We start from the raw sequence: 125,997 nt of genomic DNA on the forward strand, positions 1-125,997 counted from the left end.
TTGTGTGCCAAAAAAAGCCCACCAAAGGCAGCAGGAACACCAATACCTGGTTGTGCCAAAGCTCTATAGGTCAGCCCAGGAAGCAGAGGGCACTGGCTTGGTGGGGAGGACTCTCAAGGTCTCCACTCATGAGCCTCTGCCCAGGAGAGGAGGGGCTCCCTTTGCCTTCCCAGGCCTTGGTAATGCCCAGCAGGATGGCACAGCGGTGGGAATTGTGTTATCAGGCATGGGAGGGAGCAGGAGTGCACAGGACACACACGAGGCACGCACACACAGCAGGATGCTGGCACCAGCTCGCAGCAAACACTGCTGCTGCAAAACTTGCTCCCAAAGTGCTTCCTGCTGCTTATGGGTGTCTCATGCTGTGGGCACGGCAGCATTGTGCACAGCCAGTATGGGGCCACAGTCCCAAAACCTCTTTGTCCTTCTCAGCAGAGGGCTGCAGGCCATGCACTGTCCTTCCTGGTGACTCCCCCTCATTCAGGAGAAGGGCTGTGGGTTTTTTTTCTTTTCACTTCATTGCTTTCTGTCTGTCCCACGTACTTCTGATTTCTCTGTTACTACCACATGCCTGCAGCCAGCAACAGTAAGACATTTTTCTGAGACTCCCAACCCATCCATTCGCAGTTTCCTATTTGCAAGGTGACCGGGGGAACACCTTGCTGGGCTACAACATGCCCATGCCCCTGGGTTGCCGTGATCTCAACCCACCTGAGGTTATGGGTGCACTCCTGCACATCCCTTTTCCTGCCTAGCTTCAACTCTAATCCTCTATGATCCAGATTCAGTCTTGTATGGCATTTCCTCTCCTGATTACCTGTTCTTCCTTTTACCTCTCACTCTTTCCTCCACATCTGGCTCACTTTCTCCCTGCATGGCTGGTCTTGCAGCAGGATGTGTTTGCTTTACGCTCTTGCCCAGCCTCGCTCAGGCAGTGGCCTTCAGGACTCCCATAATAACTCAAGCCTCATGACTTTTAAGGCCAATTTCTTTGCTCTTCTCTTTGGAGAGTTTCCAGCCCCAGCTCCTTGAAACAGAAGCACTGCCAGGATGCCTTACTCAGGTGGCAGATCCATGGGAACTCCTGGGGTTAAACTGGAGCCAGCTCAACCCTGCCACCAAAAGGTGATTTCCACAGTCATGGTGTACCAATTTCCTAATATTAACCATGCTTTTGCCTGGATTTTTACCTATACTGCCAGCCCTACTATGGGAAGTCTAGAAGGATCTGATATTTTGGCTGGGCATTAAGTAAACATTCAAGCAAAAACAAACGAAGAACAAACAAACACAAACAAACAAACAAAAAACATGTAATGAGCTTGGCCCATCGCTTATAAAAGTGGAGGATGTACCCAGCTTGAATTGCTTGTGGTCTCTGCACCACAAACCCCTTCTGCTAGCTGGCATGCCAGTGCTCATTTATGCCAATATGAAGAGTTAATGATGACACGAGATGCATTAACGGGAAAGAAGACACTGGATTTGAAGTGTCTGTTCTGGAACCGGGAGACTGTTTTAATGTTTTGTGTGTCTTCCTGCCCTGAAGTATTCCAAACACTCACCTCTTGTTTGCTGAACACTCTGAACAATGCACGTGTAGTTACAGGTTGATTTCATAAATCACCTAAAGAACAAGATGATCTTTCAGAGCAGAAGGGACAATTTTGAGGAAGTTTATTTTTGAAATGGCAATATTTATCGGCTTAGTACTTTAGACAGAGAAAAACACCTCAGATGTTGGGCCTGAAAACCACCTGGAAAATGTTGGAAAAGGCCTGTGTTCAGCCGGTGAAATTATATGTATCTGTGTATGGGTAAATGCACATATATAGAGATATGCGTGTGTATAGGTATATAAAAACAAACAAACAAAAAAGAAAATGGGTAAGACCAAATTTCACAAGCCAAGTAAACTCCATAGCTCAAATTTAATTTTAGATAAATGCACATTTTGGAGCCACTGCAGAGATACGAAGCTAACCCAGAGCAGGGTGGATAAGCAGTGACAGGACGAGTTCCTCCTGCAGAGGCTCTGGTGGAAGGGCTGCAGCGGCAGAGCCCCCAGGTGTGGATTTGTATACACTAACAACAGGACCTCCATATCTGGTCCTCTGTCGCACACAAGCTGTGTCAGCAAAATCAATCTTGAAAGTACCTGCCTAATGCTGATGTTATCTTTCAGGAAGATTTCCAGGGTTTGTCTTTGTTCTGACTGGGGCTGGAAACCCCAAATTTCAAATTATTGCAAGGGAAAACTTCAGAAAACAAACAAACAAAGATGAGCTATGCTTGCTTTATTTCAGTTTATTGATCTGATTATTTATATATTTTCAATGTTTCAATTTTGCAGCATATTACATGAAGATTATCTTACAGTATGATCCATTATATAACAGTATCAAAATGAAAAGCTGTTCTGTGGTGAAACATGCAAATTGCTTCACTCTCCAAAAAGTGGAGTAGATTCTTTCAAAATTTACCTATAACCTTTCTGCTGGATTTCCCAGATCTTCCAGATTTTAATAGAACCAATTAGTCTCACTTTGCATTGACATTTCTCTGCCTGGCCCAATTTTTAAACATTAAATATTTACAGGGTAAAAGACATACCTGATGTCCAGCAGCTCCATGGAGACAAGTTCTGCTTGTAAGGTAGGTGCAACATCTCTCTTAATTGCAGAAGGCAACATACCATTGTAGGAGCTAGCCAAGAGACGCAACAGACTCCCTAACGCTTGTATTCAGCATTCTATAAACCCAGATCAGATAGTATTTGAAAGGTATGCCTTGCATCAACAAGAAATTATGAGGGCAGCGCAGGAATGGTGAAGTGAAATTCCATAACTTGTGTAAATGGTAGGAAAGGCCTTTCTTGCCCTATCTCAAGCAAAGATTTTCTAATTCTGTTCTGAATTTGGTAAAAGAAGACATATGCAATGATTTGTTGCACCCATTAGCCTATCTGACAAACAGCCTTATGGTTCAGAAGAAGTCTCTATAACAGATACAGCACAGCATGCCTGCATGCCGTGTGTATAAATATATATTTATTTATTTATGCATGTGTGTTATTTTTATACATTTATATAGGATCAAATTAACAACTCAAGGTGTTATAACTCTGAGTTTTGCAAGCTTGGCCACTAACCACAGGAAGGGTTCAGCAGCTGGGATATGAAGTGGCTTCAGCTTATAGAAGAGCATGACAGCTCATGCTTTTCCACTGGGGAAGGTGATGTCCTCCCACTTCACACTGCAGTTTCTGTGCAAGTGATAAATTGGTGCCCTATGTTTGGTCTCTGTCATGAAGCAAACAGAGGAAGCAATTATCATCGCTGGTCTCTTGTAAATAATAATGAAAGGATCCCCTTCGTTTTCATGGACTCTTCAGTGTTTGACCACCTGCCCCTCTCGAGTGAAGTGTCCTCTTGCCAGGGGCACATCATGGGGTCTGCTGGCCATGCTGAGAGCTCAGCTCTGCTCCAGCTCTTCTGTACCCAGGGACAAGTCACCCTTGCTATGAAGAGGTCCTGACTTGTGACATCTTTGCTCTGAAAAGATTTGTTGCAAAGCAGTTGCCCAACAACCCCTGTGGCACAGAGGAGAAATGTTGCTGCTCTCCCCCTTGCTCCACCATGGATCCCCAGAATTCAGATCAGGAGCAAACCCAAAAAGTGAGGCTGCTGTCTTTCCTAATAAAGAGAATGCGAGAGAGAAGTCATATTTCCCTAATTTTATCCAGCCACATCTGTCTTCAGCTCTTTCCAGCCATTGTTAGTGGTCAGTGACATTCTGAGTTTGTAAGCTGGCCCCAGCTGTGGTCCTCCTTCAGGCTGCTGGAGTTCAGTATACAAAAACACACATGGCTTGGCCAGGATTTTCATGCTGATACTTCATTAAGGGGCCAATTGCTGCACTTGGTGTTTTCTCCAACCCTTTCTACACACTCCTACATGATGTCTGATCACAGCAGCCAAGCAGAAAAGCAAGGCAGGAACTGAAGACAGGAGACAATAGTTTACACTTATTCCCCAAAATAACAGACTTCCCCCAAATCAGTTTCCTTCCCATTTTTGTAATAAGGATGTACAGAGACACACCTTGGGGTGCAGGGCTAAAGCATTTGTCTTGTACTTGCCTGCCCCACTGTCATGTCCATCCCTGCCTTTGGGCTCTTTCCAAACACAATATGTCATGACCCAGGTGCAACAATGGCCTTCAGTAACGTGCACTTTGGAAGAGGAGAACTTACAAGGTTGGGAAAGGATGGGTTCTGACACAAGGAGGTGTGAGCTGCCCTCAAACCTCCACTGCAGGCAGAGCCCTGGCCCTGGCTCCTTCTTTTGCACCATGCCAGCAGAGCCCAGGGCCACTGCCTGCAGCTGGTCCTCACCAAGGGAAGCAGCTGTGGCTCCAGTAGTCTCATACTTCCCTCCTTGCTACTGTCTCCTTTTACCTTTACTATTTCTCTCCTTCTACCTTGAGCACAGAGGTTGCCCAGAGAGGCTGTGGAGTATCCTTCCTCGGAGATATTCAAAAGCCTTCTGAAAGTACATGTGGACAGCATGCGCTAGGTGGCCCTGCTTGAGCAGGGTTTGGACCAGATGACCTCCAGAGCTCCCTTCCATCCTCAGCCATTCTGCGATTCTGTGATTCTGTCAGCATTTACTAGAGAGCAGTGCCAGCAGCAAATTGTCATCTGCCACCAGCTCAGCTGCCCTGCCAAGCGGGTGGTGGGTGGGAGAGGAGCCCAGCCCCTCTACCCATTCCTCGTCCCTCTGTGCTGCTCCCTTTCCTCACCAAGGGGACATTTTTTGCTCCCTGGGGCCTCCCAGAGGATGGTACACGTGTGCCTCATTGCAATCTTGGACTGAGAAAATGTGAGGGGAGGAGAACAATCGGGAAGGAATAGGAATGAGAAGAGGGCAAAGAGCCACTAAACAAACAGATCCGTGGCATCCAGGCATGAGGCACTTGTATAGTTCCAACCCCATGGCCAAATAGCTTCAGCTCTCCCAGGCCTTGGCCGTCATCAGGTTGGGGGAGAGAAGGAGGGGACAGAGGGAATAGTTTCACAAGGACGTTCTGTTCTTGAGCAACTTCTGTGCAGGTATAAACATGATTTCCTGCGGCACTGATTGGTACATAAGTCTCCTCGCACAAACAGGGCTGAATACGTTTGTTTACTGTGCCTGATGCAAGGAAAACTTCTAACGTGTATTTTATTTATGAGGTGCAGTGATACTTTTTGTCTGCACGAGGGAGGGAGGGAATTGGATGCCTCTCCTGCACTCCTAATTTGAATGGCTGAGGACTGGGTTTATAGATGTGTGTGGATAAATGACTTAAAAGCTGACTTGAGAGCTATGCAGACTTTGGCTGTGTCAGATGATCAGTAAAAGTAAAGGCAAATGCCTACTGCTGGGTACATTCACAGACCCTACAGCTTTCCCGAGGGCTTAACTGTTCTTGAGAGATGCCTGAATGAAAGCAAAGGTGGTCCTGAAAAAAAAAAAAAAAAGATCTGAAAGATCTCAGTCTTCCTGACCTGTTACAGCAGGAATTTTCAGCAGAAGTAAAGGTCAGTGGGAGAGGAAATGTCATCAACTTCCTAAATTAAGAGAGCATGAGTACAGGAACAGCAGCGTGGACAGGACAGCCCAGTGCTCACTGCAGTGCTTGGGACAGCAGAGCATGCCCACAAAGGATAGCTCTGGACAAGCTGGGTCCAGACCTATGGCAGGACAAACCATCCCAAGAGACTGTGAGAATTCCTCTCCTTCAGCATTTTTTCTCTCCCTTGTTGGCTGGGTATGGGTGGCATGAAGGAGGGGTCACCCAGCTTGAGTTCTGGGGTTGAGAGCTGGCTCTGCAAGGGGAGGAGGGGAGATGTGAGGGAGAGGATCTTCAAAACTTGAGGGTTGTACCATTCCAGTCATCAGATCCATCTTGCCTAGAAAATTCTTTCTTGTCCATGACCTATTGGTTGTAGTGCTTCTGTATGGCAGTTGTGCAGGTTGATGAAGTGCTGCTAGGCTCTAGGACTGTATGGCACACTTAATTTCTGGGATGGGACCTGTAGCTTGGTAGCCCTCCATAATTTCTTCTACTGTGGTCTCGCGTTGTCTCCATGAAAACATCTGACCTCTCCAAAACCCTGTGGCAAGGATTTCCAGGAGATGTGAGGAGGGGACAGACGTTGTGCTGGCATAGAGGCAGGGAGACCTTGGGAGAAGGGGCTGGAGGACATTTGTCCTGGCTGGGCACAGATGCCCTTTCTAGAGGCTGAGGAGAAGGTAGTTGCTTCACCAGAAGACACCAAGAAGAATGAAACTGGGAGTAATTGTGGGCTAGGTCAAAAAAACAATGGAAAAGACAAGGAAAAGAGAAACCATCCAGATGAGGAGCTGGAGAGCAGCTGGGACTGTCTGGGCCTGAGTACAGAGAAGGAGGTGGAGACGGAGTGGGATGAGTTTTGAAAAATATCGTGCGCTGAGCAATGTGCTGCTCCAAAGTGAGTCATTTCTAGGCAGTTTGGGTACATCTGCCCTGCAGTTACTTCTGTGAGTGTAGTAAATGATTAGATGTGCTGGCATGGGCCGTTCTGCACAGGGCAGGTTACTATAGCAGTGTTTACCTTTATGGCAAACAAACTTATCCAGTGCGAGTTACCTTGGGGACGAGCCTCCCTGCTGAGCAATAGCGATGTTACAGCCCGGCCCATATCTGAGCCTTCCTTTAGGCCCTGTTCCCAACAGGATTTGATAGAAAAAGGGTTTATTAATCACCTTAGGAAAGAGAAATGCATGTAGCCTTCTGCTGACTTGTACTGGAGTTGGATGGGGTTCCTGTGCAGACCAGTTCATTCAGACGTGGAGTTTTGGGGAGGCAGATGCTATTTGTGAAGATAGGTGGAATTTGCCAAAATTTTGGCTAAGCCAAACACAAACAGGTGCTGTGTAGAGGTGTGGGTTGGGGAGTGGGGATGCAAATGGTTGAGGAAGATGATGAAAATATTTTTAAAAATCTGAATTTTGAGATTATCCTCCTCCTTTTAACATTTTCTTTAGATTATTTTTTTTCCAATCTCATCTTGTTCCCATAGTTCTCTCCTTACAAATTTTTCTTAAAGGTTTAGATAACTTGCAAAGAAATCACTTCCTTTTCATTAGGTCCAAATGATCTGAGGTTTCCAAAGTTGCTTTCTCTTCCATCTCACAAAGGCACAGGAAAAGGGATACACCATATCATGCAAGTGATTCAAATGAAGCCCGGTGCATGGTGGTCAGCCTGGAGCTAAGCCCTTGAGGTTGGAAGGTGCCTGGATTTGGAAGTGGCCGTGCTCTGTAGGAGGGGGAAGAAGCAATTCATGCACATGACACTACCACAACAGGGTGAGGAAGGACACATCTGAGGGTCTGGTCTCTCCCTGGGTCACACAGGTCCATTGTATTACAGCTCCCGTGTGCTTGTGTGTAACTTCCACCCCGACGTGCTGATGCATGTGCAGCAAGGGACCTAGACACAGCACGAGGCACTGGCTGGTCTATATATACTTGCCTGCAGGAAGCATCAAACTCACTTCCCCAGCAGTGTTTCTTTGACTTAACCGAGGAACGTCAGCGGTGACGCAGTGAGGAGAAGTGCCTGGCTGCCACCTCCATGCCCAGCGTGGGTTACCCAGGCTCCCCGAACTGCAAGGGCTAATTGCATCAGCTTCCTTATTGCAGAGATCTTCCTTCTCCTGGCAAGCAAACGGCCTGGTTTCATTTCCCCCCCTTGAACTATCCCAGTCTCTGAGTCATCCTATCCACAGAATTCAGGGCGAAATGTAGCCCGTCACATCCTGCTTTTTATTTGAAGAAAACAATGAGCGACAGGTCTGCCAGCAGGGTCCTAACGCGGTGGGGTAACCACCACCAGCCCTGAATGAGGGCCAAGAGGATGTGGCCAACATCACTCCAGGAATCAAGAGGGCTTCTTCAGACACAGAGATACACGTGGGCTTCCAGACAGGCCTCTTACTTATAGCAGGGCCACTAATAGCAGGGGAAGTTTGCAAGGCCATTACCGCCAGCTTAGGCTATGATTATTCCTCCAGAGTTCAGCAGGATGCACTGATGCTTACTTTTGGCTTCCACCTCTCTGACTTTGGCTTCCAAGTCACATCTAACGGCTGGGTTTAATTGATTTGGATGATGCTCTTTGTCCCTCCAGTTTTGCTCCACTCTTCCTAGGTAGCTCATTAACTGATAAAAAATCACCACACATTTTCTGTTTGTTTTTTTGTTTTGTTTTGTTTTGTTTGTTGTTTTTTTATTATTATTATTTTGTTTTGTTTTGTTTTTTTTTTTTTTTGTTGTTGTTGTTGTTGTTTTGTTTTGTTTTGGTTTTGTTTTGTTTTGTTTTGGTTTGTTTTTTTTCAAGGTAACATTAATAGGAAGAGGGTGGCAGACAATAGAAAAATTGGTGCACAATATGTTTTTGTCCCTTAATTTACTTAAAGATTTGGAGACATCTCAGTACCCAGGTACAAGTATGATCTGATATGTATTGTCCACTGCAATGTGTCAACTTCATTCCAACCACAGGGATAACAAAAGAAATTTGCTGTCCATCACCAATAAAACATTCTGTAAATTCTATCAAGATGCTGCATCTGCTGAGAATTACAAATATATCTTATTGTGAGCCACTAAAAAATTCTCTTTTGACAGGCTGATTGCTTAAGTCACAAGCACAAATTCCAGGGCAAGGTTATTTATCTGGTTTCCTTTTGTTGATTATTTATTTATTTATTTTCCCCAAAGCTCAGCTTGATTCTCAAAGGGGTACGTAAGCCATAGCTAAAATGTCTCTGAGTTAGGTAGTGGAGACTGTGGCTCCAGTAGCTGTTCAGGGATTTTGCAGCTGTTCTCCAGTAGAGATGTGCAATAACCATCCACAGCAGCGTTCGTGTATTTTCTTTCATAGTGGATGTTAATTTATGACCTTGCTTAGAACTCTAACGCTCAGCTGGTTTGCACTGCACCTTTTTTTGTTACACATAGACAGCATTTCCTGAACGGGGATGGCAACTGGATATGGGATTGCCTCAAATCCCCAGTGAGGTCTGCAGCTCAGAAATTCCTCCCTATCCCCAGCTAGGTCTTTTGTCACAGAATATTATTAGTTCCCTCTAAAAGACTGGGAGAGTAACCTAAGATATAAAGAGAAAAAAAAAAATCAAATGCGAGGGAGAAAATAGAAAAGGCAATGGGAGGTTTATTTCTGGTGAGAAGGTGCAGACTGGGCTATGCCAAAGGCATCATCTTGTCCCTGCTTCCTTGGCCCATGAGCACTGCCAAAGACCTCTTTGACACTGGCCCCTTTCCCCCAGAATTATTCTTTTGCTTTCCTGTGAAAGAAGTCTTCAAGTAGTCCCACATGAAATGGGTTATTAGGGCTGCAAGAACCGTTTTATTTGATCTGCTTTTTCAAACCTTTACCAGTTTTCTGAAACTCCCAGCAGACCAGAAACTAAAGTCATTTCAGCATGGTTTGAGTGTTTGGTTAACTTTTTCTGGTTTCTAAAGGTACTTTCTACAGTACTTGGAGGTAAGCACATGCCCAAATACTCCGCTGAATAAATTCCCCCATTCTTCAAACGCAGGGAGCAGACAACCACGATAGCACAGTGTTGCAGAGACATGCCAAAGGACCTGTTCTTGGGCTTCAGTTTAGAGCAGCCTTCCAGAGCTTCATCTCAAAACCCAGACAAATCTCTGGAAGGTGTTCTGACATGTATTGTAGCAATAAATAAATAATCACATGGCATTTTATTACACCATCAGAACTCTCTTTGCATGGGATACCAGTGACTCTGGGTGAAGCCAATTCTAATTACAGATAAAAGGTTTGATGCATGAAAAGAAGCTGGTATTTACACCCAATTATCTGAGCGAGGAGAGATAGGGATGCGTTTCCTTTTATCGTTTTCATTAAATTTCTTTTGAAATTAAAAGACTCCTTGACTTTCTGAAGATGCAACAGTCTTTTCAACTTGCCGTCAGTGAGATATAAGTTCAGACACTGGGATTTCTCCCCTCTCCCTCAGCTCCAGCGAGGCATTGCATGGTGCTTGTTCATGCAGTTGCTTGCTTACCATCTCTTCACTGAAGTTTAATCTCCAGGATTTGCATTTCATGTATTTCAGGTCTGAGGCCAGGCACCTCGTATTTGTAAACCAGCTCTGCCTTCACATCAGCTATCATAAATCACTTTGAATGAATGAAACCTCCGTGCCTTTGGGCCCGGTCACAATGGGTTCAGCAGCCTGTGGGTAGATAGGGAGGGGTTACACAGGCCTATTGCATGCTAACAGAAGGCATTTGGACCTAAAAATGCTATTTTTGACCCCGGAAGACCCTCTGTATTTGTCCAGAATGAGAGAACATAGTGAGGGGATAGGAACCATCCAGGTGGACATGTTATCACCAAAAAAACAGCTCTCTTGGATGGGGGAAAGCAGGACCTTAACAGCTCCACATGCTGCTTGCAGTCCAGAAGACCTGGTCTTGGTCACTCTCCTTCCTCCCTTCTGAGCACTCTGAGCCCAGCCTCTTGCCTTGGTCTCAGAATAGGTCTTTCTTCTTTTCTTCACTTCTCCAACTGCAAATTGGGGATGCTGTGCGTAAAGCTCTCTGAAATCCTCTGCAGGGAGGTGCCACAGAAGTGGAAAGTATTAGCTATCAGTATCCTTGTTAATATTCTGCTCGACTCTGAGTGAAGTCACATAATCCTGTGTTTGGGTCATCACTGTTTGTTGCTATGGCAATGTGTGTTATCAGATAGTACAAATTCAGTGTCTGAGGATATCTGAGGAGGGGGAAAATCCTTTGTTTGAATAGACATTTGTGTAGGTGGCAGAAAACTTTGCCAGAAAGAGGAGAATTCACCTTTTTGTCTTGTGTTCTCTGAAATTTGCTGGAATGAGTCAATACGAGCTCCCTCGCTAACCCCCCAAAAGCCGGTATCTCTTACATGATGCACTATTCCGAAATGACTGCACATGCTGGGTGAATTTCCTGCAGTCATATGTGAGTGCATCTGGTAGGATCATTAACACTGGAGCAGAAGACAAATGCAAAGTATGTGCTTGACCATATGGGTGAACGTGAGCTGCTTAAGAGTGTGCACCGTAATGGAGATGGAAAGTCTTACGAGAGAAGATAAGTATCCCCGCATCTCTTTGGTAAGGGATTAAGGCAGTTGGTCTTGCGGGAGTATTCATAGAGCCTAAGGCCAAAAGGGGCAGTTAGGTCACCTAGGCTGACCTCCTGCCTGTTACAGGTCACGGTATTTCATCCAGTGACCCCAGAGCTGAGCCCTGTAACTTGCGTTGAGGCTGCAGCAAAGCTTCCAGCCAGACCAAAGAGGCAAATGCTGCCAGCTTCCATCCCACTTTGTTCCAGTTTGTAAGCACTCTCACTGGCAAGGTGCAACTGGTAAGGGTGGGTGAGGGACAACCAAGCTTGCTGCAGTGGGCTCAAGCCACCAGAACGCTGCTGGCATTGCACTGCCCTGCACCTCAGTCCCTTGAGTCCAAGCTCTGAGGGCTTGAGTCCAATCTCTTTGGGTAGCTCACTGTTCGTTTCTGCTGTTCTCTATTGCACCTTTACAAAATCTGTCAATATTTTTTAAATCTGTAAGTCTCCAGCACATGTAGGTATTCACTGCTGGTCCCATGCATTGGCTCTTCAGATACAGATGGTCCCTCCTGCTATATATTCAGGATCACTCTGATTTCTAGACCTTGCAAATTCCCTGAACAAAGGCTGCAGAAAGAGAAAACATGGTTTGGGTTTTGATAGTGTCTCTATTTGAAGTATTTCATGGCCACGCTCTTATCTCATGCTTAGAGATGAAACACAAGACACACCTTTATTTCCCTTTGGATCTCTGTATTGAGTGCATTCCTCTTCCTTTACCAGATTCTCAGTAAGATTTTAATTCCCTGCTTCACGGAATGCTGATTTCAGACTGAAAGCAGGGAGAAATGTTCCTAAAACCAAGCTGGACAGCTTGAGTTTTCATAATTGTGTCTTTATTTTCAGCTGCTCAGGTAGGCTGTAAAAGCTTGGTAATTCTTGGGGGGAAGCAGCCACGGGCAGGCAGGGCTGATAAGAACTGTTGCCTGAACATCATGCATATACTATTTTTAGCAGGCAAACACCTGCACCCAGCACTAACAGAAGGCTCTGGCAGTGAGAAATCGCCAACTCATGAAAATATGTATGTCTTTGTATGTAAGTATATATGTGTGCATGTGTATTTATATATTTTATATATATATATACATGCATGTGTATGTATACATATATATTTGCCAAGATTTTGTTCTGTGACAAATATTTCATCCTGGAATGGAAAGTTCTAGTGAAATTCTTTACCTATAGAAAGGAATACATGTTGTAGGGTAATTGTGTGTCGTGCTCTAGAAATTTCCTGTCTGCTAAGAAAAAAGATACAGATCTTTTCTTTCTTTCTTTCTTTCTTTCTTTCTTTCTTTCTTTCTTTCTTTCTTTCTTTCTTTCTTTCTTTCTTTCTTTCTTTCTTTCTTTCTTTCTTTCTTTCTTTCTTTTTCTCTTTCTCTCTCTCTCTCTCTCTCTTTATTTTGTAATAGTTTCAAGTCTACAACTCAGACAATAAAGATCATGCTGGGAATCTGAACAGAGAGTTACTATTCCTGAATCTCTTTTACCATGGTGATTTTGCCATCAGAACTGAAACCACCAATTATGGGTCTGAATCATGAAATGAAACAGGATCTACTTTGCTTTTCCATCCAAATCAACAGAACCTGCAAAGCTCTTGGTACTCATAATTGATATTAACATACTCCAAGTCACATCTAAAAATCAAGCAGATACCCAGAAATGCCTAAGTTGTAGCTCATCGGGAGCAGAAATGATGAATTAAGACCTCATTCGCAGGAAGCCACTTTTGGACACTTTCCATGACCAACTCCAAACTACCCCAGTGCAAAGGTGTGTCTCCATATCACTGGGAGTCTGCCCTCACAGACTGCCAGTATTCAGAGCAGATATTACAGACGCTCTTAGGAAAAATGCTGGGGTGAAAAATCAGTATCAGTTCTCCTATGTGCTGGGGCAATGCAGGTGCTACATGTTATCTCACGTGACAAGCTGTTCTTTGCAGACCTCAGCTTTTCTCTTTGCACAGGCCACAGTTCTGATGGTGCAGGATGGTTTAGCAAGTGTTAGACAGACATAATTGTCAGGGCTGTTGAAGGTAAAAACCCCAGACAGGCATAAAATAACACACAACAGACTGCCACATAATTTTAAAAGTATTTAATACATACAAATTCTGTATGTGATAGCCACAATATACACCACTCCCTAGTAAAACTCTACCTAATTAAAAAAAAAAAAAAAAAAAAAAAAAAAAGTTACAATTCTGTAGCTTTATTTCATGCAGTTTCCCTGTTCAGGATTTGTGAGTGTTCATATTGTCCTTTTTTCCCTCTAGATCAACTTTTGATCATTTTGGCCATATGCAATGAACAGTTGGCAGAACGGGAGGGCTCTCAGTTACCCTAAACTCAGAAAAACTTTGTGAATACTTGTGTCCACACTAAGAAGAGAGAAACCTCCTTAGCTTGCAGGGGAAAACTGCAAAATGACCCGAACCACAGCCGACACAAAGACTGTCTACAGGAGATGTTCAAATGACCCAGCCACATCCACATCTCATGATTTATTAGGCACAGGAGTCTTCTGTCACAAGACATGAAGCCCTGGGCAGCTCGGCTCTGCCTCTCTGCTTGTTTTCAAAGCTCTGGGCACACATCAGATGCCAACACAAGAAACTCAGCCCGCAGCCCTCAATTTATGAACCACATCAACAAGGCTGGATTCTTCTCTTACACATTTCTTCCCTGGAATCTCTTCACTTTGAGCCAAATGCAAAGCCTCTGTGGATCTGTTCTGATGCTACCAAGCCTTAGCATCAGCCATCTCCTACTGGGCATCAGATTCTTTTTGCAGGGCTCGTGGTGTCAATGAGTGCCAAGGACAAACCAGAGTAAACCAAGGGGATGCCACATGCTGGAGAGCAAAGCCCCTGGATGCTGCCAGCTCCCCTGTGGGCTGTTCCTAAATGCTGTTGGGTAAGGAGTTTATTCAATCTCCTGTTGATTAGGACATCTCTAGGGTACATTCAAAGAGATATAGGCATTAGGACCCAACAACAGACACAATTTTCAGTCCAGGGCTGGTCAGGAAGCACTGGGGTCTAGTTTGGCAGAACTGATTAGTAAAACCCATAGCCAGCAAGCACCACTCCGACCCCTTTGGGGAGCCTTACTGTCTGACTGCAATACATCAGACCTCTCCTCCTGCCCTAGAAATCCTGCCCTGGCCTTGCTTCATGGCTACGTGCTGTTGCCCTGGGGACCACGTACCCCAGTGTTTTCTGGCACGTCTTCTCCACGCAGCAAGAACATGCCTACAGCACATGCAGGTGACCTGCCCCATGTACTGCTGGAGGTTTCTGGCCTGCTGCTGGCTGCGTGACTTCGGTCTGCTCTCTGCTTGTGTACAGACACGTGGGGATTTTCCAGAAAAAAAATAAATAAATGCCCCTCGCCTGCTTTTGTGCTCCCCTTTGTTGGATCTGTATGGTGCCAGGTAAAGCTTAAGGGTTTTAACTGAGCAAAACAAAAATGATGGCGAAATGAAGCCATGGGTATACAAAGTATGACTGATTGCATGTTTCCTGCAGATACCCGAAGGCAAAATTTTGTTTTTCATTCACCTTGGCTGCTCCAGGATGCCTCCCAGCTCACACGCATCTCAGCCTGGGCCTTTGTGGCAGCACTGCACGATGACACTTGGTCCCTGGTGACATCTTCCCTCTCTCCTCCTCCACTCACTTTTCACCCTCTGGTTCCAGTCCCTGCTTCCTGGCTCCTTTTCCACTTGAAAGCACTCCTCCACCTCTCCCGGCCGTGTCTTCCCTGCTCCTTCCACTCCCCCCAGCTCCAAACCTCAGCCTTTTCTCCCACATCCCACAAAACCTGCATCCTCCTCCCTGCTGGGACAAGCCGTGGGGACAAGCTCCTCTCCAGCCCTCTCTGCTGCAGTCGCACCAGCAGCTCGCTCTCTGAGCCTCTTCCTTCCGTGCACTTTTCTTAGGCTGGGCTCCCTTCTCCAGCTCCCCCCCGCCACCTCCGGGGGAAAAAATCAGCGCTCGCCCTGCCTCCAGCCTTGGGACGCCGACTTCCTCCTCCGCGAGCGGCCGCAGCGGCTTCCTCTGACCGCGGCTGTCCCAGACACTCTGGCTCCGCGGCACACCCTCCACGTGCACAAAAACACTCCACCAGGGCTTTGCTTTCTTCTTCAAAACTCCAGCTCGGCCCCAGCAGCCGTGCTGCTGAGGAAACACCTGTAATGCGTGCCGCACTGCCGGCACGGGCAGCTGGCTGGCTCCACCAGCATCATGACCCGCTGCCTCGCGAGTCCCATCGGGGACCGCAGCACTTGTTCGTGTCCTTATGTGTCCGTGTGTCCTGCTACGGCAGGATACGGTGCCTGTAGGGCCTCCCTGATCTGAAAACTGCATCTGTCATTTATTGCAGAGGGCATTGCAATTTTAAGTGGATCTGCACCCAGCTTGGGGGGAGCTTGCACAAGGGACAGGCAGTATCCAGCTGGAGTCAGTGCCTGTGGACACGCTTGGCCAAGGGCAGCAGGGAAGGGCAGGCGGTGCTTTTTCCAAGAGGCACAAGCTCATCTCTCCTGGGGGAGCCTGGTTTGCCCAGCCATGGTGCTGGGTGCTGTGACTCAGCCCCACGCAGCAGCAGCTTGTGCAATGGAGGGTGAATCCCCCCTGCCAGCTGCTGTTGCTGGAGCTTGCTCGAAGGCAAGCTGCTCCGCAATCAAAGCCACCCCGCACAGGGCTGTCCGGGATGGGGACAGCACCCCTCTGTCCCCGTGTGACCCTGCCATTGCCACAAGCATGGGGACTGCTAACCCGAGTGAAGGTTGCACCATCCCTGATGCCTGACTTGTGCAGCTGCCCACGTGCTTGCTGGCAAAAGGGCAGCCGGGCTCCTGCCTTTGATGCTGCCAGCTCTTAGCCAGCTGCATGTTTTCAGGTCGCATGAACTCAGCAGGCTTGGAACAAGCTGCAACTTGGCAGAGGCGTCCAAAGACAATCCAGAAGTTGCAGGAAGTGCTGTCAGCCTGGGTCAGCCCAGGACTAATTCGGTGCTGGTAGGGGCCACGGTGCTGCCAGCGTCCAGTCTCCCATAGAGAAAGCTATTTTAATCTGTGGCCTGTGGTCACTTCAGCCACCATGATCCCAGATGCTGGAGTCCGAGTGTCATTGGCTAAGCCCAGTTTTAATGTACTTCATTTTCTGCTGTGATTTCACATGGAGACGTTCTGTGGATTTCCTCCTTTCTAAGCAGTGGTTGTGTAACCCCTGGCTTGGGAAAAGTGCCATGTTCCCATCCAAAGCAGCTGTGTTGCAGCAGTGGATCTTGGTGATCCATATTACTTAGATATAGTGTTTGTCATCTGTCTGGACACCCTGTGGTCTGGGGGGAACTCTGTGATGATAATGAGTTAAATGCCTTGACCTCGTTTGGGAATTTTACTGGGGAACATGTGCAGAATTTGGCTAGCGCGGGCAGGGATAGTCATCCTGGACCCTACATTCCTGTTTGCTTAAACTGTAGGTGCTCTGACAAACGCTGTCTGGAAAGCCTGAGCCCAGCTGCAAGCTCTCTGTCTCAAGGAAATGCCGGGTCTACCTACAGGCTGGGCGACTGCTTGGGGAAGCGGTGCCAACCGTGCTTCCCATGCAGCGTCATGGCAAGGAATGTCTGACGCCTTCCCAGAAGAGTGGAAAGTGGAGTGAAGTGCAATCAGGAAAGCAATCTTGCATTTGTTACAAGAATGGCTTGTGCCAGGGCAGCAAAAGGTTTTGAAGACAGTGTGTTGTGTAAAGGAGGACCATGAGGCTGCAGCTGGAAAAGGAGCTTTGTGGAGAGAGGATCGGGAGGAGAGGATCAGGGGAGAGGATCAGGGTGCTTTTTGCTTCTCAGGCAGCAGGTTGAGAAGTGACTTAATAGCTGCAGGTAGGTGATTCCACCTGGAACAGGTCTGCATGGTGTGGTGGGTGCTCTTCCCTCTGAATCCAAGCCCTGTTCCTGGGCACTGTGGAGAAGAAGGCCACATGCAACCATCCTCAGTGTGGGTGTCACTCACGTGGCTCTCTCATAAGAAAATTGGAGTAATACAAGTTTGTGGCTCCTATAGGAGACAGCAGGGAATTTATTGTCCCAAAGGTGTATTCTAACGGAATATTTTTGGTCACTTACTACTGTCCTCTGAGGTCTCAGGATGCTTCCAGTTCACAACATGACAGCGAAAGTCCTGCGGATTGAAGAAGTCTTGAAAATGCTCTCCTGTCTGGCTGATATCCGCCTGATTGGCCTCGCCCGTGCACCTCACATGCTCCAGGAGGGTGCACACAGATTGGTTTCTCCAGAGACAGGCAGCAGGAAGTGCGCGCACGCCTGCGGAGGGCTGGGTGATTCAGCTGGGAGTTCCCAGAAGCAGCCCGTGAAAGGATGCAGCACTTACTGGAAATGCTCAGGTGTCATTTCCCCAGGACGGAGCTTCCGCGTGGGCAGCCAAGCTGGCAGGTTGCTCTCCGGAGCACTCACCGAAGCAGGGTGCAGAGGCAGAGGGTTGTGTTTCAGCAGCTCTGCCTCCTGGACTCAGTCTGAGCAGCCTGTCCCTTGGTGGTGTGTGTCCCTTGGGATGCGAGCAGGGGTGTTTGCCAGCAGCTGGAGGCTAAGGGGGAACGTCTTTTGCAAAGGAAAGGTGAACTGCTTCCTGGGGAAAAGCTAAGAGCTGCCATTCCCTCACTTGGAAGATGAGGACACTGCAGGGAGGCATCACTTTCTCTGAAAGGCCTGGTGGGAATGTGTGTTTACAGACATACAAGACAGCAAATCCCCTTCTGAAGCTTTATAGTATGTAATAGCAAGATAAGGCTGTATAAATGAGGAACACAAAAGCATTTATTGTCCAGGGCTCCTAGATTTACTGCCTGATAGCTGATTTTCTTAAAAAGTTATTTATAGCTTTCAAAGGGCATGCACCATTTTCTGTGCATCAAATCTTTCATTAAGAAATTACTTCTGTTCACTTTGAGCACTGTCTGGACACTATTAACAGTTACAAATGAGGATTTTATACACAACCGCTCTGAACTTTGGTATAACACTGGGAAATCCTGGCCAGGGGGCAGTGGGCCATCCTTGAGCAACGAGTTAAGTGGAAGTGCAACAAGAAAAGTGGTGTAACAGTTGTACATGGCAGTGTTGCCACATCCCCTTTGCCTCTTGGCTCTCACTTACTGAGGGTCAAAGTGATTACAAGGCTTCAAAGCCCCAAACTGTGTTTTCCTCAGCTCAGAGAGCATGGACATGGACTCTCTGCCTTCCTCTGCCTCAGTGGGTTGCAGGTTGACTGCTGGTGTCACCAAGGCACCACTCACCCAAGCCCTCCTCTGCTGCTGATGAACATCGGGCAACAGCAGGATCGGTCCATCCCACTCTTTTATCTGAGATACCACAGTCAAGAAAGGACCAAGATACTCTGCCTAACAAAGTCAGTGGACCCAACACCTGGGTGAAATCTGTGCGTGGCTGCCAGACCAGGTAAGACAACTTAATGGCTCCTCCTGACTGCCAGCAGCATCACGCGTTGGGTGCGTGCTGTGTGTGCCTGCTGCCCCACGGGGCTGCCACCATTTGGGTGAGTGCCTTTGGAGCACCAACAGCACCAGCCAAGTGCTGTCAGGATTTCTTTTTGGGGAGCAGATCCATTTCACCTGAATGATGGGTGACTGCTGGGAGTCTAATCTGAGCCCTAGAGAGAGGGGAAAGACGGCATGCAGATATGGATATCTGCAGGAGGGCCTTCAAAAGCAGGGGGACAGGGTGGGACAAACATATGCACGGGGATGCCAGGCTTTGAGATCCCACCTCGGATTTCCCCTCGGCTCCCTGGGTGAGCATGACCAGGTTTCAGCACCGTTCTCAGATGGCTCGAGCAATCACGTATCCGCGGGCTGGGTTCCCTCTGCACCTCCAACTCCCACCAGTGTCCACGTGGGTTTTTATACTTTTTCCTATTGCTGCTTCTCCCTTCTGCCTCTTTTCTCCCACCGCAGCTGTGGATTTGACTTCTGCTGTTTTTGGTGGGTCTGCTTTTGGAGAGGAAGCAGCCCCCCGTGGGCAGCGCTGGGTGTTCAGCAGCTCCTGCCTCAGACGTGAGCGTGACTGCTGATTTCTATCAGTTGCAGAGCACCACTCACAAGGGAAACTTCTCACGTGTTCTCCTTGGCTCCTCTTTATTCCCAGTCACAGCAATTACGCTGCTGCTTTTTGGCCTTCGTTTGTCCTAAGCTGTTGTGTCTCAAGTGAGTTCTTATTAGCACTTCCTTCTCTGAAAAGGAGTGACTGCAAAATAAGCCAAGGGTCATTTCCCTTCCCTGGGGACCAGGAGACGTCCTGGCTTTTAAATCAGGCTCCATAAATTTTAAGCCTTAGCACCTCATGTGCTTTGCCTAGAGTGGGGTGGAGGTCCCTGCAGAGAGCACGAGGAAAAGAAACTCTGATACAACAGTGCATTGCTTCAGCAAATATTTTTAAGATATCTGAGAAAAACCACAGCACAGAACAGGGGAAAACCAGTGATCATTAACAGATACCCACTGCGGGTAATCAGAAGAAGAAGTGGAAGGAGGAAGTGACCATTTTCTATTTCTTGCCTCATCTTTCATTGCAAATCATCCTGCAGGGTGGGCATCAGCAGGTGGAGTTGCTAAACATCAACTGGCAAAAAAGCTGCCAGTAATCCAAATGCTGTTGTTGGAAACAAGCAAGAATAGGTTATGCTACAAGTGATGAAGGTACGTTTTTAGATTGAAAATACTCCTGATGCCTGCAGTGCTCACTGTAAGCCTGGGGACAAGGATTTAGGCTAATGTGAGAAGTTTCAAACTTCTCCAGTCCACAGGAACCCCAAATTTCCCAGCATAAAACCTGCCTTCTCAGCACTTTCCATGGGTTTCTTTAACCCATGCCGATTCTTTTTGCAAAGGATTCTAATGGGAAAAGCCACCAGTGATCAAGGTGACCCCTAACAAGTGATGTTGGGTGTATGTGTCAGTGGGGTGACATGGCAGGGAGGTCAGGAGCTGTGCTGGCTGGCTGATTTCAGCGGTCAGCATGATATTTGTACCTCAAGGTGTTCTGGTCCTTCAGTGGAGTAACCCCCTAATCACTGTGTTCAGCTCCTAAGGGCAGAAACAAGGGTGAAGTCAAGAAGTTCCTCTCTGCCCCTTCCCTTTCAGGAGGGGTCAGTACTGGTGGCTGGAGGGATGCTACCCCAGGGCGAGCCCCTCACTGAGGCAGCACTCCTGGCCCAGGTCAGCACTGGAGTTTAACCCAGTTTCTGGGTTGAAGCCAAAAGGTTCCCCATGACCCCTCACTACCAAGTCCCATCGATGTTAGCAGAAGCTTTTCTCTTCTCCAGCAAGCCAGTTCCTTCTCTCGGGCCTCTGTTTTCATCTCCTTTCAACAGTGAAACAACAGCATTGTTATAAGTGGCACACTCGGGGCTCCCGAAATAAGTCCAACTTTCCAAAATCCATGAGCTGCTTACTGAGATTTCCACACAGTCCAGACCTGCAAAGCAACTCACCCCCCTCAGAGAAGAAGCTCACAGGTGGGAGATGAGCGTTTCCTGAGGGCTCTTTCACTCCATCCCAGAACGGACCTCCTGCAGAACCGTGGCAGGACAGCGGCCTGGTGGTTTCACCCCCAGGTTGAGGTGAGTCCACCAGCACCACACCAACCGGTACAACCCACAAGGTGGGTGTGTGGGATGGTCCTACCAGAGGAGCCACACCTGAACACAAGCTGCGGGTGGCATTCAAGCCCACTTCTGCCTGAAAATCTGAGTGTTGCTCGGGGTATGGAGCAACCTACGTATAGAGAAAACCTGCTGCCGTCTTCTCTGGCAACCGATGGGGCTATGGGTGAGGGTGTGCCACAGAAAGAGGGAGAAGGCAGGGAATCAGAAGAATATTATTTCTTGATTTCTGTGCTGCAATTAAGAAAGGGTTGTGTTTTTCGTTTTCACGTGCCTCAACTCCCACCAGCTGCATGCTCCCACCCACAGCATGTGTGCCGTGTTTTTGTTACGGCTGTAGCCTCAGGTAGCATGGAATTGGGGCCAAGCATACATTAGTAAAATTAGAAGAAATATCATCTGACGGGTCTGGACGGTGCTGTGGGCAGAGCATATTTGGCAAGACTCTGCTTCCTTCGCAATCCAGCCCAGAGACAGTCCTTGATCCTATCTGAACACGGACTGAACTTGCAAAACGAGTCCCAGCTTGCGAGCTGTGAGTCAGGGATGTCTTAAACACTGCCTCAGCATCCAACACCAACAAGCTCTTTTTATCTTGTTCATCCTGCTTAAATAAATGCAGCAAGCCCTCATGTTAATAGAGCAGCCTTGAAGGCATAAGTCTGTTTTTTTCACAGCCTCCAGCATTTGTCCCTCTGCATTTGGCATTTTTTGACCCAATAAAATGCTTTCTTCTGCTCTCTGGGCCCAGCTAACAGGGCTGCTCAGAGGTACTGGTTTGAAACCTACCTCTACTCCATATGGCCACGTGCATGTTCCTCACTGGTGAGCCAGGAGGATACACTGACACCAATGGGTTTCTCTATGCAGCAGACTTTGAAGGATGCGAGTCTGTACTCAAAAGCGAGTATACTTTCCAACCTCTTGCGAGTGCCATCCTATAATGGAGAGCCTCCTTTGCAATTCAGGAGATTTCATAAATTGCCTGTCAAGATGGGCAGGAGTCTGTGGAATACCCTGCGGTGCCCCTGGATGGTATTTGAGAAAAACTAATTGGAAATTTTGCATTTGGGAACCATTTGCTGAAAAACATCAGATGAGAGGAAGATAAGACTTACCCTGATCTCTTCCAGAAAATCCCACCTGGTAATGCTATTGCAATGGCTTGAGCTGTCTTTGTCCAAGTTCCTGGAGCTCAGTGAGGAACTGCATATATAAATGCACTAAGGAATAAGGACTGCAAAGCTGCATTTACCTCTTTACTAGAAGATGGAAAGAGAAAACTTTACTTACCTGGGAAGCAGGGGAATTTAAGGCAGAGGTTTGTAGTGACAGAGATCAGAAAGCATGGATTTATTTATTTTTTATTCAAATACAGAGCAATGCAGAGACAAAATGCTGATTAAAAAAAAATATATATATATAAAAGGAATGTGACTGATGCTTTCATAATCTTGATTTATATTGCTTCAAAAATGAGCACAAGACAAGAGAATACATGAGTCCTGGAGAGTAATAAACAAACTGCAGTCCTATGTTGGGAGAGAGACAGCCGTGCTCCCATGTACTACAGATGTACCAGGCATCATACTCCTATGTACCAAGAAAGACACTTCCAAATCTGAATTTCTAAGAAAGGAAGAGAAGGGTCAGACTGGAAATGAAAATACAGGCAGCCTGAAACTGGATTTTATCTTAGATGTATTTTACTCCTCTTTCACAAGACAGTGCAATGCAGACTTCATGCCCCTTTTCTCACCTTCCCTTTGTTTTGCAGTATCACTCATTGCTCTTTACATGTCAGTACTGCCCACTATCAGCACAATGCACATTCCTTTAACAAACAACACCATTCCCCCTCTCATGGGCTTAGGATGAATTATTTCAGTGATATCATTCAAGGGCCTTAAATATATTGGCTTTAGAGCTATTTTTACTTGCAAGTGCTAGAGCCAGATCTTTGATGTTTCATTTGGGTTCAGGGCAAAGTACAGAACACATCAAAATAAGCAAGAGGTGGTGGTTTTGTTCTAAGTGTTACCAGAAGCCAGGGTGCAACCCAGAAGAGGAAGGGAAGGGGATTGCCAAAGATTTCCGTTGGATACTTATTCTCTCCAGGGTTTGTAAAACTGTCCTGTAACACTCTTAATCCCTCCTCCAGCAGGGGAGTAGGATATCACTGAAATCTTCACATTCTCCTGCAAGCAGAGGCTTTAATGCAGCCCTTTGTTAATTGTCTCTGCAATTATTTGATTTTTCAGGAGAAAAAAAAAAAGTGGTCAGTTTTATGGAGCCTGAAGGCTTGGGGAAGTTATCCAACGTCCCCTTGTGCTCTGCCTCTCATCCAGCATTTCAACAGGCATGGACTAGTCCACATCCAGGCATCACTTTGCAAGATGTGCCAAGGGAGCTGAGTGCTGGAGACCATGGCTCAACAATTTGCCAAAGTCAGGGTGAAGGGAAGGTAACAACTGGACTTAAAGTTGATGCTTGCATGGCTCTGCAAGCAGCCTCTCAAGAGGCCTGAAGACTATCCAAGATGCCTGCTGCTTGAGGGTGCCCTTGCCAATGTCATGCAAAAGGCCTGGGGGTTCCCCCCATATTTTCTGGGATGTCTGTGGCTTGTACAGACAATGATTTCCATCCAGCACAAACTGAAATCATCCTGGGAGCATGCCCTGGTAGATGTGCTGCCTACTTTCTGTTTCAGCTAAGGAATTTTACTTACATTTTATTGCATCTTTCAGCATGTGGGGAGACACATCAATATCTGGAGTTATTTCAAGGAGAATACATATTAGAAGTAGCCCACTATAAACCTATTATGTCTAACATGCAGATGTAGAAAGCAGAAGAAATTTTATAAATATATATGTATATATAAATATATATATAAAGAGAAAAATGAGAAGAAAATCCTATAGATGTCTTTTTAAAGGAAGAATATTCTGAAAAAAACTATAGAGGAAAAAGAAGAAAAGGTTGGACAATGAAAACAATTCAGAAACGTGTAGGCAAGGGAAATACACAGTTAAGCAAGATGGTGATGATGCTAAATTGGGAGGAGTTTTGAATGTTATTGAACAGAAAAATTACCCTGTGGCACCTACAGAGATTAGCAATGTGGGCAGGAAATAACATAATAAAACTGGAATAATATAGGCTACCGGCACTCAGGAAAAAACAACCCTGAAGGACACTCAGAAACAGCCATGTAAGGAAAGGCTCAGAGGTTATATAGGCATATAGCTTACATGCAACTTCTGGCAGCCAGCTTGCATTGCAAAAGGCCCGTGCCATTCTCAGTGGGCATCGCACTAACCAACCTGGCTTAGATACAGCTGGAAGGTTGCTGCTAATTTCTTGGCATCCCATTACTAAACACTGTAAAATCAGAGGCCTCAAAGAAGGGTAGCGACATGATCAGATCACTTGGTGTGGGTTTGATTTATGAAGATTAAGTGATGCTTAGATATGAGCTGGAGAAGAGATAAGAAAATAGCAGACATGAGTCTACAAGTACCTGAAGGATGTAGGCAGGGTCAGATAAATATACTTAGAGAGAGAGAAAATAAGGTGTGATATGAAGAAGGCAGAATTTGCTACCAGTATTAAGAGTAGACAAGACTTATATGTACTGTCTTAAAGAAAATTGTCTTTCATGGGACCTATCAAGTAGCAGAAAATGTTCTGCAGATATGGCTTTGCTTGTGTAGGGTGATAGATAGGAGCTGCAGTTCAGACTTAAGAGTCAATGCTTCATCATGAAATGTGAGTTTTAGAAGTGATTTCATTTCTGCCATTAATACAGTGAGCATGAATTGGCTGACAAATTTATCACCTATTTCAGATCTCTGAATTTCCTCTGCAGAGTGTGTGTAATGAACAATCAGATGAAAGCCAAGAGACTAAGAACTAAAAGTTACCAAAATCATTAAAGAAACAGCAAAGAAATATGAAGAGAGGAATGTATTCAAATCAGCACAGAGGGACAGATGGTACATACCCAAGGGTATTAAAGGAATTAGCTGAAAAACTCTTAGGCCCATTATCCATTATATCAACTGCTCCTGAAGAACTGAGGAAGCCCCTGATGACTGACAGAGGGAAAACTTTATGCTTCTCTTCCAAAATGGGAATTACAGATCAATTAACTTTATATCATTTTCAGGTGAAACTTGGTCTCTAATAATCAGAAATTATTATTAGATGTTCTGCAGGAAGAACAAAACAGAAATGTACCACACACAAAGACAGATCATATTAAGAAAAGCACTTGCATCCAAGTGGAAGACTCTACAGCTGGATTATACAATGTTGATGGGAGGAGGAAAACCACAGGGTGTGTGTGCTGGGTGAGGGGAGTGAAGAATAAGCAGCTACTTCTCCATCATGTGGGCTAGAATATAAGCCATAGTGGGCCATGCTGGTGGGAGGAGAGGGGGGATGCAGTCCCTTGAGTCACTCAGTAAATTTGCCCTTAAGGGTTTCATTCACTGACAAGACAACTGGTTGTACAGGCAGCTCTCCTGCAAAGAGCTCTTGATTTCAATAAGTTATTTTATTCAGTTTCTTCAGACGTATTATTCCTGATCCATCCCTAAAGGATACCATGCAGACACGGTTGACTTTAACAGTGGTTGGACTGGACCCAAAACTGAACAAGAAAGATGTAGGGTGGATACAGAGAATAACAATGAAAGAGATTAAAATCTGCCCTTTCAATAGAAAGTTGAGTATGCTTGTAAATATTGCCACGTTCACTTGGGCTCCTTGGGAACTCCTGCTGAGTTGGACGTTATATTCATCTGCAGTAGCACTGAAGAAGGGGTAGAAAAATATGTCAATCAAATTTAAAGATAACACCCAGCTGGAGTGAGAATTGCAAATCATTTAGAAGCACCATCCTAAAGGGATTTCAATAAATGAAGAAAGGAACATAGTGGGAATAACAAGAAATTAAACAAACATGAGAGCAGAAACATCCACGGGATAACAACTCTCACTGAAGAGAGGTGAAAACAGTAAGCCAGAGGCTATGGAGAGCAGTAATTCATTCAGAAAAGGCCCCTGGATGAAAATGTTCATGGAAATCTACAACTGACAATTCATTAAAAAAAAATGGATCCATCCACTTTTGAAGTGCTAATAGAATACCACTTAGGGCAGGGCCTGCTGAAAAGAGTGCAGGCAAACAGGTAATGTTATAGATTAACTGGTATAGACGAGGGTGGAAGGGATGACCTATTTACTATGAAGATCAAAGGAAATAAACACACACATAGCCTAGAAAAAAAGGGAGGCAGCAAGGTATAGTCTGATATAGAGACAAACCTTCCCATGAAAGAATGCTGCTGAGTGGGAGGGAGAACCAGGGCTCATCAGTTAGCAATGGTGGGGCTACACACACACAGGGCCACACTCAAACAAGGAAAGAGAGCAATGATCTGAAGACTTGACAAGACATCTAGTAGAACTGGCTCTGAAGAGACACTGCTGTCCGGAAGAATAGTCTTTATAGCCTCCATATAAACAAACGGCTTTGGTTTTGGGATTGGTTCTTCACCTTCACGAAGTGGTCCACTGGCTGACTCCAAATTCAGAACATACTTACACAATTAGTTTTCAACAATGTACCAGTAGAGATGAAAATGAAAGGAAAATCAACATACAAGGAAAGGGTGTCACTGTGAGTAGAAGTAAAGTAGCTGCAGAAAAAGGTGGGACATCCCAGTGGCTTGGCATTAGACCAGTCCACATGTGTGCAACCAGAGATGGGGCAATACAAATCTGTGGTAGACGAAGAAAAGGATACAAATTATTACATGCAGATGCCCAATCCTCAGCACAAAGACTGTAAATGTCCATTGCAGCAGTTTTACTTATTTCCCTTTCTTGGGGACTAATTCACATGGGACTCACCTCCTTCTAGATATCCCTGTGGTAGTACCTTGCTTCTCCAATGTGGGAACTGGAAAAAAAGCTATCCTCCACTTCCATACCTCAAGGACTGAAGTCTTGTTTGATCACAACTTCGTTGAGATTCTCGCCACAGACAGATTAACCTTATTCTTGAATCCTAGCCTTATCCGTCATCTCTTGGTCATCTCTCCTTCCTTTGTGGATAACACTCTACCTGGGAAAAGATGAAGTGCCCTGTTGGGAATCTCAGTGGTCACCTTACAAAACATCTGCACCATACTTTCTATCACTGCCTCCATTTTTCTGTGTTGACTGCCCACCAGCTTCTGGCTGGGATTCACAGTACAGGGCATGATCCAGCAACCATAAAAAGTACATGGTCCATCTATCCAACCTGCCACATTATTCTTCTCTTTAGCATAAGCCATCTCTCAGTCTTTATCAATGTGGGGCTTTCAGGAGCCTATGGCAGGATGTGTTTGCAGCAGGCTCTCTGCTCTTGAATTTGCACCCAGTAGAGACACACCTCATTCTTATCTGATCCCCATCAGAAGTGGCAGCTCTTCACCTCTCTGCTCAGGCTGCGCAGCTCACAGCAGACTGAGGAATTCCTGGCAATTCTTGGTGGAAAGGCTTTCACTACTTGTAATCTAAGCGATACGAAATCCGCCTACATGTTTGGGAGGGTGACAGCACATTATAATCATACAGCATCACTTGAGTGCCTGTAACAGTGGCTGTAGCAACACTAACGGAAGCTCTGAAGGAAGGGAATGAGAAATTCACTCCCACCACTTGACTCATGTGGGTTGCTGCTTAGATACAGGTTGAAGCAGCCGCTGAAGTCATGGGTGTCTGTGGGCTGCCGAGTTTCTAACTTGATGTTTTATGGGGCTGTGTCTATCAAAATATTTGGGATCTGCTCATCTCTGGTTACTGTACCGGTTTCAGAAGCATGTTTTGGCTGCACAGTAGCCACAGAAAGGCACTGTCTTTCTCAAATGCTAGCTGCGAGTTAGTTGTATTTTGAGCATGGTTAACAGGGAGAGGCCATGCAAGTACGACAACTGTGAGTTGTTGAAAATAGCTTTTAAGGGGCATCTCAAGGCTCCAGGATTGCTATTCTGACTGGACAATGTGGTGCTTACATAAGTATTGTTTCAAAGAAACAATCGTGAAGGGAATAAACAGATATGTGAACAATTGTTGGATTTGGGACTAGTAATCAAGGACCAAAAATGAATATTATATTTTCAAAGGAAATGTTATGTTGTCTAATCTTCAAATCACACTCCAGTTCAGTTTTACTAAATGAGAGGAAGTGCAGGCTGGTGGCTGAGGTGGTAGGGCAAGTAGTCTAGGGTCAGTTCCCAGTTCTAGCCCAGAATTCCTGAGCCCAAGTTATTTAAACCTCCTACCCTTATGTTCTCCAGTTCCCTGCCAGTAGATAAGAATAATGAAACCTTTCTCCACTTTTCTGTTTTATCTACTAAAAAATTGAGGGAGCTGGAGAACAGACAATATTAAGACATACAGGCTCCAGCACAATTGAATACCTGATCTTGATTGAGGATTCTGCTAAAATATACATTATTGTTATTCATACTAATTTCAGCTTGACATCTGTCCTGTTGTACTCTCTTATGCAGAGCAAGATTACTACAGAAAACTAGTGTTATGTAGCATTGCTAACTAGATATTACATGGGACTGTCTCTATGGTTTATAGAAGCATATATATATGTCTAGGTGTGGGCAAGGACTGAATGGCTTATCAGGAGACCAAGCCTTGTGATGGAGAGTTTATTGAGGTTGAATGTAAGGTCGAAGATCATTTGTTCATTTTCATAGAATGGCTCACAGAACTAGCTGTTCATCTAGGCCATGAGTGGGTAACGTATATGTAAAACTAATGTAGGTAATTGATCAGATTGGGTACTAATTGCAATGCAAGTCAGTTTTAATTCATAATATATCTGTTCCACATTTTGCAAGCTAGACTAAAAGTGTAAGATATACCATTTTCCAAATCATGGTGAGTCAGTGATAGAGTATTTAAAACTTCCTATTCAGGTGAGCAGTTATCCCTTCATCATATTTCAAATTTATGATCTTCCTTCCTGCCTTTAATTGTCATCGTTTTCCTGAGGAAATCAAAACAATACGGTATAAAGCAGTCGTTCTGTTGTACATAATGCATATGATTTGCTGCTTACTATTTTTTTACCTATCTAAGGCTAAGAACACAATGTTCACGTGCCATGGGACTGAGTCAGTGCTGTGATAGTAGTGAGTCTGCTGCCCGGCTGGGTTATTTTGGCTTGTTCTTCAAAGTGTCTGAGGACACCTAGGGCCACAACCAGGCCTTTAGTCATCTCATACAACCTCAGCTTAATCCATATTAGGCACCACAGTCATTGGAAAGACAACTCTGCAGAGCAATTCTTCTTGCAGCCCTGCCTTAGTCATTATAGGAGCGTTGGAAATAGATAGTTTCCAAACAATCAGGGCAATTAACCCTTCTTGTTGGAGAGCCTTTCACAGCAGGACTACCTGCAAAGGAAAAAATCTCTGCAGAGGTGCAAAGGGGTTCACATATACCTGTACCTGCACCTGTCAGGCTCAGCTTATCCATCAACTATCCTGCTGTTTATACAGTCACAAGGAAATAGCCTGATAGGGACCTAGGTCCTTCCACCCAAAACAATCCTGTAAGGTCCTATACAGCTTTGAAGTCCATAAATAGAAGCCCAAAGTACATGCCTAGGTGTCTGCTGTGCCCACACACTCAGCCTTCTGTGGTGACTGAGTTGTAGACATTTATGAGATTAATTCCCCTCCATCCGCTCACAGAAGCTAATAAGGAAAGACAGTTTAAAACTTCACAATTTCAGTGTATTCTTAGCCATCCAGCATGAATTTATTTTAATAAATGGGATGGAAAGAGAGGTCTCAGTGTCTGCAAACCAGGAGTTCTTGGCAATGCTGATGTGCCTCTTTCAATTTATATCCTATACATGTCACTTTCTGTTCCTGTTAGCAGCCTGACAGGTGACCTGACACAGAGCACAATGAGGACCATGGGTTTTGGATAAGTTCTGTGATGAGCTCACTGAGCAGAAATGATGGTATATTTATAAAGCATGAGATTTTCTGTCAAGCTGGAGAAGCTGTGCCAAACTTTGAACTACCTCAACATTACTTCCATTGACAAAGTATCTTTTAACATTATGCCCCATCTGAATTTTTCATTGAGACTGACTTAATCGTCCTTCATAAACTGCTGCAATAACAATCTCATATTTTATAACAAAAAATACATTTTTTCTTTGCATTTGTAGATTATTCCAGTCTGTACAGCAAGGTTCTCATGGCTGCAGCTTCTTTAAAGAAATAAAAAGACATACGGGAAATAGAGTTGGAAATATTGATTTTTTTTAAGTAGTCAAATGTTGAATCACTACAAAACATGCACTGTGCTCTTAAACCTGCTGCCAAGGAGAGTGAGAAAGCAGACGTTTTTCCCATGTTTGTCTGTGTCATCTTCTCATAGTGTCTGTTCTACAAACAGCACTGGATGTGTATTGGATCTCCAACAAACCTGCAGACTGAGCTCTCATGTAAACCAAAGGCAAGACAAAGTCCGGCTGGGCAAAGGTCTCCAGCTTGTACTCCCCAGGCAGATGGGACAGCTAAGAGTGAACCATCTAATCGACAGGCATAATGTCTGTGGCCACTGAATACTAATTTCTCCTTGTTAGCTCTCTGAATGTCTACATTTTCAACAGATTCTTGCGGTCAGCAGTTGAGTTGCAAAACCAAATCCTTCCAGGGGTGAGCATTTCTGTTGGCTCATATAAAGTTTGTTTTCCCTAAGCGCACGTGGCAAAGCACCATTCACTTTCCCCTCATTTGCCCCCAAAGACCTTGACAGTGAGTGTTGAGGCACGCAGAGATTTATGAGATTTAAATTGCAATTACAGCTCATAACATACAGATTCAAATTAATACACCTCTTTCCACTTTATAGTATAATATATTTTGTTTTCAGAATGTCCTAAATAAAGTATCTTCCTGGAGTCTCTGCTGCTCCCATCTGCTACTTTTAAGATGCTGCAGATGAGTTTTTCCAATTGGTTTCAACATCTTATGCTGTGGCCAGCTGATACCAACTGGCATCAGTCCATTACAAATTTGGAAATATGTCAGTCTATACCAGCTGAAATTATAGCAAAGTTCTAGTTTAAAATATAGTTAACATCTTTTGAATGCTTTCCTGAACAATGCTAGTAAAGGTTTATCTCCGTTTCTGTCCTCTTTAAGGCATATGTATAAAAGTTAACAACTTGGGGAAGATGAAAGAGGACAGGTCCTGTCCCTACTCAATCTTTAAGGCAAACACCCTTTGTAAAGTCATGGTAGGAAAGACTGATTTTCTGTAAGACCAGTGGAGTAGAAGAAAATAATTTACCATTTTTAAGAGGCTCTGAAAACAGAGCTAAATTCAAAGCATTGAAACAAATCTTTCTGGCCTCAACAATGCTGCTGTTTAATTTATTCACTGTAAACACATGACTCGACTGATTTAATGCTTCTGCTGTTCTCTGTGATTTTGTTGAATGAGATGACCCTGATTTGCTGCCTGTTCAAAGAAGTTTTGCCTATTAAATGACTTCCAAATGTTCACCTTGGGCTGTGTGAGGACATTACTGATAGGCTCGCATAATTCCTCCCCTTGAAGTGCCAGTCTAACTGTATCAAAAAGAAGTGCACACACAGCTCTCTCATGTCCCCGTGTAAATTACTGCGTCGCCAGAGCTTTGTACTTGCCTGGAGTCACCACACACTGGCGGTCCCTTGTGTGGTCTCTTTTCTACACCCTGATGTTCCCCATGGGACGTTGTGGGGGGTCTGTCAGAGACCAGTAACATTTTGGGATGGGGCAGCTACTAATCTCCAGTGTATCCTCTCTCACCCTGCGTTCATTTATTCAGGGTGTCTTTGGGACAGATGCTGAGACAGAGCAGGGCTCATGATAGGGATTGCAAACTGGAAAAGCAGAGGCAGAAATTGGGCTCCCAAATCTCAGTAAAGTGTGCCAGCTGTGGGAACAGTTTCAGCACAACAAAAGCCACTTTCCCAGCTGAGCTCACTCCAGTGATAGGCAGCATGATATAAACTTGCAGCAATCCAGGCTGGGATATATCCTGACTTGCCTATAGTTAATGATTTAACAGAAAACATGGATCGTAACTGACTACTTTGATAAAATCAGAAGGATTGAACAAGAATGTAAAGGCTGGTGAAACTGAAACACGGATAAAGAGGGGGTTTGTCAAACATGGGAGATGATGCACTCGATGAAATGGACCTCATCCAGAAAGTTGGGTCACTGAGATTGACTGCAAAGGATGTCCCAGTGTCGTGTAGTCCCTGTTATGCAAGACCAAGATATAGTGCTTCAGCTGTGCAACAAATGGGGTTTATCACAGCTGCTGTCCTCCCAGGGTCAATGCCAGTTCCTTCCCTGAGTGCAGGAGCCCCTTTTGGGTGCTCTCAGAGTGCTTTAGGGCAGCATGCCCATCACAGACCCCTCCTCATGCACCCTGGCACCACCCCAACAGTCCCTGGAGCATCCTACCTCTTCCTTCTCCCACCTGGAGAGGTGCCTGCTGCTCTGAGGAAGCCAGCTCCTGCCTTTTGGGGAAGGACACAGGTACGAGGGAGATGAAAGAAAGCACCAGTTCTTATATTCCCACTTCTGGCCATCAAATGACCAGAAGTGAGAATATAAGAACTGAGATCTTTCTCCTTATCCCTCTGCTCTGTAATGCCACCCCATTTTCCCTTTGCACTTTCCTGGTGCCCTCAAGGCAATAAATATTCTTTATAGGAGCACTGTCTGCCTCAAATTTCCTTTTTGGCATCAGCTGAGCTGACCAGTGTGAAATTCACAGGTAAATTCTGACATTTTAAAAAACTTATTTCTTAAGCCATAAACCTTTAAATCTCGATCCCAGTTTCGGTATCTCTAAAAGCATGTTTGGGGCCACACATCTCATAAAAGTCAGGGTTTCCGAGAGTTAAGTGCTCAAATAAAGCAGATCTGCTGATCCACTTTTTTGTCTCTATCTCTATATGCCTTCAGCTTGTCTGCCAGGCAGCGTGCTTTCTACTTTTCAGCTTCTCTGGAGATATCTGAAATCAACTTCAGCATGAGTGGGGAAAGCAAGAAGGAAGCCATTTGGGAAGTGGGGATCTCAACACAGGCATGTTACTGTGCTGTTTTTAAGCAGCAAAATATAAAGCTTGAACGTCTCCTCTGCACATGCCATTTTGAGTGTGTTGGAGAAAATATTTTTTTTCTTATATATAAAGCAAAGAAAGCTCTGGGAAGCCGCCAGCTCCCTCCAGATGACATAAAAATGATAGAACCTGGAGAGAATAAGCTAAACCCCCGGAGCTGTGTGAAATAGTATAATGCGGGGCATGGCTTGAGCAGTAGAAGTCTCCTCCAAAGCAGTCTGAGGATGCCAACATGCAAGGTCATGCTGCTGTTAGTCATCCCGTTAGACGTCCCTCTGGCCAGATCCTACACATAAAGCACTTCTGCTAAGTTCTGGGCTGAAAGTGTCGTTCAGAAGGCATTTAACACACCCCTTCTGACCACGGAGAGCACTGCTGGCCAAGTGAAGTGTCCCACAAGTGTCCTCAGTGTCCCACAAGGGCTAACCTGAACCCAGAAGCGAACGGCAGCACTGGTGTCTGTATCGCCAAACACCACTGAGCCTCCCAGCACCCACTCCACAACCTGCTCCTCCTCAGGGCCCGAGCTGACCCCATAAGGTGTTTGAACGTGATCCTCTCCCGGTTTAGGATGGTTTGGTTGTGCTGCAGCCCTTGGCAACTCCTCCAGTTTGCACCAGCTGGGAGCTTCTCCCCGGCCACTGGTCTTCACGGCGCGTTACGCACGGCAACTGGCAAATTTTCAGTGGTTTTCCTGGTGCTTGTGTTTCTCCTAAGTAACCTAATTGGTAGTTCACATTTTAATGAGCTCCTTATTATGGGGTTAATAACCTGCATTATTTTGTGCGGTTCTAACCATTAGCAGCTTGATGTTAAATGGTTTTAATTTGTTTTGATGCACATCTGTTGACTTAGCACCTCAGAAAGTAAATAGTTCAGCGCAGATTTGATCAGGAGCGTATTTGGGATATGCCCTTGAGGTCCTATATGCAAGCAGCAACCCTCCCACTATCAGGTCTCTTTCAATTCACCTTACGAAGCCTTTCCCTGGACCCAGCAGGATTCTTTTTTCCAGAATGCTGCTCCACAAGGTTGGCCTGCCACCGCAGTCGTTGGTGGCACGTTGTCATAACCCGACAGGCTGTTTTCAAAGCATCTCCCAAGGTGTCAGCCCTGGGAATGAATTGATACTGGCACCTGGAAAAAAAAAAAAAAAAAAGGAGAAAAATCTGAAAAGGAACCTGAATGGGTGGGGGAGGAGGAGGAGGAACCGTTCCCAGGGCTTTCACACATAACTTCTGTTGCTATAGCAATCGCTCTGTCTGTCTGTACTTGTTCAGAGCAACAGCTTCATCGGGAGTGTCGCAGGCAGGCAATTTCCATAGTTCTGCTTTGGGAACAGGGGACAAGCAACGGGGACGTTTTCTCCCCCAAAAACTGTGTGGGGGGTGATAGGGAGTGAAGATGAGTTTGCAAATATGCGTTAGCCTGATCCCTGCTCTTGCAAGGGTGCAAACTGGGGCACTTTTGTGTGCAGCACCCGGCAGCCACCACCTGAGCTTCGGCTGGAGCTTCCAGCAGAGCCATGCTGCACATAAGCAAAAAGGTTTGGGTCGGGGAAGTGAGAATTCTGCAGTCGCACCCTCCAGCATATGGAGGAACTACGAAACGTGTCTCATATCCAAAAGACTCTTCTACACGTTCTCCAACTGCCAGGATGGGAGAAAGTGTTGAATCACAGATAACTGTCCTTGGTAAAACACCGTCTCACCCACAAATTGCTTATAACACTAATAGAAACATGGCACAGACAAGAATCTGTGGGAAGAGTGAATCACTGGAAACGACATATTTATATAGCACCTCTCCGCGTCGTATTATGGCAGTTCTGCTTCCACAGGATCCGATCCCCGAGGTCCTGCCTCCCCGTAGACCTTGAGGATGTACTCAGCCTTCGAGCTCTGCTTAATCACGGCCTTTCCGAAGATAGGAGCTGGTCAAAGTGTTCTCCCCAGCAGGGTACCAGGTGGCTCGCTTCCCTTGACCTCAAGGCACTCCAAATTTCACTTGTGCTTCATGGCTTTGCATGCCCACAAGAACAGGAGGGAGGCAGCCTAAGTCTAGCCTGTGAGTAAGTAATCCTGATTCTGCAGGAGACATTTTCACCGGGGTACAATCGAAGAAAAGCTCTTTGCCTTCCCACACCCTTTTCACTGTGTGATTTCAGGAAACTGCTCCCTCGTGATGAAAAGTTCCTGCAATAATGCACCCCGAGGTGTTGGTTTTTAAGCGTTTCCAATGAACAAGACGTGTCCTGCTTAGAGAAATGTGCTCGCCAGCGTGCAGCTTGCCAAATGCTAGGATTCAGACTCGGGGAACTGATTTATTTATTTTTTTTTTGCTAAATTGAGCTGGATCAAATCTTCATAAGAAAAGAGTATCTTGGCACTGTCTGGATTGAAAACAGAGATACTGCCAGTTGCGTGTTAACTTTTCAACTGGCATGTGTTTTGCTGTTTAGGGCTGGTATTAGTGGGATGTGATCTTCTCTCCAGTGCCAAAAAGGTTAATGTAACTGTCCCTACAAGCATTTGAGTTAGGCAACACATATCTCAGTTTAAATCATGCTTCACATGTGGACTTAGCATACTGAAAGCATTTAGGATTTCAATCCACACTTCCTCTTTCAAGTCAAGGCTTCTTTCAGCTTCTCTGAATACCTTTTAATGACTTTTAAAAGAAACTGAACTAAGTGGGTAGAGTGCTTGATACAATTTCCAGCATGTAGAGCAGCCCAAGCTCCATGCTACGACCTTTGCCTCCACCAAGCCTCCTCCAAGCATTCACTGTGGGCAGTACCTGCTGCCCTCCCTGAGCCCTCATTGCCACCAGCGATGGTCCAGAGGAGCCTCTGCTCCATTTCCATGCATCTTCCAGCAATATTTCCAGGCCCATGCACCTTGGAGTCTAGTTTTATCTTAAAAAAAAAATAAAGTGAGGTGTTCTCCTGCATTCTGGTTACAGGAGTACATAACAGTCAAGAAGGGAGAATCTGATCAGCAAAAGAAAAAATGCTCTCAATTAGTTCTGCTCAGAATAAACACCAGCTAACACAGAGAAGGGTCCATTTTGTTGGACCACACATCTCCCGTGGTTTCTGCTTGCTGGAGTCATGCAAATTTCCCACACTTCCAGCAGAGACATGATTTCTTTTTCTCAGCCGTTTAAGTATTCCACTTAAATAATGGGATCCTAGCGTGCTTGCCTCCCCACCACAAGAAAGAGAAGTAGTAGGACCTATCTGGAGTGAGCTGCCTGCAATCATGCCGCTCTTTGAGAAAAATCTCATTTTTTCCAGAGGGCTCCCCCAGCCTGGAAGCCTGGAGATAAGGAAGTGAAGATAAAGGCTGCTCTGTGGGGCTGTTTGCATTGGAAGAGACAGTAAAGTTGATAGTAAATGCTGAGTGTATGAGACTGAATGGATGGATGGAAAATTACTGAGATATTATATGCTGCTTTATCTTGGGAACTCAGCAAACAAATGTGATTTCTAGTTTGGAGTGATATGATACTAGCTGAGCTGCATCCTCAGATACAGGGGAGGACGGCTGGCCAGCCTGCCTGCCAGCCTGCTGCCCTTCTCGGGGGTCTGGCCACAATGAGAGGCAGGTCTGGGGTCTAACACATCTTCTAGGGACCACCAGGCTGTCTGGATTCTTGTCCAACCTGTGCCACCCTTGGGAAAATCATGCAGGCTTGGTCCTCACCTCCCTTTAATTTTTCTTTAAGTCCTTCTGGGGTTCTGAGCCTGCGTGTCGGCCGCTCTAAGCTAATTTATTTTTTTTACAGAGTAACAGCACTTCCCTTCCCACAGACATGTTGTGCAGATAAATGCGTGGTGCCTGAGGGTGTACACTGCAAGTGTTTCTGACAGCGTAAACCTGAGGCCAGTACAGGGACTTTGCCGCTGGGGTAGCAGAACAAGAGGCTGTGCTTCCCTTAAAACAACATCCAAACTAATGAACAAATAAATGAAACACTTCCCTGCCATCTGAAGCATTACACAGTGCTCGCAGCTGCTGGAGGAAGCTTTCATCGGAGCACTGGACTGATCAAATGGGGGAACAAGGAGACTTCATTTCTTTCAGCCACAATGTTGCATCAGAAACCCCACATTATGGTGGAAGGAATTTTTATTTTTGAGATCCATGAAAATGGAAGGCTGCTGACGTAGCTGAGCTGGAATTAGGGTGGAGCCTTCATTATTCCTTTACATTTTTGCCTTCATCTTCCTCTTCCCCTCGTATTCCTCATTCCAGCAAGTCCAAGCAGGGCTGGAGGACAGGCGTGAGATCAGGATGAAATGCAAAGGACATGCCGGGACCTTCTTGAACGTCCTGGAGAAAGATGTTGGGCACCACAGGGACTACAGCCTTGATTTGCTTTATGCACCCCATTTCCAAAGGAAAGCTGTTAGCCCTTGAAGCACAGGGAGAAGGGACAAAGTGGAAATACGTGCATAGGTTGCATTTCTCTTAGGTATACAGCAACTGGTAACACTAGGAATGAACTTGCTCCATTGCCTTCTAATTTGAACCACAGTCCTTTTTACATGGAAAGGCACATCCTTTCCAGAGGCAGGCACGGAGGTTTTCAGATGTGAGCTGAGGAGCTTCATGCAAGGGTTCCCAGACAAAGCTCTGAGAAAGGGCCCTTTTCCTCTGGTCTGCTCTGAGAAAGGGCCCTTTTTCTCCAGTCTGCTCTGAGCTCCTCTCCAAAACCAGAGAAAATTCAGCATCTCCCAGCAGCAACTGCCCCTCACTTTGCTTTGGCTGATGGTTGCTGAGCTTTCCTGCCCAACACGATATTTCTTCACAAGCCTGGAATCTGACAGGGCTTTTAAAAAAAAAGACAAAAATGATACAGATGTGCATTCCAGGCATCATTCCCACATGAAATGCCCAAATTAGCCTGGATTTACACCAGCACAGTAGGTCAGCCCAGACATGAGAACTGAATACACCCAGGAGCCCAGCCCTACTTCTCTGCACCCCTTGGATCAGATCGATACCAAAGGGATTGGGAAGGGTCCTGGGCAGACCCCACCATGATTCTCTCTGCAGTGGCAGCTGCCTCAGCGCCCATTCACAGGACAGGCTGGAAGGAGACTTTGTCAGGGGTTGGTTGGTCTCGTGGTGTGTCCATGGCAAGGAGGTTACCCTGTAATTTCACATCTCACGGGTGCCTGGAAGGCTGTGACATGGTCCCATTACCTCATCTGGCCTATATCTGAAGGGGAGCACTTGTTTTCAGTGCAATGTGCAGCTTCTGTCTCTTCCCACGCCGCTATTTCATGACCCATGGGTGCTTCTCAGTATGGGCTGCCCTGTGCATTGACCCTGCAAACTGACAATCTTCCTAGCAGCTTTATGATTGATATTCATATATACAGTCTCCTCGGATAACTGGGCCAAAGTCTTAGATGCCATAAACATGCGCTAGTCCAATAGGGTCAGCTGGTGTAGACCAGAAAATATGGCTCTGTGTGACTGGGGCTGAGAATCTTACTGGGAGGGAATTGTCTGTGACATTTTGTCACATCTCATTGCAAAGCTGAGCAAGTACCTTGCACTATATAACATCCACTCAATGAATGCATCTGCAATGTTGCTCACAGAGCTGGTGTGGGACCAACAAGCACTCTCCTGCTGAGCCCCATATCTGTGCAGGGACAAGGGCTGGCCATGCACATGTTCCCCCTGCCCATGGGGAAGACCCCATCAGAAAGGAAATCTGGTGTTCACATCCCCCATAGCCCAGACATAGCAAAATTATCCAGGAGCAGTGTCCAGTGCTCACAGATTCATTTCCCATGACTCACGATGCAATAATTCCTGTCGTAATTCGTGGTATGTCTCCTTGCGTTGCGCTTCTAGGATTCACCATCTGAAATTTGAGGAGAACTGCAAGGGTTTGACTGGGCATGTGGATTACAGGGTGTCTTCCAGGGATCTCATGGCCCAAGCACCCAGTTTCTGGCTAGAAATGTTTCCAGCCCAGAAGTGTGGTGGATTTCCTGTTTGCAGAGATCCCAGATGTTTGCTTTAAAATTCACTCCGACCCAAGTGTTCTTGCTGGTGAACTTGTTCACTGGACTGTTTCCAGAAAATGAATGCAAAAATGGGGCTGGGTCACAGAGAGAGCGACAGGCGGTGGTTTATTTGCTTCAGATGAATCAAATGCACACGGACACCGGCTGGGATTTGACCAGCAGTGATTGGAAAACTTGTAGGAATCAAGTAATGGAGATGGTAGAGGAAATCCTGTCATTCATTGTTTTAATTTTACTGATGTCACTTTTATGTCCACTTTATCCCTTGTCTCATCTAAGGCTTCCAGAGGGAAAGTTGTGACTGACAGCTTTGGTCAGACGAGCAGACATGACGTGCAAGAGGTCAATTCATTCTGTGTTTGTCAGAGAGGAAGAGATTTATTTGCTGTAGGTACATCCGGCTCTGACTTCTTTGCGATGCTCTTTTGTTTATGCAAACCAGTCGGCTAGGGGCACGGAGGTCAAGATCTACATCCCAAGTAGGAAATCGGTGCTCAGAAATAGCAGCCCTGGGAGTTCACGAGATGAAGGTCCCTCCAGGCTCCCTCTCAAATGTGCCTTACGCAAGGGAAAACAAAAGCCCTGTATTTCTTCAGGAGGGCGTATTTATGCTTTTAAACTGCAAAGCTGAGCTTTATCACAATGCAACCAAAAGATTTCAGGGTAGATACAAGGAGGAGGTGATCGGGAACTATTAGCTACCCACATTTTTCAAATGGAAATTCCAAGCACTTTAGAACATGTTGTGTTTTGATAAATTTTGCCATACCAGCCTTTTTTTGCAGAAACATTTGGGGATCGAGACAAGTCCCTATTTGCTATTCAAACACAGCATAAAGGTCAGGTTTGTGCCCAAAAGAACACAGGCAGTTAATAAACCCATTCAGGTGGCTTTCTTCTCTTGATCTGCAGTTATGTGGTAACCATAGGGGTTTTTCTTCTGAGCTGAAAGCGATCTCTACATGACATAGGGCCTCTCTTTCTTTGCAGGTTACTTTTACTACTTGTTTGTAGCCGTGGCGTCTTGCTTGTTTTCCTAACCCATTGCTGTTAAAAATTGAAAGTGGTTCAAGTCTCAGGTGGAGTAACTCCCTCCGCTGACCCTGTTCATGACAGACCTATGCACTCGCCCTGCCCTGCCTTCACCAAGTTGGTTGGTTTCCTTGTGCTGCCATCTACAGAGCAAGCAACAGGTAATGCCCGGGGATTATTAACAGACGGTTAATTCCAAATCCTCCTCTTTAAATCCTTATGATCAGTACGTTTGCCAGCTCTGATAAGCACTGGTGGCAGCTGGGTCTGCTGGTTTTCTCTCCCAAGGCTGTCCTTGAAGTCATTGCGGCAGCGCAGGCTGCCCGCATGGCTTTGCTGCAGGCCTGTGCCACGCGTGGCTCCAGCCGCGAGGAGATCCCGGCCTCCAGGCCCATGGACAGGGACCTAGAGCCAGGCCTTGGCTCTAGGGGCTCCTGGGCTGCCCACCGAGGGGTTACTTCACATCTTGTTCTCACTTCATGCTCCAAACCCTTCCTCCTTGCCTTCTGTCTGCAGGAAGCGCTCTGCTGTAGACACACAGCAGGCCTTGGGAGCAGTTATAAAAGCAATAGCACAGAGCACGTGGGCTGTCTTTTGACTTAGTTGAAGGGCTTTGAGGAAAACCTCAGAACCCTGTTAGCACCAGGGCCACTTTTATTGTTATTATGGTGCTAGCTGAGTCTGTCCTCGCCTTCGCCCACTGAACTGCTGAGAACTTTCCCTGCCGTTATTAGTGGCAAAAAGGAAAAATGAGACACAGACCCCAGCCCTTTCAGCCTCTGGATTGGGATACCACCCTGCTTGAAGAGCTGTCTGTCTGTCCCATCAGGTTCTGAAATACTTGTGGTGTCAGCAGTGACTTGTTCAGGGACATTTTTCTGCACATCCGCACTCCTGGTGAGACAGATAGGAACCGAATGCCTGCCACCGAGCTGCTGCACGCACTCAGCCATATCCCCTGTCCCAGGGGTCTTCTGAGATGAGGCAGAGTGGTGATGTTCTCCTGCAAAGGGAGGAAAAGCTTGCCTGGCATCACCCAATAGCTTTCTGTTGATTTTAGTATGTTTAGGGCTTGGTGTCCAGAGCTAAGTCTTGTCCGTGCCAGTTTGAGTGATCTGTCTGTGCACAGGTACACAAGGATGTACCCATCCCTGTTTCCAGGCCAAGAAGTGGACAAGAACCACCTCGAGCCAATCAGGCTGATGGGAACCCACTTACTTCTTGTGTTTTAGACGTTGCAAAAAACATATTTTAACAAATCCTGATGGCATTTAAACTCTGTCTGGAACCTCATGGCGCTGGCTGGACCTTCTCTTTTATCAGAGGTGAAGAAAGCAGACTGGGAATGTGTTGATTTATAATGTGCTAACATCTTTAAAAATCTGATCCAGCCTGAATGCTCCGAGGGTCTCTGTGTGAAACCCTACCCTGGGTGACTCCCTTTAGGTTAAAAATAAATGCTGCGTTTCTGTGTGCGGTGCAAGTGGCCCAAGATGGAAAATCTGGATGCAAAGTTTACAAGCCAGCCTGCAGAGGGAACTGCAGCACAGGGCAGTTTGTCACCGGGATGGGGCTGTCACAGAGTGTTCCCCAGCAGCAGGGAGAAGGAGGCACCCCAGCACGGTGGTCTTCTCCTTCCTCTTACATTTGCTCCCTCGGATGGCAGTGGGCAGGGAGGACCAAGGTCTGGTGGGAGGTTCTGGGGGCCACCACGCATGATGGCCTCGCAGGAAGCGAGGAGGGATGGGAGAGAGCTGTGGCATTGGGAAACAAGTCCACACGCCGGCATACACAAACCTGGGCCAGCTGTAGCTCCCGGGACCTGCTGCGGGGCAGAGCTTTCACCCAGCACATGGCTGAGCCGAGCTTGCCAAAGCAGGTAAAGATATAACCTGCAGCTCCCTCAACGTGTTTGTGCAGCTCTTTGAATGTGTCTCGGAGAGGAAGGAGGGCACTAGGCAATAACTCACATACCTGCAGTGGATTGTGTAAAATGTGGCTGTGAGCACCCGCCTGCCATGTTGCTGCATGTGCATTGGCTTTATTGCGCTCTGCCCCAGCAGCGTGTACGCTGGTATTTCCAGGGTGGGGTTCATCATAGGTTTCCGTGATTTATTTCCCTTCTCTTTGCTGAGGTTTCTGAAGCCTCTGAAGGCGCTTTTGATACTGATGGAGGGAATCTCATTTTTGCGCCGCTGCCAGTTTTTTTTGTGGTTAAGCTATGTCTGAAGAGCCTTTGGCATTAGGGTCAATCTTGTAGTGTCCACAAGAAAGAGTATTGCAAGTGATTTTGTTAATACTGCTGAGGCAAGGTCTGGGTCTCTGTGCTATATCAGAAACTACTCTTGAATAGGGCAGGAATTGGTTTTGTTTCCAAAGACTGACATTCAGGACAAGGCTCTGCAGAAGCCAGCACTGGCTGGCCACCATGTAGGTTTTGCTAAGAGCCTGCTTTGCACTGTATAGACAGCCTGCAGACCTCTCCTGTGGGATCCAAATCCATCACAAAGAAGAGCCTAGCAGGCAACAACAGCCAGTCTGGCTCTTCCCACTCGGTTCCCAGGATGTTCACTCCACCCTACACATCCCACATGGTGCCTTAAAGCCCCTGTGCCACCTCCACCTCCTGGGCTGATGGGGAGGCACCAAGTCACCCACAGCAGTGTCACCTGCCTGCACCCCACACTACCCACCACCCATGGGTGCCTCCCAGGAGGCTGGGGCACGGGCAAGGTACTCCTCCTTTCCTGCAGAGGACATTTGGATTCATTTAAAACAGCGTGACTGACGTTCATGGCACGCATACCTCCCCGGAGGCTGCAAAAAGCAGTAGGAAAAGCTGCTGTGAGACCGAAAAGAAGTCGCCTGCGGTGGAGGAAGCATCACGTTGAGCTGCTGCCCTCTGCTGCTGTGCAGCTCGGATCAAGCAGATAATCCGGGTGTGCATCCATTTCCTGCAGAACTTCTCACCGGGAGCGTCCCAGGGGCTGCTGAGCCGAAGCCGCCGCAGGACTGGGAAGCTGCTTCTCCCAGAGTTTTGTTGTGGATGAAAGCAAACATATTTGTTCAGCTTGTCCTGAATGCGCGTTGACAACATAGGTAGCCTACAAGGAAGTGAGCAAGATAAAAGGTTGCAATTTAATCACCAATTATCTCTTATCGTGTGTTGCTGGCCTGACATGAGCCAAAATGAATGCAGTGCTGGCGATCAGTGCTGTGCTGGTGCCTGGGGAGCAGGAGCCTCTGGGCTCCTGTGTAGACCTTGGACACAGGGGACCTGGGGCTTCGGTGTCCTCTGAGCATTGTTTTATTCCTGACATCCCCTGCATGCTGCACACCATCCCTGTTAGGTATATAAAAGCACACAAATAGTTTTTAAACAGAGCAATCTCTGTTTGATCTACTCTGCTGTATTGATCGGTGAGTGAATGCTGCTTGAGAAACAGGAGGAGGAGGGAGCTGGGAGAGGACAAGGAATGAATGAGCTGCTTGGTGCAGGCACGCAGGCTCCTGCCTGGCTGCCTTCAGTATGGGAGGGACCTAAAGAACAACCTGGCTGCTGGTTTTGTCCCTGAGGCTGATCAGAAGCACCTCGTGCTGGATCTGTATGCAGGCTATGCCCCCTTCCAGCTGGGCTGGTTGATGCACAGAAAGCAGCAGAATAAAGTAGGAGGCAATGACAAGTCACCTGCCTGCTGCCACAGCAAGCCCTATGGCTGCCCAAACCCAGTGGTGTGGTGACCAGCCATGAGACTGGCTCCCAAAAAAATGCTAATGCCATGTTTCATATTTGATGACGTGTATTAGGAGAAATGGTCTATTCTCTGGCCCTGTTCTAAACCCCAAATGCATCTCAACAGCCTGAAGGGTTTTCAGTATGGTTTAGAGTAATCTATAAAACCAGGTTCACCTTTCCTTCTCTTTCTTGAAAAAAATACTTGGGAATTTTAAAAGCCGTATAGAAAAGCTTCGTCCTTTATGACAATAACCATTAAATTAGCAAACTGCTTTTCTGTTGAAAGCTAGATAAGCAAATACTTTTATGGAGTTGTGTATAAATTCTTGAAAGACAAGTTTATTGAAATGGGGAGTTTCTTTAGTAATTCAGTAATTCAGGTTGGAAATTAGGAGAAATTTATTCTGAGAAAGAGCAGTCAGGCATTGGGATGGGCTGCCCAGGGAGGTGGTGGAGTCACCATCCCTGGGGGTGTTTAAGTAAAGGTTAGACATGGTGCTTAGGGACATGGTTTAGTGGGTGACTTTGGTTGTAGGGGGATGATTGGACCAGATGATTTTGGAGGTCTTTTCCAACCCTAATGATACTGGGATCCTAATACGGACTCTATGATTCTAATACTGAGTGATGTGTCTGTCATTTCATCTTGAGAGGAGCATACAATTACAATCGGCACCCAAAGGAAAGATCACAGACTACATCCCTGATGCTGCAGTTCCTTTCACTCCAGAAACATTATGTCCTGGATATACCATAATATTTTTTCAGCAAATTAGCAAAAAAGTCTGTTTTAGTTAGCATATGAAATGTATTCTGCACACTGCTACTGTCAAAATTGTAACTGACTGCATAATGAAATATAATTTGGGATGTAAAAATAGCATTTTAATATGCTGTACTCAGGGATCAGAATTAGATATGTCATGCTGGCTTACTGGTAATGTATATTTCCCACCGGGCAACTAGGAGACAAGTTTCTATCAAGAAAGGCGCCAAGTCATACCCAGTCAACAACATGGTTTTCTAGACTGTACCAAAAAAATGTAAATTTTGTAATAGATGTCTTAATTCAGATAAGATAACCAGAGTCATATGCTTTAGACCAAAATTGCAGTAGTCAGGTGATTGCTAGAGCAGGAAGTCACAGTCACTCCAAGCTGGAAACAAGCAGCAATGATCTGTCATTGCACAGCTGAAATCTTACCCAACTTGCTGCTTGGGGTGCTGGAGTCCGGGGGTTAGTCTTGGTGCAGGGCTGGTGGTGCAATCAGGTACTGTAGCTGGGGAACAGTTTATTGGATATGTGACTTAAAACTTTCAACCTTGGTCTCCAAAAAAGGGGCTGTTCTGCACCCAGAGGTGCCCCTTTACCTCCTGCAGTTGCCACAAACCCCAGTGGTGCATCTGTGCCTCCCCTTGGCCATGCAACAAATGCGCAGTCAGGTCCAGGTGCGTGCCCTAACAGCAGCCAAACCCTGCACCTTCAGCAAGGGGAGCCATGGTCCCATATCCACAGCACAGGCTGCCTCTGCTGATGGTCTTCCCAGCCCAAAAACCCTCTCGCAGAGTTTCATCCCCACTGCTCCTCGACCAATTAGTGAGCTTCCTAACAGGATGCCGTGTCACGTTATCTTTATTTGCACAGCGCTTCGGATGCCGGAGAGCTGGCTGGGAACTGGACGTTGATTTAAAGGAGGATCAGCCAATTTATCATCTGCTCCTTGAATTTCTGCTTGCTCTGACCTCACTTCTCAGGCTTGGAACTTGGCCTCACGAGCAACCCCTTCACACCTCCTTTTTTTTTTTTTTTTTTTTTTTTTTTTTTTTGTTCTGCATTATTTCTGTTTTATTTTTGGGTCAGGGACAAGAAAAGCCGGTTCCTCCTACAGCCCTTGCTGCATCAGGCTGAGCTTGTCCTGAAGGTGCAGGGGGAAGCAGGGCAGGGATCCACCCTTCTGGGAGCCACCGTGGCAGAGGAGGCTCCTGCCGAGGACAGGAGCTTTCGAGTCCCACCGGAACGCCTTGCCTAGGAAGAGGGAGCTTCTGAATCACCCCAGATCCTGCTTCCCTTTGCCAAAATATCCCACCGAAAGTGTTGGTTCTCACCACTGACACCAGGCAGGGTTGGTGCAGGGAACAACTCAGGAAATATTATACAAGCCCCTTCCAGAAACCACGCGAACAGTTGGCTGCTTATTATCCTGATTGGTTTAGCATTGCATTTTGGCTGATGCGCAAAAGCCGTGCAGTCACACAAAGGACCTGGTGTCACATTAGCTGCAGCTGAGCAGTAACATTATATAAGGCTAAGGAAAGGAGAAGAGAGCACGGATCCCTGCAAAGGCTGTGGCTGTCACGCCAGGGACTCTGTCAGTGCTGCAGCTTCACTTTAGCATCCTGAAGGTCTTCGGATCACTTCTTTGGCCCAACAGCTTCCACAAACCAGAGTCTGTGCCACGGGATGGCCCACAGTACAGGCAGGGGGCAATGGCAGGGAAACCATGTGTGTAATGAAATGTGCATGTGCACGTTCGTGTGAACATGTGAGAACTGAAGGTTAGGCTTGAAAGGGAGATCAAAACGAAGGAGAGACTTTTGGTCCGGTGCCCCTTGGCCACCTGTTCCTGCACTGCGTCAGTGCAGAAATAGTGCAGCCACCACCAGCATCTGAACCACCGGGAGGTCCCTGGTGTAACGTCTCCACACAGCCTTTCCTTATCCTTGCTGGCTGGACCTTTCCATGTCCAATTTAATGAACTGCTTGTTGATCTTAAACTTCTTGGATTGAACTGGAAACACTGTGTTTAGGTGCAGGAAGCATGGAGAAGCAGTATATATTACATTTGTTAACTCTGCTGGGGATAGAGACCTGGCTGATAGAGACATGGGGCAAAACAGGGTAGATGAGGCTCTCTGAGACTGCCTCAGGCAGCATGATTTCAGGGAAACTGAGTCTGGGCTTGAGCTGGTATCTAGAGGTGAGAGCAGCAACCTGGAGCCCAGGAGCATTGGTGTTCAGGGAAGGGCTTCTCCACAAGCATGCGTCCACACTGCAGATCCTTGGCAGTGAATTATGAAGCAACTGCATATACAATAAGCCACCTCTGGGAACAGGAGGAAAAATGGATTTTTGAAAAAGATATGTAAGAAAAGGGAGCCGTTGCTCTTGGAAAATGGGGTATTTCATCCCTCTGCATCCCAAAATGTGCCCCTTCCAGTTAAGGCACTTTAATAGCAATGGGGAATTGTCCTGTCCCATCTGCAGAGCAGCACCTTTGGACTTCTCCTTTGTTAATGGGTCTGAGATTTCCCCATCCCCCAGTGATGACTGGAGTAGGTGGCCTGAGGAAAAATTCTTTATTCATGTGAAGACAACCCATCAGGTTCATTATACTGCAGATTACATAGTTTGATGACAGAAATAAATTAAATAAGGTTTAGATTCACTACTTCCTTATTTTTAATTGAATAATAGACAATTAATTTGATTGAAGCTAGACATATTTCTTAGGACATCATTCGGAAAAATGTCTCATACTGCAGGCTGCCCTGTGACTCATTTACCTCTTTGGCACCTCATTTTGAGGTGCCCACTGAGGTATTTCTCCTGGATTGCTTTTTTTTTTTTTTTTTTTGGATGTTGGGTGGGCGGTAGGTAAGGTTGTTACCGTTACTGCAGATTGAGATTGAAGGCTGGGATGGAGCAGAGGAAAAGAAATCTGGTGTGAAAGTGGGACAGCGCTGGTGAGAAATGGGAGGGAAGAGGGCACCAGGTTCAGGCTGCTGAAATGGGGAAGGGCCAGGCTGGGCATTATCTGGACAGAGCCCCTCTCTTCTTCCTTGTGCTCTTGCCCACATCATCACTAGAGCACCCAGTGGGACGTTTGCCTGGACACGTGAAAGAGTGCCTGCAGGAAAACAGGCTGAGTGCTTTCCAGCCCACGTCTGCAAAGCCCACGGGGGTGGGCAGATGCTCGAGGAAGACTGCCCCATGAGTTATGGATGGGCAAGCCACTTCCTCACCTCAGCGCCTCTGCCAGCACCCGTGCCGATGCCCAGGCTGATCAGATCTCATGTGGAAATGAAGCACGAGCTCAGTGGAGAAGGAGCGTGGCCAGGTAGCTGCCCCTCAAGGAGGCTGGCTCCCTCCCTGCTGCAGAATGTGGAATACTGTTTTGCTCCAAGCAAGCATAGTTTGTGTGGGTGTAGATTTACATTTCGTTAAGGAAAATGAAATAAGGGGGCCGGTTTCAACTAGCCTGCAATTTTATTATTTGCAAGAGCCCTTGCCTTCATGTGATGTTTTACGTAACAGCCTTACACATCTGCAAAGTATGTAAAGCATTTCCACTGTTGGGAAAAAGAAAAAAGGGGAGGAGAGTCCTGAAAGGTATTGTATCTCCCAGGAGGATTTTATAAGGAATTTTTAACTCCCGCCAGGCAAGAAAACAGCAGTCATTGTGGGTCTGCTCTCTAGAGCCAGCTGTCTCAAGGCTTTTGGGAGAGCAGACCACATTCCCAGTGAAGACCACAAAGTATGCTTGAGAACTTACCCGATAACAGCTTCAGTTCAGAAATAAAAAGCTAAACTGAGGCTGAACTGAGAGGGGCTGAGTGGGAATAAAAGCAACAGGAAACTGGGACGTGCTTCCTGATCTCAAGGAGAAACAATAGTACCAGGAAGAACATGAAATTAAGAAATGGACAGGGCTCGGGGAACAGGAGAGATGTTGCCACAGGCAGTCTGAGCAGCTGCAGAGAGCTGAGCTGAGGGCTACATTTCTGTCTTACATCACCTGGAAGACGTGAACAAGCACACTCCTTCTTTAATGCTGATTATTACCCTATCTGATAGTGGAAATCTGGTGCGATGTATATACATGTAAGGCTGCGGAAAAAAAAAAAATAGCAAAAATGTTACAAATGCCGCCAAGGAGGATTGGAATGAATGAAAAATGTCTGAAGCCGTTCGAGTGCAAAGTCTAGTGAATCAGCCCATCCACTTTTCTTTGGCTTCTGAGTCTGGGTGGACCCAAACCACAAAGAAAAGAGGAAACAAAGGTGGAGCAGACGTTGAGAAAGATCTTTCTGAAACTTGGCATTAAAATGTAAGAGCTCCCGATCGCTGCTCAGCCCACGCGATGTGAAGCAATTGGAGAGCACTGGAAAATCACTGCACGGTGCCCCGAGATGCAGGGGGTGTTTTGTCTCTTTCTTTTCCCCAGAAGCTGCTAAAGAGCTAAATAACTTCTGAGGACTTGTCACTGAGTCCCCCATCCACTGAAGTCTCCCCTAAAATGATTTGAAAAAAGAGACAGGGAACATGAATGTTTTCTTCAAGTCAGTAGTTCTGCTTCTGCTTTGCACTTAGTTGTCTCCATTCAGAGATGTGTTACAAATTCTAACAGCCTTCCCCATTTTTATGGTCAGGCATAAATCTCAGACTGTGGGACTCTTTCAAAATAGAAACTTGTAACCTTGGCATACAGAGACTCGGTGTCCAACATAGGACACAACCATGCAGGTACTTGCAATAATGAGCACAACTTGCCCCTGAGAGCACTTTTCCAGTCTGAACTTCCATGGGGTGGCATGCTATTTAATATGGTCCCTTTCCTGCAGCTCTTCTCCTGTACCACAAGCCAGCAGAGGACCAAAGTAACCCCTGCTCCCAGGACACAGGAGACAGCCACCAGCTTCTGAAATCCATACTGGGGTGACCAGAAACCTCCCAGAAATGGTGCAGGGAGAAGAGATAATTCCCCTGCACCCTGCCAGGGCTGTAGCCACCTGAACAGAGCAGACATTGTATTTTCCAGCTAGTGGAAAAAGTGGTGTTTCTTTTGTGTGTGTCTTCAGGTCCCTAATTCTGTCTTATAAAAGCCACCATGAAACACCTTGCACTGCAGCCCTTGTGACTGCACATCACTCTTCCCTTCTTTGCCTGCATATTTTCTTGGCTGGGAGCCATTCACTGGGAGCTTTTCCTTCTCCCAGTTGTGTGCTCGATTCATTTTCTGTTTTATCTTCTCCTCCTTCCTTCTGAAGCGTTCACCACTCAGCAGAAATATTTGCATTACTAATCCATCTCAGGTCTTTTTACTGCTGCCCATCTCCGCAGCGTCTGATCCTCTTCCTTATCACTTTTCTCTTTATTACTTATCCATGATTTATACAGTACAGGGCTCGGAGATCACCGCCAGAAACATCCCCAATTGTGCCCATACCCAGGCCTACAGAGGGAAACAGTTCATCATCTGAGGACTTTACAATTGCCATGGCCAGGACAGATGGAGACCTGGCATGCAGAGGGACTGGCCACCATGCCTGCACCCCTCATCTGGACCACATGAGTGTCCTCCTCGCCACCAGCTGTGGTTTCACTGCCTGCCACATGGTGGTGGAGCGTGACATTAACAATATCTCACTGCACCAGCAAGCACCACGAAGCGGGAGGAGACCTCTCCTTTCCGACCCACCCCACTGCACTAGCTTCCCGGCATGGTGCGGGGTCGGCTCCTTCTCCACAAGAGCTGCATCCCAGCATGAGCACGGTGCAGCTTATTCAGCTTTTAAAAATGATTTGCTGGGCCCGTTTTTTACCATTTAACCCCTGGGTCGCAGCCTTTCCCCACTGTGCATGCATGCTATTCTTTTGCAAAGCAAACGGCAATTTTTCTTCACTGAAGGGATAAAGGCAGAAATTAAGTCCCAGAGAGAAGGGGGAAGTTTTCCTTTTTTGTTGTTTTTTTTTTTTTTTTTTTTTTTGGTCACTTTTTGTGATGCTGGCACCAAGCCAGCTTGCTGCATTTTACTTTCTTTCCTCCATATGTGTGAATTTTATTTATTTATTTATCTTTTGCGCAGCTCCAGAGGAAAAGGATCGCTGTGTCTTAACATCCTGTTCGGTTCTGCATACTTTTGAATGCTCGTTATTAAAAGCTATCTATTTATACACAAGAACAAAGCACATTCCCCTAACCCCTTGTGGCACAGCTCTGCATGCTGACTGCTAAGCCCTAGAAAGGTGAAGCAAATATATGACAGAGAGCTTTTTATAGGGATCGAATACCCACCATACATCAGCGCAGTAATACTCGTTTAAAATTCTCTTTGCTATCAAGTCTTTGGAAATATGAAAGAAAAACCTTTCAACAGCCTCATTCCCTCTGACTCTAATCTAGATCATGTTGAGAGGGATAGGTGCCAGGTAACTATTGGTGGAAACAAAGATAAGAAGGCTGTGCATACCATAAACAGGGATATTGCCTGAATTATGTTCTTGAACAGATGCAGCGACAATAACAGGGCAGCGTTAATAGGGTGAGTGGTTAATTTACCTGCCTGATGTCTTTCAAAGTGATCAAGTTGCATTTCATTGCTGGAAAATTCCTAAGGACCTGAAATGAATCAAGAACAAGTGCATTATCTCATTGCCACCATCTGACAATGCAACACAGTGGGCATCTCACAAGGAGAGGTTAATTTAAGCGGTGCCTTTGTGCACCTCACAAAAGGGACTGGGGTTGAAAACAGGATGGCAAAGCAATCTCTCTCTGCTGAATAGAAGGCTCCTTCAGAGAAGTTTCGAATGTTTTGGGTCTGTCTGTTCTTGGAATATCTTTAAGACAGAAGCTTGGTGCCCAAGGTGCAATTCAACATTTTTGCTTTGATTTCCAGCTTTTTCATATTCCCATCAAAGGATACCTGATTGCCCTCTCCAACTCACAGGTGGCACATTGGTTTCAAAGCCCACTAAACTACACTTCTAGCCATGATGGAGGCTTCTTCCACCTGTCTGCCCCAAGAACACTTTACTGTATGCACAGCTGTGATTGCAACTCCCTTTGGCATTCACCCACCAAGTGTTGGCTCTGGGCCTTCAGAAAAATAAAACCATAGAATCACAGAATCATTAAGGTTGGAAGAGACCTCCAAGATCATATGATCCAACCATCACCCTATCACCAATGTCACCCACTAACCCACGTCCCTAAGCACCAGGTCTAACCTTGAACACCCCCAGGGACGGTGACTCCACCACTTCCCTGGGCAACACGTTCCAATCTACCCACCTGCCTCAAATCATGAGAGTGTCTCCACAGAGCACCATTCCCTGTGTCTCAAGAAGGAGATTCTTGTGAAACTGTGTTTCTACTTCAATTGGTGTATCGTAGGCAATGGAGCAAGTATGGCACCACTTCTGAAGTCCTGGCCTCTCAAGAGGATGGTTAGGGACTCTGACTAACACATTGCCCAGTTTTCATGGGTCCTCCCTCTTGTACTGTTCTACAAATTGATTCAGAAAGCCTGGGCAAGAGAGAGCAGAAAAAGGTAGCCTTTCTTAACCCAGTTTACTTGACAGTTTCCATAACAACTTGACACAGCTATTTTTATATCTGGGAATATCATTTGCGTTTAATCGTTTTTAGAACCTTTGTTGCCATATCAACCCAAGTGCCATGTAGCATAGTACCATTCAATTCTCTCTGGTTTTCTCAGAAACTTCTCTCTCAATGAATTGAAATTCAGCTGGGTTCAGAAGGGCCCTTGAGAGGCCCACCTGTCACTTACAGTATTTTTCAAGCCCTATTTTAAATGGAATTTTGCCTACGTGACCCATCTGCACCACAGGGCAGGGAACACCTCAGTGGAAAGACAAGATGAGTGGACAGTTAGACCAGCAATGCTAGCAGGTTGGTTTTCTTTCTTAGGAAGCAAGTAACCAGAGGAATATGACATCTGCTGGCTTTCTCTGTGATGGGTGGAGAGGGAAAAAATAATTCTGAAATTTTAGAGTCTCAAAGGTCTGGTGTTCAAGTTGGCATTTTGGGAGGGAGGTTTGCTGTTGAGGAATGTCAACAAAAAGCAGGGCTAGGATGCAATGAAAATATAGGTAGGCCCAAAAGCAGCTGAAGACAAATGCCAGGGAAGAGACTGGATTCCCCAGAGGAGGAGATCAACCTTCCCAGTGTGGGCTCACATGCTGCTCTGTCCTGGATTCATCCCACCCAATGCCAAGCACCAGAAGTCAGCCCAGAAGGAGAAACACCTCCCCAAGGCACAACTCAGATGTGGTTTAGGTGTCTCCCAATACCTCTCCTGGGAGGAAGCCATGGTAATTAGGTACTTCAGTTAAGTCCTCACAGCCAGGGAAAGTGAATCTGGTCCTCAGGTTCCTAACAAGGCTTTTTTTTCTGGTTCCTGCTCTGGTCCAGAAAGTGTTCATCAGTCAATATCTTCAGTTTCTCTGGGGAAGTTCATCCTTACAGATCCAAACCATGGCACCAAACATCCCTCCCAGGTCAGAATACAATTAATTTTAAAATCCTCATACAACATGCAATCTGAAGTATCTATAATCCACCTGACACCTTTGGTTGACTAACAAGCTTCAAATAATCCTTCATCTGCTCTGCATTTTGTCACTCACACTTCCTACTCCCATTGGGAAGTGGCAGGTCCATTGTCCTCACCCCGACACTCCACTGTCTCAACCTATTCAAAAAGTCCTATTCAAAAGAGGTGTCTCCCATCTCCCCTCCTCCTGAGGTTTGGGGAAGGACCCTGAGCATTCATCCATTTGGCATAGCAAACTCCATACAAATACGGTGACCAGCTGACACAGTGCCAGTGGGTTGGACTGCTTTCCATCAGCAGTGATGCACACAACAGCATTCATAAGAAGCGGAGTCAGTTCCTGGTTTGCATTAAGTCACATTGTTCTGTCTTGTCTTATTTGTCTCCGTGTTTCTACAGGGCCTCCAGTGAGTCTGGGAAGCACGTTAGCAGCTCTGGCACGGCTGGGTTTGGCTTTTTGTTGAACACTGTATCAGCAGACGAGAACTTCAGCCTCACTGATGTGTTTTGTCATGTAGCAGGGCTAAATACAGACTCTGCCGGCTTTATTAATAGCAGCCCTATTATTTTAACATGATGTTCCACCAACCACTTGGACTGGGGACAATAGGAAATGGCACTTACATGTTTAAATCTGCGGCACATTGTGAGCTGTTTGAATCGGCGTGATTCATTGTCAGACAGTACTATGTCAGGCACTGCAGGCAAAATAAAATAGGCTGCATGTGCAGGATCTATATGTGTTCCACACGTAAGCCCTATGATATGCACCGTACTCTCCTTTTGATTGAAGAAGATGTAAATGAGCTCCATCCACCCTTAAAGCATTCTTGGTAGGATCTTGGGAATTGCCAGCCTGGTGCTTTTAACCATGACCCCAGACGGTGCTGGGAGCTCTCTCTTTGATTGTCTGCAGGCACTTGGAGGATGTCTCGCTGGCTGCTGGAAGGAAAAAGCTTTAGGTATGTCCTGGAAGAGATCATCAGATTGCCAAACCCAGCAGTTACCGCCCACACTTCAGCAAAGACCAGACAGTTTGGCAGTTTTTTGTTGGTTTGTTGGTTTTTTTTCTGTTTGTTTGATTTTTTTATTTTATATATATATTTTTTTTTTCATGTTGACAAGTAGTAGTTTAGCTCTGAGAAACCTGGAAAGATCTGAAAGTTTGAAGCTTGCACTGTTCGCATTCCTCCAACATCTGCCATTGACTGATCAGTGTTCAGGGATTTCATTTCTCTCTCCTCTCCGCTAAGCTCTGCTTGATTTGCAGCATAATTGCTACTATTTAAAGTCAATGAATTCAAGAGAAAGTTTCACATTTGAAAATCTGCATCCTGAAACCACTAGTCTTTGCACCAAAATAATGATTCCCAAATCTGACATACCCCAAAAGTTGTGGCTCGCCACACAAATGGACCAACGCAAGAATTTTCTAAAATGATTTGCTTTACTATTATTTGCACCTCTAGTCCTGTAACAGAAATGGTCCTAAGCAACATGTCTGTGATCCTTTCTTTAGCGTCTTGGGCCCAAATACAAGCGCCTCTTTCTTGAGAGCAACATGTCCCAGGAGGAGACTGAGGCAGACAGACTCCACGGCTGCTAACACCCCTTTGAAAGACTGAAATCCTCATACCCAAATTAGGTTTTCTCCAAAAGCTGAACAATTCTTGCAAACTAAACAAAACAGATCTGATAAAAGCTTTCAGAGTGTTCCCCAGTAATTTCCAGCCCAGCAACATGCTCCATCTCTATTGCTATTAAAAGTGTCTCATTCTCTGCTAGTTGCTTTCAGTATGAAATTAGACCTAACACACAGTACCTCTTTTTGTGCTTGTCTGCAGAAAACAACTCTCAATTTACATTTGTATGACAGTTGTAGTCACCATTTTGAAGAGGAGTCTATTTGTCTGAGAGCTGTGATAAAATCACTGCATTTCTCCAGTCCCTCAAAGACAGAGAAGTTTCTGCTCTGAGCGTCTTGCGTTGTCACTATTTAATACAGCTTTTCCCTGCTCCCAGCCCTGCTCTTGAAATCATACTGGTAGCTAAAAGCCATCCTAGGGCATCTTTTATTTGGAAGGCAGCAGGGAAATCTGGTAGGGCTGCAGTCCTGTAGCACAACACATGTACAGCATGTTGTGTGCCTTCTCTGCTGCAATGATCCATGACATAGGACCTTCCAGAGATATTGAGCCCTTGGCCTGATCAGAAATCTGAATTTCCCCACTGTCCTCCTTGCCCTTTGGTGTCTGCCCTCCTGCTCCTTGCCCCCAGCCTGGCACTGACCTCAGCCATGGGCAGAGACCTGCGGGCATCATGTCCCACGGAGAGCTGCCCAACTTCCCACCTGCCAAGAGCATGACCTCCTCTCTGCCCTTTGTACACCAGATGGACTCTGTGTCTTTGGCTTTTCTCCACCTCAAAGAAAGAAAGAAAAAAAAAATCCACGCTCCACATGCCAAGGCAGGGGCTGGTACACTCCAACGTGATCCATCCCATTTATTTTATAGCACTTTAATGCCTCTCTCAGTTGTCTCACTACACAGACTTCAGGCAGAGTGGAGCCATGTTACTTAGCAACTCACAGTACACATGACAAAATTAACCCAAACAGTTTTGTTTATTAACTCTTAATAAGGAGCAAACAAAACAGCAACCAGAGGGTTTCACAATAAGAATGCTTTCCATTTGGGGCACGTTACTAATATTACGGATGACAATGTTATCTTGGGTGTTCTGTGGGATTTTTTTAGCCTTTTGTGAAGCCCTATTTGAAGCACAAAAGTCTTCCCAACCCTCCCCTCCCCAATGCCTGACGTTTTTATAATGGAAAAAAATATAGGTAATAATAGAAAAATAATAGACAACTGGACCTAACAAGCTGTAGCTGATGCCTGCTTTGCCCTGTGAAGGCCAGGTCTGGAGGCTGGAGATGAGGGTGATAGTTATTGGACTTCTCCAGGAGTTTGGACAAATTGCAAGGTGGGGTTTTCAAAGTGTTGTGATTTACTCCAGGCTGTTCAGGAAACAAGGCCATCAGTTACACTGCCCGTGTTCACCAACCCTTGAAACAGAGTCATGCTTCATACAGATTTTGTGAGGACAGATGCATTAATACATGAAACGGCAGCACAGGCTTGATTTGAAAAAGTATTTAAGTGGCTAACTAAATCACAATGGCTTCAGCAGTGACTGAGCATCTAAAGCTCTGATCTCCAGGTGCTCTGGAGATGTGAGCAAGACCTGTCCAAAATATCTCTTATGGAACATATTGCTTTATGCTTGCCATATAAAAGTGCTAGCTGGTTTTGCATCTATATGGTTCCTGTAATTTGGAAGTAAAAAATAAAAATTAAAATTAAAAAGTTGCTTTTCAAAAATATGTAAAACCTGCCGGGTTCTACCAAAGGACGAGAGTCCATTGCCTTGCTGTCCCAGGGGATTCAAACGAAAGTCTCTTGCCAAGAATTTCAGCCTTAGGAGAGACTTCTGCAAGATTATTTCCAGATATGAAACCCTTTTCCTGCTGTGCCGCTGAGCCCTCCCTGTCCAACACTTCATGGTGAGTGCTGATAATGGGAGCGTAAAGGGCTCCCTCCCAACCATTAACCACCGCGGCTGATCCAGGCAGTCCTTTCCGGCTTTTATGGAGAAGAATGAGTGACTTGTGCGTTCTTGTGAGAAACTATTTAGACACCAGATACAGCATCTATAGGTTTTTATGGAAACAGAATGCAGATGCTTATCAGCCCCCATTTATTTTGCAAGTAACGACAAACGAATTCCTTGGAAACTCACTCCTGGCAATCCCGGCGCGCAGAAGTGCTCGGCTTTGAAACGGTTTGGAGGCAGGATGGTCAGAGGCACGTACTCCAAGGGCCAGGCTCTGCCTGATGCCAGCTGCCAGGAGGGGCGGCAGGGGGGCGAGAGGAAGGGAGGAGGGAAGAGGAGTGGGAGGTGATGGAGAAGGACCCCTGGGCTCAGGCTCCTTGATGGTTTCTGCCCAGATGCAGGTGAGGATTTACAGGCTGGGAGGATGCCAGCGTTGCCTCGCTTCACGCAAGGCGGTGTAAGTGAGTAGGTAAACTCTAAGGGCCTGATGGGAATGCTTCTTTTATCCAGGCCATCCTCTGTTCAACACAAGAATTTTTCCTTTTTGTACATTTTCCAGTGTGTTAAAACTCACTGGATGTAAGCATTTCCCTTAGGAAGTCTTTCACAAGTGACTTGCTTTCCCTGCCAGGAGGTCTCGCACTGTCTGCAGCTAGAGCCCTGCAGCCAGGTGTTCTCGACAGGAAGAGAAAAAAGGGGTAGGTTCAACTGTATAGGGGATTCCTGCTAAAATTAGCCTGCAGCCTTGCTCACCTCCCCACCCAAAATTCTGGCAAATAACTTCCAAGGCTCCCGGAGCAGACAACATTTTTCCTTTCATGAGCGGGTTCAGGGGGGAAACAGTCAGCCTGGGAAGGCACAACACAGTAAGTTGGCCTATTTATGCATAAAAAGTGTGAGGCAGGTTCCCCTCCTACAGGGCCTGCTCACGTTCATTTGCTATGCAGCCTCTGGGCTTTTCTTACTCTGCTCCTACCCTTTCCATGCACCCCCTCATAGTCCCGCTGGCAGCAGCTGTGAGATCCCAGGGCACACCAAGAGAAATGGACCCACCCTGCCTCACTGAGTAGGCAAGGACCTTCCTGTTTCTCCCCAAAAATGCCATCTCTGTGCCACGACAGCCTTGGCACAGTCTTGTGCTGTGTTCTTTTCTCCATGGAAAGCCAAGCCAGCTTTGTTTCTACATCTCATGGATGAACCCAAACCTCCCTTCCCACCATCTTCTCCCATCCAAGCTCCACAGCCCTTGAGGACCTTGACATTTGAAAAGAAGCATCTCTGGAGCACATTACGGTCAGATCCACTGCTTTTCAGTAACAAAAAGTTGGCAAAACAGAGGGAACCTCAAAATGGAAACTGAAGAGTCCTTCAACTTGTTCTCCCTAGGACTGCCATGACTGTGTTAGCAAAATGTGGCACTGGCTGTACTCAAAGGCCAGTCATACAAACTGCCTTACTATGTCTACAACTGCAGCATCTATAAGGTTGATGGAGTGACAGGACAGCAAGGAAGATGGTTTTCTCTCCCTGATCCAGGCTAGGCTGCAGTTCTCTTGGCTCCAATGGATGGTTGTCTCAGCTGGTAGCTGGTGGGTGTTGATGCTGTATGACATACCAGAAGCACCAAGATCTAGATCATATGAACCAAACCTGGGGGAGATTTTCAACCTCTCACAGCCTCTGCAAGATATAAGTGAGACCATATCTATCCATCACTACAGCCTGTGCTTACATGAGCCTCTAGGAACAAAGAAGGTGCTGGTATGTGTCTCAGGAGCTCAGACCTGACACCTGCTTCTGCCGGCTCCGATGTGGACCAGCTCTGAAAAGAGACATCAGGGTGGGCAATTCATACCTGGTCCCCCTTAAGTTGGCTGGTCTGCTTTCTTGATCAGCACCCTCACCATACCCAGCAGAGGAATAAAATGTGCAGCCACTGTTCTGCCCCCAAATCAGGATCAAAAAAGGAGAGCCAATTTTTTTTTGAAGTGTTGCTGAAGAACAGGACAGGATACCGTGGATAAAAGAGGGGGATCCTGGAGTAGATGGATATACCATCTCTACAAGAGTCCAAAATGCCTTTTCCTATCCATTTACGAAGGTTTCTTCTCCTTCTATTTTTATTTTCTTCCCTTTCTTCTTTGCATTTTCTCCAAGAGGAAATCAGAAAGCTGACACTGCCCTAAAACCTCATTTTAAGTCTTCCCCATTCCCCATTTTTACTTTTTTCCTCCGTGGCTCCCTCCGTCACACCCATGTAACTCCGTGCCTTGCAGCAAGAAGACTTGGATACACATGAAGGTGGATTTGAACTATTGCCTTTGATAGTTACAGGGTCTGCTTCTGCAAGCCAGGCTTGATACAAAGGCTTCTGAAGAAAGTTTGCACCACTCAAGTTTCTCCTGGCTTGGAGAGCAGTTACAGGTGCAGCCTCAGCCCGGCTCACAAGGACATTTGCAATTCATGCTCTCTTGTCAAATCTGTATTATGGAGTCATGGATGTTCAAGCCACCTCGGGCCCCTTTATGCTCTGCCCATCACAAAAACTATTCAGGTGAAAAGCCCTAGATCAGTGAGAAATGATCCCTGGGGGACTGGGCAGGTTATTTTCCTCCACCCCTTTCCTTTCTTTTCCTTTCTTTGTTCCAGGCACTGGTCAGTCCCTGGCTCACCACCCTCGCACACGTGTGCGCACAACCAGGCCAAGAGAGGAAATGAATCATTTGCAATGAGAAATCATGGTTGCAGGATTCTTATCTTGAACACAAACGTGCACATCTTCAGGAGCTACACAGAGCCTGGCAAGGCAAAAGAAATCTTGGCCAACTCAGGGACTTGAAAACAAGATTTCCTTGGGGTCAGGAACCAGTTTGGTTTGTTAATTCATCATGACCTTCTTCACCAAAAAATAAATAAATAATAATAATAAAATAAATAAATCCAAACAACCTATATACCAGCCTTTTCAACTGCAAAATATGCACACTGGGAATAGGGAGGTGGGAAAATCCCCACCAGATCAGTAGCTCCAGGCAGGATATCCTCTGTGTTGTGAGCTTCAAGGGTCTTTCAGCTTCCCAAAGGCTGGCTGGCTGCTGCCATTGTACCAAATTGGATTACATGGGCAAGAATTCATGATCTGAATGTCATTTGGCTGTGGTTGCTGTGTACAAGCCAATGCTATGTAGACAACTCTCTGAAAATCCTACAGGTCCTCTGAGAACTTAGAGCTTCTCAAGGCAAAATTAATTAAGAAGTAATGAACTGAGCTTTTGATACCACAGTGGAAGTGTTGCTGCAGGCGCAAACACTAAGAGAAGGGTGCTTTCGACTGATTTTTAATTAGAATTTAATAGTGCCCTGAAGTTACATCTCTCATTAAAAAAAAAAAAAAAAAGCCTACCTAGTTCTATGTGATGAACAACTGAACAACTCAAATTAGATTTTAACATATGCAAATAGCTGGTCTGAGAGATCTGTGTGGGAGTAATAGAGATAGGACAGGTTAAATCCTTGACCCTTTACAGTTGATTTTTGTTTAACTGATCCATCAGTCAGTTTGTTTGCAATTAAACATTAGAACTAATGAAGTTTAAAGGCAGTGCTGAAAAGCCATGTGAAATGCCGGCACTGAGGGCTTCAGCTGAGGTAAATTAACACAGCCCATTGATTTTAACTGCATTAACTACATCGCTGGAGTGTGCAGAGCTTAGCTGCATGCAACACTTCCAAGTCATGGCCAGCCCAGAGCCCCCACTTACACCGAATAGCCCCTTACTCTCTGGGATGTCCCATCAGGTAAACACAGCTCGGCATAGAGAAGCCTGAGGACACCTGCCCATAAAGTCATCCAGATAGCTCAAAAAATGCTAGCTGGAAAATAGTCTGTGTTAGGGTAACTCCAAGGGCTCCCGGGGTGGCTTAGCCAAGGAGGTTTGTATCTCTGAGGTGTTTGCAGGCATGTTGCCACTGATAGCATCAAGAAACCCTGCTGAGCAAGAGCCTGCGGGGTCTGGCCCAGGAGGAGCTGCCCGGACAGGAGGCCAGCAAAGTGCTGTAGCTCATCCTGAGCAACCAGCTCCTTTCTCTGCACTGTAACAGAATATCTGTAGTACAGAAAGGGAATTGATATAACTGGCCCTCTCTGTCTGGAGTACTGTGCTTTTACTGCCCTTCTCTCAATAAATCTGTGCCTCAAGATGAACCACATTATGCAACGCTAAATGGTAAAATTAAATAGTAAGTGTGATCCCCCTCAAATGATCCTGCCTAGCAGAGATTACCACTTTGCAGCTTTCCAAGAGCTCCTCATTCAGAGGAATAATGTAGCTATTTTAACATGAAGACAAAACTCTGTCCTCACCTTACAATGTCTGGTGGCGATGGAGCTTTCCACACAGCCAAGCAGGAGGGAGAAGAGCTGACAGAACCCACAAAATCACACCTCCTGTACAAGCCCAAGGGCATTCGGGTGCCTAATGCAAGCACCACAGCTGTTTTCCTCCACTAACTGTACCAAATACCTTGCAGTCATGGAGAAGTGACCTGAATCTCTTGCGGCTGTATGCTGCAGCAGTTGTCTGTGTGCAGTGCCAGCAGCGGGCTGGATGCAACCCATAAGCTCTGGTCTGCCGTGCTCAGGAGTCTTGTCTCTACAGTTCTCCTTAGGACTTCATTAAGCACAGGGGGAGCAATAAAAAGTGGTGCTTGTTGTGGTTTGGGGTTTTTTCCTTGCTTCTTTTTAATTAAACAAGAATTTAAAGGCAGTGTAGATAGGCCACGCCAAGAAGCTGCATCCTTCCTTGCCAGTTGTGTCTTAGCTAAGCCCTGATTCTGCAACGACTGAAAAGCAAGTTTGCATCTTCTCTTCAAAGGGACCGTGATCTGCCAGGAAGGTTTCTGTTTTTTCAGGCTATTGCCATGATACCTTTCCATGGGACACCATACAGGACCCTTGTTAATGCAACTTTACAATGTCTAGGCCTTACTAAGGCCTCCATGGCCCGTGGCAGGCTGCGTGCCCAAAGACAGAGGCTACGGAGGGCTGAGGGAATGGGCAGGGTGAGGGTGTTGGGTCTTGGACAGGTTATCCCTGCAGGACTGGAAAAGGGACTGGATGTTTGCTGGTTTTGACTGGATCCTGTGCATCTGGCCTGCTGCTGAAGCAGTGCGGTGGCAGGAGATGATGCTTCACCTGGCTACATGATGTACGTGTGTCTCCCCACTTTGAATCCTGTTGCCTTGGTGTAAATTGCCACCTGTTATCTTCTAAAAATGACACCAGTGTCAGGAAAGTCTCTTTTATGACATCCTGAGGAACCGGGTAAGGACACAACAACTGAGGGGTGTAGCAAATCCACTGCAAACACCCCTGGTGAAACCTGGGCTTTGTGGGAGTCCAGGGAAGAGCTTTGCTCACTTTCTCAAGAGCCAGGATGTTATTCATAAGTACTAGAGATATTTTTAACTTTCCCTTGAAGTCCCTACAAATACATTTCCAGAGGCATTTTTTGTTTTTTTCAGCTATGGGACTTTTCCACTCTGTGTTCAGATTTGGCAGAGAAACTGAGGCACTGACCTTCTCTCAGAGCATTTCTGTCATCTCAGCATCTAAACCAGCACGTATTGGCATCAGAGCTGCTTGCTTGGCTGGTTGTTTCAGTCTCTGAGATCCCAGATCACCCCTCTGACACTTCTCCCAGCAGCCCCTGCCTATTTTGTACCTTACTCCCCCACAAAATGTTATTTCCAGGGAAATGGCGGGCATCCCAGCAAGCAGTGGTGAAAGCAGCATCTGGATGTTCAGGACAGGCAAACAATCAAGATGAGTCCGTTGGGTTTGGAGAAGGAAATGGGAATAAACTTGGGCTTGGGCTACTCTCATGTGGCAAGAACAGCTGGGAAAACTCATGGGTAAATCTTTCTCTTTTGGTGTTTATCAGGACCTCTTGTCACTGATTCATATTTTCTCCTTGAGACTGGGAAAAATATATGGGTGCTTGACAGGTAGGTAATGGTAACAGCTCTTCGGCAATTACTCTGTGTCACCCCCAGCGTGATGTGCAGCAAGAGTCCCTCAAGTGGGCGTTGCTTCATATGGACAGAGAAGCTCCACAAACATTTTTATGGCTTCGTAATTTATTTACCAAAGCAATCTCAGGTCAGTCACACTATCTATTTCTTTTTTAATGAGGTGCTGTTTATTTTTCACTCTCATTTTCTGGATGGATTGAGACACAAGAAGGTCAAACAACTTCTCCCTGAAGTCTCTAGGGCTTCCGAAGCTAAGTTATTCTGACTTTTAATGTGTTAAGCACAGAGCTTGACTTTAAGTCAGAGGAACAGAAAACATGCTTAAAGGTTCTTAAAAACCTGCCTAATGAGGAGTCTCCATCTGGGCTTTGGTCTTCCCTCTATTACTGAGTTTTACCATCTGTGCAGCTCCACTCACTTCAGTTGGGTCTTGCTGATAGCTGGGGTGATCTGAGGGTACCTTTTGGGAAAGGTCTGGAAAGGAATATTTTTGATTAGCTCAACTACTGATCTGGACAAATTGAGAGACTCCTACTATTTTTCAGGTCTGAAATAGAAGCTCCTAAACTTAGCCTGGAGTTTTCTCTTTCAGCCCAGTCAAGGCCTGGATGCTTGCCTTTCCGTCCAAATATACCAGAGGGGCTAATAAAAGACACTGACTCTTTCCACACCTTGCCTCCACTTTAAAAGTGGTGCAACAGAGCAGGGAAGTAAGAAATCCTTTGATGGTGCATGAAAGTTAACTATTCAGAGACTTTTTTAAAAAGAAGCACTTTTCTTCTTGCCCTTTCCTTTTGCAAAATAGGTCAAATGCGATCAGACTACAAAAAAAAAATCATCCCAGAGGCTTCTGCATAACAATGACGTTAAAGAAAAGCAATAGAGGCTGATATCACTTACGTGGGTGCAGCCCAAAGCCAGCGCTCACGTCAGTGTTACAGCAGTGCCTGAAGGCTTCAGACACGCACAGTGCTTGGTGCTGCACAGCAGCACCTCTGCAGACAGCTGCTGCGCCCACCTGGGGCACTGGAGTACCCCATGGGGAGCCCAGGAGAAGTGATCAGGTGTTTGCATCCACTTGGGAAAGTCAGTCCTTCTGGTGCATGTCCTGGGGAGGTATCATTAAGGATTTACCCTGTGGTTTTGCCCTTCCACTAGCACCTGCCTTTGGCCAAGGCTGGAGGCAGACATGGAGCTGGGAGGACCCTTCTGCCCCAGCTCATGTTTCAGGCTTCATGTGAGGTAGCTCCAGTTCTTCCCCCACCCCTCTCCGCTCTTGTTGTGTCAGTGGTTAGGATGCTTGCAGACTTTGCAAGCTCTTTGATTGCCATGATTTCTTGATGGCCCTTGATTTCCTCTCTCCCCTGTCTCAGGGACATGCCCAAACAAGCAGACTCTGCTTGGTTTTGCGAAGGGGGGGGTCTCAGCCTCTGCTGTTGGAGCAGGTCCAGTTTGTGCTGCTAGTTAGCTGTTCAGTGGAGCAGTAACCTATAACCTGACTTTCCCACATCACACACATGAGTGTCCTGACCTCACGGGGCTGCAGAGTCCATCTTCCACTTCTCTCTCTGGTCTAGTGAATGTTTAATTATTTATATAACATGGTAGAGTTTCTGCAGGAGACTTTGAGACCAGACTCCAGATGATCTATCAGTTGGATGCTCACACACTTTCCCAGGACGTGGGAACCATAGGAAATGCAGGCTCAGGCTGGGTTTCCAGGCTGGGAGAGGGCTGCAACCAGTGGCATCTGTTGTCAGTGCAGATTACTGATGTGCTTAAAAATGCTCAAGGGATGTAGCCATTTATAGACTTCCATGGACCCTGTAAATTTAGAGGATGAAATTTTAAACAAGCCAGGAAAGATGCTGGATTTCCCATTTGTTTACATAGGCCAGGACATCATCAGGCAGTGTTAGGCATGATCTCCCCAGCCAAGGCAAGATTTAGGCTGGTTTGTGTACAGGAGCATGTCAGGAATGTCAGCACTACCTACAGCTAGGTAGGGCAGACGCTCCTGTGTCAAGTTAGGCTCAAAGTATCAATTAGACCCTACCTGCCTTCTTGGAGTTAACCTGCAATAAATGCACTACACCAAGCTGCAGAAATGCTATTTAAGTGATTGTGTATATACAGTTAACACAAAGAGGAGGGAAAGATGTGAAGGCACACGCAAATACTACTGTGAGTATGACTTTCCTGCAGCATAGCCTTTGCTTAGGTTGCATATCGCAGGGAGAGATTTTATTAGAGCTCATTAAATTTTAAAGCCTTAATGGTACCTTCTGTGCTGCGTGACTGGTACATAAAGGAGAGCTCGACAAACCATTAATGCAGCAGGGCGAAAGCCTCCACTGCAGTGCCTGTGGCTGGGAGATAAGCTCGGGGCTGCAGGGCATCCGCAGGATTAGCGTGACATCGTCTGGTGAGAGGCGGTACGAGTCCTCCAGCGCCAGGCTGGAGCATCCCTGGGCTGGCAGGAGCTGAGCAGACGAGCAGAAAAGACCTGTAAGGTGGCTGGGCTGGCCTTTTAGAAAAGCATCAGTGTCAGGTCACAGGCAGGGATGACAGCAAGGCAGGGAAATACAGAAAACCTGGTGTAACACAACTGTAAGCAACTCAAGAGTCCAGATTCTTACTTAGTATAAATGGATTTTACTCTGGTTAGATTTGTCTGCCCGGTCTACTGGCTCTTTACTTCCTTCTTCTCCCCCATTTTACCCACTCTTGGCTTATTTTATACTTTAAAACTTCAGCAACAAGTTGACATTTTTTTCCATCCCACTCGTCTACCACCTCCAGCCACACTTTGCAGAGCAGAAGCGTGCAGCTGTGGGACGGGGCTGCTGCCTGACGCAGAAACAGCCAGGAGCAGAAGGAGTGAGCCCCCACCAGAGCGAAACACTCTGAGAAGGATACTTTGTGTGTGACTTGAGTCTTTGCACTTAGAACTCAAAAATTCATCTGTAAGGCCAGTGTAATTTAGGGGCACCGGGGAATTTTCAAAAACCTTTAAGGGTACAGTTTCACATCTCCAGCTCAGTCTCCTCGGATGTTGAAGGTCTAAAAACACTTGGTTCTCTTTCTGTCTGAGCTGAACACCCACAACAGTAATCTGAAACTGTGCATGTTGGTATCCAGGTCAGGGAGATAGCATGAGAGCTCATTTGCCTGACTCACCAACTTCCTTGCCAAGTGAGCATGAAATTTTCATGACACTGCAAAGCAGCAGATCCACAGCCTCCTAAATGTCACTGCTCCAGAGATTTTATACCCAGGAAGCACCCTGACAAGTTGATTTGCTTTTGGGATGCAAGATTATTGTTATTTTTGTGTGTGTCTGTGTGTAGGTAGTGCTGCTGGTTTGGGGAAAATACATCGACTGAGTAGGGGAAAACAAAGTCTCTAGAAAATCCTGGATGGGATAAGAGCACCTACCAGCTCAGTATTGAAATTCCTAGGACAAACCAGTGGAAGATGATGCATGGATGTGAATTTAAGCTTGTCCCTGGACTGGAAGAACATTTTCCAGTCTTGGGAATGGAGGCTGTACCAGCCCATACTTTCAGTACAACCGGTGTCAATTGCTCAGATGTTCTCACTGTTCTCCTGGGAGTGCTGAACATCTCTCCCAAAGCCTTTTAATGGCAGCTTAAAGTGGCCTCCTACATCATTCACAGCTTTTTTTTTTTGCTTTTTTTTTTTTGGCTATAAGTTTGTGTGCATTATGTTTTGGCATTCTGCAAGATGCTAATGAAAAAAAGTAAACAAACCAAGCAGTGAATCTGTGTGTTATCCATCATTTTCAAATCACCAGGGTTTGAATCACAAATGGCCTTGAAGTCTGAAAGCTGGCAGTGCTTGTCCCAACTTTTTCTCGTCGTTGGTTCAGATGACGACCACGGAGGCATGTGAAACCTTTCTCTGCATTCCACTTTCATGGTCTAAAGCTCATAAGTGCCTCCCTGCCTCAGACACTTTCCCTGCAGGACTGAGCAGTTTCCATGCCCAGGTGTATCCAAGGGGAGCTACAACTCTGGGGAGTGGGGCAGGGGGAGGGACTGAACCCTCAGTGAGAAGAGTCATGCCCATGTCTATTTAACTGTCAGCACAGGTTAGGCACTAAGAAAGATGCAGTGCTCTGCAGCCTTTCATAGCCCGTTTCATAGGGGAATTCCTTGTTCCTCCTGTTATATATACATCACTCAGGTCATGATATGAAGTGTCCACAGGGCCCAGCAGGACTTTGTGCTCTGCAGAATGTGAAGCATCACCTCCCCGTGAGTACTCAGTTCGCTGCTCCCTTAGCCAACAGCAGATGGGACAGAGTTTTCTTCCTGTCCTACTGACGTGGCTTCTTCTGGACATGTCACAGCAGATGGTTTGTTCAGTGCCCATGTCAAGGGATGTGTCCTGAAGGTGACATTCCTTCTGCAGGACCGCTGTTAGGTACAGTCAGCCTGGGACCTTCCTGAATTCCTCTGCTTTGAGAGGTTCAGACCAAAAATCATCTATCAGTTAGATGTACAAGATACTTCGAGGCTACATGTTGCAAGCTGGGTCTTGCTTTTAACACTCAGTGGGGCCCAGACTGGGTCTCTTTATTATTCAAATGCACTACATCTTAGTCACATTATTTTTTCAACATGGAAACAGCTAAATTCCTTCTGTGAGCAAAGAGGCTGGATGTGCAGCCGGCACAGCCGAGGCATGTCTGAATTTGCCTCTTTCAAACTCTTTGATAATTTTCTCTACCCTTGAGTAATTCAAATAGTTTTACAAAGAGTGACCCAGAAAAAAAAAATAAAAATAAAAATAAAAAAATATATATATATGTATAAGAAGCAGCTCTCTGTGAATGCATGAGCTTTGAAAGGTTCCCTTCAGATGAGGAGATTGTGACGGCCTTTCTGTGCCACCTCTGAGCTCTCTGCATGAAAAGTTGTGAGCTCCTTTCGGTCATGTAAGAACAAGAAGAGCTCTGCACGGCTAAAAAGCATTTGAAGATATTTATCGAGGCAGCCAGCCTAAAACACAGGCGAAATGTAAATGAGCACCGCCTCGGTGCTCATGCACCGAGCATGAACGGGCTCCTCACCACAGCTGCAGGGCCTCTTTTTAGTAAATAGCCAAGTAGAAAATTAAAATCTGCTTGGTATCAGCAGCAGGGAGCTCTGTTGAGCTGCTCCTGGCCCGGCGTGAGGCCCTTCCCTGGGGCTGGCTGGGCAGAGCTCCCCAGGCATGTGGCACCAAGTACGTGTGTCTGTGAGGAACCCAGGCACCCACACCTGAGAGGGGCTGTGGTGGTTATCCTCCAGCCCCCGGGTAAGAAGTGAAAATTGTCTTTCCTGTAAAAAAAACAGGGCTCCTTTCAGGATGTCTCCTGTGCGGCCTTTTGGGCCTGGATCCAGTGACCAGGTGGTGGTGGCCCTGGCTGGATCAGCTCTGATTCCTTACTGAGGGCACCTCTGGCAGGCTGTCCGACTGGCCAGCAGGCAGATGGACAGACAGACAGTAAAAGGATTCCCTTCTGATGTGTGCTTTCCCAGCGACTTGCTCTATTTCCCAGTCCTGCAGACAGGCAGAGAGGAGCTAGAGAGCTTCATTTTCATTTTGAAACCCTTCCTGTTTGATTCAAAGCAACAACAACAACAAGAAGCAAGTTTGATGTCTGCAAAGAGAGGACTTTCAGGGCAGTCCCAGGAAATTTTCTGAGTCAGGGGGAAGGCAGCATGGTACCACCAAGCTGGGTGGCAGTGGGAAAGCCCCGCAGCAACCCCAGCACCTCTGGTGTCCTCCTCCTCACTCCGGGCTGCCGGGACTTCACGGAGCAGAGTGGGCGCTCGGAGGTTTGTGTTTCTCATGAGAGATATCTACAGGATGCTCCTCACTTAGCTGAGAAGAGTGGGTAGAAAAAATTGTCTTCAAAAGGTGCCATTTAGACCTACGTCCAGGGTCCCTGCTCAGTCCTGAGGTGTAGAATCCCAGGGTTGACAGCAATCCCTCAGCCTGTCCCATATGGACAACAGAGAGTTTGTGTGAAGGATTTTGTCTGTGAACTTGCACCTCTATGTTGCTGAACTTCTGGGTTATGAAGTTTTCATATTCATTAACCTTTCCTCCAAGGGCTTCTTCTCTCAGATCTCTGCCCTCTCCATTTCCCCCAAAGCTTCTTGGCTCCCTTGGGATGAAAAGGGTCTTCTACAAGGTCCACAGATTTCTCTTTTCGTTCTTCTCTGAGCTGACCTGACCCTACTCTCATCTGACAGCTTCTGCCAATCCCTGTTATCCAGGTTCTCCTCCTGAACTCCCCAAAGCAGCACTCCACTCCCGTTCCACATTTCAGGCAGTCATTCTGAGCTCTCTTGCAGCCAGATTTCACATCAGAAAAACGGCAACTTCATGCCTCACCTCTCAGGACAACTGATACTGCCTGCACATCCACTTGTCTCCTGCCCATCAGCTTCTCCATGCCCCTAAAGCTAATATAACCCTGGTGGCGGGTTGCACCGACTCCACCCAGAGCCTCCCTTCATGTCTGCTCCAGGAGCCACATTTTAATCCTTTGGTACCTGTCCCACAGGTCATCTGTGCAGTCCTTACCAGTAGTGGCAGCATCACCATTAGCCAGCCCACCCGCCCCCAGCAAGCTTTCCTTTTCCTTTCCTTTTCCTTATTCCTTTTCACAGTAACTTTTTATTTGAGGATATTTTCACCTGTGTTGTTAGTCTGTTGCCTCTGTAACTGTGAAGTCTTCTTTGTCCCACAACCATTTCAAATACTGACTTTCCTGTAATAAAAATTACTTTTTGAGCTAATCCCATTCCTGTTAATGTCTCCGTGCCAAATCCCTTCTCCTTTCTTTTTCCTATCTTATTATCTCTCTGCAGTCAGATTTGATAGTTTCTGCCTTTGCTTACAGCAATGCCAAACTCTAGGGCATTTCTCATTGTGCTCACAGCAAAACCTCCAGTCTTCACACCCTCTTCATCTGCAACAGCCTTCACTAGCACAAATTCCTTTTCCCTGACTTCCTAGCCAAAATGCCACAGGTGAAGAAGTCCCCTTGCCCTCCCTACACCAGCCCACTCTTCCTGCCCTTTTTGTGTCTCCTCTGACTGTAATACCTTCTACCAGGTCCTGACTTCCCAGAGCAGACACAACGATGGCTCCTTCATCCTTATGTCCCTCACTGCTCCCTGGAGGCTCCATCCGACCCTCCTCACAATACCTGATGCAGCATCCCTGCTGTGCGTTGTGGGATTGCAGCACCCACCTGCATGGGTAGCCCTCCGCCTTTATGCAGAAGACACCTGCATCTGGCTCAAGATTTTTACCTTCCTCCACCCATATTAGCCTCTGCAGCCAGGAGAAAGGCCAGTCCCTCAATCTGGGCAAGTGCTGGGTGGACTTGGCCATCCCACTATGGGATGGGATCCAGGACCTAGGGGTCAGGATCATGCTGGTGGCTACCACATTGCCCTGCCACGTACTGCAGCAGCTCCCAAAATGGGAGGCTGACTGGCTCACAGTGTTTCTCCCTTTCTCAAACCCGTGTTCAATCACTGCTACTGTCTTGCTCTCTTTTCTCTCTCCTCTTCTTGAAAGACACTCCAAACATCACAGTTTGTCTCACAAGCGCCTTCCCTTGGGCCAGATATTGTAAATGTTGTTTCATTTTCTATTAATTACTGTAACAGTGGTGTATGTGACCCAACTGTGGTTTAGAGTCAGTCTCACTTGTAGAAGTGAATGCCTACAGATTAGCAGAACTGATCATGGAAACTCCTAAAACTAAGTGTTTTCTCATGAGCATTCAGGTCTTTCTTGTTTTCATCCAAGTAGAGCTGACGTGAAACACTAGCCTGAACACAACAAAAAGGATTTTAACTGCTATTCTGACATATGAAGGCAAAGCAGAACAATTTGGGAATCACAGAATCGTAAAATTATGAGCTGTAGGTAGGCAGCACAACAGGTATGAGGCAACATAGTTTGTTTTTGCTTGTGTTTTGTATTTGTGGTAGAGGTTTTACATCAGGAATAGAAAAAAAAAAAATGGCTGTTGCATAGGTCCCACCTATTTTTAGCAGAAGGCAATAGAGAGGTGGTTAGACTAACAACGCCAAAGAGCGTCTGAGAAAACAAACATCGTGCAACTCAACTCAAAGACAACAACTCAGCAAGGCTGAGTGAGGAAAAAAAAAAAAGAACTTGCAATCATTTATATCAGTGCTAGAAAGCTCAGTAACAACTGAGGCAGACAGGAAGTTATGTTACTTGTGAAGAAATTTGATGCAATTAATGCCTGTGAAGCCTGGTGAGATGACTTTCCCAATCACAGTAACAAAACTGCTGATAAGGAAGGGCCTCCTGGGTGGTGGTTCTCTATATCGTCACTATCAGCTTGTGAGTTGCTGTGAAGTCAGATTTACAGAGATGCTGAGCAAAAGAGGAAGAGTGTCTGGAGAATGATCTGCTACAGACATCAGGCATAGTGAGGAAATCAAAAAGAGTTATTCCTTCACCCCTTATTCACTAAACCCTTGTCCAGTTTGTGGAAATAGAAGTTCTGTATTCATGGAGAGCTTCAGGGTGGGCAAAATATGCTAGTGATACATGCAGGTGAAAGAAAAACAGCATTGAGGTGGTACAGCAAGTGCTATTCCCAAGGTGAGATACCTCATTACAGCAAACCATGGTGAAATATTCACTGAATGGAAAGTTTGTCTCTCTCTAAATACCACCCATCATAATTGTGACCTGATTAATTGAAGCAATAGGTGCCCTAACCACTCTGCATTAAAAAGTTCTCTAACTTGAGAAAAGTTACTATCCAGATTCACCAGTAGAAAAAAAAAAAAGTGGATAGAAAAATCTGAATGTAAGTTGAATCCTCTGATGAAGAATTTATCAGATAGACAAAAAGTCAGACAAGTGTACAAGCATAACATGCTAAAAATCTCATCCTGGTTCAGCGATGAGGTGAAGGAATCGATAGGAAATAGAAAAGCAATCTACCACAAAGGCGAAAGGGGGAAATAGCTACCAATCAATATAAAATAGAAGTAACAAAATGTGAGAAATGAGTCAGTGAAATTAAAACTATCCAGAAACAGCTCAGAGCAAAGAAAGATTGTGTATCATCATCTATTAAGACCACAAGAAGCTTAACAATAGTGCAGGAATGTCACAAGGGAAAGGTAGTAAAATTAATAGTGACATAATAAAGGAAAGAATTTAATAAAAAGTTGTTATCTGTATTCAGAAAGAAGACAGGTCATGTACATGTATAACATGGGGCTGATGATGGACTTTTCTGCTTGGTAGTATCTCGAGAGGTTGATACACAAGGTACTGGGCAATAATATTTTCAATGAGCAGTCTGATTGATTAGTGCGCTTAAAAGATATGTTGTGATATCTTACCTGGTTCAGTGTGAAGAAATGCTTACACTGTGTCCACACTACTAAAAGGTAGAGATGATGAACTGGACAAATACAGGAGAATAGAAGTGTCAGATGCAAACACCTGTGAGCTAAGGGTGGGACCAAGGCAAATGCTCCCAAGCATCTTTCAAAGAACAGCAAGATTTGTTTCCAAACTGAGTTTCAGCCTTAATGATTCTGGCCTAGATGTGGTGGATTCAGGGTTTTAAAAGGCATTGGATGCTGCTCCATGAAATAAACTGGAGAAGTAAGAGATTTCAAATAGAAACGAATAACCACTCCCAGAACAGCACTACAACATGAGAAATTGCACCTGTGAGCATGTATACATTGACAAATTTAGTCAGGGTTGTAGAGAAATTATTTTATCTTTGCACTTTCATGCATAGCATTGGAAAGATCAGTGCTGACACAGACTCTGACCCGCAGACCTGTGGGGTCAGGCAGAGGCTTTGGGGAGAGGATGCCTCCATGATACTGCTTTTCCTCTGAGAGTGCATTTAGCCACTGCTGGAGACTGGATCTTGAGCTAGACAGACCGCCGGGCCCCAGTAAAGCCCCATAAAACACTCTTACTGTTTTATGTTACCTGCACGCCTCCCATGTGTGCATTCTTCAGAGTGATCTGAAAGGGAAATCAGGGACTACCTGCACCAACCCAGAGACCAGAGCAAACACCCACCCGTGTGAGGCTCAGGGCTCACTCTGCTCTTCAGCCCTTTATTTGCTTTAGTCTTTATTCATCCCCGTTAAATCACCTCTCAGCTTTCAGTGACTGCATGCAGGCTAATTGCACAAATATTTGCACAGCAAAAACTCCTTTCTCGAGTCCCAGCTATCACCACAGCTCGGCCTTTGGCGTGACCTTTGGCAGGCAGCAGTTGTGCTTCAGGCACTGCTGTCAGGGCTGGATCTTCATTAGATCTGACACAGCTGTCTGCTGAAGGACAAAAATAGCCCAGGGACTGGGACTTCCTTCTGGCTGCCAAGTTCCCCACTCACCGGGTCTGTTCCCCAGTCGCTTTTCTTCTGAAATGTAAATGTATTTCCCTTGTAGTTGTCCTGCTTTTGGTGGGAGAGATGCAGGCCTCACCCTCTTCCATCCCCCACCTCTTCATCACACCTTTTCTCCAGAGCAACCGAAAGCTTTGTAGGAATCAGCAGGCACAGACAGGCACTCCCCACCAGCTGGAATGACAAGAACTAAAGAAAAAGATGGCAATAAAAAATCGAAAGTAAATCTCAGCTGCGGTAGCATTTTCTGGAAGGACCCATTGATGTGAGCAGGATGGGTCTCCCTTACTGAGGCTCTTAGGAAAGGTGACCGTGGTTTCTCCATGCACACCTTTGAATCCAAAGGTGTTTTGCTGCTCAGCACTGGGCACATGGGGAGACTCAGCTGAAGCTTTCTGGGAATCTCAGATGCTGAAAAGCATGATTACTAAGTAAGGAAACAGATTGTGGGTTAGATGTGGGCTAAGCAGAAGGTGTGTTCATATTAGGTTTCTGTGTTTATGTTAAAAATGGGTTCCCAGAGTTATGCCCTTTTTCGTACCTTGAATTCGCATGTGAAGAAAATACCAGGAACTAAAGACTTGTTTACTTTAGGTGAGGAGGCTGAAATAGTTTTGCTCCTCTTGTATGAAACAGGTGTACTCCTTACATATAAATGATGCCCTGGCTTCTGTGGAGCCCAGACAACCTGGGACTGGAATAAAGGAGGCACATTTGAGGGATGACAACGGAGACAAAACATCATGGGAAGTGACCAAACACGCTGGGGGACTGGTGGAGTCTCCATTCTTTGCACCTCCAAAGTGAGGCCACGCATCTCTCTGCAAGAGATGCTTCAACCCAGCACGGTATCGTTGAACTCAGCACAGAGCATTGGGGTGAAACAGCTTGTGAGGCCCAGAGGCCATACTCCAAAGCCAGCAGAAACCTCCCCAGACAAGGACCCGGCCCATTTTTATGCATACTGGAGTTCTAGGGAAGGTCTGGGGAGAAGGAGGTTGTTTGGGCTGGTTTTTCTTTTGAACCCTGTAATAACACTACTCATGTGTAGTTGCACATGCTCTTTAAAGAGCTGGGATTCCCCCTGCTGATAGAAGATACGGAGCACTCTCACTTCCTTTCATCTCCATCAAACTATTATTTCAACATACCACCTACACAGCCAGATGAAAAAGCATCAGTAGAAGGGAACTGTTGTTTTGTTTTTTCCTTCTCATAAAAAAAAAAAAAAGAGAGAGAGAGATTAGCAGAAAAGCTCAGAGTCCAGCTTTATAAGTACTAACCCCTCCTCTCCATCTGGAAATTCCCCTTAGTTATACAATAAACATACTCCCCTCAAATATGCTAAAATAAAGTGAACTGAAATTCATGTACCAGACACGGAACAACCTATTAGAACCAGAGACAATTTGTAATCTGGTGGTTACCAAAAAAAAGATTGAGAACAGATAGAATCTGATTTTTCATTTAAGACTATTTTAAATTACTTATTCAGTGAAGTAATAATTCACCTTATAAAGTTACAGTTGAATCCAGCCTTTCATGTGATTTTTTGATTGAGGTTCATAAGGTTATTAACTACAAGGGGTTGCTTCTCTTCATTCCCAAATAAAGGATTAAACTTTGAAAAGTAAATACCACCGTACTAGTATTTTTCAAAAGGATTTTGGCAACATAAGATGATAACTTACTGTTTTGCGGTCCACTGATGCTTTCAATAACACCCTCCTCTAACAGGGAGATAACAGACATTATTCTAAGAGAAAACATATTTTGCTAGGAATAGGTGCAAAAAATTTTTGATCACCATGACACACTTATAATTTGTTACAACACACCAGAGGATGCCTTTAATAATAAATAATATTCCAGCTTTTATTCTCTTCCCCTGCTTTTAAGCCTTTGGGTTGTGAAGAAGCTTTCTAGAGACATCAGCCAGGTATCCAGTCTGTATTAACTTTCAGAGCAACAAAATGAGTAGAAACATCCCAGGCTGCCATTCAATCAACCAACAGATCGAGACTGCATTTTTTTTTTTTTTCAAGCTGCTGCCACATGCTAATAGGAACAGCCACTGGAGATCCTGATTTTGTTCCAGCAGAGGTCTACTTACTGAAGTGGCTCAGATCTAACTCCATAGATTAGGTCTACAAATAAGACCTCAAGTTACAAAGCCTTTGAAGCACATTCTTCAACCTGACATAAGCTGCAGGCAGCTGAGCCAGCAAAACAATTTGCTGCCAACCACCCTTGTACCATCTCTGGCATTTGTCAGACCAAATCCTTTCCACTAAAATGGCAGAAAACTATTCTATCTTTTATCCTATTCCATATCCTATCCTATCCCATCCTATCCTATCCTACCCTTTCCTATCCCCTCACTCCTTAAAAAAAAAAAAAAAAAAAAAAAAAAAAAAGGGGGTAGATTTAGATTAGATTAGATTTAGATTCCTATTACAAGGAAGAAATAATTTACTATGAGGGCAGCAAGGTACTGGAACAGGTTGTCAAGAGAAGCTGTGGCTGCCCCATCCCTGGAGGTGTTCAAGGCCAGGCTGGATGGGGCTTTGGGCAACCCGGTCTGGTGGGAGGTGTCCCTGCCCATGGCAGGGGGTGGAACTGGATGATCTCCAAGGTCCGTCCAACCCAAACCACTCTGTGATTACAAGCCTCTTGAAAAAAAGTAGAGCAAAGCAGCTGCATCATTTTTGGATTTTCCTTCTTCTTTTGTCCTCACAACCCTTTCCCACTGCTCCCAAAAATGCTGTGTTGTCACCCGAGGTGATGGGACACAAAGGGGCTGTGGTAGCAAAAAGGAAGTCAGGCTTTGTGGGTATGCTTGTAGTGGTGCTTTCCTGGGTATCTAGCACTGGGAGCCTGATGCTAGATACCCAATAAAGCCTGTGCTTTATTTTGACCTGCTTATCTGCAGCTGGGCTGCAACCTGCCTTTCTGCTACAAGAAGTTCTCTTCGGCTGGGATCTGAGTGGTGACACTCCTGTGATACCTTCATCCAGTCCAGTCAGCAGGAATCTTGGCATTGATTTCTGCAGAATTCTCTGAATTTCTTGCCTTTACACTTAGATCTCTCTCTATATATTAATTTGTACTAATTTCTGGGTCTCATATGGTGGGGTTTTGCCACCTCATCTCAAAATCTTTTCAAAAGAAGCAGTCATAGCAGCTGTCTCTCTAAATAGAGAAAACAAAGGTGCAAAGATGTGATTAATGGAAAGAGCCCACAAGATCAGTCCAGCACTGAGTTGCATCTGTTTCCTTCCCATTTTTTTGTCCACATACTCTACCAAAGCTGGTGGAGAATAACCAGATATTTGCATTTCTCTGCATGCTGAGTCTTGCGAATTTGCCTGCACAAAAGTTTAATGCAAAAGGGCTCCGCATCTGAGCAACCTGGAGTGCGCAGAGCTTAGCTTCCTCTTTGCAAACTCATGTTAAGAAAGCTAACTCAGGTGTCGCTCCCACGCACTGCAGGGCAGGCAGACTTCCCGTCTCCAGCCCCATGTGCTAAAATACCTCTGTACCACACCAGCACCAGGTGAGGTTACACCACTTGTCTTTCTGTGAAAAACTCTGTTTACGAGGTGACTGAAGCTGCTACAGTCTTAGGAGAAAAGGCGAGGGAAGGGATCCTTGCAAGGCTGCAAAGAGCCCTTCTGTGTAACACAGTTGCTTCACAAATACACTTTCAAGAAATACAATCCCAGCACCAAGTAAGGCATGGAAACCATGTTAGGAAGATAAAGCTGTAAATTCATTGTTTAAGGGAATGGAAACTGCTGAACATGAGCCAAAATCCCAAGTGTCTTCAGGGAGACAAATTTATAGGAAGATCTATTTATATTGAAAAAAATTGTGCCAGACTCCAGAAGTCAGCATTTTCAAGGGTGATTTCCAGTGGATTTTTCTGTTGACTGTTGTATCTTTATGATGGAGTAAAAGGAACTGAAAAACTGGTGGGAAAGGAAGGGGATAAAGGTTGGATTTTTTCCCCTTAGCATGTGTACATAACCAGAAATCTCAATGAAATACATGCTTATTATTTCTGACTCTATCAGAGAATTTGCTTGAAAGAAAATACTTCAAGATATGTGCTCCACTAAATCCCTCACTTTAACTGCACGTCAGATCTTAATTGGGCACTTTCCTTTCCCCAAAACAGTAAGTCACTCGTGACAATACAGCAGCAGAAGCTGAAAGGGGCCTCTCACACCTAACAGCATCCCTCAAGGCCGAGAGAAGATGCCTCAAGAGGAGCGTCATAGGTAGCTGTGTGCAGCTACCTACAGGTAGCTGTGTGCAGGAGGTGGTTTCAGGGCCTGGCCACAGCAGAGTGCTGTCAGCACCCAGATCATCACCACGCGTGAAGCTCGGTTTCCCCAGTGGAAGCCAGCAACACACGGAAGGTAGAGCGAAATGAATAAACAAGCAGAGCCTGTGCAAGCTCTGTGGGCTCCCCACTGGGGGTGCAGGTGGATATGTGCAAAATGCCTGGCAAAGGCTAAAAAAAAAAAAAAGGTTGTGCAGAGGAGAAGTGTTGTGGCACCTTCTTCTTGCATATACTCAGTTTTTGGGATGGCTGGGGCCTCCTCGACCATATCCATGTGCCTTGCAGGGAGGTCATGGAGACCTCTGAGGTCTTCTTGCAAAAGGAGCTTTTAAGAAAGTCCGAGAAACAGAGCAGGGGAGGGCAACTCGACCTTCACATGCCAGTTCTGAAACCACTTCAACCACTTCGACAGAGGTATCGAAGTTCAATTTGTGACTCAGGGGCTGGTTTGCTGTAGATAAGGACTATCATGCCCAGGGTGTTTCCAACCATATACACGAGGGAGTTTCTGGTGCAGTAGAACCCCAAGATGACACAAGTTGCCCATCTTGGTAAATAAATGCAGGCATTTCCTTTCAAGCACAGGACTTGCATCCTCAGCATTTGTATGTGATCACGGAGGTGCACAATGCATCATGCTCAGGAGAAAACCCAGAACATGAAGTCCCGTGCTTGATTAAATCTGCCGACCCATTTTGTTGTCCTCATGCCCTTTTCCTCCCACTCCTCCTCCGTCCCATTTCCTTTTCCTGTGATGCTTACATGGCAGCTCCTGCACATGCCAATCAGTAAATCAAACCGTTTGCCGACTACTATTTTCAGCGTTATCTCTGCTCTGCAAAACATTTCCTGCTTTCCTGTCTGCGGCATTTCTCTAAGGTGCCCCTCGGCAGTGAAGTCCTAGCACAGATGTGATGAGGTAAACCACGGGCACTGGTCGGCTCTGTGGCAATTTCCCCTGGCAGAACATGAGCTTCCTAAAGCCCCTCACCCCCACATCACTTACTGCAGCTCCCCAAGGGGGTTTGATGGGGTCTTTGCCACAGAGAGCTGGCAGCAAGGCTCCCTGAGGGTGCAAGGAGGAGGTGATGTAGCATCAACACCAAAGCCTGTTGAACCTCTTGTTGAAGCTGGTTGCAGAGGAACAACAGGAGGAAAAAGCTCTTTGGATACAAGGCTGAGGTCTTTGAGTGGGGTTTGGCTGTGATTCTGTCATCCTAGGTTTGTCCAAGGCACTTGCTCCATGTGCTGATTCTCTGTCCTTGGGCCATTTACGTCCCTGGGGTTTCCAAGCCAGAGGACAAATTTTATGACACTGTTTCCACGATTGACACTTTTTTTCTATTAACCCCAGATATAGTAATGAAAAATAAAAAGCACCATGCAGCAGCACCAGGCTTTGGGTTGCCAGAAGATAAAGTCCAACCTACTCCTAAATCCCTTGATGCGTACCGAAATACTGCAAGTTCACCAGCTTTTGGCTCTTCCATGGAAGGCTTCCAAGGAAAAAGAAAAACAAAGTGATATTTGAAATTACAGTGCTGTGAACAGGAGGTGCAAAACCAGCTTGAATTTCTCCATATTTACACCGCAGGATAAATGTGGTTGCTCAGGAGTTCAGACCGTGTCGTAGACGTGCAGTTGGCTCTTCCCTCAGTGGCTGCTAAGGTTGACCAGAGTTCAGGTGCTGCTTCTTTGCCTCAGTAATAAAATCACACATGCATATTCTCTGAGCCGCACCCTTTTCCTGCACACACTGACAAGTGTAACTTTCTTCACCCTGAGGGTGTTATAATTTCCTAGTATGAGGAGGTGTTTTCTTTAAAAAAAAAAAGCCAGCCATGTCTGTCAATTGGCTGCAGCCAGCAGCAGTGCTGAGCCTACACTGCAGCTCGGTGGTCCGGGCTGTAGCCTTGTCCTGCTATCTGTATCTATTCATAGTTTTTGGCTGCTTTTTGTTGTGGCAGTTTGAGCCATATGAAATAATAATGTGAATGGGCAGTAAGGCCTGTGGATGAGGAGCCAAATGCATTCTTGCTACAGCACTCACTAATTTCAGCCTGGGCTGTGGGTGAGCCACCAGCAGTAGTACCTGTTGGGGAGGTTGCTGTATTTAAGGTAGTGATGTACCCCGCTTTGTCACGGGGACCTCCACAGGCAGACTGATGCTCTGATGATGCTCTGATGACAGACAAATCTGTTATTGCCCTGGAGAAATAAGTTAAAGGTCTCTAAAATGCACTGTGAGACAATCAACTGCACGGTGCCGGGGAGCTCTTGCCAGAGTAGATGTTAATCCAGTGCCTGAAGGCACAGAACTGTGCAACCAAACAGGGCTTTGCTCCTCCGGGTGAGAGACTTCTGCTTGAAGAGAGCATGATCAGTCACACCTTTGACTTACAGATTTCCACCCCCTAGGCACACGGTGCATCACTGCACCAGTGAAAGCTGTGGAAGGGCAAATTTATATGTGTCATTCACAAAAGCAGGTGAATCAAAATCAGGAGAGCTTTAAAGCACAGAAGCAGGGTGCAGTCGTTATGCAGCCTGATAAACCAGAAGTGATCTGACTGGCATCCTGCCCCACAACAGCGCAGTGAAATGCTTAGAAAAGGCAGTGCGCTGAAAATCTCAGCAGCTGACACTTCTGCACTTCACTTCCAGCAGCATTACAAGAAGGTTTCTGTACTCCCTGCAGGATGTGTGCTGTGAGCTGGATGTGCATGGGAGGCCAGAAAGCCACGTTAGTTCTTTTGCCACTTACCTGGCCTGTTTACAAAGGTGGGACGGAGCTGTCCCACATGTGCAAGGGGAAGACTGCATGCAGACAGTTTCTGGGAGGAAACTGAGCTGTGGTTTCATCACACTGCTCATCCCACGGTATCTTGTTTGAGGGATCCAACCTGCGGTCGATCCTGTTATCAACTGAAAAAAAAAAAAAAAAAAAAAGAAAAAAACAGCACTGCTTCATTAGGCACAGTTATGTAACATTCCTGCACAGGGGGACTTGTTCACAGGCATTTCCACCGTGTTCTTGGTGAGAGGGGCGCAGAGCTCAGCATTACTTCATGCTCCTTAGCCCCACTCTGGCCATGGCTGTTCTCAAGAGTTTTGTGGGGAGGTAGGATAGACAGGGAATTTGAGGTTTTCTCCATTCATAGGTTCTTGTTATTCTTTATTTTGGTCATGAGCAGGGGAAGTTAACACTAACACTGAGTATTTTCATGTGCTGCGGAGCAGAGAAACGCCAAATATTCTGCCAGCTTCTCTCAATAGTTTCCAAATGAAAAAGGGGAGTGAATAACTCAGCCTAAAGTCCTTCAGAGACATTGGACCCCACCAGACTTTCACGGTTATTTCTGTTTTCTGTTCAATGGTGTACAATCATTTTCTCTAACGTAGTGCTGCAAAAATCCCAAGAAAGGTCTGTGTTATGCAGCTGTGAGCTAACACAAAGCTGGACTCTTTTCTCCTTAATTTTTTTGAAAGTCTGTGTACCCCAGTATGAAGATGATAAAGAGTGAAGACAGCTTATATGCAGTTCAACATGCTTAGACATGGTACCTGCCTTAATAGCATCCAGCAACTAAAAGGTAGGAAGAAACATGCTCAAAATGCCCTATTTAAACTCTCTGAGGTGCAAAGAAATGTTTCCATTTACTTCAATCAGATTGAGACAGAGGCCAGAGGGTTTCTGCCTTCTGCTACAAATGGTTCTTTATCTGATCTTTTTTCTGCCTGGCTATGGCATCAGTACAGTATAACGCAGGCCGAAATTTATATCACCGTACTGCTTGTATTATCTCTACTGAATACAGACTAAACTTACTTGAAATGTTTGATTTGTTTTTGCCACACATGGAAGTGCTAGCTGTGTTTTCATCTCCAGTCAATGAAGATCCTGTCAAAAGCTTTTGAAAGCATCTTCCAGTGTGAAATCTTGACATCTGACCCTAACTTGCTAGGGCAATAATCATGGGTGATGTTGATTCGGGCCAAGCGCTGACAGAGGCATGAACCAGCAGTGACTCTAAATAGCAATGTTTTCAGGCTCACGTGGAAGATTGAGGGGTGCAGAGAGCTGTTATCTTCAATTTCTCTACAGAGGACCACACAACTTTTAATGTGTCTAGTTGGCAAATGCATATGTGCCTCTATTTGGGTATTCTCACTCCTGTGTCAATGTGAGCACGTATACATAACGGGTAGCATGATCAGGCAGGTATCTGAGTGCACATTTGACTGCTCTCTAATGCGAGCTGTGACCTGGTGCTCACAAATACCACAGAGGAGCCCATCAGTCCCCGTGAAATTTCCAGTTCTTCAGGTCAGAGAGCACTCTCCTCTCTCCTGTCCCACATCTCCGAATGAGGAGTGGTCAGCTACACAGAGAAATCAGCTTTGGCCATCTCAGAATCACTGTGCCCAGCCTTCTCCATGTCTTTCTTTGAGTTTGGCATCTGCACAGAGAAGGACAAGGTGGAAATCATGGGTGTGGAGCAATGCACAGGCTGGATCCAGTGCCAACCAGTCTGAGCTGGTGCATATACAGATTTCACCAGTCTCCTCCACAGACGGAGGCTCCCAGGCTGGTCTCAGCCTCTTCTACCCCTGTTCCTCCTGGGCACTGGGAGTGAAGTGTTTTTTACAAGAAGACCCTTCCCCAGAAACCTTCTGTGGCAGAAGTGAACCAAAGTTACTTTTTCACCCCAGAATGAAAGTACATAGCAAGCATTTCTTTTATTTTCCAAAGGAAATATGTCACTTTTGATACAGCTATAAAAAGCAAATTCAGTAATCTGCTCACCCTTGGTTGTAACCCAGTTTCTCCTGGCTTACCTTAGCCCTCAGCACCCTACAAACACCGACAGACCCCCAGGGAGAGCTGCAAGCATCTCACCACAGCTGGTGTTGGGGGAAAGTTGATCAGGAAGTTGCTTGAAAATTTAATAAATCTGGTTATAACTGCTCAGGGTCACACATTATCTGGCATGACACATGGAACAGGTCTCAGAAATGAGGTCTAAGCTGGCATTGTAACACTGATCTCTCCTTCCTCTGTCACTTAAAGCCTGACATAAGGTTTTTGCCCCTACAGTCCTTCTTATCAATGCTCTTCACTGTCCTGCAAATCTGTTTCTTCTTGAAGTTGCTCAAACCACCACCTCATCTTCTGGGTACTCTGTCTTTTCTAGCACCACTGGCACCAGAAGGGTCTTTCCCTGATATCACCACCCCCTTCTATTGGGCTGTAATACTGCTCCTCATCCACCTAAATGCCTAACCTAATACATATACTGTACATGTAATGCCCAGGGTGGGTTTATCTCCACTCTAAAAATAAGAAATAAACACCTATAGCAGACATCCCCTTCCTCTGCCAAAGCCTGGAAGCTCAAGCTGCTCCAGAAGACTTTTTAAAACCTTTGAATTTGCAGCAATGATGCAGAAACTCTGATAACTCTTTGGGGCAGTTCATTGCTCTCCTGTCCCTCCATAGCACATTGGCACAATGACTGAGGCACACACCCAGGACTGGACACCAAGAGATGAAACTCCTGGTCACAGATGCAGCTTGCAAGTTACAAGATCTGAACTTATGTCTTCTCACCCCTCGACAAGTGACTGAATTTGAAAACAATTACTTCCTTTGTTATTTTTTTTTCTTAGCTGCTCTCCTGACTGCACTGGTCAGTCTCTGCTTCCTTCGTCAGCCAGCCCATTGTGCCCCAAATTTACCTCCCGCATCTCACAGCCTCTCTGACAGGGCAAGAAGGATGGATTAAATAGAGGCTGGAGGCAAAGAGCAACAGCTCAAACACCCCTAAAATGTGCTGGGCTGCCTGGCTGGGCACAGGGGGGAAGAAAGCAGGGCGTTTCTCACAAGCCCCGTCCTAAACTGCAGCTGTGGTTCCTTAGCTGCTAACTTGTGAAAGGCAGCAGCCATGCACGGCTTGTGTGTGTGAGAGTCCATGGTGCAAAAGCAGCGCTGTGTGCAGGCACCATGTAGTGTCTGAAGGCAATGTGGGGGACATCCATGAGAACAGACTGCTTCACAGGACTTTTTGAGACCTTTGAATTTGCAGCAATGTTGTAGAAACCCTGATAGGCTGTGTGCTCTGATCAGTAGAAACGTCATAGCCCCCAGTCCGGGGGCTGTGCTTACTCATAGACCCACGAGCATAATGCTATTTATTCCTCTGTCTTCCTACTAATGCCACATTTTCCTGTCCTGACCATTTGTTTTTTCCCCTTTCTGAATATCCTCTACTTACAGTAATTAGTACACAGTTTCTTCTGCCTCTTCTCACTCTTTCAGTGTACTTTCAGGAGCGGATCTTCCCAACGTGGTTAATAGAGATGCCTTTTTACAATGTCCTTCTCAAGTCATGACAGGATTACGATTTTCAAGGCTGGGGGATTCCAGTCACCCTCTTATCTATAACTGTGCACCTAGCTACAAGTGACACTGGTACCCTGAGGAAGTCACCAGCAGCGTATTTTCTTTCGGCTCATGACACTTACGACTACGTGGTGTTGCAGGCAACTTCCTGAAGTGCATACAGAGCAGCCTGCGAGCGCGGCACGAGTTGGAGTGCCTTATCATCTCCTCTGCAGCAGCCAGGGAACAAAAAGAAGTAAGTGGTTTCTAACTCCGAGATAAGGCATTCGTTCTGCTTAGCAGTGTTTGGCTTTATTCAGGTTCAGTTGCTGCTTTTCCATGCCACATATTCGTGCTTCAGTATCATAGACTCTACTGATGTTTCACAATCTAAAATGCCTTGTGATTGATGTAGCAGGCATAAAGTGCTGTTGGGTTTGTGTTAGTTAGAGCTCATGGCAGTTGAAGGAATCTTTGATTCATCCTTGAGGGTCTCTTCCAACTCGGGACATTCTATGACTATGATTCTTTGCTATCTGCTTTCCTTGAAAATTCCCTTTCCTATACAAAATATATTCTTTCCTTACGAAAGGATTTCAGTTCCAGTCAGACATCAGTGATTACTCAGACTGAAAGACTTTGGGAGAAGCAGGTTGCTGTAAGGTTAGATCTGATGATCACTGCAAACACGAGGCATGAACACTAAACTACTCTAAAAATGCCAATGCCGTTGGCATTGCCAGACTTCATTTGGTAGACTATTAGAGAATTCACACCAAGCCTTTCCTCTCATCCTCTCTCTGCTGGAAAAACTAGACAGACATTTTATCATGATGTTTGCCTGATGGTCTATAGTGCCTGTTTGGATATACAAGCTTTATTTTTTTTTCTTCATCTTCTGCTCACACAGTACTATTGATCACTGGCACACAAAAATACCAAGACTAAGTTGAGATTTATTTTTTTTTTCCCACCAAATATGTTGGGATTTGCCTTGTTTTTCTGAGACACCAAAAGTTATGTGACCATGCTCGGTGTTGTCCTCTGCAAACACAAGACCTTGCTTTTAAATAAAAGGCTTTTTAAATAAAAAGCTTTTGCATTCAGCATAGCCATTGCTCAGTGTAGTAGCTACAGTTTTAAGGAGACCACACGTCTTCTGAGACAGTCACAGACTGGTAACAGCAGTTGCATCACTCTGGCAGATGGGCAGAATGAATCAGTATGAGACTTTAAAGGATCCTAGTTTTGAGAAATTCTGAGAAATTCTGAGGTCAGAAAGGTTCTTTCTTACATAAAAAGAAATTTAGCAAAGGGTAAACATCCCACCAGAGCTAGGCTCCCCTAATCAAACTGAACTCTGTTTCCCATATTTAGTTTCTCATAGGGTCTTAGTAGATTTTTACCTACCTGGTACCTTCCCCCATACTTATTTATTTATTTGTTTTCAATTTATGTTGCAATAGAAAACACTACAGGTTATAGATACTAACTCCCGTGGAACTTTTAAAACAAAGTTTGCTCCTCTGCCAAAGACTGATGTGCACCTGAGCTGTTTTAACCTGCTTTTCCTGTGATACTATTAAACCCATCTCTGCATTCAGACAAGTGGCTCTTCAACTTCCAGTAACCTCATTGCTCTGCTCTTTAACAGCCAATGGGCAGGCTTATTTTCTCCTGGGGAGCTCTCCATAGGTTTGTACACAGGACACTACGTTTAAACAAATAGTCAGAGTATGAATCGAGCACCTCTTCTGTAGAGGTTTCTGCCTGAAACTGCAGACGGCTCTTTCAGGTTCAGCATTTCCCATGCCTCTTGGACGGACACTGAGTTTACAGCCTCATCATGATCTCACAAATAGCACTGATTCAAGGACAGTGTTTCGACTATCTCTGGGTGCCCTGACAAATCTCTTCTGAGCTGAAATGGAAATTTCACAGTTTTATTCAGAATGATTTTGCATTCCTAGCCAGGTTCCTTTATTTTTGCATACAAGAGGCTATGAAAGTGCAGATAGGTCACTGGTTCCCAAAACAGACAGAGCTGGGAGTGGGGAAGCAGACTACTGCTGCAGTGAGGGTCACGACAGGGCTTACATTAATAGCTGTGGTCCCAACGCAGCGGGAACGTGGCTGGAGTGGCGGCTGCAGCAACACGAGGACAGGTTTCTGTGGTTGCTCTCTGTGACTTAGTACCTGTACATCTGGCCTGAGCTCAGCACAAGCTCAGGTTTTGCTTGCCTTTTCTTGACATGCACTGTGTTCTCAGTGTGACATGGGGCGTATTAGCTAAAGCAGCAAGCAGTTCAGTGCTGAAACTAATCTGTGTTGTCATTGTCCCATTTCCACCTGACGTTGTTTTTCTTTTAGCCTTTTTCCTTGGCCAAAAGCATCTGGATATCTCCTCACCACCCCAGGGTTGCTGTGAATGTCTCATGCAGGTCTGGCTGGGGTTACCTGACATCCCTCTGCCAGATGCTCTTGCCTCCTCCGTAGGCTGTGCCTCACTGTGTGAAAATCACTGCTTTAAATCAACTCCGTGGGGGCAGCGTATACAAGGGACACTGGTTTTGCTTAGTGCTGCCTTGCGTGCTGGGGATATATTGGAGCACTGGAGGAGGAGGTAGTCAAGGATCCCATCATACTGGCAGAAATCCCATCAACTTTACAGATGCTTTCTGTAAGGCATGTCAGGCTCAACAGAATCTGGCTCTTAATTTATTGTTACTTTGATTTTATCTCTCTTCATGTATCAAGGCTATTTTTAAAGCAGGGTATTTAGTGCAGATGCACACCATCAAACACATCTATAGTTCACACCTGGTTGATGCTGTTGGTGGAAGGAACACGCGACAAAAATATTCTCCAAGAATATCATGCAGTGGACCTGAAGTCTGTAAAGACAAAGGGTTGAGTACTCAGTCTCACATCTGGAAAGTGATGTGGGTTGCATCATTGCATATGCAAGCAGGGTCTTAATGGAGTGGAAAGGGCTGAGAAGTGGGAAATGCAGAACAGGGTCCACTGAAAATAATGCATGGTTCTGATATCCCTAGGGAAGGATACTCTGAGGAATAGCTGGTAGCTGGGATTTTTACATATCTTTCAGTGTAAAGTCTAAGAGTCCCAACCACGAATCAGATACTCAGTGGTAGATGTACAAAGGGAGAAAGAGATGTCTGCTGAGGATATGGACAAGACATAACAGGAGATTTAGCAGACAGAGGAGTGGGCTCACAGACACGTCAGAGACACGTGGTTACCAAGAGGAATCTTTGAGCGTCACAGTTTTTACTGGCATAACTAAAGTCTTAAGGGGAAAACCCTGCTGCTGGTACATGAGTTAGTGCTATAGGAGGTGACCCGGCTGGCAAAAAAAGGAAAACAGTAGTTCTCCAATTAGTTGAGAGTGAATCACAGAAAAAGAAGGAACAAAGAAAATGAGTTTCAGGGTAAATGGAAGAGGAAGAAATACTGATGTCTGAGTTCAGAGCACTCAAAACTACCATCTTTAACTGTTCTGTTAAAAATAGGATTGCTTCAAGAATAGAAGGCAATGTGGTTTTCACAAGGCTTTGCAGATCCCACCTGCTGAGCCGCATTCACTTCAGCCAGAGTAAAACAATTTTCGATGAAATCTAACTAGAGTTATCAGCAACAAGCAATTTGTCAGTAAGCCTAAGTCTGGAAGGTTGCAAAATTATTTGGGACTCTGTTCTTTCTCTGCAGCCTCTTAGTAATGATGATGCTACCAGCAGCAGTGCAGCTCCCACATTGCAGTGGTTGCTGCACACATCCACAAGGGCAATGCCAATACCAGTAAATTGCCCACAGCAGAGAGAAAATATAATGTCACGAGGGCAAAGCTCAACAGCATCTTTGTGTTTTCCTATTGCTGGCAGAGAGTATTTCCTATTACTGACATCCTCTCTGCGCTGACTCTTTTCAGCACTGTAACACCACAACTGGTCTGTGGAATTTCAGTGGGATGAGAGGGACAGCTGTATTTTCAGGTTGCAGGGAACACCTGTGATTCCTGTGCCTGTCACTGTTGCAATAGAGGTGTCAGTGCAGGAAGGGGGGAAGCTTGTCAATTTCTGTTTGACCAGGAGATGTGTTTGGTTATGAATAAATATTCTCTGCAAGTGTCACTGCCTGATGGCAGTGGACACTGTTGTCCCCTGAGCAAGTATCTTCTAGCTTCCATGGGAACTTGAGCAGCAAAGGAGGTACAAGTTACCAGATGCGGTTCTCCTGGGTCAGCAGTGGATTGCAAACCACTGATTGTATTGGGATAGATGGGGGGAAAGCAACCACAGGATGGCAAAAGACAAGAGCAAACCATGGCAATGCACAGGCCACATATGGAGACAGACACAACCAGGTGATGACAGGCTGGCAGGATGTGACATGATCTGTAATAGAGAACAGAGTCTGGCCAGGGCTCAGTGGTGACGCCAAGAGCACACAAGACCAAGCTGTGGTCGGACAAAACCCTTGGCCATTAATAAAAAAAAAGAACAACCGATACAGGGAAACAAATTGAGCCATCAGTGAGCCACAGTCCACAGCCATATTACAAAAAAAGCAAAGAAGCTTGCCACAAGGTAGGATAAATACACGTCACTAAAACACGTGCCGTCTACCTGTCTCTGTTAAAACAGCATCACTTTATGTGTGTCATCAGCAGAGCCCAAGGGGCCACATAGCTTCTGTGGGTCCAGGAGCACAGCTGGGTGCCTGCTGCAGGCTACCACAAGCCATAGGCATGGCTATGCCATTCCCACACTGATCGCCCTGCCTGTCTGAGAGCTGATGGGACTGAATGTTCACATCTCTGGACAGGATTCAACCCAAATGCTCCTAGCTGGGACAAGTGTCTCTCTTGGCTGCAGGGTCACTGTTGTTGTCCTTCGCTTTCTCAGGCACAGACTTAAAGGCCTTTATATAGGCCTTGTGTTGGTCCAGGTGTCACACATGGCTACCTGCCTGCACTTACTGAAGGGTGAAAATATACATGGCCTCATTCCAGAAATCTCCAGCAGCTTCAGAACAGTTGCTGCCTCAGAGATGATTTAGAGTCTTGGTGGTTTGAGGTGAAAATGGCTCTAGCACAGGCCTTTCTGTGTCTCGGTATGCTTCTTGCTGACTGGAGTTGTTGGAGGTTTGGCAGGAGTCTGCTGTTTGAAGGCCTGGATGACTGAGGCCCAGAAGGAGGAAGGTGTCCTTAAGGAGCTCCTGGGGAGAAATTAAGGGCAAGAGGGTGGTGGCACAGCAAGCTGTTGGCATTATTCTTGTGGCATCTCTTGGGTACCCACCCAAGAAATGTGAAGGAGGCCCAGATCTGTCAGTAGACAAGGATGAGCAAAGAAGAGATCACTGAAGAGCTATGAGGAGACAGCCAAGATTTGCCTGCACCTTTGTGCCAAGGCTTGGAAAGTAGGCCCCACCAGCCACCTGGGCCACAAGATAGAGCAGTGGGGTGATCCCAAATCTCCAGTGCCTGCTGTTGTTAACACAGCAGTAGGAAGGCTCAGGCCTGAGGGCTGAAGGCAGGCTGCAGCAGTTACAATCTGCCTCACACGGCCACCACACCACCAGGGAGGGCCAACTCCCTGATATCCCCCAGTTCTTTTGGGAACCCAGAGCTGTATTCATCTTCATGTTAGCCCTCTGTGACAAATTTTCTGGTGATTGGTTGTTTTGAACATCTGGGAGCACCCCAGGGGGTTCCAGAGATGCTGTGCATGGGAATCCCCCTCTCAACTCTTTCTTCCAAGACTTGATGATTTTGGCATGAACTAAGCAGAAAGTCTGGCCAGTTAATTTTTTAGATAAGCCACTCGAGTAACAGAAGCCTTATTTAAATAGCCTTCACTCCTAAGGCTGTCAGTTATAGCTGTGCTAGCTTTATGGAGGCATCAAGCACGAGTGCCTACTGGTTTCATGTATGGGGTAAAAAGTGGGCATGAAACAGCAGCACAAAACTTGCCAGTCTCAGGGCTGTTCTCAGCTCTTCACTTTCACCACATCTGCTCCAAAATCTATGCTTCCCTCAACCTTTTGACATCACTGGCTTTGTAGTTTGACGTCAAATTTATGAGTGCATTTCTGAGGCTCCTGATGGCTCTCCTGATTATGAATCAGTTCCTCTGACCATGGTACATTTTCTAGAAAATCTGATAGGTATAATAAAATAAATCTGGTTGGCAACATCATTTCTCTGATGTTTTCAAGGAGAACTTTTTTCAGTCACCAGTACCAAAAGTCCCAAAATCATGAATCATGGCCTTAGAGTCATGAGACTGGGGAAAGAAAGTCGACTGATATGGGGGACTTGGGAGTCTGTGTTTCAGCTGTGAATTTCCCCTATCTACTCTTTCATCCTTTACCATGTATGACATGTATATAGTTTTACCTACCACCTTGACTGAGGCAGTTTTAAACCCTGTAGCTGAAGCTTTCATTTTTACATTTCTCTCTTATCTGCCTGGCATTGTTTTTTCATCTACAGTCCCTCACCAGCCAGTGTAATAGGAACATAAGATGCCCGTTTTATGGAAGGATTGCAGTTTCGAGCCACGTCATTCATCAACCCTGAATTACGTGACAGTTCACCTCATTGTCCCCACAGCTGCTTATTTTAGCACAATAGTATGTTTAAGGAAGTGGATGTGTGGATCTAGGCAAATGACCACACACACGTATTTAAAACCTCTGGTTACTAAGAGTTCACATCTATGAACATTGTATCACAAAATAAATCAAACGCTTTCTTCACTTTCTTCTTATCAGAAATGGTTGCTCCTCCTGAATGGCAGATGATGATCTTCTCTCTTCTGACAAATATGTTCCTTTAATATATATATATATATATTATTATTTTTTAATGACCACTTATATATGCAGTATAAAGTTATTTATTGAGACTGTATAACTGATCTCAAGGTTCTGCTGCTTCATCACAGCAGCTATTTGTGGTTCCTGACAGTGGTCTGCAAATGCTCCATAGCTGCTTTAACCAGCAATAGTGAACAGAGAGATTATCTGCTTTCACCACAATGCTGTCTGTCTGGTGTCTCACAGTTGGAGACTGTTGCAACCACTGATGTAGGAGTGCTTACTTCTCACAAAAAAACTACCTAAACTTCAGATGACTACATTTGATTATCAAAACAAAGCCTATGCCTTGCGTTGGTTCAGCAGAAGGATGCATAGAGATATTTCTTGTTTCATAAGAGTCTTCTCCATGGCCACAACAGCCAGAGAATGCTCAAAAGAGGGCAAAACTCAAATAGAAATCTAACAAATGGACAAAAATTGCCAGTTTCATATTTCAGGAATCACATGGAAGGCTTTTGTATGGTTTTGGTTTTCATGAGTTGGTATTAAAAATGCCTCATACAGTTTTTATTTATCTCTGCATTCAAATCCCATGAATGCTTTCCCCTTCATTAAGCTAGGATGGAGGCAGCCGTTGTAAGATGGAGCTGCGCTCAGGCTGGATTCCTCATATAGTCCTCTAGCTTTGAAGTACCTTTTTTTTTTTTTTTTTTTTTTTTTTCCTCTCTCTCTCTATGCAGGATTTTGAAACTATATGGTGTCAAATCCCGTTGCATTGTGTATTTCATTAAAAATGGTCAGTCTGCTGGGTAAATAAGTGGAGCTGCTGCTGCCTTTCCTTTACATGCTGAGCCTGCCTGAAAGGAATGTCTTTATGTACTAGTCTCTTTATTACTAATGAAGGGAATATAATAATAATAATCATCATCATCATCATCATCATCATCATCATCATCACTGACTTAATGGGCTAATAGGTCATAACCTTTTTTTATGCACAGAAATAGCAAAAACATTGTTTACTTTCAAGAACAGCAGAGCAACTAATCCACAACAATTTCTTGCTTTCTATTAAAATTAACAGACACAAAAGCTAGTGGCTGGAAACTCAAGAGACAGGTAACATAGTTTCTGCGTGAGAAAGAGAAGCCTAGATTCAGAATGGGAGTGATGTGGCTGGTGATGAGTATTGTAGATGGTACGTCTGCCATATTTAGGAACTGATGACTCACAATACTAGATTTGAGCGGTCAGACCAATATTATCTTTGTAATACTGTGTCAAATAGTTATGGTACCGCATACTACTAAGGAAAGCACACAAAACAAAGAGAAACTCAGGTCCTGTTTCATTAAAGGCTGATTTACACTTTAAAACATGAGTGAGGGCTGATATCCTTCACAAATACTGGGGGCAGGAAGGGAGGTGTGAAGGGCTGGTTTGTTTTTATCCTAATCATTACAAGGATAGCTTTATTTTTTTATTATTATTATTAATCTCCAAATAAGCCCCTCAAAATTCTCATCTCTTCCAATAATTGGCATAGAAGGATGATTGGAAAATGATTTGAAAATGAAAAATATATAAATAATGTGCTCTGCTGATATACTTGTATTCATGTATTCATGTTAGGGCTTTCACTGTGTCTCCTCTTTTTTTTTTTTTTTCTGCCCTTCTGTATCTCAGGTGAATTAATCAAAAGGTTTTCAACCAGTGCTGTATTCAACTATTGTGTTTTTTTCTACCTCCCCTGAATTGTATCTGAAATTTTCTTTTTATGTCTTTCCTAATAATGGTTATTTTATTGCTCTAACTTCTTTGTTGGAAATCAAAAGTTTTACATGAGCAGCTAATAACAACAGACAACTGCAAAATAAAGCTTTTTGCTTTCTCCCTCATTTTCACTTCCCTCTTTACACCTAGCGTTAGCAAAAGCACTTCAGAATCTTCAGGGAAGATCACATATTAATGCAACTGGCCTGGATATGCAGCAGCAGCACTCAGTGACGCTCATCAAGTCTCCACACTTCTCAGGACCCTTCTCAGGACCCTTTTCTGCTTCATGCAGGACCAGACTCCAGTGAGGATCTTTAAATCTGAAACAATAAGCTCTAAGTTAACAGGCTCACAAAAGCTCACATGTTCTTCAGGACTTAGCAGTTAAGTTTTCAAAGTAAAACCAAAAAAAAAAAGTGATGTGGTTGGAGTGGCTGTCCGTCTGCTATGTGGCTCAAATGACCACAAGCACTGCTTACCCAAGGTGCTTTACTTAGGACTTGCAGCATCCACACAGGTGCCTGGTGGGATACTTTTGGTGCAAAGGCCCCTAAATAGTCAGGAGAGACCAGCAGCACCTCTGGAGGTTGGTGGAGGGTGCAGTTCACTTTCAGGCTAAGCTGCTCTCAATACAGCCTCTCCCTCCATCTGCTTCTGGCTGCTCTGCTCCTGGCCACATGCTACTGCTAATCCCCTTGTGCCTGCCCAGCTGCTGCTGTGACCCTGGAAGGCCAATTCAAAAAGGCAAACCGACGGACAACTGACCCAGATAGAAAAGGAGACGCATTTTCTGCTAGCTTACCACTCTGCATGAGTTCACTGCAGGGTCAGGCAATGTACTGGTCAGGGAGAAGGAAAAGAAAAGATCGGTGACAGTCAGGCTGTTATTCTGATGTGGCTGTGATGTGAAACCACATTCTCACAGCATCCCAGGTTCATGGTCTCATCTCCCATGAGCTGTGTGGGACATCTCTGCAGGATAGTTCAATGCTCTCTCATGCCGGGCAAGTGAGAGGACAGATGACCACCACGCAGGCTCTCCTGCACAATAGCACCGTGCTTTGGACCCTAGCCACAAGATGGGACATCTGATTCCTAGATCAAACATCAGTGCAGTGTTTGAATTCAGATCTGCCACTGTCTAGGAAAGCCCAAGAACTCCTCCTTTCCATTCCTCCCAGTAAAGCTGGGCTGCCAGCCATAAGAGATGCTAAGTGCAGTGGATCAAGGACAGAGGGAGAAAAGGGCAGGCAATGTCAAGAAGGTTTTATGGACCCATTTGGTAGGCTGTCAGCAAGACAGAATCACAGAATCACAGAATCATCCAGGTTGGAAGAGACCTCCAAGATCACCTAGTCCAACCTCTGACCTAACACTAACAAGTCCTCCACTAAACCTCATCATTAAGCTCTAAATCTAAATGTCTTTTAAAGACCTCCAGGGCATTTCTGCTGCTTTTTTACCACACATCAAGAAAGTTGGATTTCGCATCCACACCCTTTTTACTTGAGCATCTCAACATGCCCTGACCTCTTCTAGGATTTTCTCTGTGTAAGATCTCAATACATTAGAGCAGGTAGGCACTCCATTTTAGGAGCAAGAAATGTAATTACCTATTTGTCTAACAAGTGGGAACATAACACAGTGAGATTAGAAGCCCTACCATAGATCTACCTTCCCCAATATTGTGAGTATTACCCAGGCCAAGAGCAGATGTCCAAGGAAGAGGGTAAATATAGAGCAGGCTCTCAGCAAATATTTTGTAGTAGATTATCCCATCTTACTGTGATTTGTGCTCAGGTGCTTACCAGAGGTGTTGTCTCTGTTCTGTCAACAAACCAGGAAGATGAGATATTTTATAGGTGATAAACATGCATGTGCTGACTGAGGTTTGAGTCTTACTCGGTGAGCCTCAGGGAACAAGAAGCTCCTGCATGCTGCTAAATATGTGTTGAGCTGTTGAAGCAAAACACAGTCATAATCTGATGTTAACACCCAACAGTAGCTGGTAAGCCCTAGCAGAAACAGAGCTGTCACAGAAAGGAGGGGACAGCTACTTTGGACAGGCTGTGCTCAACAGGTTAGCCTGCTGCCCCCAGTGAGGTGCCCACGGGTTACCAGCTGCTCCTTTAGACAAAGCAGTAGGATCGTGAATGCTGCATTAGGGAGATGTGGGGATTCAGCCATCGCAGCCCAGCCACCACAGACGAAGACAGGACTTCGAGTCCTCTGGGCTGAGCAGGACATGAAAACAGCAGACTCTAAAGGCCTGCATAATAACATGCATTCAGTTCTAGCGAGTCAGTATTACAAGGAGAATTTTCATGAATTGCCTGTTCAGTGCTGCTTTCTGATCTGCAGTTTGAGGGGAAAAACCCTATCCAGTCCTGGTGAGCTGAGTAGAGACTTGTCAAGCTCAGGGCCAGAAGACTGCTCTGGATAGGGCCCAGAGCCAAGAGAAAGGCAGGGGGCAAGGGGAGCAAATGGGTGCCCTCCCCTCCTCCTTCCTGGAACGGGGCTGCGATCGGGAGCATTATTGCTGGGAAGGATCCAGGCTCCTGAGCTGACAGGCCAGACCTTTGCAAAAGGCACCAGGCACATGTTTTTTTCTTCCTGAGTGTAAATTCATGCGTATGACCGCTCTTTGTTGGTTGAGACTTTGCGGCTGGCAGCTGGCAAGGGTCTCCTGAGCCCAGCATCGTCCCTGTGGTTGAGGTGCTGCACTGACAGACAAGAAAAAAAAAAAAAAACAACCTGGTGCAGGCAGATTAAAAAGTCACATGCATCTCCTTCCTGAGGCTCTCACAGGTGCCAGACACACAGGAAGGAGACATGGCCTGGAGGCAGGGCCTTGCCTCTCCCTCATCACTTGGCTGATGCAGAGAGGAGGCACCAGGATGGGCTCCATGCCTCTCCCTGCCCCCCCTAGCACCCGCAGACCTTCCTGAGGAAGAGCATGGTGCAGAGAGGAAGCAGCAGGCTGGGAGCAGTGGCAGCGCACAGCAGAGCCCTGCTGATGGGCCTGTGCTGCTCCATCCCCTCCTTTCTTGTGCTGCACACATGCACAGACATCATGGGGGACACGGGAGGAGGCCAGAGGCCCAAAAGCCCTGAGGAGCTGGGCCTGGAGAAGCTGAGGAGCAGAGCAGGAAGGGAGGGGGCAAAGGAAGGTGGCATGCGAAAGAAACATTGGGAACTGTGTGTCTACAGAATAAGTCCCCTTTGGGAACATGTGTCTACAGAATGGCTTCTACCACTTCCTTCCTGCTCTGCACCATCGCTGGCTGCTTGCTGGTGAGGCAGGTACCTCAGGGGGAAGCATGCCTTCGCACAACGAGTGGCGAGCAACAGGCGTAGGCAGTGCAAAAAGAAGAATTCGCAGACAAACAGGGCCAAGAAGCACATGAAGCCCTGGGGGAGGGGAGGAGAGTGCACCTTCAACCACTCGGAGAGGTTTTGTGCACTATGGTGTTGTTGCTCATGGCTGAGACAGCGTGCGACTGTGCCACGTCCCCGCCTCAGCTGCCGCTGCCTCCATCACCTCCATCACCTGTTTCATTCACCTGCTGTGCTTCACAGCTCTGTCTCCAAGGCACCTTTGTGTTACACAGGTTCCTGGTGGTCTCACATCACTCAGACGCAAGGAGAGGACGAGCTCTCCTATGCCATGCTCTGGGTGAGGTCTGGCACAGAATCTCTGTTGACCCAGAAATCAAACGCTGCCTTTATCCCCCCTCCACCACTGTTTGGTTGGTGGCCTGCAGAAGGCCTCATCTCATTGACCCAAGGTGGCAGGTGCCCACAGGCAGAAAGAAATGAATGTCACTCCTTATCACAACTATCACATTTCTAAATAAATACCAGCTATGACTACACTTTCACTACTAGAAAAAAAAAAAAAAAAAAAAAAAAAAAAAAAAAAGGAAGCAAATTCAAAAACATTGCAGCAGCCCTGCTGAGTCCTGTGCCGTCTTCCCCCCACATAGTAGTGAGGATCCTCTTCTTCAGTCATCCTGAAGCTGGGACATTTGAAACTAAAGGAAGCTTCAGATCCTCCTAGAGAGGACCTGAACATATCCATTGGACACCAGATGGTCCAGCTCTCAGATGAGGAGACGTGTCCCTCTGGCACTTGGCTGGATCAAGGCATTGTGGCCTGACTAACACAGTGACCACTGCCTGCTAACCTCTAAAAGTTTCAGCATGCAAGCGGAGCATGGTTTGCCGCAGAGGGAAGTGGAAGGTAGACACTGAGCAGGTCACACCCTACAGTGTACTTCTTCCACACCAGCAGCACTTTCTCAGTTCCTGTGTCTACAGAATCCCCATTCCAAGTGTCACCCTGAGGAACAGCTTTCTGTGCCACTGTTGCTGGGGATGGCAGGTACCGCTGCCACTGCCCCGCCTGCTTGCTTACCAAGACTGGAAATGCATCTTCAATACGAAGCTGCTGTCACTGGGGCTCTGACTGTGTTTGTGTACTTGCTGCACATGAACACATTTTGGCATGGGCCAGGAGGACTTGGTCTTTATGGCTGTGGCTAGCACATCACTGCTGTGAGGATTTTGCAGCCTAACGCAGCCTTCGTCCATTTCCTCATACCATCCTTATCTGCATTAACTGAACTAGGTCTGGGGACTGAATGTTCCTCAGGCTATCTTGAATGATAGGTGCTCTGTTAGGCATTCAGGCAGAGCTGCTTATGCAGCCCCGGGGAGAGGAGGGAACGGCCCCACCAGCTCGCCCACCCTCCCAGAGATGTAGGAGACAATGCAGGTCCTCACTGCCCTGGGAGCAAACTGCTTCCCCCTATGTCTGCTTGAGATTGGCCCAAACCAACAAAAAATAAATGTTCATAGGCTGACACAAGCTACTTTCTCCTCTGCATGAACACAAGGTTAAAGAAATTGCTCGTGCACAGTGAGGATGAAGGCTCATACTCCACCTCTGTGTGAAGGGACTCAACTCTACCAACACATCTCACCGTGGCAGTTAGCTGACTGTTCCCTGGAGCAGGTGTCCACCTGAGTGCCCAAAAATTAGGCCAGACAAGATCTCTTCTTATTAAATGTCTTGCACCACAGGCAACTTCAACTCATAAATACAGGAAAGTACAAGTTTTAAGAGAATACAACACCATTACAGCACATTCACCTCCATGTTCCTCTCTTCACTTGGTAGATTTCCTTGTGGAAGTCGTGTGACTTTGCAATTAGTGCTTCTCCTAGCACTACATAACACTAACCAAATGCCAAGTCTGCTCTTGTGTATGGTTGCCTTGGAAAGGTGGAGTTTTTGTAACCACTCCTTTTCAAGGAGCATTAATTTTCTTCACCACCGTTTCTTAAAAGCATACATATTCTTCTCTTCAATCTTGTTTACTTCCTTTCACTACACATTTCCTGTTGTTTCCCAGAGGTATCAAACAGATGTGGCAGGCAGTTTTGCTGACTTGCTATGGTGAATGTTACATAGCACTACAAGTTTTTGCTCCTCATCTACAGTTATTCACTGAGAGAGGTGTGAATTATCTAGATCTGAACCACTGTGCTTTATTACAGTGTGGAAGTGCATGCCAGTATCCAGATTCTAGTTCCTGTATGCTGGGTAGTCTCTGATACATTAAGTGCCCTCAACCAATTGAGATAGTTGTCCCATTTGACCAGAAATGATAGCTTCTTCCACCAGCCTCCATCTGAAATCTCAGCAGTTTGCAATTTTTGTTACTGAGTTTGAAAAAAAAAAAAAAAAAAAAAAAAGATTGGAGATTTATACCCTTAATGCTGTTAATTTCCTCTGCAAAGCAACTTTAGTATTTGATCAGCAGCTCGATTCTTATGTCTTATTTATGAGGCAGCCTGGTTTAAGGTCAGTCCCCAGCCCCTGTTTTAGTGACTAGGCATGCTATAGTCAAGAAATTCCTTGTGAGGAAAGGCACTTCTTCCTGGAACTAAATCAAACCTGGCTTCCAGGGGATACTACAGAATAGTAGCAGGTCTTGGAAAGCTCACCTGTCCTAGATGGTTTCCCAAGACAAGCATCCCATTTGTTCCCCTGCGATGCCCTTACACCACTTATGGGACTTTAACCTTTACTGACACATCTCTAAGTGATACAAATGTTAACTTTCTATTTTGCCTTTTCTGATTCTCAGGAAAAAAAACAGCTGGAAAGAAATCATGGCAAATTCTACAGGCTGTCTCGCAGTTGTAAAGGATAATGTCACCATTTGCAAAGGCATTTCCTACAAAGACAGCAAGACACTTCTCATTGCTGTTTACAGCTTTGTTTTTGCAGTCGGCCTTCCAGCAAATTGCATAACTTCTCTGCTTACATTTATGCAAATCCAAAGGAACAAAGTAGTTGCCATCTACATTTTCAGTTTATCTTTGTGCGAGCTGATGTATTTAAGTACCTTGCCTCTCTGGATTATCTATGTGCAAAATGAGCACAAATGGTACATGGGTGAACAGATTTGTAAAATAACAGGATTCATTTTTTTCTGCAACATATACATCAGCATTCTGCTTTTGTGCTGTATTTCTGTGGATCGCTATGTGGCATTGGTGTACGCTCTGGAATCAAGGGGAAGAAGAGAACGGAAAAAGGCAATCATAATCGTATGCTTTCTCGTTGCTGTGGTTACAATAATCCACAGTCCAGTATTTTACATGAAGAGTATACATAACGATACCTGCTTTGAGACTTTACCCCTTGACAAAACACTGGCTTCTTTCGGCTTTGCCAGATTCCTATTTGGATTCGCCATACCTTTCATGATCCTCATTTTCACAAACTACAAAATTTTCCAAAGTACAAAAATAAGTACCAGCTTGACTTGTCGCCAGAAGACCAAAGTGAAGTATCTGGCAATTGCCATTATTGTCATTTTCCTGATCTGCTTTTCTCCCTACCATGTGGTACTCTTAATAAGGTCTGTATACTTTCTGCTTCATACAGATTGCTCATGTCCATTTGAAAAAGACATATACCCAGTTTTTACAGTGTTTCTGTGTTTATCCACTGCAAACAGTGTTGCCGATCCAATTATTTACGTGCTGGTTAGTGAAAACGTCAGAAAAGACATTTTAAGGACTCTGAGAAGATGGAGGTCGAACTCATCCAGGTTCAACTCATCTCTTAGTCATAAGAGTGAGAGCACCAGACAGAAAACATCAAAAGAATTGCAGGAAGGAGTACAAAGAGAAGAAAACAAAGAAAGAGCAAATTCATCCCCCATTGAAAAGACCTGTTATACCAGCAAAGACCCAGAAGGTGGTAGCTAGCAGTTCGCTGCTGCACCTAGCTGCTGACAGCACGTAAGAAGTTCCAAACTTGAGCTGCAGGCTGCTTGCTGCAGCACACAAGTATTTACAGGCTGATGTGTGAAGGAAGGTTTTTTTACATTACGTGGGCCAGCAACTCCTAGAGGACTCTACAGGAATGATGCTTCTTATTTATGTTTCTCTCCTACGATAAAGTTTGCTCACCACTATCATCAATGCAAACCTTGCTTTGTGAAGGACATGTGGAATAAACTATGAAATTTACTGTGACTCAGACTGAAGTCTTAAAAGCTCATTTTTTTTGGAACTACTCTTCTCCGTTCACAAACTTAGAGACAGTTTTATCTTCTGAGTTGGACAAAAAAGAAACACCGTACCTAGGAAAACAATGTAAGGCCCATTCTTCTGGTTGAAATTACTGGTCCTCGAGAAGGTACATGTTAGATTCTCATACACATGCACCGTTGTTAACGTTTGCGGTTAACCAGTGGAAAATATTAAAAATGAGGAAGTCTTTCAATAAGAGCCTTGAAAATGTTCCTAATGCAGAAGTATGCAGCTTAATCTACCTTGCACATTCTGAATATAATTGAGGGCAAAATAATGTCCTGAAAACACATAGCAACAGTACTACAGTGTTACTTGAGAAACGGCACAGTCCTGACATTTTTATAAATGTGCATTTCAAATGCTTAATATTTTAGAATTAGTAGATTTTACATGTTTTGCTGTAAATTCTGGAATGCACTGAAGTATATAGAAAATGTATAAATTTCCAAGTGGAATTGGGGACTGTTTTTATGCTATCTCTGAACATTTGTTGAAGTTGTGTTTCACTTCTGACTAAGATAACATTTCCCTCCCAGTATTGATCTGTTGTTTTTCTCAGTGTGTAGGAGTCTATACAAGAGGTAAGAGCCTTACAGAAAAATGAAGGGTGGCAGCATGGAGAATGTAGTCCCTTTTGCACATAGAGAGGGACTGCCTTGGACATGCTGGTGGTGCATAATGAGACTATGCTGGACAGATTTCGTTGTTACTGCCTCTGCTTTTGTTGTGAATAAATTACTGATGGCAGTATCCTGTGCCTTCAAACCAGAAATTACAAAATAAGAATTGTATAAACCTGCCACCTGGCAAGATTTAACTGAACACTTTCTTCATATTTGTATGTGATCAAAATAAAACAGGAAAAGATCATGAACCAATTGCATGTTTATTTGAGTACAAGTTTCTAAAGTGTTCCACGGTGTCATTCTGCTTTATCTGCAATGTTGTATTTCAGTAATATTTTTAAAGGCCATTAATGTCCACATTGCTGAATTGAACTAATATTAGACAAGGTTAATGTAAATATTTGTTAATGTTTTTAAATTGTCATAGATATTCCTGTACTTAATGCTTGATACTTACACACTTTTGGAAAGAAGCATTGTGCCAAAATGGCATTGCCTCAAGTTATTGTATTTATGATATATTTATTTTTTGTATTATTTAATGGCTCCTCTGGCATCTTTCTATGAAATGTTTGTGTCCTCAAAAATTGTTCACATGGTACTGAATGGACTACAATATTGTTTCTAGGAAAAATGTGAAATTCTGTTGTGATGTTAATTAACAGATAGTGCTTTTCTATTTCTATATGCTTCCTAGAGATCAAACTTTCTAAGGTGTAAAGAAGAGATTTGTGAAGTGCTGAATACCCACAACTTTGCTGCAAATCAGATTTTCCATTACTAAAAAAAAATTGGTAGCAGGCGTTGCTCGTAACAGCCCCAGTGGTGTTGGTTTATCGCTGAAGATGCGTATGCAAACTGCACCAACCTCAGGATTTTCGTAGTCTGACCGTAAAACTTTGATGAATAACAGCAGTGAATTTGTAAGAAACCAAAGAGACAGACTTCTGAACTGGCTGAAATGGATGCAAATTAGATATTCACCCTGATGAATTTAGAAATCTCTCTTTGATGTTTTTTCTCTGATAAAAAGTGAGTGTATTTAGAGCAAACAATATTGGAGTCCAGGGGCACAGAAGCAGGGGACAGGAATTAGGGTCTGATGCAACAACAGTAATTCCAGTAATTCTTTTTCCTTGCCTAGTTTACTTGCTGTTCCAAATTATTTTATCATTGTGCATCTTAATGAAAATCCTTGGAGCATCTGTGTCCAGCCAGGCTCTGAAATAAACCCCTCTGCAGCCTGATCTAACTTCAGAGATGACCTACACAATCTCCAGCGGTCCTTTCTAACCTAAATTATTCTGTGACAGAATGCTGAAGGGATTACAGGGGCCAGGTACCAAGCAATTTATCCATACGGGAAAACTGCAAAATCCTAACGTCTTTAGAAGTTATAAGTAGAACAACAGTTTTATGGCTAAGTGAAGACACCAAGAAATGCTATTTCCATGTTGTTAAAGTATCCCATCAGGCACTGACTGTTCCAATGTGATGAATTGAAGCGCGTGATCTCAGTGTTTTGTCACACAGCATCTGATTATGCCATAGGGCAAAGGAAGAACCTCAGTATTGGGATGCTGGCTGGAGACCCAGCAAAGGACACTATTAGGATCAGAACGGATCCGAAAGGTTGACTGAATGTGTGGATATTTTCATCTTTCCCTCCTGGAAGGCAAACACCAGTGAGCCTGCAGGGATCACTTCACTCTGTGAAGAACAATTTACCTACTACATCTTACCTGCAGTTCTCAACCAAGCTGTTTGGATCTGCCCCCGGTAACCTGCCAGCTTTCTCAACTCATCTTAAGCTATAAGATGACTTGGAGAGAGTACAGAACCCAACCTAGGCTGTGCTTCCTAACTTGATCTTTAGACAGACAGGTTTCCACAGAGACGTAGGACCATAGAATCACAGAATCACAGAACATCCAGAGTTGGAAGAGACCCATGAGGATCATCGAGTCCAACTCCTGGCTCCACACAGCACCACACAAAAAATAACCATGTCTGAGAGTGGTGTCCAAGTGCTTCTTGAGCTCTGTCAGGCTCGGTGCTGTGACCACCACCCTGGGGAGCCCGTCCCAGTTCCCAACCATCCTCTGGGTGCAGAACCTTTCCCTAACCCCCAGCCTGACCCTCCCCTGTCCCAGCTCCATGCCGTTCCGTCAGGTCCTGTCACTTTCACCAGAGATAATAAAAAAAAGATTATTTTATTTTTACATGTGTCTCAGCCATTCTTAGAGTACCTAGGAGATAAGTGGATTGCTGATCATTTTAAGTATGACTGTGAAGCATAAAGTGAATAATTTCTGTCTATCAACTAAAACTGGCCAAATTAGTTTTTGCAGATAGTACATATTTTTGTTTATTCATCATTTTAAACTAATTGCAAATACTGCACTTCTAAGTCTTTGCTTGTGGTAACACTCAGAAATCTCCACTCCTGTCTAAGAAGCAATCAGAATGCTCAGTAGCAAATTTTGCCTCAAGAGAACAGTTGAACTTCCTCTACAAAACATGCAAACCCAGCTATGAATAAACCCAGACTCTCTGAGCATGACAAAGTTTCATCTGCAGCTGGTGATCCTGTAGCTGCTCTGTTTCAGTCCCTGCCACCATGTATAACTCAATGCTGAATTTCTGTTTGGTGCTGAGTGGTGAAACATAACTCAGAACCAAGCTTTCAAAGAATCTTAGTTTTCCTTTTTGAGCATATTGTCTTCCTACAGGTCATGCTGTGGCATAGGTCTTTTAGGAAACATCCTCTAGAGAGCAAATTGAAGGCAAATTTTCCTTCTAGGTTAGAATATCTGTCTTGTTTTCAAGCCAGTCCAAAATCATGGAACATATAAGGGTGGGGGATTGTATCGGAGAGCTGTAATCACTTTTTGAACACCTTTGGTGTTCAGGGGAAGCATTCAGGTGTCAGCATCCCCAGAGCTGGATCTCCCAGCATGTTCTCGGAGACTAGTGTCTAGAGATGAGGGTATCACACCTACCAGTCCTCTCCATCTCTTCTGCTCTCTTTTGGGATCTTTGCATCCTGCTGCACTTCGCCTTGTTCCCTGCACAACAAAGCTTTGCACAGGAGAGGGCGCTCCTCGTGTTCTGTTTGCAGTAGGAATGCAGCAGGGCCTCCTAATCTGCGGTTTTCAAGCAAAAGGAGAATGAAGAATAAAGAGAAATCTGTTATCCCAAATTAGACTAATACTAATATCCTGAGAGTAGTTGCTAGTTGCTGTTCTCATAAGCAATTAGTAAGAAAAAGTAGGACTGTAAACTCAGTGTAATTTGGATTACAGATAACTTCTAGGGTTTTACTCTTACTCCATCCTGTAAGAAATGTTCACAGATAATGAAGCAAAAACCAGCCGTTCAGGCAGATGAAAAGTCTGCTGAGGAGGGACGATAAGTTATGTGGTAAGAATTTCACAGAACATCATATTAATATCATCTACGCGAGCAACCGCAGAAAAAGACTTCTTAGTACACCGTGAAATGATCCATCCTGTTTGGCAGCTTCAGTCTGTAACAGGGCCCATACATGATCACAAAGCATCCCCTGCATGTTCAAAGGTCTGTCTTGAAATACTTTCTTGAGGGAGGTGAAGAATCAAAGAGAAGAGATACTGTGGGAGAAGAGTGTTGTATGATATACAAAGTCCTGAAAAGCCTCCTAACCCTAGAGTCACAGATGTGCTGCACAAGTATGCAAATACCTGGGTGTTCAGAAAGTTACTTATAAATTCTTCAGTCTGAATCACAGTTCCCCATTTGTAAAATGGAATATTTCTTCCCTTGAGCATTGTCTGTCTTCTCTGTTTAAAGCACGGCCCCTCGCAGGGGATGCTAGAAGGAGCGAGCAGGTGTGCGTGGTGTGCATGTTCCGTGCGTACTGCAGCGGGGCAGTGAACTGCGTGGAGACGAATTTCAGCTACTGAAACACAAATTGTACTGAGTCAGCACTTTCAGGGTCAGCTTCAAAGCACTTTATTTGTTTCTATTTATTCCGGTCTCTAGGGGGGGAAAGACAAAAAAAAAAAAAAAAAAAAAAAAAAAAAAAAGCAGACTTTCATTTAACTTATTTAACTTTGGGCCTCCTGCTAGTGACACGGTTACTAGATCCTTGGAGATTTCACTGGGATTGGTCCCCAATGAGATATTTTAGTGTTTGGAGGAGTTTTGTTGCCTCCAGAAGGTAAGATTAAATTAACAACACAGATCCAGAGAATTGACTTCTAGACTGGAAATACTTAAGGCCAAGTGCTCACGAGGCTCATGGTATCTGTCTGGGTACAGGACTGAAATCAGCCAGTAATGCTAAGAGCATTTGTGGTTGCAGCTTCTGCACATAGCAGGCTGCTGGTGATAATCTTTCAAATCCTCAGTGCTTAGAGATCTGTCCGTGTGGACACTACTTCTCAAGCTCTTCTTTTTCTGGCAAAGAATTTGCAGGCTGGGAAGCACTTCCTTGATGCCAGATTTCTGGAGTAGGTGAGTCTCTGACAGCCTGAAACACTTGAGGCAACAGCACAGTCATTTACCTATTGATTAATTTAGGGTAGCTTTCTCCCTTTCTTAATTACTGTTGAGGACAATACTGGGCTTACACTACCCACTACAGGTAGTTTTTATTATTGTATGTTTGACATTTATCAGTGACTTGACAATATGTTGGATAAAGGACATTGGATAGGGTATTAAAGAAAATACTGTAATTTTCCATTTAGCTGCATTTATGGTTCCTGTATATTTAGCTGTATATATGGTTCTCTAATTCTTTTTTTTTTTTTTTTCAAATCTTTCCTAAACAAAATAGAATTTTGACAATAAGAATTGATTGTCCACAGCTCTTGATGGAGTGGTGTGCTTACCTGCACCACTTGCAGTAATAGCTCTGTCCCAAAGATAACACACAAGTCTCAAGCTAATCTCAGGACTGAATGCACATTATCAGCAAAAAAGCAGAAAAAAATGTTTATTAAATGACAAGGGAACTCGGGATTTTGACCTACTTCTTGCTTTCTTCACATACTGTGGGAATGGCACACCAACAAAAGGCAGGAGATTCTAGCATGAATCTGAAGTTATTGTCAGAAACGAAAAGAGGTGACTGGGAACTTTCTTTGTACACTGGAGTGTGAAGGAGATACAGAAAGACTGTAATGTAATAATAGAAGAGATTTGGGGAGAACAGAGGGTGAGCAGGTAACTTCAGTGCTCCACAAAAGCAGAATTCAGAGAAGTGTGATCCCAGAGCTCAGCAAGGGGCCTTCTCTAATGAGAGGCTGTGGGCCCTGCGTGCTTCATCCAAGGACCAGTCACTCCAGAAACATTAAATCTTTGTATTTTTGTTTTCTTATAATTCAGTTTCAGATACCAGAACCTCTTCTTAGTCAAATTCCATGATGAGAAATAACACTGTACAAGGAAAAATCCCAGAAAACCATCATTTTCTCTAGAGATACTGAAAACCATTAAAAATAACTCCACACAAAGTTAAACCAAAGCTCTGAGACCAGCCCTCTTGCCCTGAAGGTTGTGGATGTGCATCTGAAGTTTTTTTTACTTTAAACTTCCAGGATTTGAAGGAAACATTTTCTGATGTAGAAAAGTAGCTTGTGTGTATGCTTACATCATGTGAAACAATATTAACGTATAATCCTGATTTGTCTGCGTTTCAGTATCGTATGTCTAATTGACTAATATGACGAAAAGCTTTTACGAAAGCAATGCATCACTCAAATTGTCAACCCATAGTCAAATACAGATCGTGAGTGCACTGCCTCTATTATGAACCATGCAGCAGAAGTTTCTGAGTTCAGAAATGGCACTGAGAGGTTAATTCTCCTTTTTTTTCCTGTACTTCCAGTCTCTGTTCTGGATAAATACAATGTGTTTTCCAATGTAATTCAAGCCCTGATCCTTTTAAAGCACGGGATTCCCGGAGTTTAAAATAGGCACAAGAGGGCACTAGACTCTAGCCTATCTGTCCTCCTGCCGTCCTGGACTTCACGGTGGGAGGAAAAAAAACATTCTCTCAAGCTCTCAGCCTGTAATCATAAATTTTTAAGACTTCGTGCTGCTAGGTAAACCACTCCGTACACATGAGTGTCTGTGCCTGTGTGCTTTCAGGCTCGTCACGCAGATAGCTGTTGAAGCAGACGCAAGGTTGGGTTACGATGTTTACCCAGCTACGGCAGAAACACACAACCTTTTTCAAATGGTGCCTGTGAACAGAAAGAAAACCAAGAAGCATAAAACAGAACTGAAAACAAACAAGAAAAGTCATGCAGAGGAAAGGACAGAGCCAGTTCCCTTGTTTCACGCAATAAAATGTTGAGGGTGCCGGAGCTCGCCAGGATCTGCCCGTGATTTCCTGGAGAGGATGTCAGTGACGGGGAAACCACCCCAGGCATTCAGTTGAGCCAGGCAGTGCAGCATCTAAACACCACGCAAATACTACATAATTCTTCCAGGAGCCCCTCTTGGCCTCCCTGCCTGGGCAAACCCCTCTCACATTGTCCTGCTTCTACTCGCTGCAGCTCCCGTGACTTTATCACAAGTCCATTGGCCCTCGGTGCTATTTGTTAGTCACATTAAGTAAGGCCAATTAAACAGTTATTCTTCTGCTAACATCAGGCATTTTGAAATGATTGCTGGGAAACCGCTGGCCACCGGTAGAGCAGCAGGAGACACGAGTTAACATTCCTTCATTGCCACAGAAGCCAAGGCTGTCATCCCATCAAGGCACAGGACCCAGAGCAGAGAATGAGGCTCGCTCACAGCCTGTTATCTGTGTTCATGCTCACGCTCCTAATTGGGTTAACCCTTTAACCAGATAAGTCAGACAGGCATTAACAATCCTTCCCTTAAGGGGAAAAAAATATATTACTTTTTAATAGCACATTTCATGCCCTAGTTTATCTACTTTTTATGCTTATTTTCAGATACCCTCCCTGAACTATAATTGCCATCTTTGGACACATATATTTACAACATATTTTTTCTTATGGACTGTCACCATCAAATCAACATCAGCAATAGCTTGTGGATATGGCATCTTTTATAGTTTAACCTATCAATTCATCAGACTCTAAAACAAAATTTGGAAACAATCCAAGCACTCCAATATGCTACCACTGCCTTCATTTACTCTTCCAGGGAGAACACAGGGCCAATTTCACTTGCAGATAAACTGTTATTTCCACACCAGCTTATCCACTGTTCTCTTACCTATGCCAAATTCTATTTTCCTTATCAGAAGTGGTGGGTCAGAGGAAAATCCCATTTCTGTTTTGGAAAATGTAAAACAACTAATGCTGTCAACAGTTTGTTGCTGAAGTCTCAGCTGGCACAATTAAGTGACTGTGGAAGAAACTCAGTGTTTTGATTTTTTTTTTCTACTTCCCTCCCCTAGTTTTCATGGTCCAAATTCTTCACAGCTATAAAGAAAAATTAGAAACAAACAACTGGCCTAGATATTCTAAAAGAAATGTGTTAGCTTTATCCATGCTTTCAAATTATAACTCCCCAGTTTGCCACTACTGCAGAGATTCGTTTCCAGTTGATATTGTAATTTTCAGGGACACAACTTCTTGAAATAGCACGATGCCTTCCAAAAGGCTGATTTCAGGACAAAAACACTGCGAAATCAAAAGATGCAGAACAGCAAAGGTATAAGCCTCACATACAGACCAAAAGATCTCAAAGCTATACTCTAACGTATGTTCAAGGATATACGAAAAAGGAATTATTCATTAACTTCTTCAGCTTGCAACCGCTTCAGGCTATTTTGTTCTTACAGTATCTGCAGTTTTCAAAGGGAGGTAGAGCTGGTGAAGAAGAAAAGATCTTCGTATGCACAGCACAAACACATCATCAGAAGCAGACTAACTCCCGAGAAGAAAATATGGTACTTAGCTTGCTGCAAAGACAGGAATACCTTGTGTAGTGACAGGCTGCACATGTTTTATGAGCTTGTGGGTGCTATTTAATAGTAGATGCTTAGTTGCTATAGCAACTGTCATACCCTATGGTATTTATGCTTAGGTATGGAACACATATTTAAGCGGCACCAGACAACATGGCATTCAGGTGTCCAAGCTGTGTGTTTAAAAGAAAATCCCCGTTATGAAGCAAATAGGTGTGTTCCTTCAGTTGTTAGAAAATCTTTCTAACGTAACACTTGTACAACAACAAAACTAGCTTGTCCCTTATAAACATGGCACAGAGCTCCCATGATGATCCAGAAGAGGGCTTAGACACTTAAAGTAAAACCCCAAACAATGTTCAGCACTTTAAAACCCATCTTTGCCGACTGCCCCTGCCTAACTTGGAGACTCCTGCCGTTTGGTACAGAGCACTGAGCTTTGCCACTAGAGTTTTCTATCGCAGTTTTACTGATACTGTAGGTATCGCTTTGCAAGTCTGAACTAAATTTTGTATTGTCTGCACTTTGTTCCTATCATGGATGTCCTACCACCACCATGAAGCCTCATACCGGTTTCTGTCCCCCGCCTGCCAGTGCACATATGCATTATTTGTGTTTTCATGGCTGGGACTTCTCAAGCACAGTTTGTAGTCCCTTCAGCTTTTGTAGTTTTGTGTATCACCACCACTGAGAACACTTCCTCTGAATCCGCTGACAGATGCAAATCTTGCTTGGAAACATTGCTTATATTTGTATTTTGTCACATCCTGGTGGCTGAGGACCACCGGCGGATACTGTAATACGAAGGCACTTGTTCTTTCAGGCCTTTTCGACCAGCAGAGGAAACTGATGATCTGTAACTCCTATAGTTGTGTCTGAAGGGTCCTTGACTCCAACACAAGTTAGCAAGGCAGGCTAAAAGGGTCTGCAGACTAGTACAAGCCCATCTGCTTTCCTGTGTCCTGTATCTACTACACTTCCTGCAGTCTAAACATATTAATTCCTCTTCTTACCAGTTTATTATCAGTTCCATAAAGCTACTAGCTGATAAACTGTGGCGGTGGTTTTAGCACATGGGGTTTCTCAGCCAGAACATGTTCATTCTCTGCTCACTTCTTAGCTCAAATCACCCCTAATCCCTAGTGGCCTCCTAGCAGATAGATCTGATACCTACAGCCCTAAAACCAAAGGCCTGAAGCTGGTGACCTGAGGCAGACAAACTTCTGCCTCGGAATGGCTTTTGCTAGCACTGCCAGTGCACCCTCCCTCCCGTCACCTGTCTACTCCAGCTCTTCAGTTGCTCAACAGCTGAGCCAACGCTGTCAGAAAACTGCTGCCACATTCAGACGTTCATGAGCTGGTGCATGCAGCAGCGGGTGTGATGAGTGCTGACTGCTCTTCTCATCTTGTGAGCCGCTAACACTTGAAGCCAGTGTCCCTGCCATCCAGCATGAAGTCACGTTTAGCCCACAAATACACAGTTCAGGAATATTCTCCTCCTCCTCCTCTTCCTCACTCCCTGTGAACTCGGTGGTTTGTTTTACAGGCACCAGATGCCTGCTGTCCTTTGTTCTACCCCCCCTACAACTAGGGCTAACAGCCTTCCCAGGCTCAGAGCCCTGAAGAAGCTCGCCCTTGCTGAACTTTCAGCGACACTTTGTGGTCTGCACGTTAACACGCTGCATTAATACAAAAACACTTTCTCCTAAATTCCGTGTGCTGTGACTGCAGGCTGCGTGTGACAAGGTTGCATCCTGTCTCTGGCTTGCAGGGCCCAGCTGAGCTGCTACAACAGGCTTACTTCTTAGGGAGCAGCCACACTTAATTACCTCCTTTAGCCTTCCTTCCATCTGCTCCTGGATTTTTAGGCAGTGCTCTGCTGCAGGAATGTGCTCGTCTGCAGAAGCACTCAGGACTGTTTCATAACGCTGCTCATTTCAAAGGTGGACAGAATCTGCCAGGTTGGACTTAAAGGAAACGGCACATTACAGCTGGGCCTCCTGCCCTGCTCCCGAGCCAAATTAAAAAGACAAACATAACTTAGGTGCTTTAATCAAACGCTAATTACGAGAAAAACAATACAGGCTCGGAGCACGTCCACATCGTCTTCAGCAGGCAGAGGCAAGCAGGCGCCGTCCCTGCTCTGAAGCAGCCGGATCACAGCCAAAACTCTCCCCAAACACGCGGCCGTGCCGGTACAGCACGGAGCTTGAGCTCCCACACCTTGCCTCTCCACAGCACTCGCTAGCCGGAGCACAGCGCTGCTCTGACGACAGCCACGCGGCTTCCAGGCCAGGGCTGACTCACGTCTGCTTGGCTCACAGCAGTGGCAGCGCAGCGCGAGCACACATTTTCCTGCTCTAAACTATTCGCCCAGCTTCAGAGCCCCCGGGGCCCTCGAAGAGAGACAGAAAACGCCGCAGACACGCAGCAGAGCATAGTGGAAAATGCCTTGTTGTCAGCGCAGAATCGGTGCTGAGGCAGGGCTCAGTCCTATCTCTCTGAAACTATTTGTTTCAGAGCTTAAGCAACCTCCTGACTAATTTTCCTAACCTCTTTATCTGAGGGCTTGCAACCCGCTGGTTGAGAAACCCAGTGCTAAGCCTCGTACAAACACCTAGTGACGGACAGTGCCTATCAGAGCAGATGAAACAGTCCCTCAGGGGGGGCCTTTCCATGGGCTAGAAATAATGCTGGTGCGGTGACCCGACAGCCAGCGAGGACCTTCACCCTACATATATTTCTGTTTCTTAATCACCTACGTTAACTGCATCGGCCCTTTAAAACTCTTTTAAAACCACCTTTTTTATATGTGTTTGTGATGTGGAAATATCGTGGACTGAGATCCTTTACACAGCTCAAAACTGCACAAATAAGCTGGGAATCAAGCTTTTTTTTTCTTTGTCTTTGAAAAGCACAGTTTCAGCCCTGCTCTCAGCCATGGAGTTCCTATTAATTTCTGCGGTTTTATAAACACTGTCCAACCCTAAACCAGCCTTCCCGTCACCGCCGACGTGTGAAAGTCTGGCCAGCTCAGCAGGGGCTGGGCGGCTCTCAGAAAGGAGCAGCAGAGCTCGGAGGCATCAAGCGCAGCCCAGCACGGGCTTGCTCCAGGAGGGGAGGAAGGAAGGGGGCTGGGAGGGAGGCAGCGGGTAGCGGCTGCCTCCAGACGAGCGAGCGTGGCACGCAGGTCACGCCACCCGGTACCAGCCAGCGCCAGAGGAAGAGGCAGGCTGGCGGCTCCCGGGAGAGCCGGCTCTCCGACAGAGCTGGCAGGCTGGGGAGAGCCAGGGCCAGTTGCCAGCAGGGCTCTCTGGCAGCCGCAGCTGCTCGGCCACGGGGGCAGAGGCATGGCTGGAGCCTGTGCACGCACGCAGCTCACGCAGAGGGAAGCCGGGTCTGTCCTCCAGCCGTGCCGAGCACAACTACCCGGTGCCCTGCTAAGGGAAGGGGGTCAGGGTAGCAGCTCCTCGTGAGCCAGCCCTCCTGCTCTCAGGCAGGCAATCCCAAACTAAAATAAAAAAAACAGCCATGCTAAGGCCAGATCTGCACCTAGGCCCTGCTGGGAGAGTCTGAGGCGATGCCTGCTCCTGTCAAACCTGCTGCTTTCACACAAAAAGAGCACCCTCCCCATTCCATCATTTCCTCTGTGGTGGTTACACTTCCATTAGTCTGCCGGTGCTTTTACACCCCTCCATGACCACCACTCCAAAGTTTCTGCCGGCTGCCAATCCACCTTCCTAGGAGAGATCTGCTGAGCTGGTTTGCATCATTTTCCTCCCTGTCGTCTGCGTTAGTCATCACACCAGCAAGCAGGTCGCTCTGCAGCCTCTCACCAGGTGCAACATCTCTCATTTCTCCAGCAGCTTTGAGCACATATGCTAAATACCTTTTGATTTTAAAGTCTCCTGCCATTCCAGACCTGTAAAATAATTCCCCCCCTCCTTTTTTTTTTTTTTTTTTTTAATGCAGTTGTTGTTCTAATTCCAGTTTCCCCTACCAGATTGCTCTGCAGACATTTCTCTTCTGGTTTTGCTCTGTGCTTTGTCTCCAGAACTCATAACTTAGGCATCAGTTCTGCTTTTGCTTGCAGATTACCTTATCTGCAAAGGTTTCATGTGCTGGGATAAATTTCTCAAGATATAAATGCCTGTTTAGGAAACATCTTTTCACCTGTTCTTTTTCAGCCTGGTGTTAAAATTTCATTTACTGAAAACAGTAGGTGGATGAAAACCTGAGCATGTAGTTAAAATTTGATCATTCCCTTTATCACATTGTGGTTACAATTCAATTATTTTCTTTATAACGTTATTTAAGCCCCATCAGAGATTGTTTGCTTTCTAGTAAATACTTTGGGCTGTGTTGTTTTACATCAGTTTGTCCAGATTTTTCAATTTTGACTTGTCAAGTTTTGTTTCTCACATACATGAGATGTGAGAGTTGTTTTTTTTTTTTCTCCTGAGAATAATCAAGTCTTGTCATACCCCAACTAAGAACTCAGTTTTCTCATTTTTTCAAAGATTTTTTTTTCAAAGACAGTGTTGAGAACCCTTAACAATTTTCTGATTAAACAACAGGTCAATCAGAAACTGTAATGATTGTAGTGTTTTTGAGCAACCTCATTTCGTTTCACTGGTTCTTCATGTGTTTCACTGAATAGTTTATGGGAGAAAAGAATGTCAAGACTGTAGCTAAGAGGGAAAAAGAAAGTAAGGAGAGGGGACTTGTGGACCTTACTGTATAGATGATGCTACTGCCTCTGTACTTTCCTAGCACTGATCCTGCAGGAACTCCAGAGAGGCTCAGGCTTCTTGCAGGATTTGCTGTGAGATTACCTATTTGAATTCATTGCAGCTAATCTAGAAAAAGTCGGTTGTCTCACCCCAAAACCTGATCTCACTTCGCTATGCAAACCCTATTTGCTGTGGCTGTCTTATATGCGGCTCCAGCCCTCTGTTGTCTCCCAGCCTTGCCCTCCGGGCTCAGTTTGCGCTCCCCCCCCGCTCTCCTGCTTCCACCCCGGGGCCAGCAGGGGCTGTGTGTGTGCCGGAGGCAGCAGCTGGAGCCGGGACCAGCCGGCCTCCCCCCCGCCAGCCGCCCCGCAGCGCTGGGGACACGCTAAGTGCTTGCAGCTGTGAGGCAGCGCCGAGCTGAGGCGGCCAAGCCCGGCGGGCTCGGGGCGGAGGCCGCAGCTTTTGGGGGCAGCGGGGACTTTTTATCCCCTCTTTAAACCCCCAAAGGAAGCGGCCTCACAGCCCGGGCAGGAAATGCCACGAGCCTTGCTCACGGAGCCAGCGGGCTCGGGGCACCCCCGCGACCCTGAGGGGGGCTCCTCCGCCGCCACCCCTCTGAGGGCCGGCCGCCATGGCAACGGGGGTGGATGGAGGGGGGGGCAGGCCCGCCCCGGGCGCCTTTGTGGGCTCCGACACTAAGATGGCGGGCGGGAGGGGGGCGGGGCTGGGCGCCGTGTTGGGCTCCGCCCGCTCCCTCCAGCGCGGAGCCGTGGCTGAGGCGGGAGCCGGGCTTCCTGCGCTGGAAGGCGGCGGTCACGGCACCGGCGGCGGGGTGGTGAGTGTGTGTGTGTGGGGGGAACCGAGCTGAACCGGGCTGTGGGGCCGTAGGGCTGCCTGAGCTTCCCTCAGGGGGCTCCGCTGGGGGCCGAGCCCCGTGCGCGGAGCCGCTGTGGGCGGGAGGCGGCGGGGGACGGAGCCGCTTCAAAATGGCGGCTGCGCGGGGCGGGCGGGAACGGCCGTTGGTGGCCGCTGGGTGACGGGCGGGGAGCGAACCGGGACCGGGCCGGGTGCTGAGGAGCCGCGCGGTGCCCGCTTCCCCCCTCCTCCGCCCGGCCCCTGCCTCAGCCCGGGGCTCGCTCCCCGCCCCGCCGGTCCCGCCTCTCGCCGCCGGTGCCAGCCCCCTGCCTCCTCCTTCCCTCCCTCTCCCTCCCTCCTTCCCTCAGCCTCCCTTCCCGCAGCCCCCCGGGGGCTGGCGAGCTGCCCCCCGAGCCCTCCGGGGGCTGCCGTGCTCGGGTCTTTGTCCCCGGTGCTGGCCCTGGCAGCCCTCCCTCAGAGCCAGGCGCCGCCATCTGCGCCCCGGGGAGGCCGGAGCTTGGCTTTTCTTCTGCTCCTCAGCTTTATGCGCGGTTTTGGTGCCTTGCCACGGCTGTTGGCGAAGGGCGGTTTTGAATTCGGGGGACTGAATCCTAAAATTTGGTGCCAAGGGGAAGGTACAATGCCTATCTTCGTGTCAGTAAAAAAAGGAAAAAAAAAATTGCCTTGCTTAAACCTCCAGCACTTGGCTTAGCTAGTCCTAGTCTGCTTCCACCCACGGACAAGCAGCGCTAGGATCTCCTTCCTATCTTCTCTGTGAGCCCAACTGTTAGCAAACGCCTTTTTTTTTAACCAAATGCCTCGTTTTTAACCACCTGAATATGTGTTTTGCAGCATTTGCTACCTGAATTTGAATAGAATGTGGATCTGGAGTATGTAAGCTGATGCTCTAGTAGGAGCTGGATCAAATTTCAGGCACCTTATTTGTAAAACAGACCAGGAATTTGTCATAATCTCCGAAGCAACATTTTTAGTGAATTGCATAATACCGTGCTACTATTCCAAAAAAGAAAAAGAATCCCATGCAAATCCCCTTGTTTTCGGACTGTTATTTTACGGATAGCTGTTGTCTCCTTGACAACTTCTTTCATGCAGCTGTTTCAAACAACAGTTAAGGTTTTGATACGCTAGGTTTGGGCTCGTGGCACTCGGTTAGCAGCAGCAGAAGGGAGACGATACAGCTAGTCCAGGTACTGCCTCTTGGACAGAGGCAAAGGCTGCTTAAAGTTACTGGGGGGTTTTGAATGCTTTGCCTCAAAAGCAGCAGCAATCTTGCAGTCATGTACCAAGAAGTTTTACACAGCAGCTTGAACCTTTTGAGTACATTAATAAATAAATTAACAGAGAGAAACATACTTAACATTTTTATTAATTAGGTTTTAAAGTTAGCGTTCTCTTGAGATGAGTAGTTGTTGGTGATTGCCCAGAGAAGTCTGGGAGAGGTCGTTTATTTGTAATGTTTTAATTGAATCTGATAATGGCTGTAAAAGTATTTCTTTATTTTATTGTTCTGAGACACACTGATATGACAAGTTAATAGAATCTGAAGAAACAGTTGCTTTGATGGACAAATTCGTTAATATTTTTATGCTAACAGAAGTTCCACGTGGTTTGTTTATTGCTCTAGGGAAGAACCTAGAATCACACACTCACGTTGCATGGGAAAACTCCTTCCTTCTTCAGTATGTTAATAGATTACAGACTGGACTGGTCTGCCAGCGTCTCCCGTGTCTTTTAGTTTGTGGATATGATGATAATGGTTCTTTTACTTCTGTGCTCCCATCAGCAGTCTCTCCCTGGGTCAGTCTACTATTCTGAGAGGCAAACGGAGAAAGGTGCTTCCTTAAAAATTGTCACGTATCCAAAATAGCTCTGGAAAACCTCCTTTGTTTATCGTTCCCATGACTGCATCATCTTTACCTGCACGTTTGTTGTTGTTCTGTAAGAAAGTTTACACCCATGTCACCTACCCTGAGCCAGAAGTGTGTCTGGCAGGGGTTTAGGGATTCAACTGCTCGCAGGCTCTTAGTGTACTTCTTTTATAGAATGGGCTGAGAGTATACCCCAGGAGCAAGAACTTCAAAACTTTAATAGCATAATCAGGTGTTTGGTAGAAATAAGGAATACTTACTCAATCTCTGTCACTGGAGTGGTAGTTGAGATGCCTCATGACCCTGTCTTGGCTGTTGGTGTGAGCTCAGTCTGTGAAAGAGAATTAGTTGGTTGAAATACAGTTTGTATGGCAGGACAGCATTTTAGTCTGAATATTTTGGGATTGAGTCAAAAGGTTTTGGCTCGAGAGTGTTTAAGGTGGCTTTTTTGATGTGGTGTTTTAATAAGTATGCAGTTTCTGGAGAAAAATAAATGCTTTTTTTCTGCCAGAAAAAGGCCTTTGTCAACCATCTCCCCCCTCCCCAATTTTCAGAGCAAGTGGTTTTCTAAAACCTTTAATTACCAACCACAACAGAAAACAAAGAAAGACGTGCATATGCGTCCAGTTAACTTATTTTTTTCTAGGTATGTACTTCAGCTGCAGACACTGAAGTGTCTTGTGCAGTACAGACATGTCTAGAAGAGTATCTGAGTTGTATTCATATTTTGTCTTACAGGGTTTTTGTAGCCGATTGAAACAACATTCTTTTTGGCTTTAGTAATTAAAGGAATTATTGCACGTACTTGATAGTTGTATTTGGTATATCGGAACTTGTTTTGCCTTGGATGTCTTTTGAAAACTCAGCCTTTATAGCTCAAATAATTTCATTACTGTAATTGCTTTCATTATTGTCATCTTACAGAGTAAATCTGAGTCATAAAGTTTCTGTGTTACTGCTAAAGGAAAATCCTACCTGTCTTTGCTGTGTTTCAGTTTTATGTTTGTGCTCACATACTCTTTTTCTGTAGCTGCTAAAGAGATGTATGGTTTTCTACAACAAATGTGTAAACTGTATGCTTTTGTTATAAACTTTCTTCCAGTTTTTCTGAATGCTTAAGCTTTTAGATGATGGCTGAAGATATTGTTTGCTCTTTCAGTGGCATCGGTACAGGGATAAGGGAGAGGCTGGTCCAAAGGTCAGGATGATAGCCTAGGACTTGGACTTAAATTGGCAGTTTCCTTCTCCTGTAGCAGATTTTGCATGTATTGTTCACAGATCACCTTTGTACTCTGCCTGTAAATTGCATTTAATCCAAATTTCTAGAAGTACCGTGAGGATAGAGAAACTGAAGCAATTGAAAGATAGGGGTGTATAAGTTTCTGACATGGGGAACTGTTTGGCTGTGCATCTCCTGTACTTGCCTGACACCTTGCTTCCTGGTACTTGGTAGGTGCTGCCCTAACTGTTACTGTATGGACTCTTGCTCAGTAGCATGGGAGAAGAGGAAGGACTACATCAAGCACAATTACTGGTACGTAGCTTTTTGCTCCTTAACGTGAAACAGTAATCCTCTAGTATTCTGAGTGGACTCAGAAATAGGGTGACAAAGAACCTGGTTTTTATGGTGTAAGATACTGACTAGAAGTAAATACTTTATTTATTTATTTATTTTAAAAAAGGAACGTTACAATGAAATCCGTGAAATATTTAAGAATCCATGTAAGTTTTTTTCTCTTTTTGCTTTGTCTTCTCCACTTGAGTGCATGTGTGTGTGATATATCTATGTTTTCAAGTTTTGTGATATATTCAGTTATTCTATTGAATAACCTTAGAATTGCCTTAGGAGGTATCTAAATGCCAAACAGTATATGGTTGAAAACCAGGTTAATGTTCCATTGAAGTTCTAATTATTCTTTACAAGAGAAGAAGTTCAAATAAAAAGAAGCTTTAAACTCTGCACAGAATGTGTAAAGCTTAATAACATAATTAACCCTGTATGAACGTCGGTCCCCAAAGATGTCTCCTGGAGGTTGTTTCACATAGGGTGTGTATGTGTACATACAAATGTGTATGAAAAGTGGTGTATCCCCAGCTGTGAAGTTTGAAGGAATATCTAAAAGTCTAAAGGTTTGAAGGAATATCTAAAAGTAGAAACTTGGGTTGTTTTTAATGGGAATAATGCAGCTATGTTAAGTTATAGGAAACATTTTTTGCAAAGAGCTTCAAAAACATTTAACGTATTGATAGTCCTCTAATAGCTTTTAAGAAATCAGTTAAACATGGCCTTAAGATGAAGTTCCTATATTCTGTGTTATAGTCTCTGGAGAAATCATAATACAGAATTTTGTACCTTCAGTGGAAAGAAGTTTCTCAGAGTCAGCAAATCCAACACAAGGTTAATTCACAGATACAGACAGCAGTGTAAGAAGTGTGATACAGGGTCCTTGTTTATGTAGCTACAATGTTATTCCCAGGTTTTCAGGGCAGATAACTTTGTAATGTAGGATGAAAGGAATAATGTAGTTGCACTTTGGATTTTTACTGACTCTGAAAGAGATCTCTCTGAAAATATGGGAACCATTCAGTAGCAACCAAAAAAGTGAGACAGAGGTTTGGGCTTACCAAGAGAAGTGGAATAAAAGACATTGCAATACTAATTGGGCTTTATCGTCTTTGAGCTGAAAAACGTCATTCTGATCAGGTCACTACATTAAAAATCCCCAAAAAGAGGAACCATAAGGGCAGAAGACTTGGAAAGGACATAAAATGTGCATAAATGTAAAGATTAGGTATTAGCTTTCATTTGCATCCTAGCTTTTATAAGAATAAAAGAAACAACATCCATTGTATTTACAAAAAAAAAGAAAGGTATTTCAAGAGATCAGCTGTAATACTTCACTCACGTGGGGCACTATTGTAAAAGTGAATGCAATTCAGATGAAGATCCGGAGGCTAGTGCTTGAGATTCATACCTTGGCTAATTCAGCAAGTGATTTTTTTGGGTGGAAATAATCCGAAGCCTTCATGCACCCCACTTACTTTTAGCTGGTGAACCTAAAATAGGAATACAGGAGTTTTGTTTTCTGTTAGTCAGCTGGGAAAGAAGTACATCCTATACGGAGGATGACTGTCTGTCTTTACTGGAATTGCACAATTCGCATTGGAATTGCACTGTTCAGTTACTCACTCAAGTAAGGGAACCTGAAAGACTGCTATAGACACCTCAGTTGAATGTCTGAAGTTATATGGAACAAATGGAGATGTTACACTCCAAGTAGCCAAAGTAACCTAACCTTTTCAAATATGCTGTCCATGATATATGTTTTTTCTTTTAAATGTTGCTGTTAGGCATGTTGGTGTTCTCCAGGGGTCAAATCTTTCAAAGATGGTGTGCCAGGTTGTATTTTTATTTCCAAAATTAGAGGTTAATCATGCCAGTAGAAACTCAGGAGGAGCGAGGAGAAGCTGCCTCTCTGCTAGGTGAAAAACAGCCGTTGAGATGTTCGCTTCTGTGCGAAGCAGTGGCTCCTGACTTCCATCAAGTTTGGAACTTAATGGGAACCAGGAGCTGGGAGCCTCTGCCTCTCTCAGATGCCACTCTCCGAAGCCATGACTCGTGGACCTGCTCACCCCTGGTTCCCGAATATCGTCTTTGGGATCCAGTCCATATGTTCCTGACCCCTGTTGTACCACACTGGCCATTCTATAACCTGGTATGACAATTCTGATGTTTATATCTTCAAAGAACTTGCTGTTCGAATTTCAGTTTTCTGTTTTAAGTCTCTTTTTTCCTCCTTTTGAGCTGTTTATGTTGTACAACGGGTTTTTTATTTATTTATTTTAACAGGACACAATGTTTGTGCGAGGATTAAAGAGAAAATGTTTCGATGGCGAAGAAGATATTGAAGGAACTCTGGCTGGTATTAAGGCTATTCCTTCATACAATCTTCAGCGACAGTCACTTTTAGATATGTCCTTGGTTAAACTTCAGCTGTGTCACATGCTGGTTGAACCTAACCTTTGTCGTTCGGTACTTATAGCCAACACGGTACGCCAGATCCAAGAGGAAATGACCCAAGATGGGACTTGGCAGATGATAAATACGCAGAGCACAGGCCAGGCATCTGTGGATCGTCTTGTTTCAACAGATATCCTCTGTCGCTCATCTAGGGAACAAGCTGAGGGAAAGCATGTTCCAGGTTACAGTACTTTCAGTAAAGACTTTGAGGGCGACCAGGCACAAGATAGTTCAGAAACGATGTCAACAGCCTCTTCAGTGCAAGCTCCGAGAAACCTGCCAAGTAATGTGTGGGAAATGGAGAATCCACAGGAAAACAAAGGAAACTTTCAAAAATCGTTAGATCAAATATTTGAGACACTGGAGAACAAAACTCCTAATTCAGTGGAAGACCTCTTTTCAGAAGTTGACAACTCTTACTATGATCTTGATACTATGTTAACAGGCATGATGAGCAACACAAAAATGGGACACTGTGATGGGCTAGAATCATTTTCTTCTCCAACAACTACAACTTCTAGCTCTAATTGTAAATCTGATCTTAACGAGCTTGATCATATTGTGGAAATCCTTGTTGAATCCTGAAACTCCTTGTGTAGGAGAGAGAAATGTGTTAATGGAAAAAAGACTCAAGGAAAGCTATTTCCATAGTTTGCTCTATCAAATCTGCACGTGTATTTTACAAATATCTATATATTATATAGATATATATATTAAAAAAAGCACTTCATATTGCAAAATAGTGTTAACTCTTAAAGTTAACCTGCAACTTGTAGTGTAATAATCCAATTTCTTGTCCACTGAACTGTAATGACATACAGTAAATGGTTAAGTATGGGGTCCAAGGCTTTCAAAATTGGGTTCCTTTTACCAATTTGCTTTAGCCTTTGATGGAGGACATGCTCACTGAAAGGAGAGATGAGAGAATCCCTCCTTCTTACCCTTCTCCCAGTGAAAATGGTAATAAATAGAGAGAGAAGTTGGTCAGCTGTTTTCCTATTCTCCTCTAGTTTCTACTTTGTTACAGGACATAACTCCTACTATATCTGCTGCTTCTGATCTAAGTTGCTACATGGCTCTTAAAGAGCAGTATGCAATGGTTCTTGTTACTCTAGCTAGCTTATTCTGGGTTTTGCTACAATTTTTACTTTAAAAATAGTTTTAAAGTGTTTATTGGTGTTTAGATTTTTCCAGGTATTTTCCTAAAATATATTTTTACTACAGATGTTATGTCAGCTGCTAACTTAGCAACTTTTGATCATAACTGCAGTTGATGTATTTTTTAAAAGGTTTTCAAAAAGGGATGCTTTTTTACTGTGAGCTACCCAATGTAGTTCAGTAAAGTGTATGTAAATGTAAATATACGATTTTATACTTTACATTAAAATGTAAGAGCTGTTTTCATGAATCTGTTTTTATAGAGTAGTACTTTACTAAATTGAGAATTGTACAATTACGCTTTTTATACCCCATATACTTGAGTATCATTAGAGGAAGAGCTCTGATCCAACTAGATACAATTAAATTTAATTCATTTCAGACCGTATTTTTTGTTAACTGCAAACCTAAATTACCTAGGTTTTTATTTATGTGTATTTATATGTAAATGTCATCAAGTGAATTGTTTATCACTGAAGTCTACCATCAAATATTTGTTTATATGGGATAACTATCTTGCACTAATTACTACAAAAAGTGTTACTAGCGGCCTTCAAATCTCAACTGGTATGTCTTGATGTCTTGTCATAATTAGTATGCTCCACTCTTACCAAGGGTTTCCTCTTGCCTTTTTTTTAATAACAAAAGATAATACAACATGGGATGGTGTTCTTTTCTTCAAGTACTCACATTTATTCTGGAGTGTGTATAATTAAGTGTATTCCTATGAGACTTTTTTTTTTGGGGGGGGTGGGAGGGAGGGTAGAAGAAGTACAGTGTATGATGATGTTACACCCCCAAAAAAATGTACCTCCAAGCTCGTGCTGGGGAAGAGGCCTGAGCTAGCAGGGAGGTAGGCAGGGGGAAGATTGCTTGGTTTCTGGAATGTTTTAGTGTTGGCTGCGTGAGGGGAAGATAGCCTCCAGTAACTTAGTTGTTTTCCATAGACTTGAATCAAGCAAGTCACTGAACATGAAAAGAGTACGTTTCTGTGTCCGACAGACAGTGCTTTCCTGCAAGTGACCTTAATTACTACACACCATCTCTTCCAGGTTCTCAAACACTCCTCCCCTTCTGGGGAGATGTTAAGGATGTTCCAGCATCACCTCCACAAAAGGCAAACGCTGAGCTTATGATTTCAAAAGTGCTTCAGAAGCATCTGATCTGGGGAAAAGCAACATTATTTTGATAAATTACTTAAACTTGATAGTTGAATACATATTAATCCATATTTGCTGTAGTAGTTAAGAATTGCTTCCTTGATAGTTGATTAACTAACTGTATTAGAGTGTGAAACACTATATAGACACTTGCAATTTCAGTCCTTATAATATGGCTAGACCAAAGAAACACAAAGTATTACTGGAAAACAATAGGACATCACCAATTGCTGGAAGGTGTGCTAGTACCCTGTCATAATTCAGGAGGATGCAAACTGTCATACCTCATGGTGAAATAATAGTCTGTTTTATTTGGCAGTGTTAGTGTCAGAGATTCCTTCCGAAGTTATAAGTCAGCAGGAAAATTTGCCTGATGCTTTTTTGTCTGTGGATAGATGCATTGAAATGGACAGCAGCTGCCTTAGGGTAAAGTAGCCAGGCAGTTTCCAAGTCTTCTAAATGGAACATTAGTGGTGAGTGGAACAAATACCTTCTGTACCTCTGGGAAATTGCCCAAAAGCTGCTCTGAACAGTGATGGTTCAAAACCCCTAGGTTTGAACAACTGAGTGTTCCCCTTCCCCCTCACATTTTTGTTAAATGGGAAGCTTCAAGTGTAAATATTTAAAATGCTCACCCCTTCCTCCTCAGTGTGCTTCAGCCTTCCTGTTAAAGGTAGGAGTTACTATAATTCGAATTACTATTATTTGTTCGTATAACTCTTGCACTGTGTATGTATGATCACACCAAACATCTAGACAGGAACATTCCTTTACTGGGGAAGCCATGCCCAGCTCAGAATAATTTGTAGAGACTACTTGGCTTAACTGGAAGGGTATTAGGCAAGTATGCATTTATGTAGTTAAGTATTTAAACAGGAATATATATCCTGTTTTATTATGTTCTTAAAACTTGTGCCAAAACGTATGTGCTCTTACATGTCTGATGTCTTGGCTCAAGTGTTCAGCAGGTATAAGTATTTGTATTGCTGAAACTTGCACAGTCACTCTGCAGATGTGTACGCAGAGCTGCTCTGACTGCAAGTCAGCATACAACCTGCATGTCTCCCTGCTGCTTTTTTGCAGTGCCTCACACAAATTCTGCTGCTCGTTTGGGGTAGCTTCACTTCTATAAAAAATAACTTCCTAGCTTGTATTGTCATTCCTTTGCTAGTCCAAAGAGGTTATAGTTGAATATGCATCAGTTAAAGGTTAATACAATATTATTCCCTTCTATGTTCCTCTGTGATACAGAGAGAGATTAGAAAGGATAGTGCCTGTAAGGTGTTGATTTTTTTTGTGTGTGTGAATTGTGAAACGGGGATGTACAGTATTTGCTGATGGCAATTTTCTGAATTTTGGCATGTAAAGGGAAAAAAAATTAACCTCTGTTACAGCTTCTATAAGGTTCTGCTACCATTTCTTGTGGCCTCTTTTATGTGTTTCTGGGGAAGAGAGTCACAGAACTTGTACAGCAGTCAGCACTGCGTCTGAAACTAAGCTGTTGGTCTGAATGACATAACTCAGCTTTAGATTCGCACAGAAGAAAGTACCTTCAAACACAGCTAACCCCCAGTCTGCTTCCTTCTCAGGTAACCTTGAATATCTGTCCCCTCTGCCTCTGCCTGTGATTTTGTTTCTCTTCTTTTGCAGTAAAGTCCAGAACACGTGGATGGGGGCTCTGGAGTTTGGGCATTCAGCAAAGGCAAAAGTGTGAATCCAGGCTGAGTTAAGGATGGCTTGTGTACTTGAAGGCATGTCTGCTTATTGCTTTCCTTTTAATATATTGATTTTTATTTGAACCCTTTTCTCATCCACAGCTCTATGTGAGTTTTTGTAGCGCAAGATGTTGCCTAGCGCTATGAATGTAGCCGTATTTGCATAAAGGATAAATCTGTTAAACAAGGAGGGAATCATTTATTTGGATGAAAAACACCTTTCCAAACTGTCTCAAAGGTACCGCAATGAGGGGTTGTGACTGGCTTTCATCCTTTAGCAGGTTGGGGATTCTCACAGGAGTCTGCTTTTTACCTGTGCTTGAGGCTGTCCTTGGTCGATTTTTGAAGTCTCAGGTATGTCTGGACTGGTGTAGCAGACATTTTAAAAAACATTATTGTAAATTGACTGATGATACAGTTTCATACTGTAATTATCAGTCCATTACGGATGTCTCGTGTCTCAGGGTATTGATTGGAGTGTATGACTGCTTTACAGTTTTGCAGCTTAATTTATATTCCCATATAACCAAACAACCTTTGCAAAAGCCAGGGTGAAAAAAAAAATCCTTTTATTTGCTGACAACAGCATGAGACAGAAACGCTTTCAAAAGTGAGTTCTGTTCAAAGTGAAAGTATGTTTATGGCTCAGGACTAGGATGTATAGTCCCATATGCAAAAAAAACATTACCGATGATGACAACTTTTGATTACTCATCAATTCCTAAATGAGTGTGATTTCGCACTATGTGAAACATGATTAATACTAAAAGTACAAAAACAAATTAGCTTTAAGACTCCATAGCAAAGAAATATATACATTTTAAACAGCAAATAAAATGTATTTTTGTCATTTCGGTTCATTCAACAACAAGGTCTCGCAAGGATTATCCCAACTTGTTTTGGTGTCTCTTGCAAAACTGACAGTTAAAGTAATTTTTTGTTATTTTTTCAAGAAAGTTCCATGAAGAGATGAAATCCATTAATAATTCAAGTTGTCAAAGAAGATATACTTAAGTTGTATGTAGTGACTTGTCTCTTTTTTATGGATGGTGAAAAATACTAAAATTTCATTATTTGACATGATTTTCTTAAGTTCGTATGGTAGCTTTTTAAAAAAAATAAAAAATACATCTACTCCTTTACTTAACTAAGATTCTCCTAAAAATGAGTGTTTTACGATCTGAAGAATTATTGTGGTAAATGTTGATGCAAGACCAACTTGTCAACAAGAAAATATATAGCTAGGGGCAACTTCCCACTGCAGGGAAAACATTCAGTAATTTCAACTGTCATCTTTTTAGGGAAGAATAATTGAAGATACAGGTGATTACATGACTTCTTGCAAAAACAGAATTAAAAAGAAATTGTATCCACATGTCTGCTCTATTTGGAAGTCCCCTAGGAGCATGTGAGAAGTGGCAAGTAAGTACTGCAGCAGTAAAGTGTTACGAGAA

General features: G+C 45.1%; 2 protein-coding genes across 11 annotated transcripts; both read left to right on the top strand.

The window, feature by feature from the left end:
• The first annotated feature begins 17,519 nt into the window (after positions 1 to 17,519).
• Positions 17,520 to 103,298, top strand: GPR132 (G protein-coupled receptor 132). 2 transcript variants are annotated; one of them, XM_038180411.2, is made up of 2 exons: positions 17,520 to 18,745; positions 98,989 to 103,298. In XM_038180411.2, exon 2 carries the CDS (start codon positions 99,014 to 99,016, stop codon positions 100,118 to 100,120), a length of 1,107 nt encoding a protein of 368 aa, XP_038036339.2. In that variant the 5' UTR covers positions 17,520 to 18,745; positions 98,989 to 99,013; the 3' UTR covers positions 100,121 to 103,298. The 2 variants fall into 2 exon arrangements, with proteins under 2 accessions (XP_038036339.2, XP_027314514.3); XM_027458713.3 differs by lacking the exon at positions 17,520 to 18,745 and adding an exon at positions 84,032 to 84,470.
• A 10,760-nt stretch (positions 103,299 to 114,058) lies between these two features.
• CDCA4 (cell division cycle associated 4) lies at positions 114,059 to 122,330 on the top strand. Of its 9 annotated transcripts, none has more exons than XM_038179365.2 (4): positions 114,059 to 114,580; positions 117,943 to 118,023; positions 119,915 to 120,205; positions 120,340 to 122,330. In XM_038179365.2, exons 2-4 carry the CDS (start codon positions 117,985 to 117,987, stop codon positions 121,093 to 121,095), a joined length of 1,086 nt encoding a protein of 361 aa, XP_038035293.1. In that variant the 5' UTR covers positions 114,059 to 114,580; positions 117,943 to 117,984; the 3' UTR covers positions 121,096 to 122,330. The 9 variants fall into 9 exon arrangements, with proteins under 9 accessions (XP_038035293.1, XP_038035295.1, XP_038035296.1 ...); XM_038179367.2 differs by having other exon boundaries at positions 114,070 to 114,580; positions 120,012 to 120,205; XM_038179368.2 differs by having other exon boundaries at positions 114,070 to 114,580; positions 120,015 to 120,205.
• The last annotated feature ends 3,667 nt before the right edge of the window (positions 122,331 to 125,997 follow it).

The sequence above is a fragment of the Anas platyrhynchos genome, chromosome 5 (assembly GCF_047663525.1).
Source record: "Anas platyrhynchos isolate ZD024472 breed Pekin duck chromosome 5, IASCAAS_PekinDuck_T2T, whole genome shotgun sequence".
In the NCBI taxonomy this organism is placed as follows: domain Eukaryota; kingdom Metazoa; phylum Chordata; class Aves; order Anseriformes; family Anatidae; genus Anas; species Anas platyrhynchos.

Excerpts from the sequence above, each read along its gene's own strand:
- CDCA4 (XM_038179365.2), top strand. The coding sequence starts at position 117,985 with ATGGGAGAAGAGGAAGGACTACATCAAGCACAATTACTG. Across the intron at positions 118,024-119,914 it reads TACATCAAGCACAATTACTG|AGGTTAATCATGCCAGTAGA; the intron begins GTACGTAGCTTT and ends TTCCAAAATTAG. Across the intron at positions 120,206-120,339 it reads ACTGGCCATTCTATAACCTG|GACACAATGTTTGTGCGAGG; the intron begins GTATGACAATTC and ends TTATTTTAACAG.
- GPR132 (XM_038180411.2), top strand. The coding sequence starts at position 99,014 with ATGGCAAATTCTACAGGCTGTCTCGCAGTTGTAAAGGATAATGTCACC.